This window comes from Sinohyriopsis cumingii, chromosome 14 (genome assembly GCF_028554795.1).
Source record: "Sinohyriopsis cumingii isolate HCF-2022 chromosome 14, ASM2855479v2, whole genome shotgun sequence".
In the NCBI taxonomy this organism is placed as follows: Eukaryota; Metazoa; Mollusca; class Bivalvia; order Unionida; family Unionidae; genus Sinohyriopsis; species Sinohyriopsis cumingii.
Genome location: NC_142974.1, coordinates 127,895,579 through 128,039,757, shown reverse-complemented (window position 1 = coordinate 128,039,757; position 144,179 = coordinate 127,895,579). Strand labels below are relative to the sequence as shown.

Here is a 144,179-nt window from a genome sequence, read left to right as displayed (position 1 = left end):
GTGACTACCAAGACCGAGCAAACAAGATGAATACTTTGAAAGAGACATCGTTCCAGTTTGGGGATTGTAAAAAAGTTGTATCTTCCTCTAGTGTGACTAATACTGGATGGATAAGACCCAGACATTGCGACGGAAAATGTCCGGAAGGAAACTGCGATTGTCCATGTGGTTACCATTGTAATTGCGTAACGGAGTTTGCAGACGAGTGCGATTGTGAGCCTTGCGATGGATACGATGCTGTACCTTGTGACCTGAGCGATGCCGTAAAACATCATGGGAACTTTGTTCTCACTGCCCCTATCATGGAAAGTGATGCTGTGCGTGTCAAACCTGAGGGATGTGAAAGCGATGCCGCTCGTCCTCTTAGACATTTTACCGGGTTTAAAGGGGAATGTCGACCTTCACGTTTACCTCCCTACGGATGTCATCCAGCCCTGAGCAAACTCCTGTTCATGTAGCAGCAGAGGGGGCGAATCCGACATTTTGTCCAATCGTCATTTGGCTTAATTAATACTTTCTGCAACTCAACGATCTAGTGTCGTCAGCGCCTGGTAAAAAAAAAACGACGTCGTCGTCGGGGGATCGTCCAATCGTCATTTGGTTTAATTAACACCTTCTGCGCGCCGATCCCCAGCGTCGTCAGCGTCCGGTAAGAACATCGACGACCGCGTCGATGTCATCGCCCCCTCTGCTGCTAAGGAGTTATTTACAACTAACCGAATATTTGGTCAAGTCCGATACGATATCGTGTCCGAGGATCATGTAAATTTATCGTTGCGAATCCATGTGGGGTCGACTGAGCATGACTAAAAAAGTTTCGAAAAACATTAAAGTCCATGTCACCGCCGCACCATGTCTGCCAAATATTTCGTAGCGTGTGTGTATCAACGCCGTTGAATACAGCAAGAATATTGCAGTTGTCTCTGATTACTTTTGGAATCTGAGTGTATCGTTGAGTGACATATATCACGTCAGTGTTTTTATGCCTGCCTCTGGAAAATATCCTAGCTGGGTTTTTTTGATTGTCTAACATAACATCATCGTACACGACTAGATTGTTAACGTCGCCATCAATATCATCAATACCTGGTGCATCATTGATATCTGTAATAAACTCAATAACATTTTTTTTAGCGATCGCTGATGCATTCTCGTTGAAATCTTTCAACACCTCGTAGCATCGTTGATCATCTACGCTAGGAGCAACCAAATACAACTTATCCCACTTCATCCATCTCATTATTAAATTGAGTAACAATTGCGTCTTGCCGGATCCAGATGGTCCGATGATAATCATCCGGATCGAGTTTGGTAACGCTGCAACATGCTTAACTGGTTCTCTTGTTTTAGTCGCCGAAAAATCAATTATATTCATATCTCTATACATAAATTATGGATCTATATTGTGTGAAGTGTAGAGTACGTACTGGCACAAATGATATGACAACCGCCACAACAAGAAATAACAGATCGGCGCTTACTGGCAAGTGTGTACAATGCGGTATAAAGAAATTTAGATTTATTTCTATTAGACCCGGAGATGTTTTAAAAAAAAGCGAGGAGGTGATATTGCAGCCAAGTTATCAAAACTCCCCGGAACCCCGTGGGCAAAGTATCCAGGAGAAAAGCACCTCCCAGGATATAGCTACTGTGGCCCCGGAACACGATTAGATATCAGACTCGATGATCAAAATCAGCCCAAACCCGGTGAGTATCCAATAAACGCTATCGATAAGGCGTGTCATGCTCATGATGTTGCTTACAAAAGTAGCGATTTGCAACAGCGTCATATCGCGGACGTAAAATTAATTCACGCGTTAAATGCTATTCCTGATAAATCCGTCAAAGAAAAATTGGCCTCATGGTTGGTAAAATCGGCTATGAAAGGTAAATTAATGATGGGCGCTGGTAATTAATAACAATATGGAATCCATCTATTATTCTCCGAGAGGATACTGGAAGGGGAAGGCCGCAATTGGTAAGCTTGCAAGCGCTGCAAAAGTAACAAAGGCCACTGTGGCTAATTGGTTATCCAAACAGGCTATATGGCAAATCTATCTACCACCGCCTAAACAAATCAACTTCTCGCGCTTTGATGTCGGCCTACCTAATGAAGTTCATCAGGCTGATATACTATTTTTGCCGCATGACAACGGTTACAAATACGCGCTAACCGTAGTTGATGTTGCGAGTCGATACAAACAAGCGGAGCCGTTAAAAACAAAGTCAGCAACTGAAGTAGCCGCTGCGTTTGAAAGAATTTATCGAAGAGGTCCTCTGCGCTGGCCAAATCTACTACAAGTTGATCCCGGTAGTGAATTTCGCGGCGCTGTTTTATCAACGCTGAAACATCATAGCGTCGCGATACGACGAGGTCATACTGCGCTACATCGTGATCAGGCAATTGTTGAACGATTCAATCGGACTCTTGCTGAACGGTTATTTGGATATCAATACGCGAAGGAATTCATCCAAGAAAAACGATCTCGTGAATGGGTCAAAAGGTTGCCAGGCGTAATTGCAGCGTTAAATAACGAGATTACCCGAGCAATCAACATGAAGCCCGGCGACGCGATTAAATACGAGTATATACCCGGAAGATCAAAAATAGATAGTGTTTCCAAGCCGATTCTCGGCGATGTCACTGTTAGATATCTGTATGAACCAGGAGAGCTTGAAGGCGGTAAAAAAAGGGCTACTGATCCTATTTGGAGTGTTACCACACATAACATATCAACGATAACACGATCAACTGGTAGACCACCGATCTACAGACTGGATTCAACTGCTCCTCAGCGCGGATTTACACTCGAGCAACTACAAGTGATACCTGACGATACTCAATTACCCCCGCGTGGTCTTAACTAGCGCCGTTGCGTCTATTGCACTCAAGACAGGTCAACCTCACATTGTTTTTGACATGACCGAGACTGTTATCGATCCTATCCACGGTAAATTGGCGAGTGTCTTTATGCGAATAACGCCAACTCATTATACAATTGCAACTCGCGCAGTGATTATTCTGTTGTTGTCGTAACGCAATTATTAATTCGGCATCAATATCAAAACGCCGCTGTTTTTTTTTATCCTGTTGGCGGTAACCCGAGAGTTTTCTATCAATGACGCTTGCATCGATGGTGACTTTGTCGCCGGCTTCGTCGGTGGCTTCGTCAATAACAATTCTTCGAAGCTGATTTATCCTTCGTACTCGGGACACTGCAAGATAGACTAGATTTGACCATTCGATGCGATTATCAACCATCCAAACAACTGTGTCCGTGATGGTTAGTCCCTGCGAGGAATGTATTGTTGTTGCGTATCCTAGCGTCCACGGGGATTTATCAGCACGTAGCGCGTCCTCAACGACGCTGATATCAACGAGCACGATATCATTCAGCACGAGAATTTGTTTTTCTGTCCGGCCTGGAATTTCAACTTCAATGTTCTGCCGCCGTGTATCCGCGGGTCTATAACACAGCGGCACTGGGCGCATTGGAAACTTTTCCCTATGCAACGTAAACAACTTCCGCTGAAGTGTGTCCCTGACTATCTTTCTACTCGCTACAATCAAATCGTTTGGTCTCCATGTTTCCCAGAATTCATTTAACGGCGTTTCCGGAATCACCTCGCGGATTATTTTACATTGAATTCTATCCGGCTGTAATCTGATTAATTTTTTAACCTCGCGCAGTTGTTCATCAAGTGCTCGGTAATCAGTATCGGTTTCTTCATAATAGTCCACAAAACCCTTTAACCAATCATGTGGACCCTCGCCGACAAATGGTGGTGGTTGACCATGGTCGCCACACATGATCACCGCTGTATTCGCGAGCAGCAACCAATCAAGAAACATTTGTAAAACATCTAACGAAACAGTACATATCTCATCCCAGATGATAACCTCAGGAATAAATTTTTCACCCATTCGATCAGGAGTCCACTCACCGCCGCTGTATCGAAAAAAGCTGTGATAAGTAACGGCGTCAACATTTCGTTGTTTTATCTCTCGCGCTAGTCTATGGGTCGGTGTAAGCACGATCATACTTGCCCGCGTTCGGAATAATTCAATTGCCCGAGTCGTCTTTCCTGACCCGCCACAGCCGCTTAAATAAACTGTTTTGTGTCTACAAATTGGATCAGAACACGGTGGTACATCAGACCATTCTGACAATTTATCACCGCGTAAGTAGTCGTTCTCAACGGTGACATCTGCTGACGGGGAATAATCGCGTCGTATTTCATTTTTAATTCTCCATGTACCCCAACTCTCGTCCGGACTAGTAAACTCGGCTACGTTTTTCTTATACTTCGCGTCTATATAAAATGAATCAACGGCTACTCTAACCGCGGTATCGGGGAATCTATTTATCATCGAGAATAAATTGATAGCGGCATAACCCAGCATAGACGCCCTCAAATGTGGATATGCCGGGCTGTCTCCATCGCTGTAGGTAACAACTGTACCCAACCTTGTTCCATTGGACAAGAAAGCTGTTTTGCAGTTCACGTATCTATTTTTTGCCACTGCGTCCTTGATTACGAAATCATATTCTGCGTCATCTATAATCAGCCGTGAGCAATATCGTTTGTAATCGCAGTTTTTTCCACCTTGTGTGAACTTACCAATTATTCTTCTACCGAGATCTTTTGCCTCGCGGTTTCGTTGGTTGAATATCCTCCTGGACCATTCGACGATATATTCCTCGTCGGCATCAATGTGTTTTTTAGACTCGTCAATTATGCTATCTAGACGCTCCGGTTCTGGTAACCAGACTTCAGTCTGCGCCCGGTATGATATAATCGCGTCACTGACAATCAACGAAATTAGCATTTTACAATCAATCATATACCGTAGCAGCGCTATTGGCAGCCACTTCTTTTCAGTCATGTGTCTACCGATCCAAATATAGCAACAGCGATGAAGTCCTGCCGCGAACTCAAATGATACTACGCGAGCGAATCCGGTTAAATCAAAATCAGGCAGTGGTCCATTAATAGCAACACGAGTCATTTCATGTCTGGGGTGTCCAAATCGTCTAAAGTACTTAGCGCGGATCCATACCCGAGAAAACTCGCTGGATAACAGGCAACCATATCAACCGAGATCATAGCGTCGCGGTTGTATTCAGTGTTCCATAGTCCACCGTGATAATACTCCAAACAACTGGATTGTACATCCGGCAGAAATTCCTTGCGCGTTGGTCTCCACGCATTTTTCCTTGCTGCAACATGAGCTACAACCGATGGAATCGTAAAACAATTTGTTAGCAGTTGTTCATTATGCTCTTCAAATTCCATGGCGGTTTTTTTCATCCTGTTGTGAAATGCTTCAGTGCGATATAATTCACCGTTTGGTCTTACAAACTGATCAAAGGTATCCGCATCGTTTTCAGCGCTGCGAAGTAGCCACATTGATACAGGGTCGTTTTTACACAAACAAGCAATAGCATCAAATAGTTTCCTCTCCGCGAGAAAACCGTCCTCTCCCAAAAATTCCCCCGGGATATACTTTACTGTTCTATCCCGTGGAAATATTGTGATCGCGGGCGTCCATGCGTGTTCGTTATGATCAATAATTTTGATTGGGGCCCCATTTGATTTATACTTCGATTCGTATAATACTTCACCGGTTATCGTTGTAACGGTTATTGGAAATCTCAGCGATGTTTCTAATCTCGCTATGTCGATGATGGTTGCTCCACGCTCTTTTACGGTTAGTTCCCACTGGTTGATTTTGCTACGTCGTAAATCAGTCAATTTGTTTCCTCGACATGCATTTGTAAAATGCTCTATTATTCGTTCTGCTACACAATTTATCCCAGTTGACTGTTTCATTGGTTTCAGTTTTCGGATATCAGGTTTCTTATTTAGCGGGTATATTCCATAAACAACTGCTGTTTCAGGATACGCTCGTTCATAGTATGGTCTGTCAATTCCGGTTAACAACCCCGGCTTGGAGTCGCGGCTAACAATGACTGTTTTCTTGTCGCTGAGAACTGGTTCAAATTTATCACGTATGATCCAATCACCTGATTCCACCCGGACAATGAATTTTACTCTGAAGAAATACCTTTTACCGTCAAGTTGTGATATTATCGTTCCTGCGCGGTTGTCGTTCATGGTAGCATCAACAACGCCATCAATTCGAAATGTTGACCAACTATGAGATGCACCATCACGCTTGAATTCATTGATACAATCGCGTATTTTATTTAACAGGGTTCTATCGTTTATTAACGCTTTTGGTACGTCCTTGAGGACTCTATCGATATTAAACTTAATATTTTTCCAGGGCTTAATTGCTGCTAATCTCTCAAACTCATCCATATAATTGAAACAAGTATTTAAATAAAAGAATATAGTATAATGAATAAATGCAAATGGTTGATGATTGGGTCGACAACCCCGTGCAATAAATCATGTAGAGGTGAATTCTGCGGGTATCATTTACAAAGCGTTCGTAATGGTTCTCTTGGCCCCCTCCCGTGCTTGGTTTGCCACGTCGGTGTAAGAGGAAAATCACAGTTGTGTATTAATTGTGGCGGAAAGCGATACAGGGAACTAAAACGCTATTATGACAAGCGAATTAAAAACGCCGTCATTGACCCCACCGCCGACTTCGTCATCAAAACCCCCCAAGACTACGTTAAAAGATTTATAATTAAACCAAATAATAAATTAGACAAATAGTATTATTATACAAATGGACCAAGAGTTCAGACCTCACCCCTTGCTCGTCAATTACGAGGCATCTCGCGACGGCGTTGTTAGAAATTGTAGACTGAAGAAGCCGGTTGGATGGAAAAATAATCAGGGGTATTTGATGTTTGGTGCCGGAAAGAAGAAGTACTATGTTCATAGGGCGGTATTTGAGGTATTCAACGGATTAATCGAGAATGGACTTGTGATTGATCATATTAATAATAATAAGACTGATAATTCTCTTATAAACTTGCAAGCTATCTCGCAAAGTCAGAATGCCAAAAAAGGCCAAACTGGTAAATACCCAAAGAAAGCAAGGGGTGTCAAATCGTTTGATACAACAACGCACGAAGAAAAAACATTTCACTCCATGAATGCGGCAGGAAAATATTTCGACATTTGTATAACCTCAGTACGATTTGTTGCAGAAGGAATACAGAATTCAGCGATCTCAAAAAAGACTGGGCACAGAATTCGATTTTCATATATAACAGAAATTAGCGAGTGACGAAGTCACCGTGACAAGGCCACCGGCGCCTATGGCGCTGACGAAGTCGCCATGACAGTGCGAACGCTACAACAAATCGTCTGTTCCGGAAGAAAACAAAGTATTCAGTGTTGTTGAACACCTCGGGATTGATACACGGGGTTCATTTTTTTTTATTTAAAAACAAGATGTTTTATAAGAATAATGAATATCGAAGACATCAATAATATATTAGCCGAGATTTCAAAATTAAAAAATCAAGGAATTGAATTATCTGATGGTCTCGACAGCGAAAAAATATTATCCGATTATGAGATTATTAACGAACAATCGAAACGGGGGCGTTTTACCCTGGCCCGCGAGTACTTTTTTATAAAACGATTACAACATACGATTAATGAAAACTTGTACCACAATGACGCAAATGCATTCATTGGACTATTTACTGCCGTTGAAATAATACGAAAAAAACTTGGACGTGTTTATGAACGACGCCGGGAGATTTCTAGTAAGATCAAAAACATTAGAAGGATTATAGACGGAACCTCCGATGACATACTGGGCGGGAAATTAGAAATTGCGGAGCAATTGCAATAATGGTAGGCGAATCACTTACTACTCGGCTAGCCAGAGAGCGGCTAGCGGCGCTTAAAAAGTTCATACCGTTACGAGACAGGGTCCGAGAACAACTTCAAACGCGGCAACAACTACAAACTGATTTTGCTGTTGGAAGCGAACAGCTCTTTGCCCCGGTAACTAAAGCGACCAAAGATGTTACGGCGGCAACTGTACCCGTTCTCGATGCGCTTGAAAAGATAGCGGCAGAGACAAAATAAACAAAAAGGTCTTTAGAAACACTTCCTGCGAAAATAGCGGCTCCTACAACACGGAGGCCACCGCCACTCGCTATAACGGAACCACAAGAACCTTATGTTACAATGGCCGATGAAGAAGAACTAGGCGCCACCGCAAGAGAACCAGAAGAAGAAATACCGGAAGAAATACCGGAAGAAATACCAGAAGAAGAAATACCGGAAGAAAAAGAGGGGGATATACCCCGTAATGTACTCAAGAAGAGCACAATAGATGAAGTTAGAGGCTTCAGCCATGAAGAATTAATTAATTTTGCTGCCAACAATTTTGCTAAGAGCATACGAGATAAGAAGCATATCAATAGCGGTTACGAGAAAAATATAAAGTCGTTAAAGGATTGGACAAGAATGGTGTATTTAGCGAGTAAACATAAAGATGCATTACCACATCGTGATAATAAATATATAATATTCCACAATAAAGTAAAAAGTATAAAACCAAAAAAAGGAAAAGGATACTCTGTTGGTAAAGAATCCTACGGCGTTACCTGTCCTGGTAGTGTTCTCAGTGATATATCACGGCTAGAGGTACTAATTGGAGGAAAACGAGCCGGAAATAACTCTCCGGAAATAATCAATGAGGCCGCTGATATTTGCAAGCGGTTATTTGCAGGTGGTATTATGGACATTAATGCATATCGAACGCTCATAGACGAACTCGTGGATGATTAAAAAAATTATAAAATTATAAAATTCTAAAATTATCGTTTTTGTTAATTTTTGACCGTTTTTTGACTGTTTTTGGCCATTTTTTGACTGTTTTTTGCCATTTTTTGAGGGCAAAAACCCAAGGAAATCATTTAGAGAAAATCGATGTTTTTCTGAAAAATCGAGAAAAAAACGACTATAGGCAACAAAAAACGACCAAAAATGACTAAAAATCAAGAAAAAACCAGAAAAAAAACCAGATTTTTATCGAGGGCAAAAACCCAAGGAAATTTTGATAAAATTTATTCCGGTTTTTGATTCGGTGGGGGGGGGGTGATCAATCACTGGTGATCACAATCACTAATTGTTTTTATAATAAGGATGATCATACACTACAACCACGATAAACCAGTACTCGTCTACGTGGTAAACTCGCGATTGCCTGTTTACCGCGCGTACTATGGAGATGGTCTCGGTAGCACCATTGCGGGGTTATTTACAAGAATGGCTCCAAAAGTAGCGCCGTTAGCCAAACAATTAGGAATGAAGGCTATTGATGTTATTCGTGATAAGGGTATTAGTGCTATTGGAGATGTTGCCGGAAAGGCGCTTTCAGCCGCGCGGGACAAACTAATGTCGTTGGTGAGGAGAAAAAAACAGATGCCATCAACGACAGTGATGCCTGCGAATGTCAGTAAAGTAATAAATAACGCCGTGGAAGAAAAACTAGAGTCGTTGGCGGCGACGACTCCGTCGTTGGCGACTTCGCCATCAGCCGATGCGGCAACCAACGCGCTCATGAACGCGATAGCGGGGAGTGGTCTACGACGAAAACGACGTTAATGGATTTCAATTGAAAACATCAACATGATAAATAATAAAATGTTTGCGCGAACCGCTGACCCCGCGTTTGATATGGACGCCCCAGTGCGCAGGGATGATTCTGTCCGTGATTATCAATATTATTCTTATTATGCAGCGCAACCCGACCTACGATCGCGAATTGAACTTCAGGTCCAAGATACCAGTAAATATTTTTTGCCGTGTGAAGCGTTTATCGAAATTGAGGGAGAACTCGTGACAAATGCTGCCGATAATGCACCATACGCAGATGGCAATCGTGTTCGAGTTGGCTTTGTCAACAACGGTATCATGGCGTTATTTGAGAGCGCCAGATATCTTATTGACGGGCGAGAAATTGAATCAATAGAACGCGAGGTTGATGTTGCAACAACGATAATTGGGTTAGCGAGATACTCGGATGATTATACAAGATCAGCGGGCCCATCTATGATGTTCGCAAAGGATATCACTAATAACGCTGACCATCTTCAGTACATCAACGTGCTGGTGGAAAAAGATACCGCAATTGATCAGGCCGAAGCAAATAACCCAGACCGCAGAGCAAAACCAAACGTTAATTTCAATATTATAAAAAGTCTTAACGATAATTACAATATGGGATTTGCAACACGAGTAGAAATGTTGCAAAGACCACGCCGACAGTTTTCATGCGCGATTCCACTCCATCACATATTTGGATTCTGCAGAAATGTCAGAAAAGTTATCTATGGGGCTAAGCATACAATCGCGCTGACGCGAAGGGGCGATGATAACAATGCAATATGGCGTGCTGCTGGCGTCGCTGCCGGTAAAGTCGTTTTAACTAAAATGGCATTGTGGATGCCGGTGCTGACTCCATCAGTTACCACGGAAGCACAATTGTTAGCATTTATGGAACAGGGAGGGAAATCGCTGTTGAGTTGGCTAGCGGTAACAACTGATGCTAAAGAGGATAACGTCGCCGATACGTTTACATGGCACTTGGCGTCAAAACAGGGTGTTTCAGCCCCGCGTCATATATTCATAGCGCTACAGAATAGGGAACGATTGGGTAATCAAGAACACAGCCATATGATATTTGATCAATTAGGAGTCAGGGATGTTTCGCTGAGAATAAACGGACAACAGGAACCATCCGAGGATATACAGCTTAATTACGGCGACAACCATATCGCACGTGTGTATCATCGATTGCTGTCATATATGGGCCGTGATCAAAACGTCGACACTGGTTTGCAAATATCACAACTTGATTTTAAAAAGCTGTATCCGATTTATTATTTTTCGTTGGAACATCTTGATTTAACGAGACAATCCGTCGTTGATATACACTTCCGAGCTCGTATAGCCCCGGGTGGTGTTAATTACAGAGCGGTTGCTGTCATTCTCAGCGATAAATCAATGCTGCTAGAAGGTGTTGGTGGACGAATGAGAATCGTTGATGCGCCAGTGGAAAACATGTAATTGAAAGCACAAAACGCGTTTACAATAAATGTCGTATAGTGTAGTCAGTGTAGAGTTGACTGATGGTCAAGTCAAGAAATTACGATCAAAGTCGGCTAAACAATGCGGGACCACAATAACGCTGAAGCCGTCACAGATGGCGGGTGGCAATCATAAGATATCGTTGACGGCGCGTCAAATAAAACATTTCAATGATGCGATGAAGAATAAAAAGGGTGTTCAAATAGATTTTTCGGCCGCAGCAATTAAAAACATGGAAAAGACCGGTGGGATATTTCCGCTGTTAGCTGCGATTCCAGCGTTGATTGCCGCGGCCGCACCAGCAGTGGCTAAGGCGGCAGCGTTAGGAGCCGTTGGTACCGCGGCGGGGATGGCATTGAAGAAGGCAACCGGGAAAGGCTACAAAAAAAAACGACCCGTGGCCGGAAAGGGTCTAAGACTACCGGGGACCCCGTATTCATGGTACTCGGGAAAGGGTCTAAGACTACCGGGAACCGTTTATTAACTCAAGAGTCTATGACTCCAATGTCTAATTTTGATTTAATAGACGCCGCAAACGCGCTAGCGATAAAAAACTTCAGAGGTGTTTTTATGAGGGATCAATTACCGGCGGCACCAAGGAATATTGAAACCGGCATAATTAACCTCGATGGGTCCTCCGGAGCGGGAACTCATTGGGTTGCATACGCGATTGATCCGCGTGCGATCGTCTATTTTGATTCATACGGGTTAGCCCCACCAAACGAATTCATGCGGTATATCCGGGCGTGCTCAACCCAGGCGTGTTCAGCCCCGGTTTTTTATTCCACTCTGCCAACACAGCGATTAAGCGACCCACCGATATGTGGCCGTGAGGTATTGAACGTACTTGCGGCGATTTCATCATCGCGAAAACCACCTCATGTGGTTGTAAACGAATACACTAGTGGGGTCGTAGAGGCCCGGCGGGTTAATTAGAAACGCTGTTTTTTTTTACAATAACGATGATTGATATCTGGGGACGACCGGTTTCGGCGCTGAAAGAATCCACGGAAACGGCCGCCGCCGACATAAAAAAACTAATCGAGGATGAAATCGCTGATACGTTGAATCTAACAAGTGTTGACCCAGGTGAAATAGTTGTATTTCAAGACCGCCAGGGTAAATTGAAATCCAGTAATGTGTCGCTAAATGACGTTTTAATACGACATCGTAATGTCACCGAGGACACTATCGCGCTGTATACCAGCGACGGACGACTCAAACCGGGTGAACATCTGTCGACGGTGACGGATAGGGTAACATTAGTCCAGGACGGTTTTACAAGGTTAGATAGATCGGTGACCGAACTTGACGCGCAGGTGAAAAAATCTGTCACCGAGGTGAAAAAATCTGTCACCGATATACAACTCACTACCGCTAGTTTTTTTGGGGCCCCGACGGTGACCGAACCAAATCTTGCAACAATAAAAAATACTATTTTGGAGTTTACGACGCTGTCGGGCCAATTTACCTCGTTACGAAAAAATGTTAACAGGATCGATGACAACTTTGACAAATTCCTTGGTAAAAAAAATACCAAACCGGATGAAATCACAATAACTATAAATGATATCACTGCGTATGGACAGAGAATAGAAACAATCAAAACTGATGTTGCAACGAACAAAAGGAGTGTAGACGTGCATGAACGGGAAATAGGAATAATCGGCGCTAATGTTGCAACGATCATAAATAATGTAGACTCGCATGGACGGAAAATAGAAACAATCAAAACTGATGTTACAACGATCATAAATAATATGGACGCGCATACACAGGAAATAGGAACAATCAAAACTGATATTGAAGCGAACAAAAAGGGTGTGGACGCGCATACACAGGAAATAGGAACAATCAAAACTGATATTGAAGCGAACAAAAAAAATGTAGACGCGTATTGGCGGGGAATAGGAATAATCAAAACTGATGTTGCAGCGAACAAAAAAGGCATAGACGTGCATACATATGAAATAGGAACAATCAAACTTGATGTTGCCGCGAACAAAAAAAGTATGACCGAGAATACACGGGAAATAGAAATAATCAAAACTAATGTTGCAGCGAACAAGAATAATATAGACGCGCATTGGCGGGAAGTAGGAATAATCAGAACTGATGTTGAAGCGATTAAAGACGGACTACCGAGAGTAGCAGAGCAATTCGAAAAAATAAAAACCCCTCATGAAAACATCATCAACACAGTATACACAATTCGGCATGGATCATTCGATTGGACTCCTACACAGAATACAGTAAATATCACCGCAACTGTTAAGGGCATTTATCGATTGACACTGGTTTCAATGATGCAGTTTAATATATTATCGTCGAGTTCATCCGGGTTTAACAATACAATATCAACAATCATTGACAAGGATGCAACTGAACAGTTTACAATTTATGCCGTTGATAGAAATCTAGCCGGGGCAAACATCACATGGTATGTGGAATTTGTAGCGAATCTAAGTAATTAAAAACACTAGCTCTTTTAAAATAAAAATGACCACCAAGGAAATTGAATCAGAGGTATCACCGACGTCACATCAATATCGATTCGATACCGCAAAAGAATTCTCCGCGAACTTAAAAACGCTTTCCGAACAATACCGTGCAAAAATAAAAAAATACCGCCGAAAAATAACCGCCATCGACGCGGTCGCGTACTCGGTGTCGGGTATAGTAGCTGGCGCCGGTGTTATTTTATCCACGGTGACCACGATAGCCCCGATCGCTGTTCCAATCGCTGTCTCCGCGATGACAACAGTTGCTGGAGTCGCCAACGCAATCACTAGGAAGATATCATCGTGTTTTCAGAAAAAACTCAACGAGTATACAGTAAAACATTAAATAGTATCCGACGCGTACTCGAAATTATCCGGGTTGATCTCGTTGTCAATTGATAATATGTTCATATCCGATGTTGAATTCTCCACGATGGTCCAGTTATATAGCTCCGCGATGTCAAAAATCGAGGATTTTCAACTGGAAGCCGGAACCACTTCAATGGACTCTGGTTATTAATATTAAACACTAAAGACAACAAATAATAATAATGTCGCTGAACCCCGAAGGGTTTCAGTTGCTTCAACGGATCGCGGAGAACACCACTCCGGTACAAACAAATATGATATCAATAACGTCAACGAAACCCGAATTCAGTGTGAACTTCCCATCGCCGGTTCCAGTGAAGGAAATAGCGCTGGCAAAATTGCGAATATATCACAGTTGGCCTAATATTCGAGCGAACGCATTTAACGGACAACAACCTAATAACTCGCTGGTTTTTGCACGGACAAATAAACCCAATGGGACCCCAGACTGGGAGGAGGTTACAATACCAACTGGGTCATACCAAATAGAGCAAATCAATAAAGAATTTCAACGCAGGATAAAATCGATCACAGGAAAAGAATCAAAAATCGCTATTACGGTTCATGAACCGACGTTATCGTCGACGATTGAAATAAGCACACCGGGGTATATGGTTGATATTTATAACAGTTCAATAAGAACCATACTAGGATGGCCTGAGAATCCACCTCATGGAATCGCCGCAGACTTGCACACGAATGTGCAATCGTATCATGAGATTAATCCCAGTTATCAAGATAGTTTATCTATTATGAAAAAAGCGCTCCCATACGGCAGGTTTTTATTTCAAGACAGAAATACCATTGAATGGCATTTTACGCATAGGGAAACTCCTGAATCGCTCATCGAGTCCATATTTAATTTAAATGATATCACTGATGCGTTTGCCGAGATTAATCGTAATTACCGATTGCAACTAGAACAACTACAGAAAACAAAAGCACAAAAACACGTTGAGGTGTTAAATCAACTTATATCAGACATGGAATATATCAACAAACGAATCGTCGAGATAATATCCGTTAGCGGAACTGATAATAAACAAAAATTCCTAACCGAGTATAATATCGCAGAAGCCGATTTACCCGATTTCAGGCTTCCAGGATACAACGCGCCAGAACTAAGAAAATCATTAAGAGACTTTCTTAGTCCATCAATTTATATCCTCAGACACGATAACGGAGATGATGGTAGGCATATTGCTCCATACAACGTAAATATCGCATCGGTGATAGCAATCAATCTAGTGTGCGATGCTATCGAAGGGAGTTACCAGGTGGATACCAAGCAATCAAATCAAGCTCAACAGGGGTATATCCTTTATTCATTTTCACCAACAGCCCCTCCGGGATTTTTAATCGTTGAGAGTCCGATTAATCCGGTCTATATGCGATGCCATGATCGGTTTTTAACGAGAATTAATTTTAGACTTACCGATCAGTCAAATAACCTAATTGATCTGCAAGAGGAGGAGTTAGTGATCACTCTGTTTGTAAGATCATAGCAGCAGAGGGGGCGATGACATCGACGCGGTCGTCGATGTGCTTACCGGACGCTGACGACGCTGGGGATCGGCGCGCAGAAGGTGTTAATTAAACCAAATGACGATTGGACGATCCCCCGACGACGACGTCGTTTTTTTTTACCAGGCGCTGACGACACTAGATCGTTGAGTTGCAGAAAGTATTAATTAAGCCAAATGACGATTGGACAAAATGTCGGATTCGCCCCCTCTGCTGCTCATGTCACCCAGCCCTCATCGAAACGAACCTGTGAAAGACGAATATTCGTTCCCTGTGCGTTTGTCGGAATACTGCGACTTTGAAAATCGTCTTCAATCGTTCAAAGGAAAATGGCCAAAGTATCTGGGAGGACCGATCCCTGAAGAATTAGCCAGAGCCGGATTTTTCTACTTGGGCGAAGGAGATAAAGTCAAGTGCTTCAGTTGCGGTGTGTCACTTCACCACTGGGAACCGCAAGATTCGGCCTACGTAGAACATGCTCGATGGTCACCGAATTGTCATTACTTACCCTTAGTGGGACCGAGACATTGAAGTAACTTCTTACCATAATAATCTGTTCATGGATACTTTACAAGAGAACATTTGTGCTTTGCCTGTGGAGTTGAGAGAACGCATTTACCGAGAGCTGGTCAAAATACAAGTGAAACGTAAAGAACAATTGCATCCGTTAGGTCACCGGTGTTTGAACCACTGGTACCTGAAGGCTATACAAGGATTGATTCAATTGAAAGTGTTTCATCGGACAGACATTGATGAACGATCGTCTAATTTTAAAAAGGATTGGTTTGGTATGGACGATTCTACCTACATCATTGTAAACGTACTGCATCGAATTCCAGAGGAAGAGTTAACGAATTACCAACATCTTGAACACAATGTCAACTTAGTGAAAGAGGAAACTTCTGAACGAATTGTAATATGTAGATTAGTGACTCAACGATTTAAATTCGACACTGAAGTAAAACCATGTTTGTGCAAAGAGTACATTTCTTGTGTCAGACCAAAGAGGATTTAGTATGACCTATTCATGGATACTTTGTTAGAGAACATTCGTGCTTTGCCTGTGGAGTTGAGAGAACGCATTTACCGAGAACTGATCAAAATACAAGTGAAACGCAAAGAACAATTGCATCCGTTACGTCACCAGATCTTTAACCACTGGTACCTGAATGGTATAAGAGAACTGATTCGTCAGAAATTCTTTCAATGGTCAGACATTGTTCAAAACTTTGAGGTCGCTAATGATCGACATGTTCATAATTATGGTTACTTCGAGATTCACCTAGTGCAACGCATTGAGGAAGACAAGTTAAAGGATTACCAACATTTGTTACGTGGAATCTGCTTAGCGGAAGAGGAAACTTCTCAACGAACTCTGACGTTTCGGTTACAGTATGCAAGATTTAGATTCCCTACTGGAGAACGAAGATCTCTGGCTAGAAAGTACGTGTATTGCATCCAAAAAAAAAGAGAATATAAAAACAGGCTACCATGCCACGGTTTATGTCACATGTCATCCAACAGATTCCGTGGAAGGAACTCAATGACCATATTCAAACCGTGGATCATTACCATCAATTATTACAAGAACTGTATCCATTCAATTTGGGACGACAAGTGGTGTGTGTCTTAGTGACTTGTTTTTTGGGATTTCGTTTACCAGCCGATTCTTTGTGGACTCTTTACGATCAGTACTTACCACCTCAATGGCCTTAAATGGTCACGAAAAACTCCTTTTGCTCAAAGCCTTGCATTTTCATCTGGATACTTCTCGACCTCAACAGGAAAAAAAGATTCGTCAACTTTTAGCTACCCAAGACGTGTATGACGATGTGTGTGTAGCTTGTGACTTACATCCCCATTGGACAGATGTCCGTGCCTGGAAAGAATGGGGTTTTGAGGCTTGGACCCAAGAAGTGGCCCAGTATGCACGAGAGTTGTTCAAGGAAAAAAGTTACTTTTCAACCCGTGTTAGTGACGGTGCCAGAAGAACCCGTCACCCAGGACAGGACTGTCGTGGACAGACCTGAAAGACCCTTTCGGGAGGACACTTGTGTGACCTTACCCCCTACTATAGAACTGGTTAGAACATTACCCAAAATATGTTGTTGTACAGACACTTGTTTTTATTCCACGTTCATAGTTATCATGTGCCTTTTATCCTTGTACTTAAGCCTTTGGCTTTTATGTATTTTTGTCTTTCGTATTCATGTTTGAAAAAAAACATTCAATAAACGTGTTCTGAAAAAGTATATAAACTCTTGTCTTGTTTGTTTTTCGTGTCACAAGTGACATTTCTCACACCATGGCTACCTCTGCTGTCTCTGCTCCCTCTTCCTCTACTGTCAAAGTCATCGACGAACACTTAGATCGTGCCAGTTGGGAGGCTTTGTATCTTCGCCATCCCTTTAACATGCTCATTGCTGGACCTAGCGGTTCTGGCAAAACCGAATTCGTCAAACGTTTGATCGAACATAAACATCATTTGATCGATCGGCCCCCTCAACGGATCGTGTGGTGTTACAAAGAGTGGCAATCGGCGTACAGCCTCTTGCGAGAAAGTCAAGGCGATTCCATCGTGTTTGTGGAAGGTATTCCTAAAGAAGACGACGGCATCGTCTCTGACTCCCGTCAAACCCATTTGGTCATTTTCGACGACATGTTAGGAGAAGACGAAGAAGATATTAAATTGTGGTTTACGCGCAAAGGGCATCACCGTAATGCCAGTGTCGTTTACATCACCCAAAATTTGTTTCAACAAAGTAAAGCCCATCGCACCATCAGTCTCAATGCGCATTACGTGGTCTTGTTTAAAAGCCCTCGAGATAAATCGCAAGTGCAAGTCTTAGCCAAACAGTTAGGAACGCCTTCGCTAACTCAGGCGTACGACGATGCCACTCAAACGCCACACGCCTATTTACTCGTCGATTTGAAACCTACGACTCCCGAGGATTTGCGATTTCGTACCCACTTGTTTCACCACTGGTGCCAAGACGGAGGGCCTGTCCTGTACACGTCTCCGTCCTCGACTTCATTTCACTCCCCATAAAAAAAGTCTATAAAAACCTCAGACCCTTTTTCGTCTGTCTCACACAGTGTGAACATGACGTCCCTTCAGTCGCATCTTCCCGTCAAATTGATTCGTGCCTTGTATGGCATCAGTCGAGAAAAAAATCCACAAACACGAGCTCGTGTCTTAGAAGCTAGTCTCAAAGAAGTCTTACGATGGTTCACGGTGACAGCACGTCAAATACTCCAAGGAATCATTCAGATTCCTCATCAAACCCAACGCTTTTTCGATCGAAACAAAGTTGCTTTGGTCCAACTGGCCGATCCCCGCATCGACACTCAAACCAAAAAACAAATCATTTTGAAACCTGGAGGGAGCGGTACTCTAGGAGGGGTCATCATTCGCTCACTCTTAAGATGGGATCCTAATGCCCCCAAAGTTATCCCCAAGACAAAAGTCCAACGAAGCCCCAAGAAGAAAAAGAAAAAGACCAGGTCCCCAAGAAGAATAACTTCTCCAAGGCAGGACCCTCCTCTTACCAGACACCACCCCGGAAAAAGAAAAGAAGCCCCCAGAAAAAGAAACAGAGAAAAAGTCCTCAGAAAAAGAAAAGTCCACAGAAGAAAACTAGTCGCAAGAGAGGCACCTCGGCCAGGACGCAACCTTACACTCGCAAACCACGACCTGCCACAGCGGTGACTGCGTCTCCGGCAGCCTCACGTTTGTCCACTTCTCCGTTGATGTCACCAGGAACTGAAGAGTACTTGGAGACGTTGATCACACCAAGAACTTCTCCGTTGATGACCCCCAAAAGAACTTCCCCAGTGGCAGGACCCTCCAATTTAGCGGCAGTGTCTGCTGCTCACAAAGTACCTTCTCCCAAAATCAAAGTCCATGAAAGATCGGGCATGTTACAAAGTTTACTGGATTTGTCCAAGCAAGAACTGGCTCGATTTAGTCCGTTACGTACCCCTGCACGACGTGTCATGCCTGTCCTCAAACTGATACGACGTAAAGACAATCAGTGGCGACGCGTTCCAGTATAAAAAGACCTGTGACCAAGTCGGGGTATCAGTGAACTTGTAAAAGATGTCACCTCCAAGAAGCCACAAAAGAAAGAGACAAAGGCAGACGCGTCATCCGACAAAGCGCTTAGCCAAGCATCGACGTTACCCTAAGAAAAGACACAGTCGTTCCAAGAAAAAGAGGCGTCAACAAAGGGGAGGATTCCTTGGCGATTTTCGGAGAAACGTTGTCACCTTTATGACAAAGCGATAGTCCAAAAAAAAAAAGATAAAAGGGTGTGCGTTAAGTCATCAACGTTAGTGTCTGTTCGGTGAATGTCCCGGAACCCACAAGCAAAAATGTCACCCTCCAGAAAACCCCAAGGAAAGAAAAGGAAAGGACTACCACCACGTTTAGCCAAACATGGGGACATGTTATCTGTCCTGTCCAAAGCTTCTCCACCCCTACGAAAAAAACTCATTCAAACGGCCTCCAAAGAGGTCATCGATACCGTGTGCGAATGTTGTTTGAACGTTTTGAAAGGCACGATCCCTTTGTCCAAACACCAGAAACAATGTTTAGGCAAACATCGTCACGTTCTTCGGAAAATGGTTCAAAAGAAAATTCCCATTCGTCAAAAAAAGAAGATGTTGGTCCAACGTGGAGGCATGTTACCCCTCCTGTTAGGCCCATACTGAAAGGAGTCTTGGGAACCATGTTGGGAGGACTGGTGGGAGCAAGATAAAAAGGCCCTCGGAAGTCCCAAGATCTCAGAATTCACCCCTGACAACCCCATGGAAGGACGAAAACTAGCTTTAGTGCCTTACAAACGATGGATGGAATACCATCGGTGGCAAGAACAACGCACCCCGCATTTACCTCCCAATCCCAATTTGAGCGAGATGTCCCAGTTACAACACGAATTGCAATCCTTGATGGATCGCCAAGATTTGTCCGAAACAGAAAAATCGCAAAAGTACGGTCAAATCTTGCAAAGACTGCAACTCTTTCACCAGAAAGCTTTAGACGAAACAGCTTTACCCACTCTAAAAGATTTTAAGACCTTGATGAAAAGTCCAGCACCATCATCATCATTACCACCACCACCACCACCACTACCATCCCCAAGGGTCACCAGAGATGCTACCCCACAAAGACCTGAGGAAGAAGAGACGCGCGAAGTGTTTCAAACACCGTCAGCAGCTCCCATTTCGAGTAAGATTGCAGCATCCTTGTTGTCCCCCACACCCCAACGAGAAGAAATGAAAGCTTGGGTTAAAAAGATGATGTCCACGCCTCCTTCGACAGAAGTGAAAAAGAAAGAAGGGAAACCAGAAGCGAAAAAAGAAAAGAAAACCAAAGCCATTCCATTGCCACCTCCACCACCACCACCACTACCTTCGACTTCTACTCCCGTAGCCCATCGAACACGTAAATCCGTTTCCAAACCACCCTTTCGACCCACCCAAAGTAGCATCACCGAAGAGTGGGTGACTTATTAACACACCAACACAAAAAAAATGGAAAAAGTCTTAGCCAGCATTTACTACGATCCCTCGCATCCTGCAGGTTACGCAGGAGTTCAAAAATTGTATCGTGCTGCCAAAACGCGACTGAAAAGTCTCCGTTTACCTCAAGTGCAACGATGGTTACAAGAACAAGCTACCTACACTTTACACAAACCCATTCGACGCAAGTTTTCCAGAAGTCGCACCCGAGTGGAAGGCATCGATCATCAATGGCAAGCCGATTTAGCCGATGTCTCTCATTTGGCCAGCTACAATCGTGGTTACAAATATTTGTTTTGTGTCATCGACGTCTTTTCCAAATTTGCCTGGGTCGTGCCCTTGACTTCCAAATCGAGCAGCGAGTTAGTGCGAGCCCTGCAACGGGTGTTGAGACAAAGCGGTCGTCACCCTCTTCGATGGCAAACGGACAAAGGCACCGAATTTCTGAACCAAGCTTTCCAAAAAGAATTAAAGAAACGTGACATTCATTTTTTTACCACCGAGAATCCCGAAACCAAAGTCAGCATCGTGGAACGTTTTCAACGCACTTTGAAAGAACGCATGTGGAAATATTTTACGCATCACCACACTCTGAAGTACATCGACATCTTACCGCACCTGGTGCAAGCGTACAACCAATCTTACCATCGAAGCATCGGACGTGCCCCGCAAGAAGTGACTCCCGACAACGAAGTGCTGGTGTTTGAGCGCCTGTTTGGTACGTCCCCGACGAGGGCTGTCCCCAAGAAAAGTGGAGAGTTGGCCGTAGGAGATTGGGTGCGCATTGGCAAAACCAAACGCACTTTCGACAAAGGTTACTTACCTAACTGGACGACCGAATTGTTTCGCGTCACTGGACGAGTGCATGGCCGTCATCCTGCCGTCTATAAATTGGAAGACATGAACGGAGAAGTACTCAAAGGAACGTTTTATTTGCCCGAGTTACAACGTGTCACCAAAAAAGAAGACGACGTGTACGACATCGAAAGCATTCTCGAACGCAGAACCCGTAAAGTGGGCCAACGACGTGTCAAAGAAGTCAAAGTACGTTGGAAAGGATATCCACCCAGTTTCGATTCTTGGATCGACGCTTCGCAAGTCATCGACTATAAAAAGAAGAAGTGACCATCATGCCCTTTCACACATCAGACGCAGCTACGTCGACCACTTCTTCTTCACCTAGTTCTTCTGTGCAAGATTTACAAAAACAACCCTTGTGGGTGTGGTGTGGAGAACGTGTGCCTAAAACGCAAATCGTCTTTTTCTGCCAAATCTTCGTGGTGTATTGTGTCATCGGGGCAGCCATCGCCAATTTGAATTTGCAACAAGGAGACAAACAATTGTGGACCATTTTATTGAGCAGTTGCATCGGTTACCTGCTTCCCAATCCCTCCCTGAAATTCTCCTCGAACGGGAACGTTGTGTCCAGTGCCAGTGCCAGTCACCACTTCAACAACAACAACCACAACCAGAACCCCATTTTGGGCGGAGACACGCTTCTGACGTCCAGTAATATCCCCTCGGACAGCCACAGAACTCTGGAATTATGAGTCACCAAAACCAATTTTACTTAACCTTACCCAGTGACAGTTCCATGGAGGTGTTTCCCCACAACACGTTGTGCTGTTACACGGCCAAATTACCTCAAGCCATCCCCTTAGATCACGAAGCCCATTGGGAAGTGGCTTTAGTGGAAATGATTCACCCGACCCAAGTCCTCAATGTCCTTCCCGATCAAAATAAATTTGATGTGGAAGTTTATGACGAACATATACAACAGTGGATGGATACCCATAGCAAATATATCCATAAAGCCCCTCCCACAAAAACTCAAAAGTACACCACCTATAAGTTGTTCATTCCCCCAGGCTATTATTTTAGTGGTCAACATTTGGTCAACACCATAGCCACCAGGTTTAATGTTGTGTTTGGGGAAGCTTTTAAGAATGTCAAGAACAAAACTGTCACCCTGGAATACCACAAAACAGCTCGTCGCTTCCTGATGAAATTTCCTGAGGGGGATAAAATCATGGGTTTCTATTTTTATGATGAATTGTTTGACATGTTGGGCGGTGACATGGAGATGAGGAAGAAAGTAAAACAAAAAAAGGAATTATCAGTCATTTACAGAAACGAGTCTTTTGGCCAGTATTTTCGTACCCCGGTAGAACTGAACCAAGGACTGAATTTGATGTTTGTGTACTCCGATGTGGTGGAATACAACGTGGTGGGACACACCTCCGTGCCGTTACTGCGTGTCATTCCTTTCAAAGTGGATTCTGCCACGAACGCTGACGAGGAAGGTGGAAACACTTATCACGTCCACCGCGAATTTGTCCATCCTCACTATTTGCCGGTCAGCAAGTCGTATTTGGACACGGTCAACATTACTATAAAAGGAGATTTGGGACAAAATATTCCATTCACCAAAGGAAAAGTCACGGTGAAACTCCATTTTCGAAAACGGTTCTCTCACGACTCGTAAGTAAGTCATGTATCCAGTGTACCGAGGGGTTGCACGACAGCGAGGACACGGTTTAGGAGACATGTTAAAATCGGCCTTTCGTTCGGTGGCCCCGGTGTTGAAACCGATGGTGACACGCGGATTGCACGCCTTGAAAGATGCGGCACTGACGCAAGGCAAAGAATTTCTCCAAAATGTCATCATCGACAAACAAAACCCTAAAGAAGCCTTCATGAGGGCAGGCAAAAATGTCTTGCTACAAACGGGCAAAGACATTTTAGGCCGACGAGACACACCTATAAATGCCCTGCACGCTACCGAGTCAGGCATTCAGCAAGGACAAGGCAGAAAGAGACGACGAAGAAAATACCCTTTCACCAGACTTCAAGCTAGAAAGGCCAAGAAAAGAAGAACGGTTCGAGACTTAGACGTTTTCGATTATTGAAACACAGCAACAAAAAATGATGCACCGAGAATCTTGCGCTTGTTCCAAGACGGAACTGGATCTGTTTGCCATGCCCCCCACCATGATGACGATGCAAGAATCCCAGTGGGTGGATTTTCATCCCGTCTCCTCATTGACGGAATCAGCTCCCATCGAGTTTGAAATCAAAGGACAACCCGAAGATTACATCGATCTGAATAGCAGTTACTTGTATTTGAAAGTGAAAGTGGTCAAAGTGGCGGACAACACTAATCCTGCAGGCGATGGTAGAGTAGCTCCTGTCAACAATTTCATGCATTCCTTGTTCAGTGAAGTGGACTTGTATTTGAATAACAAACTAGTCAGCAGCAGCATGGATACTTACCCGTATCGTGCCTACTTGGAAAATCTCTTGACGTACGGAAAAGAAGCCAAGAATACTCATCTGGATGCTTGCTTGGTATGGAAACCTGACACGGCCGGTGCAAACACGTTTAACGACACAGCCCTGACAGAAAATGCGAATGCTCACAATGTGGGGTTTAACACACGTAGAACTAAAATTCTGCAAGGGCGAAGTTTAGAACTGATGGATCGTTTGCATTTGGACATGTGGTTACAAGAAAAGTATTTGCTGAACGGCGTGGATATCCGTCTGAGACTGAATCGTAGCAGTGCCACTTTCCCTTTGATGGCTGCTGTTGGTGATGATATCCCTTCTTACAAAACTATCATTCAAGAAGCCAGACTCTACGTGCGTCGTGAGAAAGTGTTGCCTAAAGTGGGAAACGACGTCAGTCAAACGTTGAGCAGAACGACCGCCAAGTATCCCATATGACTCGTGGAAGTGAAAACCTTCACCATTCCTGCTGGACAGCGATCCATGATCCAAGATCATCTGTTGCAAGGACAGTTACCCAAACGTTTGATTGTTGGTATCGTCAAGAATTCAGCCTTCAACGGAGCCTACAACGAAAATCCTTCTGAGTTTAAGCATTACAATGTGTCCAAGATTGAAGTCAGTCGCGATGGCAAGACCTTGTGTACCCGACCTTTCGAGCCTAACTTTGCTGACAGAAATTACTTGAGATCGTACTTGTCCCTGTACGAAGCTACCGGTCAGTTAGGGACCAACACCAGTTACGGCATTGATTATAACGATTATGACGGAGGCTACGCTTTGTGGGCTTTCGATTTCACTCCAGACCAAGGCAGCGACGAGGGACATTTCCACCCTATAAAATCTGGCCAGATTCGTGTGGAAATTCAGTTTGCAGAAGCTTTACGCGCAGAAAACACAGTGAACGTCATCCTGTATGCAGAATTCGATAATACCATAGAAATCAACAGTTTGAGAGAAGTCATTCTAGATTACTAGAAGTCATGGAAGACTGCTATCCCTCTTTACAAAGTGGAGAAACTTTGGAGATGGAATGTGAGGAGACCGTGGAAAAAGAAGAATCCCAAGACAAAGACGAAGAAGTTGTCATGATGAAGTCAAGATGGCCAGAACAAGAAGCCCATTTAGTCTCCTGTTTTGCCAAACACTTGGTCGACAAAATGACCGAATTGATCAAGAAAAATTGCTATGGATGTCAAAACGATCATCCCAGTCAAATTCAACACGATAAATGCCTGATGTTGAGTCAAGAAGAAAAATTGGACGAGTATCTGGACGAAGCTTGGAGTCTCATCTCGAACAAAGACGTGTTGCACCAGTGGTATAAAGACTTGCGTGAACATTCTTGTCCACCATTAACCACTCAAGAGATCCATCGTATCGAAGCTCTCCTGAATCAGAGTGAGGAAACAGAACGAATAACCGTTTATTCGTCAGACATTTTCAAGCAAAAAGTCAGGATCGAATTGACGACTTATTATTACCTGTGAAGAAGAAGAAAAAAAGCAGACACAAATCAATTTACACCTGGGAACTTTATTACCTTTTGAACCACAGTTCGTATACGGCTTCTTGGAATCCTGTTGTCTGTGCTAAAGATGAACTCCCTCATCGCAAACCTAAAGACCATCAAGCTTATGTGATCAACACGGACGACAGTCATCTCCCAGGAACCCACTGGGTAGCCGTTTACTTTCCTCAAGAAGGATGTGTGGAATATTTCGATTCGTACGGATTGCCCCCTTTGGAAGACGATATCATCGACTTTATGAGACGAAATGCTCAGACCACCCGATTCAATAATGTGAAGTTACAAGGCACAGATTCCTTGGTGTGTGGACAATATTGTGTGTATTTTCTGCATCATCGCAGCCTGGGCTATTCCTTAGAACATTTAGTGACTCATTTTGATCCTCGTTCTTCTTCAAGAAATGATGTGAAAGTAGATCGATGGTTTTGTGACCATTATGCTTATCTTTTGTCTCAAGCTAGGAAACGTAGTGTCCATCAATGGCCTAATGATTTCCAACAGTGGAAATCACAATTTCATTCACAACGTTGTCAGCCCTGTTTAAAGTAGATTGTCTATTGAGAAAAAAAGTTTGTGATTTGAAAAAAATTGTTTGATGTTACAGTGTTGGATTATTGTTAAAAAATGTTAGAGTTGTTGTTGTTTAGTGTTAAGTGATTTTTGAATAAAAAATGTTGTGTTTTGAAAAAAAAAATGCCTTTGTGGTTTGTTTAGCTATAAGAATGTTGGATTGATGCTCTTTAATTTCTTACTATCCCTCTCATGACACTCACTGAACGTTGCGACTCGAAAACCGTGTGGGGGATGTTTTCCTTCACGTCCGCGCTTTGACTTTAAGAACCGGGGTTGTTTCAAGTCTAACCATCCATTGTCGACTCATCCTCCTAAGAAGATGTGTTCCAAACTAGCTAAGCTCAACGAAGCCTACGTGAATTTGCATAGGGTCAGACACAGTCTGATACCGAAGCCAGAAGAAATAGAGAATGTGAGAATGTTAAAAATCACTGAAGACCTGATAGAAGAGCTCTTCAGAGAAGAAATGAACAGGGAAAAAGAAGAATGGACAGAGAAGTACAGACTTCAGAGACAGCAGCAACAGCAGCAACAGCAGCAGCAGCAACAACCTGAAGCTGACAGAGGCTTTGTCGATTGCCGTATCGACACCAAAGAGTTCTTCTTCTCTTTCCGAAGAAGCAGACCTATCGCCAGAAAGTCTATCCTCAGAGGACATCGCGTTCTTAGAAACTAAAAAAAGAATGCCATAGCAAACAAAAAACAGCCCTTTTCAGGGCTACCCCAATACTCTAGAAAAGAAATAACTATCCATTTGCCAATGTGTGTAGGTAGAGTAGTGTGAATATAAACACTAACTCTTTATTGATAGTAAGAGTGTATGTGTTTGTGTGTTTGTAAGTGCTCAAGTAAGTTGGTGTGGATAGTAGATTAAAATCATGTTTTTTGGGGTTTTTGAGGTGTATATTTGGGAGTTAGATTGGATTGCTTTGCGTATGTGGATAGTCTATTGAAGTGATTTATAAAAAAATTTTAAAATAGTGATGGGTAGCATAAAAAGTGAGTGAGTGTTTCTTTTAGGTCCGCGCGTTGTTGTTGTTTTTTGGTTATGATCTAGGTAAGATCAATTTTATGTTTTTTAGGGGATGTTTTCCATCACGTCCGCGCTTTCACTATAAATTTAAACTCGTTCAGCAGTCCAGCTACCCTTGTTGATTGATCAACACCACCACCACCAGAAGAATGAACACCAGAAATGTGAAGCTGCTAGAACTCCAGATGCACCTGGAATATGCCAGGCGCATAGTAAACGAACTATCAGCGGAGGATATCGTAGAAGAAGCAAGAATAAAGAAGGAAGAGGAGGAGAGAAGAGAGAGGGAAGAAGAGGAAAAAAAACTAGAAGAGAGGATGTCGTACAATATTCCCGAGACAGAGGATTGGGGTGCTGAAGCGAATCATCCCGCCTCTGCACTCTCAAGACAAAAAGTAAAAAGAGACTGGAGTCAAAGATGCGTGTGTGGCGCCAGGCCTGGAAGGTGCAACCATTAGATAGGTGCATCTGGAGTTGAAAAAAACCAACAGCCCTTTTCAGGGCTACCCAATACTCTAGAAAAGAAATAACTATCCATTTGCCAATGTGTGTAGGTAGAGTAGTGTGAATATAAACACTAACTCTTTATTTATAGTGAGAGTGTATGTGTTTGTGTGTTTGTGTGTTTTTTGTTTGAGTTTGTAAATGCTGAAGTAAGTTTGTGTGAATAGTAGATTATGGGTTCATTTATTGATTCTTAGCGTATGTAGAGAGTATAGTTGTGGTTATATTATATGAAATGAGAAAGTAGGGGGATGTTTTCCTTCACGTACGCGCGATGTTCGGTCATGATCTAGGTAAGATCAATTTTATGTTATTAGGGGATGTTTTCCTTCACGTCCGCGCTTTCACTATAAGAACCCACAGTGTTCGTTGTTCAAACCATTCTGCAAAGAATAAAAAGAAGATGGCGTCAAACCAAATGGACAAAATACAAACCTTGCAAGACGTTTTAGACAACTTAGGAATAATGGAACAGATGCTAATAAGACTCGTTGAAGACCATTATTCCTATAGTCCCCATCGTGTAAAGATGGAAATTAATAACTTAAGAAAAGCAAAGGACAAGATTAGTGGTGTCATGAAAGAGATAAAGGAGGAGAAGGAGGATGAAGAGGAAAGAATAAGAATACGCAAATGGAACGAAAAAATTGAAAAAGAAGAAGAAAATGAAAAGAGGAAGAAAGAAGAGGAGGAAGAGAAGAAGAAAGAAGAGGAGGAGAAGAAAAAAAAGAAAGGGAAGAAGAGTGTAGGAGATAAAATAAGAACTTGGTGGAGAAAAAGAAGAAATTAGAAGAAGAAGAAAACCCAAAGGCCCTTTTCAGGGCCCCCATATTTCTCGAAAAGAGATAGCCTTTCCATTGCCTACCCCTTTTTTTAAATTTAAATTTAAATTTAAATTTAAATTTAAAAATTTTTTTTTAAAAAAAAAATCCCATATTCCATTCCCCTTGACGCTAGACAGTCCCACGATTTATTCCCATATTCAATTCCCCTTGACGCTAGACAGTCCCACGATTTATTCCCATGTTAAATTCCCCTTGACGCTAGATTGTCCCACGATTTTTCTCCATGTTAATTTTCCATTGACGCTAGATTGTCCCAAGGGGTTCTGTAATGCTAATTCCCATTGACGCTAGGGTATCCCCCTTCACTACTTGTATGCATTATATTTCAAAGTTGCCTGAATAAGATTTATATACAAATTGATATCAAAATGAAATGCCCGTGTAGCCATTGTTTAGCTTTTATGCGCCTTTATACATACACTATGGATGTACTATATGTGGAATAAATTATAATGTCAAATTAAAGTCCAATGCACATGAAACTGTGAAATAAAGTTATTGTTTGTTGCTTCTACCAAAGCAATTATTTCTTTTTCAGTTTTATATTTTAATTTTCTATATGACTGATATGTTTGTCAGAGATGGGAAACAATTTATAATATTATTACAGTGCTGTCTGTGTATAAAGATAACCGGTTTGGATTTCAGATTTATAACAGAACAACTTTATGGTGAGACAAATACAATACTAAATGATAAAAGAATTATGATTAGTACGTGCGTGTATAAGATCCAGTTATTGGACAAATTAACACGAACCTAATAATGCAACAAATGAAAATACAAACAAGTGACCTTACACAGTACCATGACAAATGTGAATGATTCACTAATATCACACCACAAAAAAAATGATGAGTTTTCCTCAAATAGTAAAAATGAATTCACTCAAATAGTGAAAAATTATGTGTTTTACTCAAATAGAGAAAAATGATGTATTTTACTCAAATGGTAAATTGATGAAAACAAAGTGACAGATATACAAATATCTTTACAATCCCCAAAATAATGAGTATTACAAACCCGAAAATTAGCCCACGGCTGAAAGGTTACATGTATGGAGTTACACACTCCGCCACCAGCACACTTGGCAACCAGTCACACTGACCAATCAAGCAATCAGTATACCATGTAGTTCCCGACCACCATTCAATTCCTTCGTCAATCAAGCAATCAGCGCTCACCAATCGGTCAGCAACGCCCGACCACCTGCTACTCGAACAGCAGCACTGCTGACTCAGCTCTGCGACTGCTATGGTTCATCTTTACAACTACTAACGTCAACTTCTAAGGTTAGCTCTACAGCTGGTACCATTTCGACTCCGATCAGCTGAAAATACATCTAACAGCGTGTCCTATGCATGACACGGGCATATATGATTAAAACATAAAGACGTTATATGCTGTAAGCTGTACAGATTCCATTATCGGCACAATAATTTCAGAACAATAAACAGGTTGAGAAGTGAACCTACTCGTGGCCGATAAATATTCATCGGAACTTGTGAAGCTTGGGGCGGTGGCTTCATTGGGGCGGGGAACCAGGCTATAGCTTCATATGGTTCTGGAACCAGACAACACACGCCTTCCCAATGTTAACAGTAACTTCCTGGTCAGTACTATTAGATCCTTTGACATCGGTGAACAAGTGTCGAATTTTCTCCATTATGTCATGATTTGAACGAAATTTATTGAGATACTTTAAGCTTTGATATAGATTAGGTATTCTTTTTTGTTTCCATTATATTTGGTGTATATTTGTCATCATCTAAAGCTATTTATATTCACCCATGGTTTTTGTCTTAGAAATCGAGAATAACTGCGTATTGATGAGATTTAATTAATAGATCGGAATGTGCTTGCATCTGAGAAGATCTGCTTACTGCACCTCCGATACTGTAACATCACCTTTTGGTGATGTTTGCATGGTCGAGTGGTATAGGGTTCAGTTCCTGCAGGCAGGGTGATGAGTGTCGTTTACCAGCAGACCGAAGTTCGAGTTGCTTTAGTATTATCAAGCATTTTCGTAATTATATATATTTTCTTTCTGTCTTTTTCCACGTATCATCTATAAAGACATTTTATTAGATTGAAAATAACCCTGGAAACAATTTTGTTTTTAAATACTGCTATTTCAACTGGTCGTTTTCATTTGCCAGCAAATCTTTTGTTTGTGACCACTCGTGTGTGTGTGTGTGAGAGAGAGAGAGAGAGAGAGAGAGAGAGAGAGAGAGCGATATATATAGAGAGAGAGAGAGAGAGAGAGAGAGAGAGAGAGAGAGAGAGAGGAAGAAAAACCATATGGACAAATAGAAACTTGAGGGGACGGAGACTTTTGTGGTCTAACTTTCGCATCCTTGCCAGTGTTCAGTTGCTAAATTTAAAATGTTATATAACTATCGTATTTTATCATATAACTTAAAATGTCTATTGTTGTTTATATTTTTGTGGCTCGTCAAGATCGGACAGGGCGGTTCAGCTTAGCTGGTCCATTGTTTAGAATCACATTGTAAACAAACATTGCGATTTGCGGGCCTCACCATTCATGGAAAGGCCTCATTTTCCTTAGGTAAACAGTCTATTTTAAAAAAGTATCGATGTCCTGGACTCTGTGTGTGTGTGTGTCAACGCGCTCAGTCCACAATCCAAACGCGTCATTGTATGTAAATTATTCTTATGCATAATTCCATACTGATGCAAGTATAAAACATTTTCGGACACTTTTCACACCAGACATTTTGCTGATTTCCTGTTTAATTGTTCTCAAAATAATATAAAACCAGTGTTCGTCTTTTCAAAGTTTAGTTCTCTGTTTATATGTTTACAAGAAAAAGAATTGCCATGACAACTTGAACCTAAATACCATATTACCTGGCTTATTTGAAGTATAATGGTTCCAGAATACAAACATAATAAATATTAAATGGCGTGGCGTATATTTGTATATTTGTAATGCACAATCCTTAATTTCCAAGTCATTTAAAATAAAATGTAAAACACTGGAGACATAAATGCAATAATACGGCACGAGTTTCTACGGGGGGGGGGGGGGATGAAAGAAATTCAAAGCTTCAATTTTTAGCAGTATATAAAGCAAACTGAATGAAAAATGTAATTTTCAGCATAACTTTCGTCTTAGCGCACAGAAAGGAAATCTATCCGAGGTATTACAGAGTTACGACATCTTTTTATTAAAGCTCTACAATACTACCGCATCTTTTAATAAAAATGAGAGAGAAAAACAGAGCAGTTATAACTTTTTCACTAATACAGAAAATGACATTGAATATTAGAGTATACATGTCTTAAATGTGCAGCAAATGTTTTTAAATGAAACTCTACTTTCAAGATTTAAAATAAAAGTTTCATACTATTCATGGAAAGTGTTTGTTGGCAATTCTTGTTGTATATAGAAACAATTCTGTTAAATAATTGGGGTTATTAACCAGCTTTTATCATTGAGTTTTTCTTACCATTATGAAGTTTGTTATTTAGTCCAACTTGTTAATAATTAACATGAGCAAATTGAAAGCTTTATAAAATGAATAGATTAAAAATCGAAGGAGCCAGAATTGCTGTTATGATCAAAAGGAAAATGCTGACAATATAGGCAACGACTCTAGAAATAATACCAGAGGTTCACAGAATAGGAGGTAGGTAGAATGTACAATCTTTGTCCTGTTAACATGTTTTAAAGATAAATTCTTCCACCTCCATTTTGTAGTAGATAAAGACGTTATATCAGTGAAACGTCTGCCAAGTCATTAAAAATATCAAATCGTATATTAATTGCAATCACACGAATTAGAGATTGATTTTGACTTTTTTAGCCTTGGCAAACACGTGGCTTTGCAATTTTGGGCGATGTATAAATACGTCATTGTTTACATATATGATGTCAACAGTTTATTCAAAATAAAATAATGAAGAAAACACGATAACAAAAATTTCAGTTTCTACCATATATTCAAAGCTAAATTTAATATAATGGACGAAAACAAAAGGATCTTTAATGTACAGTAAATACAATCACACCTACTGAAGACATTTATTTCGCAATTAATGTTGCATATTCTGATGACAGTATGCACTTCAATTCAGTTGATGATACTGATGATATACAATGACATATTTGCTCACAGGCCTATTAGTTCTAGGCCTTAGGCAGGAAATATTAAAAGACAGGAAATTTACAATAGTATTTTTTATATTTTTTACAAAAAGAGCAGATGAAGTCTATACAATTATGTATAAAAAAAAATAGCTGAAAAGAAGTTGTTAAAATATTATTAACGATTTACAATATTTCTTTTCCTGTTGTCCATCATCTCTTTGTTATTGCGTATGGGCGGCACTTCTAAATGAACCTGGTACAGCAAAAGGTTAACACTGAAATATTAACATTCATTTGAAGGTTCTTATATACACACCCTAAGAAATACACACAGTAAAACCATTAGTTGTTAATGGGGTCTGTTTAGGGACAATGGAAATCCCAATCAAAAATTGTCGTTGGCACGATTGGGGATAATAGGATTTTAGCAAGGTGAATATAGGACCGGCACATGGGGACAATGGGACTTTAACATGGGAATATTGGGCCCATATAGGGACCAAAAATACTGGGCTTCTATAGCGACAATAGGAATGGAACAGGTGAGGTGACGTCACGATATTGGACATTTTCAACAATGTTCAACAGGCTTTCTATAAAGTGATATGTCCCGTTCCGCCAAACATTCTATCCAGCTCTATGTACCGCCACGCCAAGCATTGTTTTATTGGTATAGTTTATGAACTAGCTGAACTTACTTGCCACCCGCTACCCGTTACCCGCTGAACTGTCTAAACTTACCCGGTCCGCCAAGCGTTATAGCCTTTCACGGTGATATAGCGACAAGGGAAAAGGAATAGGTGAGGTGACGTCACGGTACTAGACAGTGGCAACAATGTGGCAAGGAGCTGACATCAATCGGGCCAAATAGCAAACAGTGACAGGCTTAGCGGGTAAGTAGAGGTAGATGAGAGGGTAGCGGGTAGAGGGTGGCGGGTGAGTTTAGCTAGTGCAGAGGGTAGCGGGCAGCGGGTGGCGGGTAAGTTCAGCTAGTTGTTAAACTATATCAACACAAGAACGCTCGGTGGGGCGGGAGTAACGGGATATAGATACAGACATAGACGTATAAAGCATACAACACCTAACCTATAAAATCGACTAACATTGTTTTAGGCAAGAAAGTAAATCTTTTCGAGGCATATGACTGGCCTTGAGGGCAGTTGGGTTTTTTTTATTAACACCATTTCGTAACATAGAGGGCATCGCATAGGTCTTCTTCTCTTCCTCAAACTTCTTCTGACTTCTGGACCGTAGATGAGTATTCTGTTTAGATAGCCTTGTCTCTCCGCATAGAGGCTTCTTTTCCAAATGCTCGTACCGAAGCAGGACTGCCTGTGAAGTCACATTCCCTATATAGATGCGATAGCATCAGTACGCAGTGAATCCATGCTACAGAGTTTTCAAACATGACGGAAACTAAGAAGACGATGCATTGGGGTGCACCGGCAGTGGAGACGAGAAGCGATGGCATAGCAGCGACTACCAACCCAAGGCAACACACTCCTACTCTCAGAAGAGACAGATTTTAATTGGGATTTAGTCGATTTTCTTTCTTCTTCGCAAACATTTGTTCCAGTACCACCACCTTCGCCACCTTCTTCTTCCTTATCACACGTCGATGATTTTAAACAGAGACAGAAAGAACAGTTGGAGAAATTTTTACATCAGCAGAAAGAAGCAGAACAAGCTTTTCTCCTTCAACAGCAACAACGAGAAGAAGAGGCAAATAGGAAACAACAGGAAGGAGAAAAAGAAGAAGAAGAAGAAGAAGAAGAAGAAGAAGAAGAAGAAAAGAAGAAGAAGAAGAGAAGAAACAAGGTCTAAGAGAGGAGAACAGAGAAAGTCAAACGATGACGATACTCTTAGATATTTTAGCAGAGTTAAGGAATCTGAAACAAATGTATCAGATTTCTTTGATACGACACAAGAGAAAAAGACCTACCCGAGCCAAACAAACCAACCGCGTTACTACGCATGCAATACCAACCCTAGTGATTTATAACAAATCATTGACAGAAGCCAGTCCAGAAGTAGGCCTTGGCCGTGGCAAAGGCTTAAGGCAGGTAAAACAGATTACGTGCCGTTCCTGAGTTTCTTTATAAAACATCAAACACCCAACGGTCCTTTTCAGGGCCACCCACTTCTCTTGAAAAGTGATGCTATTCAGTTTGCCAACATCAATTAGAACTCAAAATCCCGTTTTTGCCCATGATGTACGTGTATGAGTGTAGGTCCTTATTATAAAAAAATCAAAAACATGAGACACTTACATTTTCCGTCTGGTCTATTCTGGTGCAAAGTTTACAATCATATTCACAACACAACACTTTAAAAATTTCAGAGACTTTTTCTTTGTCTTTGCTCACTCTCTTTGTTTTTAAATTTCTTCCCTTTCACAGGTTTTTCACCCTTTTCTTCATCACTTTCTCCTCGTCTTCTTTTCTTCTCTTTTTCCTCTTTCTGGACGTGTCGGGGTTCTTCCCTTTTGGAGGGTACCTCTTCTTATTCCTGTTCTGATCCCCTCCCTTCCTCTTGAACATGTTGGTCTGTAGGGCATTCTGAAGACCAATGTCCTTTCTCTTGACAATAATAACAGGTATCTTAACTTTTGTCTCTTCTAAGACCTGTTTTGTTTTTTTGACGGTCTGGACACTCTGCAACCAAATATAGCAAGTATCTTGACTTTTATCTAAACTTTCTTTTGACAACTCGCAAAGCTCTGATCAGAGTTGGATCTGGGTGGGCTCTTCCATCGTTCTGGTCGGTTTGAGAGTGAAATGAATACTGGAAGGGAAGACACTAACCCATTATATATACACTGGTCTGACATGGATATAAAGGGACTCTTGGTGTTTAAAATGTAGTCATTTGACTTTTTGCAGTCAAGATGAAACGATCGTGGAGAAAGGGGAAGAAAGTAAGAGGCAGAAGCGTGATTTATAGTCTTGCACAGTAGCTGAAGTCTTGGCTCAAATTCGTGACAGCGAGTTTAAAGATGACATGAGTGAGCCAGAATCCAGACTGAGAGAGTCTACACCCAACCAAAGTCCACCATCATTAACCTCTCAAAACTACAACCACATTCGAGAGACGGAAAAACGCTCCTCTGAACAATTTTGAACTACGGCTTACATGTACACGGTGAAGTTTAAAGATTTCAAGTCCGAAGTACCGTTGAAGAAAGCAGAGGGGTTCATCACAGAGGTGTGGGATTCTTTGTTAACTGCACTGTAACGGCAATGTGAAGCCAAAGAAGACGATCGCTTGAGACTTTCCATTCATGACGATAGTTTGAAGTCCCCCGTTTGGATCGAGTTTAGCAGCCCAGCAGACTGACACCTTCCAAAGTCATCGATAAGATTCAACTAGTTTCACATCACCGATGGAAAAGCGACACTGTTCTTACCCACGTTTCTCTTCCCTAAGGAACAGGGGCGCAAAAAGGTGTTATTGGTGGAAGACTTTTGCAGCACCAAAAAGAGTAGTCCGAATTAACAACCCTCAATACAAGATGTGCTTAGCCCGTGTCGTAGTGGTGGGACGAACTGATGATTACAAGAACGACACTGTAGAATGGAAGAGTCAGGGCGAACATTCAAAAATTGAACCGAGCCAAACAACAAAGTGAAGCAGAACTCTTGTTATAGCAAGCGGAGCTATCATAAGACATACCCTGTGGCATTCCGGAAATGTAAAAATGCAAGACGTCTTGGCTCCACGCTACACCTTGAAAGAAGTGCACGGACCTTTGTTGTTTCGAGGAAAATATTTCAAAGACGGAAAATATATTCACGTCTATCATCGCCATGAACATTTCGATCTCATTACCAGTATCGCTCCATTCCTGGGATACAGATAGTACTGTGAGAAATGTGAATATGGTTATAACAATCGAGAGCAACACAAACAGTGTGGATCGAAATGCTCAGGATGTTTGGCCTCTCAACCCTGTCTGGACGAAGGACAATAACGAGTGCACTGCCCTGCTTGTCAGAGAACTTTTGTCATCCCCGCCTGTTACGAACAACATCCAAAGATGCAAGGTTTACAGCGGAAAAGTGCTTGCCAACTCCTGAGATTTACCCTACTTATGTACAAGGCATACGTAGCAACAGTGCCAAGGCAAACGTATGTTCAAGAAAGAAACGATGTCACATCTGCCGCCAAATCGTGGACTTGGAACACGAATGCTACATTAGAAAATACCAGCCCCAACATGTCACAGTGATTGCTCACAATTTCTCGGGATACGATGGACAGTTTCTTTTGAGATACTATGCGGAACAAAGTACCGAATGCAATAAAATAACTTTGAACGGAGCCAAAATCGTTTCCATGCAAGTGGGACAAGTGAAGTTTAAAGATTCGATGAGTTACTTGGACATGACTTTGAGCCGAATGCCAAAAATGTTTGGAATGACCGAAACGGCCAAACGTTATTTTCCGGACTTTTTCAATTCCGAAGTCAATCAACACACCGTTCTACTCCATTTGCCCGAGGCTCACTACTACGACCCCCACAACATACGCATCGAACAACGAGAAGTTTTCTACGCTTGGTACCACACTCATGTTACGGACCTCTTCGACCTTCAGGAAGAAATGTTAAAGTACTGTCGTTCTGACGTGGACATTTTACGGCGTCCCTGTGGAAAATTACGAGAACTGTTTATGAATCACGTCGGGATCGATCCTTTTGAAAGAAGCCTGCACCATCACCAAAGCGTGTTCCTTAGTGTACCGACAACGATTCATGCCCGAAAACACCCTGGCTGTCATAAGCCCTCAAAGTTCCAATTTTGTCAAACGTCAATACTTGGTCAAAGCTGGCTATATTACTTATGCGGCAAGGAAGACAAATGGATTCAACATGCCCGCATGATCGTATACGAGTTTAACGGATGTTATGTCCCATCTGCTACACTCAACGTGACACCAAAAATCAGTTTTTACAACAGACCATGTGAGACTTGTACAAGACCACTTGTCAGCGGCGCTTGAAGTTAGAACAGCAATTATACCAAATGGTGGAAATGTGGGAAGACGAGTACGATCACCGATTGAAAACCGGTCCCGAGTTTAAACGCATCGTCGAAAGCTACAAGATGGTGGACCCTCTGAATCCCATGGAGAGTTTGTACGGAGGACGGACGAATGGCACCTGTTTGATGACCAGGCTTACAATGAGAAAAAGTAGAAATCAAATACTTGGACGTGTGTTTGCTGTATCCTTACGTGTGTAAATATCGTGGCTTTCCGGCAGGGCACCCGCAATTGCTGACCGAACATATCGACGTAGAAAACATTCAACGAAACAAAGGATTGATCAAGTGCAAAGTCTTGCCTCCCACGGACTTGAACCATCCCGTTTTACTTCACCATTGCCAATTAAAACTGATGTTTCCCTTGTGCAGTACTTGTGCCCAAACGCGCAATCAAGACCAGTCTTGTCAGTATACATAGGAAGAACGGGCATTGACAGGAACGTGGGTCAACGTGGAATTGTTCAAGGCTCTGGACCAGGGATGCCAACTGTTAGATGTGTAAGAAATTTGCCACTTTACAAAGACAGAAAAATACCACAAGGGCGACGAGACTAAGAAAGGCCTTCCTGGTGCCACACTCCCGAAGACCAAAATAAAGTGAAAGAGAAATACTTGGGGCAGGAAGGCATCACATTAGGACACGTGGAGAAAAACGAAGGAAGGCGATCGTTTGCCAAAGTGATGTTGAATTGCTTGTGATGCAAAATGGCACAACGACCGTGTTTACTCAAGACAGAATATCTGTCCGATCCTTACTGCTACTTCCAGATGATTCACGCCAAAACCAAATACATAAAACACGTTGACGTCCTTCGTTAAGATTTGATCCTAGTCAATTACGAAGAAGAACTGGACTTTGTAGAAGCCCGCGAATTTGGAAATGTCATCATTGCGGCTTACGTGACAGACCATACTGGCTTAAAATTGTACGGCGCTTTAGAATTGTTAGGAGATCGCGTCCTGTAATTTGACACGGACAAATGCATCTACATCGATCGGCTGGGTCACCGGCACCCTGACAATCACTTTCAACTTCCCAATCACTTCACTTTACAATACGGACACGTCGATATTGATCAGCATATAAAAAGGAAAAATGTCCAAACCTGATAGTTCACTGTAACTACATAGACCAAGCGAAAAACATGAATACTTTTAAAAAGACATCATTCAAGTTCGGTGATTCTCAAGTGGAGTGCGATGCTGGGCCTTGCGATGAGAGCGATCCCGTACGCTGTGACCTCAGCGATTCAGCACCACATCATTGTAACTTTGTTGTGTTTACTACTACCACTACACCTACCATGGAAAGTGATGCTCTGCGAGTCAAACCTGACGGATGCGAAAGCGATGTCAATCATTACAGAACACTTTACTGTTTTTCGTTGTCAATGTCATCCTCCACGCGAAACAACCTAACGGATGTCATCCAGCCCTGAGCAAACTGCTACGGATTTCACCATGCCCTCATCGAAATAAGCGTGTGAAAGACGAAAATATTCGTTTCCTGTGCGTTTGCCTGAATGCTGCAACTTTGAAAGAAGATTCCAAACGTTCCAATGAAAATGGCCTAAATATCTTGGAGGGCCTATCCCCGAAGAATTAGCCAGAGTCGCATTTTTCTACTTGGGTCAAGGGGATAAAGTCAAGTGTTTCAGTTGCGGTGTGTCACTTTACCAGTGTGAACAAAAAGATTCTGCTTACCTAGAACATGGTCGATTGTCCCCGCATTGTCACAACCTACCTTTAGTGTGACCCAAGTCACTGAAGTGGCAAACCATGTTGTTTTCGAAACCAGCTTGCTGTACACTAACTTGTTTATATTCCACTTTGATCGTTTTGATGTGCATTTTATTCATGTAATTAACCATTTGGCATTTTTGTCTTTCGCGTTGTTCCGTTTGAACTTGCAATAAACATGTCCTGATAAAAGTATAAACGTTATTGTCTTGTCTGTCTTCGTGTCAAAGGTGACATTCCCTGCACTATGACTACCTCTACTGTCTCTGCTCCCTTTTTCTCCACTTACAAAGTCATCGACGAACACTTGCATCGTGTCATTTGGGAGGCTTTTTATCTTCGCCATCCCTTTAACATGTTAATTGCCGTACCTAGCGGTTCAGGCAAAATCGAATTTGTCAAACTTGAGAAACAATGTAGTATTGACGCAAAACTGGCCGATCCTCACATCGACACACAAACCGAAAATCAAATCTTTTTTAAACCTTGAAGTAGAGGATCTCTAGGAGGTGTAATCATTCGTTCCCTCTTAAAATGGGATTTCAATGCCCCCAAAGTTCTCTCCAAGAAAAAAGCTACTCCTATAAAAACCAAATGGACCCCAAAGAAAAAGAGCAGTGGTGTCAAGACCAGGTCACAGCAACAGAAAAAGATAAGCCTACAGAAAAAGAAAAAGAAAAGCCCAAGCAATAAGTTTCAAATACAAGAACTCAGTTACAGTTGCATAGCCATGTTGATTCCTCTTAAAGTAAGCTCCTTGTCACGTGATGTCTCAGGATTGTTACACAAATAAAGCACACCAGTCTCTTGAAGAAATTGGTTCATAGAAATAAAACTAATCAAAACTTCTTTTCTAGCCTTTACATCATTCATCGTCGTACTGTTCTTTTAGGCGGAGATTGATAAATAGAATCTACTTCAGGATCGTCCTAAATGTGGCAAAGACAAATATGGGATATATCTGAGTGAGAGGTTTTAGGCTTGTTTGGTCATTGCCCTGTTAGCTTCCTTGGAATTAACATGCACTGGGTTGGAGTGAAAGTTCTATTACGTGATAGGAATGTAATTACAAGATCATATCTACAAGTTTCATTACAAATCAAGTGGAGAGGAGAGGTTTAAGCTAGCGAATAAAGATCATCCTGGCCAAAAGTTGCATATGAGAAAAGTAGATCAAGTGAACAAGAATATTCGATTCATATTAGAACTTTCTTTTTGAGACTGTACTTGTCAATAACAGATTTGACAGATCAAGAACAGTACTACAGAAAATCACGTGCTCGGCAACGATGTCACTTCCACTTTCTTTGACCACGATGCCAACCAACCCTGATTTAACATTCGTGTTTCCTCATTTGACATTTTAACAAAAGAAACTAATCCCGTTTCTTAAAGAAACCCACTTCTTCAACAGCAGCGACAATGTTCCTTGCTGTTACTGCCGATTCTACAGCTACAAAAGTGATCACTAATAGGACCAAAGTAAAAGACAGAGCAGGAGTGTTTTAAAGTTTACTGGATTTATCGAAACAATAACTATCACGCCCTTATAGCCTACTTCTGTTTATGATAATGGTTTCGGATACCTCACATTTTCTAAAGTCGAAATGTCTACAAACCATATAATGTTATATGCCTTTAGTTTTATGACACTTGCACAGGATCTACACTTTACCACTGTCACGAGAAAAGCTTCTGTTCAAGTTATTCCGCTTTTCCAAACATGCACACATTTACAACTTAACCTGAAAAGATGTGCTTCTTTATTTGTGGATATCCCACAGACCTGTCTCAGCATACAGAGCTGATTAAGAACTTTAAGAATATCCCCGCATTTTTTACAGCGACGGTGACCGCGTCTCAAGTAGCCTCAGGTTCTTCAACTTCTCCGTTGCCGGTGATGCCTGACGAACCTAATTTGACAGCCGATTTTCATAATAACTGGAAACAGCTGTCTTGAAGAAATCATCACAATATTAATAGTGGCAGAGTCACATCGGCTCATGGCTCATTGTTTATCATGACATGCTGTGTCCTTTGGTAAGGCACTTTATTCCAATTACCTCAGCACAAATTAACCTATTTGTGTTGTTGTGCTATAAAAACCACCAACCACCAATATATATATATATATATATATATATATAGTATTAGTGTGCATAGTTCTGTTTATCAAAAGATTAGGTTATTAAACGTGAAAAGCATACTGGAAATTCAATGTTACGAGCATTAGTAGTCAGCAATTTAAAACTTTAATAAAATTTAGCTTGCCTGAAACACAGTATCCAAATATGACACCTTTGAATCATCTGCTTATAGAAAAAAACTAAAATATAAGTTGAAAGTAAAATTAAAACTAAAAGCAAACTTCACATTTGAATGATTAAGGGACCATCCATTTAGTACGTAAGCAAAAATCTGGCAAAGCCTGACCCCTCCCCGCCGTCTGCGTACATACGCTTGACGCACCCCACCCCCCATTCTATAGAACGGCCTATATTTAATCTACGCAGAAATGATCAAGGATTAATAATTGTATCGCGTTTCATAAAACATATAGTACGCCTACGCTGAACGTCTGGCTGCATCAAAGAAATAAGCTGCGTAACTTTAAGTGTCTGCTAAAATTCAAACGCCGACTGAACACAGTCGAACAGGTTACATATTAGACAAATTATTATCGAGGTTTACCCCCCCCCCCTTTTCTATGCGTACGTACATTATCAGTACACCGAACCAGACCATAAGCAAGCGTATGCCTTTGGGTTAACCTCCTCACCCCTCCATGCGTACGTACTACCTGGACGGCCGTAAACCTCCTGTGAGATTTCTCATGCATTCTAAACAAAAAGACTGCACCATCTTTAGTTTCAGTATGTGCTTCTTTAGAGTGTCATGCTTACAACATGTTTGATCACAAACTTCAAATTTTTATAATGGTGACAAAATACTAAGGACTGACAAGACTTCGATTAAACTATATTAGAATTAAATTTAAAACAACGATATTGTTTAATTTAATCTAAGTAAGACCACACTGACACACACTTTTAATACATAGGAATCAAAAGTAACTGCAAGTTGCAAGCAAGCAAAACTACTAAACTAAAAACTTTGAGGAAACATTCAAGAATAAAAATAAAAATCAACTATAAGTTGAAACTACAACTAAAGAGAAACTTCACATTTGAATGTTGTACGTCCTGTGGGCATTCTGATGCATTGTAAAGAAAAAAACTCAGCAGAGGTCTCGCTAGGATTTTAAAACTTGGAGTCCAGTACTGACATTTTGGTAAAAATAGGAATCCCACCAGCAAATATTGCAGTTCCCTCCCAGAAAATGTTGAACTTTGCAGATAAAAAGAACTGCTGGATGCCATTGAGTTTAATTTCCACATTCGTTATAACACTGACGACCTAAACTGCGCGTCGGATAGTTCTGTGCAACGATACGTCATTTCTGTAAACATTTGTTTCAAGAAAGAACGATCGCCATTTAATTAAGAAAAGTGATATTCATAAAGTGTACAAAAATAACCCACATTTCTATTCTAAATGAGTATGAAGATGTGATTTCTAAACTGTCAACACGAAGACCCACTTCATGACCTTCTTGAACATATAACAGTAGTGAATGGGGATACCCTAGCGTCAACCGGAATTAGCATTAAAAAACACCCCGGGACAATCTAGCGTCAAGGGAAAATTATAACCCAGTAAAACCTATTTAATATTTATCTTTTAGAAAAACATACAAATAAATACGTTATTTAAATTATAGAATTGTTTACATTAGAACAATGCTGCATCTTAATCCAAGTTTCAAATTTTGCAAAAAGTTCTCCCAAACCTACTTTACTGTATGTTATCCAATTTGTCAACTTGCATATCTGACGGATTCTCAAAAAATTCCAGGTCGTAAAGTCTGTTTCTAAAATTTTTAGTAATTTTTTCGCCGTGAACGAGACGTTGAAAAGATATTACATCCTATTCATTGTTGTTTCTCTTCAACATAATAGCCTTTTTATACAAAATAATGAACTTTTACTAAAACGATTTACAAAATACGTTTGGTTTGTTTAATAGCTCTTGCCATTTAGTGGCATTGCTACGCAGAATTCTGTTAAAGCAGCTTTAAACATGACCTAGTTCATCGGCTGAAATTCTGACAGAAAGAATCCAAAATAATGTAATTCATTTCTATAGCCCCATGCATAATCATTGCATATTTTCAAATTCATGCGCAGAATAGGCCGACATGTCGCGGGCTATGAAAATAAAGGAGTGGTCTCCCTTTTGTCCATATTTAGCATTATTTTGAATAGAATATTTTGGTGACAATTGACGCTTTTGAATTGGTAAGCATTACAGACTTTTATTTTCGTCAATCGGTTGAGTTCGGTTTGCGTTTTGTACCTGTATTGCTCACGGAAACTTTTGATGCGCAGAATAGCCCGATAGTGGTATAACTCTTGTTTGTCCGTCACGGTGAGACTCAATTTTGTCAATCCAAGGAATGTTCTTATTCCAAACAGAAAGCCAGGCATAACACACTTTCTTACACATTTCTACTGTCCCATCCAAACTATCAGTTCTATCAACTTTAGCTCTCTTCTGAATCTCATTAAAATCTTTATCAGTTTGCCGTTTAACCTCAAAATACTTACTAAATTTGTAAACATTTTGTTCAACTCTTGATGTGTCTTGATCTCCAGGTCGCGTGCACTATTTATTCGGCTACAATAAGAAATGAACATAACAGTGGAAGCTAAAGTTCTGATGTACTCTAGCAGGGAGGGTGAACAGAAAACTTTTGAGACAAGTCCGTTCGCGAAAATAAGGCTTCCTACGAAAATGAAAAATGTAAGGTCAAAAAGGAAAACCGAAGCCTCTAACTATCGAGAGTTTCTCTAATTGGGTTAGTTTATTTTGTTACTCTATCTTTGTCGTTTGTGTTTATCAAAATTTGTGTTTCGTTTACCCGCCGCGACACTTATTTGTGGTCGCACCCTCCATGCTGCTATAAATGTTTGAGTAATTAAATCATTATTATATCAGTCTCTCAACCAAAGATTTTATCAAGCCCTATACGATATCGCGAACGAGGATTATGTAAATTTATTGTCATTTATAAATCCGTGTGGAGTAGATTGTGCTTTTGAAAAGAAATATCTAAACTTAATCATGTCCATATCCTCACCACACCAAGTCTGATGAATGTTTCTCAGAGTATGTGTATCAACTCCATTAAGAACAATTAAAATAGTGCAGTTATCTCTTAACACTTTTTATGCCTGCCTCGAGAAAATATCCAAGCTGGATTTGATTGTTTGTCCAGCATCATGTCATCTTATACTACGAGATTATTAAAAAATCCATCGAGGTCATCTACAGATGGGACTATCGGTGATAAAATTAATATTATCATTACCGTCCTCGTCCAATAATTTTGCATTTTCATTAATATTTTTCAGCACATTAAAACATCTCTGATCATCTACGGATGGAGCTAACAAATACAACGTATCCCATTTGAGCAATGTCATTATCAGATTAAGTAATAATTGCCAGACCCACATGGACCTATGATAATTGCTCTGAGAGAATTTGGTAGCGCTGGATGAAGTTTTACTGGCTCTTGCTTTCGTGTAGCGAAGAAATCAATGTTATTCATGTTGTACAATTATAATAAATAATATAAATCTATATTGTGTTCGATGCAGAGCACCTACTTTAACAAGTGGATTAACAACAACGATAACAAAAAATAAAAAGCGTGCACTGACGGGTAAATATCTAATATGTGGTACAAAAAATATAAATTTATTTATAATAATAAAATCGGTGGTGATGTTGCTGCTTCACTTGGAAAATTACCAGGAGCTCCATGAGCTAACTACCCAGGATAAAAACATCTTTCAAGATATAACTATCGCGGTTCTGGAACTAGGCTTGATATCAGACTTGACAAGCGAGATCAACGAAGACCTGCAGATTATACAATAAATGCTATTGAACAAGAGTGTCACGTTCATGATGCAGCGTATAAAAATAAAGATTTAAAACAACATTATATTGCAGATGTGAAGTTTATTCATTCGCTAAATTCCATAATAATAAAAAAATATTTGGAGAATCATTTGCTAATTGGTTGGCAAGTTCTGCGATGAAAAGTAAAATAGTATTATGGGCTGGTAATTAATTAACCGATTATTATTATAATGGAATAGATTTATTATAGCCCAAGAGGATATTGGAAAGATAGAGCAGCGATTAGTAAACTCCCTGGTGCAGCAAATATCACACGTTCTGTTCATGCAAATTGGTTAGCACGACAAGCAATATGTCAAATTTTATCTACCACCACCTAAACGAATTCAGTATGCACATTTTGATGTCAGCTGATATATTGTTTTTGCCACATGATACGGATAAAATTGGAAGACGTCAATCACGCACATACAAACACGCGTTGACTGTCGTTGACGATGCAAGTAGATATAAAGAATCAGAACCTCTGTCAACTAAAACAGTAGCTGAAGTTTTGTCTGCTTTTGAACGAATTTATCAGCGAGGATCCAGACCACAAGGTAGTCTACGATGGCCACAGTTGCTACAGATTGATCCTGGCAAAGAATGTCTTGGTGCAGTATCATCTATGGTGAAAAAACATAAAGTTAAAATTAGACGAGGACATACCGCAATTCATCGTGATCAGACAAATTGTTGAACGATTTAATCGAACACTTGCTGTGCGGTTATTTGTATATCAATATGCGAAGGAAATAATTCAGAAAGACAAGAGATCTCGCGAATGGGTTACAAGACTACCAAGTGTGATAGCTGCTTTAAATAATGAAATTACTCGTGTGATTTCTATGAAACCTACCAATGCAATTACAAAACAAAAAAAAACCAACATATACCAATACAATGACATGACTTTTCAAAACAACCAGTACTAGGTAATGTGACTAAAAGATATTTAAATGAACCTGGTTAACTTAAAGGTGGCAAACAAAAGAGCGACTGATACTATTTGAAGCATTACTACACATAACATTTCCAGCGTGGTAAGATCCACGGGAAGACCTGCAATTTAGAGATTAAATTCAACTGCTCCTCAACGTGGATTTGTACGCAAACAATTGCAAGTGATTTCTGAAGACAAACAATACCACCGCATTCACTTTTGTGAAGTAGCGCCAGGGTGCCAGCGCCATTACGTCGATTACACTTAAGACAGATCAGCATCACATGTATGCGTGTGTAACCAAGACTACAACTAATTCTATCTACGGTAAACTGTCTTGGATTATTATTTGAATACTGTCACAATATTACTGTATTGCACTTTGAACAAAGATTATTCTAGTGTTGTTTCAGCGTCATGATAACTTCAACATCGAGATTGAAGTCGCATTTATTATTTTGTCACACTGTTTATAATTCATTTTTTCTATCGTACATCATCGCGATTGCCAGCAATGGTTTCATGAGTTTGATTATTTTCTGTGAAAATGATAACCATCCGCAGTTGAGATATTCTTATAACGCGAGAAACTGCGAGATAAACTAAATTTCACTACTCAATAGATCATCAATAATTCAGATTTTAGTATGTGAAATAGTGATTCCTTGTGACGAATGAATCATTATAGCATATCCTAGCGTCCATGGAGTTTTTAGCATTTTCAATGCATCCACAACAACACTGCCAGGAACTAAAACAATATCGTTTAACACAAGTTTCTTTTTCTAACGATCATGGTATATTAATATCGAAATTCTGTCGTCGCGTATCTATTGGTCGATAATACAATGGTACATGTAGATTTGAAAACTTTTCCTTATGTAACAGAAAGAATTGTTTTTGAAGTGTATCACGAACTATCTTTCTACTTGCAACTATCAAATCATATGGTCTCCACACTTGCAGAAAGTCGTTCATAAACGTTTTAAATTGGCTGACGTATTATTTCACATTGAATTTTATCTGGTTGTAGACTGATCATTTTCTTAAACAATCTTAATTATTGATCAAGCGCCCTATGATCATCATTTATTTCTTCGTAATAATCTACAGACTTTTTAGCCATTTGTATGGAGACTATCCAACAAAAGGCGGTGTTTGACCATGATCACCACACATTATCACAGCAGTATTCTTAAACAATAGCCAATCAAAGAAATATTGTTAGTGTTTCTAGCGGCACTGTACATATTTCATCCCAAATAATAATCCTTGGAATATATTTCTCACCCATTCGTTCAGGAGTCCATGCGTCTCCCTTCTATCGAAAGAACCTGTGATAAGCATTGGATTTAACTCCTCGTTCGTTCATTTCTTTGGGGAGAATATGTGTAGGTGTCAGAACAATCATATCAACATAGTTCTTCGAACTCTGACGAAATAATTCGATCACACGTGTTATTTTAACAGGACCTCCTGCTTATTTAGACAAACAGTATTATGTCTGGCCATAGGATCATATACAAATGGTACTGATGATAATTTTGATATCTTATTAATTTTGTAATAAATATTGTTGATTTCAACGTCGGCAGATTCAGAATAACTAAAGTATTTTTTCTTCTTTTATTCTCCATTCGCCTCGTGATGTATCAGCGTCTATATATAGTTGTTCTAGCAATCCTGTATTTCTTTTTATTGATATAAAATGAATCTGCAGCGACTCTAACTGCAACATCATAAAATCTGTTCACCTTCGACATTAGATTTATCGAAACGTACGCGAGCATTGAAGATCTTAAATGAGTAAACTGCGGCGACTCACCATCAATATAACTAACAAATGAACCTATTTTTGTTCCATTTGGTAAGGAAACTGTTTCTCTTCGTTGTATCAGGAATAACAAAATCTAGTTCAACATCATCTATAATTAATCCTGTACAATGTCGTTTACGATCATATGATCATCCTTGGGTAAATTTACCAAATATTTTCCTGACAAGATCTTTTGTCATTTTATTCCCGAAATCAGTTTTATGAGGATTTTCATCGTTAAAATATTTCTTCTGCTGCGGTAGCCAAACTTGTTTCTGAGAAATATATGATAGAATTGCTTCACTTAAACCAACGATATCAATATTTTTAATCGATCAAAAATCGTAATAATACTATTGGTGCCCACATTTTCTCTGAAAAATATTTGCCAAATCAGACATAACAAAACATACGGATATCTTCGGAAACCTTAAATGACTCAATTCAAGCGAATCCAGCGAAATCAAAATCTGGTAATGGTCCGTTTATCAATGCTCTAGTCATTTCATAGGTTGGATGTCCAAATCTGTTAAAATATTTCGAACACTCTCCCATTCCAAGACAAATCATACAACCATATCTTTATAATCGTAACAATATTTAACGTAACAATATTTATAGTATGAACACGGACAGGATCACATTTGTTACGGATTGTCGAGATAATTAATAATCGTCGCTGCTCGTTGGTCATTCATTGTAGCATCGATAACACCTTCGGAGGCACATTGGTGTTGGGCATAATTCAGAATGTCGACCACACATGAGATGCAACATCATCGCGAAATTCTTTATTGGCGTCATGAATACTTTTAATCAGGGTTTTCGTCGGATCAACCAGAGCTCTCCCCGGCAAGTCAGGGGTTCTTCTATCAAGATCGAATATGGCTTTAGAAGTTTCGATTGTAGATAATCTCTCAAATTCTTCCATATTATAATTAAGGCAAATATATATTTAATTTGAAATACAATTATATAATGATTCTAACAAAGAATAACTGTAGTTTGCTAATGATAGATTATACAAGACCCTGTAACAAAGCCTACGTAAATGAATTATGTGGACTTCACTTACAAAGTGTACGAACAGGGAGTTTAGGACCAAAACCGTGTTTGAAGAGTGGTGTTGGTGTTAGAGGAGAAACGCAGTTCTGTGTGCAATGTGGTAGTAAAGAAAATACAGAGAGCTGAAAAGATATTATGATAAAAAAAATAACGCTGAAGTCTATCTTGCCAGATTTTCAAAATAATGATTTAGGCAAATAAGAAATATAAACAAAAGTTACATTTTAGTATCTCCCGATTGTGTTAGATACAAAACACATGACGAGAGATAACTGTCAGGTCAAAGATAAAGCGATTAAAACGGTATCTCGCCTGTATTTTATAATAGTATTCGCTTATCAATAAACTGTTCTTTTGATTATTTTTTTTCTCCATCGTGTTGCAAATAATATAACCAAATCGGTATTTCAAAGATATACAAAAAAAAGTATCTTACTTCAGGGTATAACTCTATGGTAAGATAGAGTAATTTAATGTTTTATGACTTCGTCAATGACATTATCCTTTGACAGCGTCAAGGCTAATAATTCTGTTAGATAACGGTAGAGCCTGTAATCTTATAAATAATTTTTATTTATTAATAAATAATGTTCTTTTGCTTTTTTTTTTAAGAAAGTTTATCCTTATTTTTCTGAATTTGTCTGGTTCCTTGCTTCATCTAGATTTATCAAAGATAATAATAAAGAAATACAAAGAGTAAATGAGCCACACTCATTGTGTGAGCTACTTTTGGATCTATTTGTTATACAGAAATACATTTCTACCCTGCCATACATACATATTTAATTATTTTAATATGAAGTGTTCTGGAAAATCAAAATAAATCCATGCTGCAGTTTGTATAATGATTTTTAGCAATTCAGTATAGGTAATTTCAGAATAATTTCTAAAACTTATTTCTGTAATATGTGACCGTAGTGCAGTGATAGCGTTTTGGATTCTAATACTCGAGATCCGTCGTTCAGATCCAGTGACTGACAAATTGACGTTGGCGATATTTCGCAATTTTTCATTAATAGACGGGGGCGGAGCCCCATGTTCTAACTTCAACTGACAAGCACACACTCCCACCATGTCACCACGTGGTGGATAGTCTTTCGCTCTCTCCCAGGGATGATTTTAGGGGAGGGTGTGCATAAACGTTGAACGTAGAGAAATGTCGTTTGGCCATCTAGGAGTTCATATGGGAATTTGTCCGTCCTTAGGATAAGTTTATTGAGTTAAATTTGTGCTGTCCATAGAACTAAGTTAATTAAGTTAATGTTGTGTCATCCTTAGATCTAAGATTATATATTAAAAAAATTATTATCCTCTGAGTTTGCTAGAATGTCGTTTGGCAATCTAGGATTTCACTTGGAGGTTGTGTTGTGTAAATATTTCGCCCCCTCTGCACCTGCTAGAATGTCGTTTGGCAATCTAGGTTTCACATGCGATGGTGTTGTGTAAATATTTTTGATTTTAAATATATATTTCTTATATAATGAACTATGAAAATGTTAATGCTATTGTTTCTGCAATTAAAAAGTTAAAACATGACAATATAAAATTATGTGATGAATTAAATCCGGAAAAAAAATATTTGTGATATTGAATTACTACAAGAACGAAAAACTGAAGATATACACTACCAGCAGAATATAAATTCATTAAGCTCATTCGACAAGCTATGTTCCAGTCCTTGGCTACGGTCAAAGATAAAGAAGTTAAAACATTCGTATCTCTCTCACGCGCGATTGACATATTAGTTCATAATTATTAATAATACTCGTATAAGACAATTAAGAATTATTATGTCAGATCGTGAAAACGAAAACAGTGACAAAGTTATTAATGATTATGAAAGTGAGTGCTGTTAGTGACTGAGGGATCACTGTCGATAGTGATTGTGAAAATGAATAATTATCCTTGACTTTGTCAAGGGATTCGGATTTATTTTTATTCTAATTATCATATTTATTCAGATTATAATATTTATCCTTCACTTTGTCAAGGGATTGTCCTATCATTTTCGATTTTAGTACTATATCCCCATCAAATTATGAAATGAGTCTTATAATTATTATTTTAGTACTATGTCCCATCAAATTATGAAATCAGTGAAGAATAATATTTTTATTTTTATCCTGACATTATTCTGATAATGTTTATTCTGATAATAATATTTATTATTTAATTGTCTGTTTTCAGTATTATTTTCACGATTACGAGTATCATTCACCCTATGAAATTATAAATTTGAATGATTTTAACAATTACGAATACCATATACCCCATCAAATTATAAAATCTTAATGATTTTAACAATTGCGAGTATCATTGACCTATAATCTGGACGGGGATCAGTAAAATAAAATTATGTTGTAATATATTTATTTGTTCCTCGACAAAGTCAAGGATTATTATTATGTAAATTTTCTTTTGTTTTCGATGAGATTTTTATTATTTCGAGTATTATTTACACCATCAATTTGATGAAAGCGTTTGATAATCTGATTTAATTTGGGTAATATACCTATAAATTTGATGAAATTGTTTGATAATCTGAAAAATTATGAGGGTCATATACCCCATCAAATTATAAAATCTGAACGAGAATCAATAAAACATAAATTGTTACAATATATTTTATTTCTTCAGATCTTAAATCAAGCAAATGTCCGGATTGGTTAGAAAGTCTGAAATGTATCCTTGACAATAACGGATTATGACAGCGCAGATAAACAAGATTAATAGGTTCTTGTACAATCAAATAACCAGGAGGTACTTGAGTCGTAAATATATATAAAATATATCCTTTTTGATCCAGACTGGATTTTTCAAGATCAACTTCATAACTGACGTCAACTGCATCACATACAAGATTGACTACGACTGTTGAAGTTATATGAAATATGAGGACCTCAACCGTATGGATCATTGTTATGTTTGAGAATATTTGATGGCGGGTTTTTCTCCATGACTCGACGATTTTAGGAAAATATTTATTGATAAGATCGTTGATTTCTTCAGCTCATCAGCGGCAAATTCTGATACTCTGAATGTTAGTAAGTGTTCTTCTGTAATTGTATATGCTTTCAGGAATAACTGCTTAAATTTTTAGACATGAGATATATGATCACCATGGTAAATAACAATTTCGATGACAGTTTCATAGGCAAGTTCAAGGTCGGATATAAATGTTGTATTGTTGCGATTATCTGCTGTTTTATATCGTCACTGTAATATCGTGTGAGGCTTAGAAATAAATTTGCAATTGATTGAGCATATGTTTATCTTCTAACTCGATATCGCCGGAATATGCATCAATTTCTTGTTTAGGGGCCCCGAGTGGCCGTGTGGTCTAAAGCGCTCTCCGTCACGGATCACTGCCATCTCACCTCTGTCTGCGTGGGTTCGAGTCTCGGGCTCGGCCAGTGTGGATATGTGAGAAAGCTTGCCATTACCTTCTCGTGGGTCGGTGGTTCTTTCCGGGTTCTTCCTCTGCCATTAATACTGTCCGCCATGTATAGCCTATCTTGTGCTGAAAAATGGCGTTAAACCCTACAACAACAACAACAATTTCTAGTTTGACGAATTCCTCATCTCCTGCATATGAGTAAAACCAGTCAAATCTTAGGAAGCTTTGTACCATCAGACGCATTGAAATTATGTTCCGTAGTCCATTGTTCTTCTTTTCGATACTCTGGAAGTTTTATAAATATTTTTTTATCTGTGATGAATTCAGTAAGTTTTGGTTCTAACGGTCCTTGATATTTTGGCAGAATTTATGGCCATCCTAATACTGTTCGGATTGATGATTGATATAGATCTCCAAGGTAATATAGCAAATGTATTTCTATTGTGGTTGGTTTGTGAACAGTGACATCTATTTTGGATTCTTTTCCTGTTTTCGATTTGATTCTGCACTGAAATTCATCATTGATTTGTTCAATTTGATAACTACCCATGGGAATAATAACAACTTGCGGGGCCCCGAGTGGCCAAGTGGTCTAAAGCGCTCTCCGTTACGGATCACTGCCATCTCACCTCTGTCTTCGTAGGTTCAAGTCTTGGATTCGGCTAATGTGGGTATGTGAGAAAGCTTGCCAGTAGCTTCTCGAGGGTCGGTGGTTCTTTCCGGGGATTTCCTGGGTTCTTCCTCTACCATTAATACTGGCCGCCATGTATAGCCTATCGTGTGCTGAAAAATGGCGTTAAACCCTACAACAACACCAACTTACCAATTTGGAGTTCAATCTGGTTTATTTTTATTTCCAAATACAAGCGAATTATTTGCTGGTAATCTACCGAATGATTTTGATCTGATATTTGGCCAGCTGTAATATACTCGTAATTGCGCTAGCACTATTTCTTTCGCTAGAATTGCAGTTGGAAAATTAACACTAAATTCAGGATTAGTTGAACTTGCTGATATCATCGCGGTTTTCAGTGGAGTTGTATTAACGACAATATCTTCTAGTAATTCGTCTGGCTTTGACATTATTATTATTATTATTATTATTGTTATTATTATTTTCTAAATCATGATTATTCGGATCTCGTGTAGTGCCTTCAGTGTAGATTTTAATCATCTTGGCAAATACAGCGTCTGAGATTCTTCCATCGCTAAGGCCTGACGATATTAACAAAGACAATTTGGAATACGCTGTTGTTGTTGTATGTAGTTTTATTATATCTTCATGCAATTTTTGCATTTGTGCATGTTGATATTTTCTTCACAATAATATTGAGAATTTCAGCAATTGTTGTTGCACTTGAAACACAAGTCGTTCCACTAATAACAGCTGACACAGAACAAGCAATTATATCAATAACAATTATGTGTCTATTGTCTTTTTTTTATACTTTTATTGTATATTTTTCAATGATATTTTTCAGTTTTGTTTGCCATTCACATACTTATTTATTTCACTCTGAATATTGATTTGAAGGCTCGTTATTTAATTAGGTAGGAATTTAGCTACTAATTCAAGAAACCAACAATAAATCAAGCAAACTTTCTTTTTTATTGGGTTCCATTACAATTGTCTCCTCACTGTTTTGCTCCAACATCAATGACATAATTCCAGGAGATCCAACTGTCGAAGTCAGTAGTGGATAATGCTGTGAAATTGTAGAAGATATTGTAAATGTTGTAATGCCAAGTACTGAGGGCCTGTATATACCAGTAACCTCAGCTCGATGTTTGATAGATTTATTAAGTGGTGACCATAATGCTTGCCCAGACGCTACTGTATATACTACACAATTGGTAATGTTTTTTATGTCAACGAGTTTAATATCGATGGCTGGCGGACTTCCAAAACATTCATTAATGGATCTATTTATGTTTCTACAAAAACTCATAAACAATGGTACATGACGATGCTTAGAATAATCAGTTCTAAATGAGATCATTTCATTATTAACTGAAATTTGTAAGTTCATCATTGGAAGGATGTATTTCTTCGTTACAGCGTCAGTCTGATTTTGGTTCTCCAAGATCAGTAATTTCATTATAGCCCATTTCATACCGAATTTAACTGAGTTGATCCATAATTATCCGAATAACCTCCCGAGTTACTTTATGCTCCAGCCAATCAAACACTGGTGGGCACATGTACATAACATAATGGCGTCCATTGTTGTTTAGAAATATTTCAGAAATAAAATTAATTAAATGATTTAAATTTATATATAAATTATCCACATACTTTCAAAAACAAATCTGATAAACTCATATGAAACGCATTTTATTATAGTGACCTTTCGGATGCACAGAAATAGTTTGAACAACTTGCTCTTTGCCTGTCAGGATTAAATTTGTTTACTTCGACACCGTTTCCTTGCTTACATGTACATGTCCAGATGTAAACAGCTCAGAGCTACCTTTTCGTATGGGTTTGAAATCCGCCTTGGTTTCCGGAAAATAAGACAGGATGGTTCCAATATTAAACTTCGTCAATATCTGCGGCAGCATCACTGTTGAATATGCATTTTTCAACTCGATAAACGATGTTGAAATAGTTACAGAAGTTGATGCTGATGCTGAAGCGTCCGCCATATTTTGCCCACCACCTATTATGGTCAGCTGACCACTCGCCACATGATCAAAATTCCGAGCAAATTACGAAGTTCACCGAAGTCTGCATGAAATGGGCTATTAGACATATTGAGAGAACCAGTCACTGTATCACCCGATTTTTGTACTTGACCATGAATATTATCTAATATTGTTGACATAATAACACTGGGTTTAATTTTTCCATTACTGTCAAATACAGCTATGCAATTTTCAGTTACTCCGTTCATTATAATGCTAATATCTTTCTATGAAATTTTCCTTGCTTACCTTGAAATACAACCACTTCGTTTGGATCTACATTTGCAAGATTTAATAATTCTGATATTTCATCACTAATCTGTTTACTCACAATCTCATGAGTTATTCAGTCGGGTTTTTTTTTTTGTTTTTGTTTAAGGGAAGATCTTCCGTAAATATCTATCATTATACTTTAAAACCTGTTTAAAACAATGCCTCTACTTGTATAATCGTGCATGACTTTATGAGGTGGTAATGTTGATGATGAGGCAGCATTAAGTACAGCAATTACTTCACGGCCACATATTGGCGGATTGGTTATTGTATGTGTTGGTAATGTTGAATGCCAGACTGGAATTTTTATTGTTTATGTAATTTAAAAATTCTTTTGGTGGCACTAATCCATACGAATCAAAATAAACAATTCCTCGTGGATCAATTACGTATGCAACCCATTGAGAGCACTTGGACCAGAACTTCCATCGAGATTAATGATATCGGTTTCAACATTGGTTGTTTTTGGTAATTGATCACGCATAGAAACACCTATTAAGTCTTTTATATTTAATATTTTAGAGCATCAAGTAAATCAAATTTGGACATAGTAAGAAAATGATTTGCATTTAACGAGTGTTCCAGGAAGTCTCAGACCTTTTCCGTACCAATTGGGGGTTCCTGGTAATCTTAGACCCTTTCCTTTTATTTTTTTTTAGAAAACTTTATTCCTTTTCCAGTTGCTTTCTTTAATGCCATTCCAGCAGCAATTCCAACAGCACCAAGTGCAGCTGCCTTTACAATGACAGGTGCGGCTGCAGCTATTAAAGCTGGTATAGCTGCAAGAAGTGGAAATATACCACCTATTTTAACAGTATCTTTAATGGTACCAGCAGAAAGATTGAGTTTGATGCCAGTCTTTGTTTAGCTTCATTAAAGTGCCTAAGCTGACGTTCTAACAATGATAGTTTATTTGAACCATTTGTAATTTGTTTTTTTTAGTGATATGTTTATTCCACAATTCTTTTTTATGCTGATTGTAGCATTTTAGTTTGACCAGGAGTCAAACTGACACTAACATAATGATATGACATTAAATTACATGTTTTCTACTGGGCATCAATGACTCTCATTCATCCACCAAAACTTTCATGTAACATTGCTTTACCTGAAAGTATGACAGCAATTGTTCTATAATCAGTAACACCAGCTGGTAGTGATCTTATTTGAGCTAACAAATGTACGTCAATGACTGACTGTCCAGACAAATCTAAATGTTCCAGTGAGAAGTATTAGATCGGATACGTCGAGAAATCAAGCTGAGATATTTTCAAACCAGAAGTAACATTCTGATCATGCTCCATAAATGTCATCAAACAATGACAAGCATGTGCAACATGATTATTTTCAAATTCCAGCAACACTTCTTCAGGTGGTTCTTGATGTCTATTTATTCTTAAAGAAACTTCATAACTCCAAGCTTATCAAATATTGTATGATTATGTATTTGAGAATTGTCGTCAGATATCTTGAAAGGCTATAAATACATGTTGTGGTGCTGAAACTCCCTGCTGTGATGCAATCTGCCATGCAAATGCGCCAACAGCTGTGATTGTGATCGAGTCTGTAGTCATCGTCAACCATGACAGTGTTGATTTACTGTCCACTGTCCATAAAAGAAAGCAACCGTTGGTTTTGAGCAAGTGGTGGGGATATTACTGGCATCCACAACAAAAGTTTTGTCAGCATCACATTTCCATAAAGTGCCTCGGTTCCTGCTGGATCAACTCCTTCAGCGTGCCAGATAGCATCATCATTTGTGGAATTTAGAACGAGAACAACCGCATGTTTTTCCTTGAAGACAACCTTTCTAACATTTCTTTGATTGCTGAGAATACTTTACCGGCAACATCACCAACACCTTTCTCATGAATAATGTCAATAGCTTTTAATAATAATGGCTTTGCAATTGGTATTGCTTTTGGGGCAATCCTTCTGAAGATTCTCTAAACAACATCACCAAGTCCATCTCCATGGCTAACTTTATACATAAGTAATCGTGAAGTTATCACCGTGACCATGCTCAGTCCATGTAAGATCATCTTATTTTAGTCCTTGTACCAAATTGCTCTCAATCACTGTGATAATCATCAACGATTTCAATGAGAGATTGATATACATGAATGTCCATGATACCACCTGCAAACAATCATTGACAATTATCAGCTGCCTCATTAATGATTTCTGGGGAATTATTACCAGCTCATCTTCCACCAATCAGAATTTCAAGTCGATCAACATCAGCAAGGACATTGAGTAATAAGATCACTTCCTCGAGTAACAAGACTACTTCCTGTTGCTTCTTTTTTACTTTGTGAATGCAATTCCCTCCTTTGTCTAATTTCTTCAGATTCCAAATCTTTTTATTTCCTTGTTCGCTCAACCTCATTAAGTTTTGTCTTTGTTTCCTTTTCCTTTTTTTCTCTCGTTGCTTTTTTTTTTCAAGTTGCTGCTCAATTTCTTCGTATCTCTGTCCCCTTTCCTGCATTACGTGTTTAATATGCTCATGTACTATCTGACCAAAATTATTAACATATTTCTCAGATGATTTGCAGAGTATTAGTAGAGATGCGATATACAACCCTAATCCAATCGATAGATTTCGTTTTAACATATTCAGGTTTTACATACTTATCTCTTTCATAATATCCAAACATGACAATGTTACTTATTTGGTTTGGGTCTTTGATAGTGGTAATACCTTCAGGCATGAATTTATTTACAATTTTGGCAGAGGTTGTGGTTGAGGAGGTTGCTGGGGGTGGTTGAGCTGCTTGAATACGGCTAGCAATATCAGCAGGCAATGTTTCAAGAGCTCTATGAGTCGCCTCAGCTGCTGTAACAATTAGTTGGTTCAACAATTGGTTTAAACACTTGTTCTGCACCTTCTGCAAATTCAACCTCAGCTTCTTGATGAGCTTGTAATTTTTGTTTGACAGAATCACGAACTGGAAGATATTTCTTAATTACCTCTAATCACTATCAGGCCAGTATAGCTGTGCGAGACTCCATTTTTTGTGTACAATCATACATTATTATTTTATAGCAGCAGGGAGGATGCGACCAAAAAAAGTGTCGCGGTGGGTAAACAAAACACAAATTTTGAAAAACACAAATGACAAAGATAGAGATCGATTAATCAACACATCCTCCCACTCTGTAGGTGGCTGATGTAGGGCTGACAATTCTTTGAATTTGCTGCCCAGCATTCTGCATGCGTACAGTAGACACCTGCATGGGAGATTTTCTGCATCCTAGATCAAATATTTTTGTCGAAACACACCTAATTAATGGTTTGTGAGACTGTCTTCGACTCCACCATTTTGTGTTTCATCATGTACCTCTTCAGTGTGGCATGCTTCCAAAATGTTTGATCACAAACTTCACATTTGATCGGTTTATCTCCAGTATGTATCATCGTGTGTCTTCATATTACTATACTGAACAAACATTTTACCACAAACTTCACATTTGATCGGTTTATCTCCAGTATGTATCATCGTGTGTCTTCATATTACTATACTGAACAAACATTTTACCACAAACTTCACATTTGATCGGTTTATCTCCAGTATGTCTTCATATTATATACTGAACAAACATTTTATCACAAACTTCACATTTGAATGTTTTATCTCCAGTATGTATCTTCATGTGTGTCTTCAAATAACTACTGTCCCTAAACATTTTAACACAAACTTCACATTTGAATGGTTTATCTCCTGTATGTATCCTTGTGTGTTTTTGTAATCCACTACTAACCCCGGCTGTAGAATGTCCATCATATTCCATGAAAAACGATGGAAAACGCTGGAAAATTCTAGCATGGAAAACGCTGGAGTATTTGGACTAATATTCCAGCCTCTGTCCAGGGTAGGCTGGAAAACCCTGAACAATTCTTGCATGGAAAACGCTGGACAATTCTAGCATGGAAAACGCTGGAGTATTTGGACTATTATTCCAGGCTATGTCCAGGGTAGGCTGGAAAACCCTGGACAATTCTAGCATGGAAAACGCTGGAAAATTCTAGCATGGAAAACGCTGGAGTATTTGGACTAATATTCCAGCCTCTGTTCAGGGTAGGCTGGAAAACCCTGGACAATTCTAGCATGGAAAACGCTGGAAAATTCTAGCATGGAAAACGCTGGAGTATTTGGACTAATATTCCAGCCTATGTCCAGGGTAGGCTGGAAAACCCTGGACAATTCTAGCATGGAAAACGCTGGAAAATTCTATCATGGAAAACGCTGGAGCATTTGGACTAATATTCCAGCCTCTGTCCAGGGTAGGCTGGAAAACCCTGGACAATTCTAGCATGGAAAACGATGGAAAACCCTGGACAATTCTAGCATGGAAAATGCTGGAGCATTTGGACTAATATTCAAGTCTTTATCCAGGGTAGGCTGGAAAACCCTGGACAACACTAAAATTTAGCTGAAAATTGTTGAAATATTTTATGAAAACGAGATTTTTAACAGTGATGCAATTTTTATTTGATGATAATTTCAAGAAGAACATGATCCAAATTACCCCAACCAACTCTTTGTATTGACTGTGATGTTTAGTAACTTTTAAACAAGGAAACAAAAATTAAAAACTATACTTGTCACTGGTAGCTTAATAGGTTGTGCACTAGTATTCAGTAGACAACATGGCTTAAGTTGTCATAAATGTCGCTACACTTCTACTGGTGACATAAAATCCAGATTACTGGCTCCTTAACATCATCCGAGTTTCTAAAAATATGTTCTCTTACTCTAGTTATAGTTTGAATTTATTCTGAAGCAATCTTAACAACAAAATAACAGAAATTCACGTTAATTTCTATCTCAATTTTAATTTAAAAAATTTAAAATATTTCTTTTTACACGTGTTGTTTCATAGTTCATTCACCACATTTCTTATTTTTCTGTTGTCACCACTGGAGTCTGTGGAATTGATGGTACTCTTGATGGTTTAACCAAATCGCAAAGCTTCTGTCTCACCATCACCTCCCCAATGTTATACTTCTCCTTCATGATTTCTGAAATACAAATCATTGTATATTAATGAATCGAATCAAGCAAGATTTCAAATTTATTTCAATCCCAAAAATATATATATATATATATAGAGAGAGAGAGAGAGAGAGAGACAGACAGACAGAGACAGAGGCACAGAGAGAGAGAGAGAGGGAGAGAGAGGGGAGTGAGAGAATGAGAGTTATGCCTGAAACATTTCATGCAATTACAGTACTTTTACAATCCCTGAGGTTGGTAATTGTAATGAGGCACTTGGCTTGATGACTAACTTGATAGGCTTAAAAACCTGTGGTTTCCATCACAAATTAAACTGGCTAGCTAACTGCTCCTGTGGCCCAAGTCTAAGTGGTTAGAGCGCCTGCTACGGGTGTGAGAGGTCACAGGTTTGAACCCTTAACCGAGTCATACCAAAGACTTATTAAAAAATGGTACTATTAGCTGCCTCGCCTAGTTCTCAGCATTAACCCTTTACCTCATGCAAGCATCTTTTGACGCCTCTACTCCATTCACATGGAAGCGCCTTTTGACGCCCACTGTAAACATCAGCCATTTTAAGCCGGTTTTCATAGCGCCACCTTCGGGGAAAACCCCCATTTAGATACTACATTCATTTCTGTGAATGACAATCACATCAGATCACGTGGTCACTGTTTATGCCCTGGTCGATATCTGCTATTTAAAGTAACTGGGTCATAATCTCCACTCTCCAAAATGGAGGTCGCGGATTTCATTCAGTACTTACGAAGTTTTCACGATTAGAATCAGAACTACGAAAGATTCAATAACTTAGGTAAAGGCTCTGATAATGATGCAGGCAGCAATTAGTTTTCATAAATTATCAAATTCAGATGACTTAGTGATGTAGATGCAGACGACAAATTGTAAATTTGAAGTATGAGAAATGGCAGCTACGATTGGTCACGCGGCCTCCCTGACATGACGGTGAATGAGTCCTCTCAAGATTTTAAAGCACGTAAAAAATTCTTCAGTGAAAAATAATTACGCAGCTATAACAATCAGACTTTTAATCTTAAATTTTTCCACACATAATAGATGTGTACCAAAAATGTAAAATGGTTACAATTGCTGTTTAACATAAAATACACTACATTGCTTAACAGTTAACAGGCAGGCCTATGCGTATGGAGTCGAATAGGTAACAGGTGCTCTATTTATAGCATGCTGCACTTTGTAATTATGCTCTATAAGGTAAATGGTTAAGAGGTTAGTGTTAGGACTGGTCAACCTGGTGTCAAGATAATGTGAATGGGTGGGAGACATTATGCTACATGTCTGTGGCATGATATCCCAGTGCTAGACATCACTATAAATTGCCACACTGCAGACATCGTAGCGATGTGACTAAACATTTGTTAAAGCTACGTTACTAAACATCTGAATCACGCACACACAAACTGGCTACCATATACATGCAGTTGTGATTATACCATTTAAACTGAAAGTAGATTTACATTGTCCATTTGAATATTGCCTGTCTACACTATAATGTTTCAAGTAGTAGTTGTGTATACGTTTAAATTTCATAATAATGTTCCAGCCTTAGTTCATAAAAAAATTTTGTTACAATTTGGCATATATTTTGTCATAGGTTAACAAAGTTTAAAACGCATGGTTAATAATTTAAAATATACCATAAATTATTTGAATTCTGGACTGTTCTTGGAGAGGTGACCTTGTGTGTACTTATTATTGGCTCTTGCCCCAGTTAGTGTCTTGCCAATATATTCACCAGAGCTGTACAGCATTCTGAATATTTATTTAGCAGCTTTGTTAAAATCCAAAATTTGACATATTTCTGCCTCATGCTGGGTGTGAAAAAAAATTTAATCCAAATTTTCACCATGATGATTCATATGCACTAAGTTTCTGATATATTTACTTATCTACATACACAACTCCAGGTTACAGCTAATGTTCTAGACATTTGAATTTGAAACAAATGTGGTATTACCTCTCGCTTGCTTAATTCAAATTAAAAGATCGAAGAATTTCAATGAAGCTGTCGCCATCAAGTTGTTTACATAACTGTGCCTTGCCACTTTTTTTCTGAAATTAAAGGACACAAACTAAACAAGTATTTTTGGTGAGGAAAAATGATAATCATTTCCAACAGTTTACAACTGTACATTCTTATTAATTATACAATAAGTTACTATTAAATATTACTGAAATGGCTGAATATAAATTGGATAGTCAGAAACAAGCCATAATCTGAATTGAAGATTAATTGGAAAAGAGATCTACCGGTAGATTTCCGAGTCACAGTCTAAAATTAATTAAAACAAATATAACTTATTGCTACAAATAGCACACTGTCTGGAAAATAATAACGAAAATGTAAAAAATACAAATACCAGTCAGATCATTAATAATATCAAGGGTCAATAAAATTTAAAGTGAAATTTACAATTTGGAAATGTATATTCGCAAGGCCGGCACGTACCAACTTTTTTGAACGACAGACACGAGATGACTGGTCATTGTGCATTAGGATAAGTAAAAAATGTTGCCAATTATGTAAACAAAGCTTAAAACATAACACACACCTTTCAATATCCTTACAAGTTTGACGTTTAATTTATCAGTCTTCAAACAGCATGAAAAAAAGAAATTGTTCCATAGGATATATTTCGTAATAGCTTTCCGTAAATTTACGTCACGCGAAGTCTTTCGCAGCTAAAGTACTTGGCGGCCGTGCAAATAATTTTGCTACAATTGGACTGAGTAATGACTTACCTGCTATTTTCGCAATAATACACTCATGGTATCCCTTGAATCCACGACAAACCGCCATCACTTTCTCTCCCGTGCGATATTCCTTCATTTCTTTTCGTGGCGAGCGTACATCAGCCATACAGATTATGCCTCCCTGAATGGGACGATCATTCACCCATATAACCAGTGATATTTCTGGTTCAGTGGTCATCTTAAAATCCTGGGATATTTTATATTATACAATTTCAATGACACTCCAATCGAAAATTGCGCCCAAATTCTAGACTGGTTATCCAAATCGTATTTCGGTGCCAAATTTTGGAACCAAAATTTACAGAAACGGTTTTTTTGTTTGTTTTTTTTTTTCTTTTTACAGAAAATTTGGTTCTAACGCATGAAATCGAAATATGCCGGCTTTTTCAATGTAGTAATTGGTTAGAAAAAAATAAGTTCTTAATTTTATATCCCATCATAGTCAGCTTCATCAGCCATCATCATACGGAACAACCTCGGCTATTTCTGCGTGACAAAAACGTGACTCCGATACGCGAAGGCGAGTACTTGACAGAAAAATCAGACATTTTGTTCTCTTTTGATTTATGATTTATCTAAAGAGTTAATATCTATACATCGGATACCAACGCCGTGATTTGGATATGTTGGGGAATGATTGGTTTACAGTAAAGTGGTTTTAGAAGACAAAGTTTACGACCAAGAGGCAATATCGTGTCGAGGTGTGGAACACAAATGGAAAGACAACACAAATTGGACACCCAAATATTATAGGTGAGTATGAGATAAACGGAGTCTCGACTTTATCTCGTTTGCCCAAGTATAAACTGACTATATGATTAACCGCCCAACACTATATATGTATGACTGGTAATTAAATTGTAAGCAAGTATTTCAATAAATGTGAAAAGATATACAAGGTCAAAAACAAGTTTCCTTTTGCACCAGTTGTAAAATTAGAGTAGGTATTTTTGTTTTTCAATATATATGTATATATAACTTTCAAAGCAACCTAATTTGTGGAATTTTATTTTAACAGCCATAACCTTGTAATTGTCAGTCTTGGAAATGTTAACTCCAGTGATACATGTAAGCCCAAACAGGGACTGCTCTGGTATTATGATAAAGTTGTGAATTTCTTGAGTATTTGTAGATCTAGTCCAAAAAGGTCTTTAGGTTACTGCTAAATTTTCAGACTGCTACATATATAAGTAAAATCATAACTTAAGTAACTTAAGTCCTGGAAAAAGAAATTTTGAAAAATTTCACATTAATCTTAGCAAGATTAAAATGTACACAAGTTTTACCGTGAAGATGATTTTTGAACGATATGTTAATGTTTTAATCAGTCTGACTGTACAGTCTGTAAACGTTTTAATGCTGTTTGTGTATTACAGGTACTGGTGTTCAGGACAAAATATATAAGCAGTTTAAGCAGTTTGAAGTTACTTCCACAAAGTCCATTCCTAAAAGCACTATGTACTGGAGGAAGAGAAAACAATGGTAATTTCAGGAGTAATAGAGAGTTTTTTTACATTTTAAATAATGTCTGCAGCTGTCTCCCACAACAATGTTTATTTGTGTGAAGATAAGCATTATTCTTTATACATTTGTTCTTACCTAGTACATTCACAGCTTAACATGGCTCATATCTTAAACACAGTTTCATTATCATATCAATAATTTAAGGAATAAACAAATTTCACTATACAACACTAAGTGGAATTTTCAGAGTTCAACAAACTCTGAGTATATGGTGAAATCATTCAGTATTTACAGACAGAATATTCAGTGTGCATGTTTGAACAGAACATTCACTCTGTATGGGTTATCCAACACACCATACACAATATATGCACAATGTACACCATATTTAACCAAATCAGCCAATTACAGAAATTCCAGGAAATATCTGATCAGTATTGATTCTTGCAGAACAAGATATAATAATTTATTGTTATGCATTGTCATACTTAAGTTTTTAATTATTTAAAATGTTAAATATAATTTTTACTTTCATTTTTCTTATAATGCCCTAAAATGTTATGAAACTTGAGTTGTTTTTCTGAAAACATCACATACATTTATGAAGTGTATGTTGTATCACATGTACTTTGTATGATTGAGTATATTATTGTGTATCAATTACTTGTCATTTACATGCATTCATTGTGTATCATGTTTGCATTACCCATGTTTAAATGATGCATGCATTAACATTGGATTTGTCAAACTAAATTACTGTAACAGTGTAATATTAACTGTACATATTCAATTCCCACAACAAAACAATAATGTTTGAATGTTAAGATTTTAATATGAATTATACATGTTCACTCAAATTTGTATTTCTCATTACAGTGTTGTTGATCTAGGTGAATCCAGTTCTGTTGGTCTTGGATATTATGAAATTGGTGACTGTACGTAATACTAATCTTCAAATATAATGAGAATATCAACAGATGAACCAACTAGATATGGTGACAGTGACCTGAGTTTTTCATCTGACTCAGAAGAAAGTATAGAGTTTTAATCAAGTTCAGACAACGAACAGTATCATCAGGTGAATGAAGCAACTCAGTCTTACCCATCTCATGTCACAGATCCCCCACTTTATGTCATAGCCCCATAACAAGATATATATTGTAGTGAAATCACAAAGTCTGAACATGTTATTGTCCTTGGGGCTTTGCCAACAAGACATAATTTGTCAGATGCTAAATATGTGACCTTTTGGACTTAATTCAGTTGCATCTTCCTTCAGCAAACACAGGATTGACAATTGTCAAAGATTTGAAGGAAAAATGTGAATTCAGTAAGGAGTATCTCAAATACAATTTTTATTGTGGGATCTGCAAAAAATTGTACTCCGATAAAGAAGAAATGTGTGAAACTAGGGGTTGTACAGGTGTACATAACTAATAATTATGAGCAAACATCTCTTTGGAATGAAGTTGGCTCTGACAAGAATGAAGACTTCCTTTCATCATCAAAAATAGGATCAAGTGTCTTTGAGAACCTATTATTGTTGTTGAAATTGGAAATGCCATTTATGGTACTGTTCTCCCCAATCATCATGAAAAGGACTAAAATGGCTCTCACCATTGCACAGCAGAATTTCATACTTATACACTGTAGTGTCAAGCTCAAGTGGTGAACAGATTTGGACATATTTATGATTTTATATGCACCAGATATTTTCTGGTCAGGATTTAACTAATTTTTCAGGATATCTTTTCATACATGTATAGTTTGTGTTACACCAACATTTTTGTATAGTGATGTTCTTTTGATAATGAACATTTAATTACATATGTGGTACATACAATAAATGATGTACTACTTCAACACTTGTAGTTTGTTTTTTTAAAGCAGGGGTCAAGTGTGTGTGTGTATGGTTTAGTTTGTTTATTTGACTTGTGTCCTCTATTTCTCAGTATATATTTATCATAGGTTTGAAATAATAGTTTAGTTTCAAGTTCAAAAATCTGTGTTACAGCGCAGTTTAGTCATGATTGCTCTTTCTTTAGGTAATTCAAAATAATTCTTTGTACCAATCTTGAAAATTGACTAAGTTCTTTTCCAGGGTTTTCCATGCTGAAATTTATCCCCAAAATTCTAAGTCCAAACTGTCCATCCTTTTCCAGGGTTTTCCATGCTGAAATTTATCCAAAAACTTCTAAGTCTAAACTGTCCATGCTTTTCCAGGGTTTTCCATGCTGAAAAAAATTCAGAGTCCAAAATGTCCATCATTTTCCAGGGTTTTCCATGCTGAAAAAAATCAAAGTCCAAAATGTCCATCGTTTTCCAGGGTTTTCCATGCTGAAAAATTTCAAAGTCCAAAATGTCCAGCATTTTCCAGGCATGTCCAGCATTTTCCATGCACAATGTCCAGGGTTTCCATGCTAAATTCTGCAGAATATTTCATTTTTCCATCATTTTCCAGGGTTTTCCATGTTTTTCCATCGTATTCCATCCTTTTCCAGAGTATACGATGGAAAAAGTACAGCCGGGACACTAAAGATTTTATTACAAGATTCACATTTGAATGGTTTATCTCCCGTATGTACATTCATATGTGTTTTCAAGCTAATCCTCCATGAAAACATTTTATCACAAGTTTTACATTTGAACTGTTTATCTCCCGTATGTATTTTCATGTGTCTTCATATTACTATGCTGGACAAACATTTGACCACAAACATTACATTTGAATGGTTTATCTCCAGTATGTATCCTCATGTGCGTTTTCAGATGACTCCTATCTGTTAAAAGTTTGGCACAAATGTCACATTTTAACAGATTTTCTCCAGAATGTATTCTTGAGTGCTTTTCCAAACTATTGTATAATGTGAACCTTTTATCACAACTTCACATTTTAATGGTTTATCTCCGGTATGTATCATCGTGTGCCTCTTCAAATGACTATTATCCGTAAACATTTTACCACAAACTTCACATTTCAAGGGGTTATCTCTAGAATGCATTCTTCTGTGGAGTTGCAAATTACAGCTACTTATAAACATTTTATTACAAATTTCACATTTGTGTGGTTTATTTCCACTATGTACCCTCTGGTGCCCCTCTAAAGCATCAATGGACCTAAACGTCTTTTACAAACTTTGCATTTGAATGGTTTTTCTCCTGTATTTATCCTGGTATGCCGCTTCAAATCGTTACTGTGCCTACACGTGTAATTGCAAACTTCACATCTGAATGGTTTGTCCCCAGCGTGTATCTTCATGTGGGTCTTTAAATTACTACTTTCCGTACACACTTTAGTACAAAACTCACATTTAAATAGTCCCTCTTCAGTACATATCATCATTTTCGTCTTCAAATTACTACTCTGAGCACAACTTCAGAACTGGATCGTTTTCCTTATCAGCTGTCTTCAAGGAATCCGTGTCGAAAAAATACGTATTTATGATAACAGGCGCCTACTTCAATCGCGATGTCACTCTAAACATGTATTGCCTATTCCTATGGTACTGCCCCGGACAAACATTTCAGTCATCAATGTACAATGTTATCTAACCATTCTTGATCCGAACGACATGCTTGTTGTAAGGCAATTGTTTGACATCCAGGTCAATGGTCAACCCTTCATGTAGACAGCAAGTTGTTCTCCACCTTTCTTTTTTTTGTTTGACTGACGGCGGAGACCAACGTTATTCTGCACCACTCATGCTGAGATGTCCGTGCTATGTAACTTTGGATGATCGGACCGCGCGCTATTAATTAATAAATTTATTTAGACTAACCTTTGTATCCAGACGGTAAGTATAATCCCTCTTCTAATGATCCACAGCGTTAAATCCTTTAGAACACACATTTTTAGTATAAATCCCTGTCAGAACAGAACACCTGTGTATTCATCAGCTGTTTTGAATTACCCATGCATGCATGTAAAGCAGCATCACCACGAGGTAAGAGTAACGCATATCGATAGTATTTATCCTTAGCAGCCAATCTCAATTGTCTGAAGTAAAGTCCAAAATGAAAGAAGATATCCTGATTATATGCATTCTGATTAAAATCAGATATCCACTGTCCTGGGTGAAGATCTGACAGCGACCGCTACGAGGTCATGTTCTGGTGACCTTTGAGTTAGCCAATGGAAATGCAACTTTAAGAAATTTGAAAGTGAATAAAATCGATATGCATTCACCTATGTTCTTCACCTATTCTGCTCAGTTTCCCAAACGTAAAGTATATAAGACTTTATTTGATTGCTGATAAAATTAGCGATTATAATAATAACATATGTCACCAGAGCATGAACCCTAATCGGTCGTTGTCAGATCTTCACTTTAGCCAGTGGAGATCTGATTTTAATCAAGTTATATTTTCGGCTAACAGTATAAAAACATCAAAGGAATACAGATAATCGGACAAGTCAAAATAGCACAGACCTCAACACGAGCAAGTTAGGTCCCTGCCCAACCAACAACGATGTTAACAGCACCAAATGTTTGAATCTCGAAACTCACGAGTAATTTTATCTCAGGATGCATTCAAGAGGCCTGTTCTTCACACCAGTGCATGTTCTGGTGCCGTTCTCAACACTCAAACTTCCAGAACATGATACTCGGAACACGTTATCGTGGCGAGAACCCACACCTGCTTTGTGTAGGTGTGACCTTGGAACAAGATGGTGGAGTACAAGATGTGGGTAGCGCTAAAATAGTTGTTTGATTTAAAATGTTTATATTTGCTATAGTTCAGGATAAATTGAGAATATCCAGGAAGGCCACGTATATGTAGACTATTTCCATAAAGGTATTCCCTTCACTTAAGGAGTGCGTAACTTGATCGTTCTTTTTGGAATAACGTCTAAGCTAATTTAATGTAAATGGGTGAGTTTTGATCTTACAGTCATAAAATGAAAATGGATGCAGCTGAATCAGCAAGTAAAGATGGTTAAGAGCATTGTTGAGGTAATTTATACAATTCCAAATACCATAAATATGAAGATCTGATAGGTCTAAATGTGAAACCCATCATCTGCCCCAGCATGTGCTCGATGCATGTATTTAATAAACTTTCAAGTCTCACTTTCTCTCTCCATATATATATATATATATATATATATATATATATCTCCATGCATGCATGCACGTATGTATGTATGTATGCATGAATACACATGCATGTATGTATGTATGTATGTATGTGTGTGTATGTATGTATGTATGTAATGTCCAATTTATTATAGTATGTGTTTCAGTTTATTTGCTGCTTTTGTATATAATTAAAAATTAAAGCATTGTATTACACATCTTAAAGGATGATATGGATGAAGATTTGAATTGCTTCCGTTTGATGATTTTTTTTTAAATATCAGGGTCCCTATTGAAATCAATGACGAAATTTACTATGTTACAAAAGATCTTGCTATCAGAATAGAAAATGGTAAAACGAATCAATATATTTTGCTGTCCAACTTAAAATAAATTCCGTGAAATAAGTGTACTTGAAATTAAAAGAATTTAAACTTATTACTGAACAGAATATAAAGACGTGATATCATTTTTATTTCAGTCAGACTCCCCCACACCCAACTTATCATCCTCGAATAATATACTAGAACTTATTATGTAAGTAGCCTAATAATTTAGATTAATTAATTATCAATCAGTATAACCCATCCTGACCCACATATAAGAGTAAGTTATCCATACCTAACAATATACAGCTGCAGTGCCTTCCATTAAAGTCGAAGAGATAGTTGCCAAATTAGACTGTGGGTTTCACGTTTATCTTTTAAAGTTGCCAGGTGTAAAGTAAAAGTAGTCAGGTAAATCACCCACCTGAATTGGAAAGCTGCGCCAATTTAAAGTTGAATAAGACAGTTAAGGAAAACTTGCAGGTATGTGCGTCTGTCTGTCTCTCTCTATATATATATAGAGAGAGAGAGACAGAGACAGAGAGAGAGCACCAAACCTAAATAGTTAGTTCACCTTGCATGTGATCGCTCTGAGTTGCACTTCTATTGGTACTGCGTGCATGATTCATGTTTGTGGATTGGATATCCAGACTGCAATGTTACATTACTCCCCAAACTTCACCACACTTAGATGGATTTGTTAGAGCAATTAACAGATACATGTTCTGGCAACAAGTAAGAATTATAGGCTGCTAGAATTTACAGTCTGAAACTTTGCATATATTATGTTTTTTAAATACTTTGCAGACAGCAGCTTTGTTGCCAAAATCTTGAATGAGGTGATGCTATCACAGGGCCCTTGGACATGTCAGAAATCTTCAGCTACTAGTCTCAGATCTTCAGCTGCAAATCACATGTCATGTGATACTGATGTAGAGCTCTTAAACAACAGTTTGTCAAAATATAGATATCAAGATAGGTTTGCGAATAAAGTAAAATGTCAGCCTAATGGATTCAGTTACGACAAATAGTTGAATACTGTCATTTGGTGCAAGAAATGATATTTGAAGATGTAGTCAACATAAACACGGATATACTGGAAATTTTTTTATAAGTCTTCGCATATGCCATTCTCTTCGTGTCCTAATTTATGAAGCCCGATAATATGCACTAACATAGACGAATTTAATAACCATTTACAAAATTTGAACAATGCTCTTATTTTGGAGGAATTGTATTTTGGAGAAAGTTGCCCAGTACATGGTGTTTCTTTTGTGCCTGTTGTAAAAGCATTGAGAGTACCTGACTTGAGCTCCTCTTTCATTACAGATAGCAGTTTGAATTTCCGAAAAGCCGGCAAAAGCCTTGAATGCCTCTATTTATCATTCAACCGTCTTTCAGCAACAGCAACTATTTTGAAATGCCGACCACCCATTTGCCATTGTAATTTATTTGATGAAGTAATTTATATATAAACCATTTTAGCTGTTAATGAAGTTATTAATTCATCTCAAAATTGCATATCTTCGTTTTAAGCAGCTTTTCAGAATTCTAAATAGTTCACTAAATTCCAGAATAGCAGCCTTTAAAATATTTTGCACTGCTAACTAGTTCCTTCAGTCTGAACTGCTGAATAGCAAATCCTATAGTCTACGCTGCTCATCATATCAGTTCCTAAAGATTGTACTGCTGATAGCAGTCCTTACATTTAGCACTGCTGAAGGCAGTTTTAAATTCATTTTACTGCGACAAACAATTTCATCGTTATCATAATTTACAAAAATATTTATTAAACTAGCTATAGGAAATAATGAAAGTAACACTTTTGAACTTGTAAGAGCCATATGTGGACTTAAGTATCATTTGAGGTTCTAATAACGTCACTTAAATTGTTCAAGGCTAATTGAAAGCTTCCATTAAAATAGGCAATAACCCTAGAAATAATACCAGGGGTTCAGAAAATAGGAGATAAGTGGAATGTACAACCTGTGTCCTGTTAACATGTTTAAAGATAAACTTCTTCCACCTCCATTTTGTAGTAGATAGTGACGTTATATCAGGGGTAACTACTGCCAAGTCATTAAAAATATCAAACTGCATATTAACTGCAATCACTCCAACTAGAGATCGAGTTTATAGCCTTGGCAAACCTGTGGTTTTGCACTTTTGGGCGATGTATATATATTGCATTGTTTACAGATGATTTCTTCAGTTTATGCACAAAACAGTAAAAATAAAATAATGAAGAAAACATGATAACAAGAAATTCCTCTTCTATCTAAAATGATGAACAAAAATAAAAGGATGTTTAATGCACAGTAAATACAATCACATCTATTGAAGATATTTATCCTGCAATTAATGTTGCATATTCTGATGACAGTATGCACTTCAATTCAGCTGATGATATACAATGACATATTTGCTCACGTTAAATAGATCGAGGCCTAAGGCAGGAAATATTTTTTAAAAAAACAGGAAATTGCCAATGGCATTTTTATTATTTTTACAAAATGAGCTGATGAAGTGAATACATTATGTATAAACAAATAGCTAATAAGAAGTTGGTAAAAATATTCATGAGTTACAATATTTTTTATTTCTGCTGTCTATCACCTCGTTTCTACTGCTTATGCAGAAGTCTTTCTCCATAGGGATTTATTTATCTTCCTTACATCTTGACATGTCTATGTCTTCTGTATAATTAAATTCCTGAAGTAGGCCAATAACACTATCATATTTCATCAATCTGGCCATTATAATCACCCATGGTTTTTATTCTACAATTAGCATCATTCATTTTTAGGTATTCTAACTCATTTTATACCAATGCACATACAGTTTCTTCCAAATTAACAGTAGAATAGACAAAACCAAAAATTAAGCTTTACTTCAGCATCCAGAGCCTCAGATGATAAAACTCACCAAACAGATTTGCTTGAAAGTTTTTGTTCTCTAGATAAACTGAAATGCTTAATGAAGGGTTTATGAACAAACACTGAGATCACCATGAATTTTTTGTAGCTGATTATGATTTAATTGTTATGATATCAAAGATTTTGTAACTGTTTGTATGAAACTAATTGATGGTTTCTGGCCTTGTGCCACAAAAGTCTAACATATCAAATTTTTCAACAAACTTAATAAGATCAGACCTCTTTTCTCTAGAAGTTTTCTCACTTAAGCCAGATATATTCTATCCTTAACAAACCTAACACAGAAGTAGAACAGCTGTCCTAATGCACATTCCTTAGGCCTGGAGTCCTTTGTTTTCCACAAGAACAGCATCATTTCTAACCTCATCAAATACAAAAGTGAAACCATCTGTTATGAGCTTGTCATATTTATAAATAGATTTTGGTTGGGTCTATAGCTTTTTTTCAAATGTCAGGAAGAGGTTTGTATGAGTTTTTCTCACTCTGAATGGAAAATCTTCAGCTACACAAAATAATACTAATAATAATATTTGATTTCTCAAAAGTGGTTACATAGATTTCAACTATATACAGCATGTGCAACAGATGGTACTTAAAATGTTATATTGATCCTACTGCCATTAAAATCACATGTTATGTTGATATGTAACCAAGGGATCACTGATACCTGATCACAAGATAATCCAGTCAAGTCAAAACTGAAATCCTCTTCCTCTATCATAAATTTCAAAGATAATCTCCAAACCATCTTTTGATTCAGTTATATCCATATAAGCATGACATCAGTGACTTTTTAGCTCTGCCCAGTCATATTGATTTTGTACAGGTGCAAAATTATTGGTTGATAAGGTATGAACAGTAGTCTATAGCAAACAGTGATTTCTTACTGACAGCGCATGCTAGGAAATAAATTGTGCATGGGGCAAATCAAGGCTAATTAGGACTGATGCTCCTGCCCCAAAGACCCCCATTAAGAACTCAAAACCATGGGAATTTACATTCAAGTTTTATCTTGTACCAAAGTTGGCCAAATCAGAGACTTAAACAAATCATTTAATGCAGATTTATGTGAGATGGAGTGAACAGTCAAGTTAAACTCTTTAGGCCATTTGACCACCTGGAACCTATCTGTACGCATCTATTAAGAACCCTTCATACCATTATATAGCATTTATTCACTTTATATTGATCCTCAACCATCCACATTCCTTGGAAGGTTAACCCTCTAACATAAACATTTCCTGAAAGGTTCTTATACACATGCCCTAAGAAATACACACTGTAAAACCATTATGTACATGGTGAGTTTGGAACAAGGCCAACCTAAAGCTGATATTTAGTACAGACAGGCTGAATATCACATGTTGTGATGTCACAATAAAAACAGTACATGTCAGAACAAAAATCTGTACACAGTATTCTTTGCTATGATAGGCCTATATACTCTTAGTATCCTGTCACCATTATAAAAGGTCCATAGCGATCAGAAATTTTCATCTGGAAGTTTTCTTTATGTCTGACAAGACTTTGTTAAGCAATAACAGAATTAAATTTTAGAACAATGATTATATTTCATTTAATCTGAGTAAGACCATGCTGGCACACTCTTTTAATACATAGGAATGAAAAGTAACTGCAAGAATAAAAACCTAAACTATCCATTTCAAGTAAAACTAAAACTAAAAACAAACTTCACATTTGAATGTTTTACCTCCTGTAAGCATTCACATGCATACTAAATAAAAAGACTACACCTTTTTGTGTTTCATCATGTGCCGCTTTAGAGTGTCATGCTTCCTAAATGTTTGATCACAAACTTCACATTTGAATGGTTCATCTCCCGTATGTATCATCGTGTGCCTCTTTAAATTACTACTACTACGAAACCGTTTATTACAAACTTCACATTTGAATGGTTTTTCTCCACTATGTACCATAATGTGCCTCTTTAAGTTACTACTATCATTAAACATTTTTTGACAAACTTCACATTTGAATGATTTATCCCCAGTATGCACTCTCATGTGTTCCTTCAAAGAAAAAGGGTGCCTAAACATTGTATTGCAAACTTCACATTTGAATGGTTTTTCTCCAGTATGTATCGTCATGTGCCTCTTCATGTAATGGCTGTTTATAAAATCTTTATTACAAACTCCACATTTGAATGGGTTATCTCCAGTATGCATCATCGTGTGAATCCCCTGACCCGATATTCCTATGTTCCTCTTAATATCACTACTTTGCTTGACTTTCTTTCCAGCTTCTGTTAATATATATCAAAAGCTTTGCTTTTAGTAACAACACCGGACACTGCTAGCTACAAAGATTAAGATTTCTGCTCAAAATGGCAATCTCATGACACTTCGTACTTTCTCGGCTTTCATTATTTGATTTGACTATGCTCATGCTTCATAGGACAACTGTTCGTATTTTGTGACATCGGCGATTTTTCACAACATATTCGGCTGAAATAAACCACAGGGGTTCGTTACAAAGAAATTAGGAGTATCCATCCATAAATCGGGGGGGTGGGGGGGTGGGTGGGGGGCAATCTGTAACACTACAACACAAGAGAAGACATCAGTCGCACCCCTAAGTAGTTCCAACCCTGCTAGTTTATCCTATTTGCGTCTGCTAATTTCCAAATTCTGCCAGTCGTAACAAAGAATAGTTAATTTTCCAAACAGATCGACACACTTCGTTCAGTTTGTTACATATTGGACAAAATGCAATAATTGTTCGCCGATGTTGACGGTTGGACAACCTTTGGTCCCCAAAGTGTCGTTTGAATTCGGTTAGTCTTGGATTTCACCATTGACGGAAAGGTAAGATTTGAACAACCTCGAGTCCGCAGTAAATATCGTTAATGTACAATGTGATGCGTTTTAATATTGGCGGCAAAAACAAATATTGATTCTGGTAAATTTGTTGTTGATTGGTGGTTGTATTGTTGTATAGCGCATTGTTAAATCCTGAAACGTACTTGTTGATTGAAAATACATGTCAATACTTATTGTAATCACTTAAACAGTTATACATTTTGTGTTTGTATTCTTGTCCGTATATTAACTATAAAGAAAATGGATGAGCAGCAGTTCTAAGTCACAAGATCGCAGTAAATGGTCATAATTTACTTTTAACGACTGTCCTGAAACTGGAAAAACATTCACACTCAGCAGAATTATTGATAAACTGTTCATCGGTGGAAAAAGGATAGTTTTAATAGCATCAACTGGAAAAGCTGCAAAGGTATTAAGAGAGTATACATGTACTAAATTGAATGTGACCACAATTCATAATTTTTCAGGCATCAAAACCAGACGATTTCGCAATGATGAAATATTGAACCTATTGCTATATAATGATGGGTTTCTGAAGAAGAAAAAATGCGACATTTTAAAAGTGGACGTTATATTTAAGACAAGTACTGGCATTTGTCAACCGTGACCTTTCCTTAAGTTCCCATAGTAAACCTATGCAAACACCATGATATTAAAAATTCAAGAACTTAAATTTTTTTAGTGCTCATGATCAGACCTATATTTATCAGTATTGATGAAACCTGGATGTCAGTTTCTGCGTAGAGGAAAGGACATGATCCGCGGCATTTTCTGGACCTGCATGTGTTTGAAACATGTGCTTTAAATTCCGCATCAAAGAAGCATGTGCTAATTTTAGTAATTAGTGTTCCTAACTCAAGACCGTTAGAGGACTGAAATTCCATCAATATATCTAAGCAAATTTAGATAATTATTTAAAAGAAAATGTGTCGGCTGCAAAAGATAATTTTATTTGTGCACAAATAAAATTATCTTTTTCAGTCGACACATTTAATAAATTAAATTAATAGCCTATGACTTCAATAATAATGAAATATCCCGGATATAGTTTGCGCTTGCATAAAATTACATAAAATAACATATGTCGTTATGGCTTTCCAATTCTTGGTCAGTACAAATATTTTCCAGTATCAGCAACAAGCTGAAATACACTAGTTGAAACATAATAAAATTAAAAGTTTGATTTCCTGTACAAACAGGCATGTAAAGTTCCGCTAACATAACTTTTTTTCTGTTTTATTTGTTTGTCTTGTTTATGGTTTGTATCTGCCTTTGAAAAAGACCAATTAAAGAGTCGAAAGCGCTAGCTAGATACCATTTCCGCACTGTTCGTCAGTATATATATATATATATATATATATATATATATATATATATATATATATATATATGGAAAACCCAACACTACAACTAATGTCACCCTGAAATCATCTTTATTAAAGGTATTTCAGGATAATATATGACTTGTTCAGCTCTGAGAAAAAAATGTAGAGATTATACAGGAAAAATAAGTATTACCGGAGTCCGGGGGGGGGTGGGGGCTCTTTAGATATTATATGCTTCTCAGAGGTAAGGTTAAGATTTTAAATGTTTCCATACCCATTTAATTTTACACGGCCGATCTGGCGTTCGCATGGAATTAATTTACCACTCTATATATATAATCTAACACAGGACTAACTTCACCGTGAAATCATCTATATTTCCGTATAGTTCTTATAACATGGAGTTAATTTACCAACTCTAAGTATTGAATAGTGAACTTACAAAATATCAGAAATTATTTATTGCAATAAAGCTTTAATATTTTTATAAAACAAAAGCGTATAATGACCTTTTTTTTTAATAACAATGCAGTCATATGTTTTTTTTTTTTTTGTTTTTTTTTGTGACTGTTTATCTGTATCAGTCTAGAATATAGTGAGCATTTGCACGAGACGAACAGCGAATATTATCCACTGACACCAGAAATGATTCTCGGGCCTGGTATGTGTTTGTCCAGTTATCAGTTGATGAATCCGGACGCAAGGAAACCAGATACGAAACTGGAACCACGATGTAGAACCAAACACAATTATGTATTACACGCGCTAAACCTACAGCTGTATCTACGATTGGGAATGCGTGGAACCAAGAATTTTACGAGCACTGTTGGATGGCATTGTATATCCAGATGAATACGAATCTACAAAATGAGACCACATCGACTTTGGCAAAGGCTTTTTTTTCAAGATTATGAACAATGTTGTGTTTGGAACAACAATGGAGAATCTGCACAAACGAATACAATCGATCTTGTCCGTGATAGTGAATAAGATAAGCTTCGATGGCTCATCGCTGACCCTGCCTTTGAATCCAGAAATATCGTTGACTTGTTGCAACTGACAGTAAGAAATCAAAACTGACGCTGACAAAGTCAATCAATGTTGGATCATCCGTTTTCAACTTGTCGAACATGTTATTTGATGAGTTTTACTATGAAAGATCAAGCCGTTTTATCAGGATCGGGTCGAGATACTGTACATCGACACTGAGTCGCTGATAATATATTGTGCCACCGATGATGTGCATTCAGACACGGCACAACGAAGTTTGATCGATGAGTTTGATACCAGCTAGTATCCGAAAGAACATCCATTGTTTAGTAGCGCTAGAAAAATGGTTGTTGGTAATTAAGTTCAAGGACTAATGTTTGGGTATACTAATCGAAGAATATGGAACCCAAAGTGTATTTGACTGTGGTTGGACAAGGCAGGAACATGAAGAAAAAAGTTTTTAATGGATGATTGCGCAAAGAGATCTAAAACACGAGTTGATGAATCCAGACGCAAAAAAACCGTCACAGTGACAAAATCACAATGAATCATATACTAACCTGAAACACCTTTAAAAAAGATTATTTCACGTTGAAGTTAGTTATTGTGTTAGTTTATATATATATATATATATATATATATATATATATATATATATATATATATATATATATATATATATATATATACTTCGAGTGGCAAATTAAGTCCATGCTATGAGAACGTACGGAAACACATACTGAATATCTGTATCGAGGCATGCAAACATTTAAAAACTTCACCTTACCATACATGCTAACCCCTGGCGAGGAAAACGTATAATCCAAGTAGACAAAAAGAGTAATCCGAGCAGAAAAAGAGTAATCCACATATAACATGGTAAAAATTCAATGAGTATAATGATGCATTTATCCCTCTGGAATTTAACATTACTGCTTCAAGTTTTAGTATTGAACACTGTGAGCTTTAATGCGTAACAGACTCTCATACTGCATTTCAAAACACTTTATTCCAGCTGAGATCATGAATGTTTTGCACACCAGTAGTAGTGAATAGGGATAGTATAGCGTCAATGGGACTTATCATTAAAAAGACCCTTGGGAACATATAGCGTCAAGGGAAATTTAACATGGAGAAAAATCGTGGGAACATATAGCGTCAAGGGAAATTAACATGGAGAAAAATCGTGGGACTGTTGAGCGTCAAGGGGAATTTAAACAGGGTGGGACTGTATAGCGTCAAGGGAAATGGAACATGGGATTTTTTTTTTTTAAATTTTTTTTAAAAAGGGGTAGGCAATGGAAAGGCTATCTCTTTTCGAGAAATATGGCTGGCCCTGAAAAGGGCCTTTGGGTTTTTTCTTCTTCTTCTTCTTTTAACTTCTTAACTTCTTCCACCATCCTCTTATTTTGTCCATCATTCCTTTCTTCTTTTTCTTTTCTGTTTCCGGCAACCAGTCCGGGTGGCCCATGGCCCGGAACTTCTCTTGGATTTTCATCCAGTTTGTGTTCAGTTTTTCGAATTCATCCCTTTTTTTTTCTATTTTCTTCTTCTTTTCTTTCCTTGGACCACTTTTCTTTGATCTTCTTGACCTCTTCGGTCAGCACATTCCTCATTAGTTCTTCAGCTTTCTTAAGTTTTTCTAACCCCCACTTCGCGAAACACCAATCTGTCCATTCTACAATGTCTTCTAGAAAGCACCTTGCACTCGTCACATGATCTATCGCTTCTTTTAACTTACCCACTTTGACATACGGTGGGTTAATTAAACCTCTGATTCTCTTCTCCTCATCCTCTATCATTTCTTTTACAATATTTACGGATAAGTGGAGGCTGGTTACTTGTCTTGAGACGAAGTCTTTTGTCACTGCATACCTCCATTCCTGTTCAACCCTTTCTACTACACTCAATCCATCCACCATCCAATACCAACTTCCCATAAGATCGTTGTATAAAGCTGAAGCTGCTGGCATCTTCTTGTTTACTTATTCCGTAGAATGGGCTCCAATGACCAACACTGTTAGTTTTATAGTGAAAGCGCGTACGTGAAGGAAAACATCCCTGAAAACATAAAATTGATCTTACCTCGATCATGACCAAGCAACGCGCGGACGTGAAGGAAAACATCCCCTACTTTTCTCATTTCATATAATATAACCCTAACTATACTCTTCAGATACGCTAAGAAACCCATAATCTACTATTCACACAAACATACCTGAGCTCTTACAAACACAAACACACAAACACACAAACGCATACCCTCACACTATCTTAAAAAAGAGTTAGTGTTTATATACACACTACTCTACCTACACACATTGGCAAATTGATCGTTATTTCTTTTCTAGAGTATTGGGTAGCCCTGAAAAGGGCTGTTTTTTGAACTCCTGATGCACCTATCTAATGGTTGCACCGTCCTGGCCTGGCGCCACACACGCATCTTCTTCCCCAGTCTTCTTTCACATTTCTTCTGGGGAGCGCAGAGGGAGGATGATTCGCTTCAACACCCCAATCCTCTGTCTCGGGAATATTGAACGACATCCTCTCTTCTCTTTTCTTTTCCTCTTCTTCCCTCTCTCTTCTCTCCTCCTCTTCCTTCTTTACTCTTGCTTCTTCTACTATAGCCTCCGCTGATAGTTCGTTTACTATGCGCCTGGCATATTCCAGGTGCATCTGGAGTTCTAACAGTTTCACTATTCTGCTAGTCATTCTTCTGGCTGTGTTGATCAATCAACAAGGGTAGCTAGACTGCCCAGCGAGTTTCAATTTATAGTGAAAGCGCGGACGTGATGGAAAACATCCCCTAATAACATAAAATTGATCTTACCTAGATCGTGACCCAAAAAAAAAACAAAAAAACAGCAACGCGCGGACCTAAAAGAAACACTCACTCACTTTTTATGCTACCCATCACTATTTTAAAATTTTTTATAAATCACTCCAATAGACTATCCACATACGCAAAGCAATCCAATCTAACTCCAAATATACACCTCTAACAGCCAAAAAAACAAACATCATTTTAATCTACTATCCACACCAACCTCCTTGATCACTTACAAACACACAAACACACAATCCTATACACAAACACATACCCTCACATTTTTTTGAAAAAGAGTTAGTGTTTATTTTCACACTACTCTACCTACACACATTGGCAAATGGATCGTTATTTCTTTTCTAGAGTATTGGGTAGCCCTGAAAAGGGCTGTTTTTTTTGTTTGCTATGGCATTCTTTTTAGTTTCTAAGATACGACAATCGACAAAGCCTCTGTCAGCTTCAGGTTGCTGCTGCTGCTGCTGCTGTTGCTGCTGCTGTTGCTGCTGTCTCTGAAGTCTGTACTTCTCTGTCCATTCTTCTTTTTCCCTGTTCATTTCTTCTCTGAAGAGCTCTTCTATCAGGTCTTCAGTGATTTTTAACATTCTCACATTCTCTATTTCTTCTGGCTTTGGTATCAGACTGTGTCTGACCCTATGCAAATTCACGTAGGCTTCGTTGAGTTTAGCTAGTTTGGAGCACATCTTCTTAAGAGGATGAGTCGACAATGGATGGTTAGACTGGGAACAAACCGGTTCTTAAAGTCAAAGCGCGGACGTGAAGGAAAACATCCCCACACGGTTTTCGAGTCGCAACGTTTAGTGAGTGTCATGAGAGGGATAGTAAGAAATGAAAGAGCATCAATCCAACATTCTTATAGCTAAACAAAAGACAAAAGCATTTTTTTCAAAACACAACATTTTTTATTCAAAAATCACTTAACACTAAACAACAACTCTAACATTTTTAACAATAATCCAACAATATAACATCAAACAATTTTTTCAAATCACAAACATTTTTATCTCAATGGACAATCTACTTTAAACAGGGCTGACAACGTTGTGAATGAAATTGTGATTTCCACTGTTGGAAATCATTAGGCCATTGATGGACACTACGTTTCCTAGCTTGAGACAAAAGATAAGCATACTGGTCACAAAACCATCGATCTACTTTCACATCGTTTCTAGCAGAAGAACGAGGATCGAAATGAGTCACTAAATGTTCTGAGGAATAGCCCAGGCTGCGATGATGCAGAAAATACACACAGTACTGTCCACACACCAAGGAATCTGTGCCTTGTAATTTCACATTATTGAATCGGGTGGTTTGAGCATTTCTTCTCATAAAGTCGATGATATCGTCTTCCAAAGGGGGCAATCCGTACGAATCGAAATATTCCACACATCCTTCTTGAGGAAAGTAAACGGCTACCCAGTGGGTTCCTGGGAGATGACTGTCGTCCGTGTTGATCACGTAAGCTTGATGGTCTTTAGGTTTGCGATGAGGGAGTTCATCTTTAGCACAGACGACAGGATTCCAAGAAGCCGTATACGAACTGTGGTTCAAAAGGTAATAAAGTTCCCAGGTATCCATTTGTGTTGTTTTCTTCTTCACAGGTAATAATAAGTCGTCAATTCGATCCTGACTTTTTGCTTGAAAATGTCTGACGAATAAACGGTTATTCGTTCTGTTTCCTCACTCTGATTTAGGAGAGCTTCGATACGATGGATCTCTTGAGTGGTTAATGGTGGACAAGAATGTTCACGCAAGTCTTTATACCACTGGTGCAACACGTCTTTGTTCGAGATGAGACTCCAAGCTTCGTCCAGATACTCGTCCAATTTTTCTTCTTGACTCAACATCAGGCATTTATCGTGTTGAATTTGACTGGGATGATCGTTTTGACATCCATAACAATTTTTCTTGATCAATTCCGTCATTTTGTCGACCAAGTGTTTGGCAAAACAGGAGACTAAATGGGCTTCTTGTTCTGGCCATCTCGACTTCATCATGATCACTTCTTATTTTTCCACACATTCCATCTCCAAAGTTTCTCCACTAGGTAAAGAGGGAGAACAGTCTTCCATGGCTTTCTAGTAATCTAGAATGACTTCTCTCAAACTATTGATTTCTATGGTATTATCAAATTCGGCATACAGGATGACGTTCACCGTTACATCAGGGTCTCGGTTTGCAAACTGAAGTTCCACACGAATTTGACCAGATTTTATAGGGTGGAAATGTCCCTCGTCGCTGCCTTGGTCTGGAGTGAAATCGAAAGCCCACAAAGCATAACCTCCTGCGTAATCCTCGTACGTAATGCCGTGACTGGTGTTGGTTCCTAACTGGCCGGTGGCTTCGTACAGGGACAAGTACGATCTCAAGTAATTCTTCTTCTCAAAGTCAGGTTCGAAAGGTCGGGTACACAAGGTCTTGCCATCGCGACTGACTTCGATCTTGGACACACCAAAGTGTTGAAAGTAGAAAGGATTTTTTTCGACAGCTCCGTTGAAGGCTGTATTCTCGACGATACCAACGATTAAACGTTTGGGTAGCTGTCCTTGGAACAGATGATCTTCGATCATGGATCGCTGTCCCTTGGGAATGGTGAACGTTTTCACTTCCACGCGTCGTATGGGATACTTGGCGGTCGTTCTGCTCAACGTCTGACTGATGTCGTTACCCACTTTAGGTAACACTTCCACACGGCGTACGTAGAGCCTGGCTTCCTCGATGACAGTTTTGCAAACAGTAGTACCTATCAAATGGAAAGCGGCACTGCTACGATTCAGTCTCAGGCGAACATTCACCCCGTTCAGCAAATATTTCTCTTGCAACCACATGTCCAGATGTAAACGATCCATCAGTTCTAAACTTTGTCCGTTTTTGATTTTGTCTCTTCGTTCTACAAATCCGTCATTGTTTGGTGTTTTGCTTGCATCAGTTTCGAATCTTTCAAACTGGCCTGCTTCGTCAGCTTCCCATAGCACACAGGCATTGAGATGAGTGTTCTTGGCATCTATTCCGTACGTCAAGAGATTTTCCAGGTACGCTCGATATGGGTAAGTATCCATGCTGCTGCTGACCAGTTTGTTGTTCAAGTACAAGTCCACTCCGCTAAACAAGGAATGCATGAAATTGTTGACGGGAGCTATTACCTCATCGCCATCTAGGGTCGAATTGTCCTCATCGACAACTTTGACTTTCAAGTACAAGTAACTGCTATTCAGATCGATGTAATCTTCGGGCTGTCCTTTGATTTCAAACTCGATGGGAGCTGAGGCTGTCAATGAGGAGACGGGGTGAAATTCCACCCACTGGGATTCTTGCATCGTCATCATGGTGGGGGGCATGGCAAACAGATCCAGTTCCGTCTTGGAACAGGCGCAAGACTCTCGGTGCATCATTTTTTCTATGTTTCAATAATCGAAAACGTCTAAGTCTCGAACGGTTCTTCTTTTCTTGGCCTTTCTCGCTTGAAGTCTGGTGAAAGGGTGTTTTCTGCGTCGTCTCTTTCTGCCTTGTCCTTGCTGAATGCCTGACTCGGTAGCGTGCAGGGCATTTATAGGTGTGTCTCGTCGGCCTAAAATGTCTTTACCCGTTTGCAGCAAGACATTTATGCCTGCCCTCATGAAGGCTTCTTTAGGGTTTTGTTTGTCGATGATGACATTTTGGAGAAATTCTTTGCCTTGCGTCAGTGCCGCATCTTTCAAAGCGTGCAATCCGCGTGTCACCATCGGTTTCAACACCGGGGCCACCGAACGAAAGGCCGATTTTAACATGTCTCCTAAACCGTGTCCTCGCTGTCGAGCAACCCCTCGGTACACTGGATACATGACTTACTTACGAGTCGTGAGAGAACCGTTTTCGAAAATGGAGTTTCACCGTGACTTTTCCTTTGGTGAATGGAATATTTTGTCCCAAATCTCCTTTTATAGTAATGTTGACTGTGTCCAAATACGACTTGCTGACAGGCAAATAGTGAGGATGGACAAATTCACGGTGGACGTGGTAAGTGTTTCCACCTTCCTCGTCAGCGTTTGCGGCAGAATCCACTTTGAAAGGAATGACACGCAGTAACGGTACGGAGGTGTGTCCCACCACGTTGTACTCCACCACATCGGAGTACACGAACATCAAATTCAGTCCTTGGTTCAGTTCTACCGGGGTACGAAAATACTTGGCAAAAGAATCGTTGTCAGAAATGACTGGTAATTCACCTTTTTCTTTTTCTACTTTCTTCCTCAGCTCCATGTCACCGCCCAACATGTCAAACAATTCAGGACAAAATAAGAAAGACATGATTTTGGGCCCCTCAGGAAATTTCATCAGGAAGCGACGAGCTGTTTTGTGGTACTCCAGGGTGACACTTTTTTTGACACTTTCCAAAGCTTTCAGAAACACACCATTAAACCTGGTGGCTATGGTGCTGACCAAATGTTGACCACTAAAATAATAGCCTGGGGGAATGAACAAGTGATAGGTGGTCCACTTTAGATTTGGTGTACGGGTTTTCTTGTCATATTTGCTATGGGCATCCATCCACTGTTGCATTTGCTCGTCATGAACTTCCACATCAAATTTATTTTCATTGGGAAGGACATTGAGGACTTGGGTCGGGTGAATCATTTCTACTAAAGCCACTTCCCAATGGGCTTCGTGATCTAAGGGGATGGCTTGAGGTAATTTGGCCGTGTAACAGCACAACGTGTTGTGGGGAAACACCTCCATGGAACTGTCACTGGGTAAGGTTAAGTAAAATTGGTTTTGGTGACTCATAATTCCAGAGTTCTGTGGCTGTCCGAGGGGATATTACTGGACGTCAGAGGCGTGTCTCCGCCCAAAATGGGGTTCTGGTTGTGGTTGGACTGGTGACTGGCACTGGCACTGGACACAACGTTCCCGTTCGAGGAGAATTTCAGGGAGGGATTGGGAAGCAGGTAACCGATACAACTGCTCAATAAAATGGTCCACAATTGTTTGTCTCCTTGTTGCAAACTCAAATTGGCGATGGCTGCCCCGATGACACAATACACCACGAAGATTTGGCAGAAAAAGACGATTTGCGTTTTAGGCACACGTTCTCCACACCACACCCACAAGGATTGTTTTTGTAAATCTTGCACAGAAGAACTAGGGGAAGAAGGAGTGGTCGACGTAGCTGCGTCTGCTGAGTGAAAGGGCATGATAGTCACTTCTTCTTTTTATAGTCGATGACTTGCGAAGCGTCGATCCAAGAATCGAAACTGGGTGGATATCCTTTCCAACGTACTTTGACTTCTTTGACACGTCGTTTGCCCACTTTACGGGTTCTCCGTTCGAGAATGCTTTCGATGTCGTACACGTCGTCTTCTTTTTTGGTGACACGTTGTAATTCGGGTAAATAAAACGTTCCTTTGAGCACTTCTCCGTTCATGTCTTCCAATTTATAGACGGTAGGATGACGGCCATGCACTCGTCCAGTGACGCGAAACAATTCGGTCGTCCAGTTAGGTAAGTAACCTTTGTCGAAAGTGCGTTTGGTTTTGCCAATGCGCACCCAATCTCCTACGGTCAACTCTCCACTTTTCTCGGGGACAGCCCTCGTCGGGGACGTACCAAACAGACGCTCAAACACCAGCACTTCGTTGTCGGGAGTCACGTCTTGCGGGGCACGTCCGATGCTTCGATGGTAAGATTGGTTGTACGCTTGTACCAGGTGCGGTAAGATGTCGATGTACTTCAGAGTGTGGTGATGCGTAAAATATTTCCACATGCGTTCTTTCAAAGTACGTTGAAAACGTTCCACGATGCTATCTTTGGTTTCGGGATTCTCGGTGGTAAAAAAATGAATGTCACGTTTCTTTAAGTCTTTTTGGAAAGCTTGGTTCAGAAATTCGGTGCCTTTGTCCGTTTGCCATCGAAGAGGGTGACGACCGCTTTGTTTCAACACCCGTTGCAGGGCTCGCACTAACTCGCTGCTCGATTTGGAAGTCAAGGGCACGACCCAGGCAAATTTGGAAAAGACGTCGATGACACAAAACAAATATTTGTAGCCACGATTGTAGCTGGCCAAATGAGAGACATCGGCTAAATCGGCTTGCCATTGATGATCGATGCCTTCCACTCGGGTGCGACTTCTGGCAAACTTGCGTCGAATGGGTTTGTGTAAAGTGTAGGTAGCTTGTTCTTGTAACCATCGTTGCACTTGAGGTAAACGGAGACTTTTCAGTCGAGTTTTGGCAGCACGATACAATTTTTGAACTCCTGCGTAACCTGCAGGATGCGAGGGATCGTAGTAAATGCTGGCTAAGACTTTTTCCATTTTTTATTTTGTGTTGGCGTGTTAATAAGTCACCCACTCTTCGGTGATGCTACTTTGGGTGGGACGAAAGGGTGGTTTGGAAACGGATTTACGTGTCCGATGGGCTACGGGAGTAGAAGTCGAAGGTAGTGGTGGTGGAGGTGGAGGTGGCAATGGAATGGCTTTGGTTTTCTTTTCTTTTTTCGCTTCTGGTTTCCCTTCTTTCTTTTTCAGTTCTGTCGAAGGAGGCGTGGACATCATCTTTTTAACCCAAGCTTTCATTTCTTCTCGTTGGGGTGTGGGGGACGGGGTCAACAAGGATGCTGCAATCTTACTCGAAATGGGAGCTGCTGACGGTGTTTGAAACACTTCGCGCATATCTTCTTCCTCAGGTCTTTGTGGGGTAGCATCTCTGGTGACCCTTGGGGATGGTAGTGGTGGTAATGATGATGATGGTGCTGGACTTTTCATCAAGGTCTTAAAATCTTTTAGAGTGGGTAAAGCTGTTTCGTCTAAAGCTTTCTGGTGAAAGAGTTGCAGTCGTTGCAAGAGTTGACCGTACTTTTGCGATTTTTCTGTTTCGGACAAATCTTGGCGATCCATCAAGGACTGCAATTCGTGTTGTAACTGGGACATCTCGCTCAAATTGGGATTGGGAGGTAAATGCGGGGTGCGTTGTTCTTGCCACCGATGGTATTCCATCCATCGTTTGTAAGGCACTAAAGCTAGTTTTCGTCCTTCCATGGGGTTGTCAGGGGTCGATTCTGAGATCTTGGGACTTTCGAAGGCCTTTTTATCTTGCTCCCATCAGTCCTCCCAACATGGTTCCCAAGACTCCTTTCAGTATGGGGCCTAACAAGAGAGGCAAAATGCCTCCACGTTGAACCAACATCTTCTTTTTTTGACGAATGGGAATTTTCTTTTGAACCATTTGGCGAAGAACGTGACGATGTTTGCCTAAGCATTGTTTCTGGTGTTTGGACAAAGGGATCGTGCCTTTCAAAACGTTCAAACAACATTCGCACACGGTATCGATGACCTCTTTGGAGGGCGTTTGAATGAGTTTTTTTCGTAGGGGTGGAGAAGCTTTGGACAGGACAGATAACAGGTCCCCATGTTTGGCTAAACGTGGTGGCAGTCCTTTCCTTTTCTTTCCTTGGGGTTTTCTGGAGGGTGACATCTTTGAGTCTTTAGGAGCACCAAAAGAACACTGATACCCTACTTGGTCACAGGCCTTTTTTATACTGGAACGCGTCGCCACTGATTGTCTTTACGGCGTATCAACTTCATGACAGGCATGACACGTCGTGCAGGGGTACGTAACGGACTAAATCGAGTCAGTTCTTGCTTGGACAAATCCAGTAAACTTTGTAACATGCCCGATCTTTCATGGACTTTGATTTTGGGAGAAGGTAATTTGTGAGCAGCAGCCACTGCCGCTAAATTGGAAGGTCCTGCCACTGGGGAAGTTCTTTTGGGGGTCATCAACGGAGATGTTCTTGGTGTGATTAACGTCTCCAAGTACTCTTCAGTTCCTGGTGACATCAACGGAGAAGTGGATAAACGTGAGGCTGTCGGAGACACAGTCACCGCTGTGGCAGGTCGTGGTTTGCGAGTGTAAGGCTGCGTCCTGGCCGCAGTGCCTCTCTTGCGTCTAGTTTTCTTCTGTGGACTTTTCTTTTTCTGAGGACTTTTTCTCTGTTTCTTTTTCTGGGGGCTTCTTTTCTTTTTTCGGGGTGGTGTCTGGTAAGAGGAGGGTCCCGCCACTGGAGAAGTTCTTCTCTTTGGGGACCTGGTCTTTTTCTTCTTGGGGCTTCGTTGAACTTTTGTCTTAGGGATAACTTTGGGGGCATTAGGATCCCATCTTAAGAGTGAGCGAATGATGACTCCTCCTAGAGTACCGCTCCCTCCAGGTTTCAAAATGATTTGTTTTTTGGTTTGAGTGTCGATCCGGGGATCGGCCAGTTGGACCAAAGCGACTTTGTTTCGATCGAAAAAGCGTTTGGTTTGATGAGGAATCTGAATGATTCCTTGGAGTAATTGACGTGCCGTCACCGTAAACCATCGTAAGACTTCTTTGAGACTAGCTTCTAAGACACGAGCTCGTGTTTGTGGATCTTTTTCTCGACTGATGCCATACAAGGCACGAATCAATTTGACGGGAAGATGCGACTGAAGGGACGTCATGTTCGCACTGAGTGTGAGACAGACGAAAAAGGGTCTGAGGTTTTTATAGATTTTTTGATGGGGAGTGAAATGAAGTCGAGGACGGAGACGAGTACAGGACAGGCCCTCCGTCTTGGCACCAGTGGTGAAACAAGTGGGTACGAAATCGCAAATCCTCGGGAGTGGTAGGTTTCAAATCGACGAGTAAATAGGCGTGTGGCGTTTGAGTGGCATCGTCGTACGCCTGAGTCAGCCAAGGCGTTCCTAACTGTTTGGCTAAGACTTGCACTTGCGATTTATCTCGAGGGCTTTTAAACAAGACCACGTAATGTGCATTGAGACTGATGGTGCGATGGGCTTTACTTTGTTGAAACAAATTTTGGGTGATGTAAACGACACTGGCATTACGGTGATGCCCTTTGCGCGTGAACCACAATTTAATTTCTTCTTCGTCTTCTCCTAACATGTCGTCGAAAATGACCAAATGGGTTTGACGGGAGTCAGAGACGATGCCGTCGTCTTCTTTAGGAATGCCTTCCACAAACACGATGGAATCGCCTTGACTTTCTCGCAAAAGGCTGTACGCCGATTGCCACTCTTTGTAACACCACACGATCCGTTGAGGTGGCCGATCGATCAAATGATGTTTATGTTCGATCAAACGTTTGACGAATTCGGTTTTGCCTGAACCGCTAGGTCCAGCAATGAGCCTGTTAAAGGGATGGCGAAGATACAAAGCCTCCCAACTGGCACGATCTAAGTGTTCGTCGATGACTTTGACAGTAGAGGAAGAGGGAGCAGAGACAGCAGAGGTAGCCATGGTGTGAGAAATGTCACTTGTGACACGAAAAACAAACAAGACAAGAGTTTATATACTTTTTTCAGAACACGTTTATTGAATGTTTCAAATATGAACACGAAAGACAAAAATACATACAACCCAAATAGTGATGTACAGGAATATAAAACACTGCAAAGCGATCAAAGTGGAATATAAACAAGTGTCTGTACAACATGTTTTGGGTAACCAAGATGTCCTAGGGACAGTGTGTAATGTTCTTACAGTCTATACATGAGGTATTGTCACACAAGTGTCCTCCCGGAATGACCTTTCAGGAATGTCCATGACAGTCCTGTCCTGAAGCGAGTGGTTGTTCTCGGTGACGGGTTCTTCTGGCACCGTCACTAACACAGGTTGAAAAGTAACTTTTTTCCTTGAACAACTCTTGTGCATACTGGGCCACTTCTTGGGTCCAAGCCTCAAAACCCCCCTTTTTCCAGTCACGAACATCTGTCCAATGAGGGTGTAAGTCACAAGCTACACACACATCGTCATACACGTCTTGGGTAGCTAAAAGTTGACGAATCTTTTTTTCCTGTTGAGGTCGAGAAGTATCCAGATGAAACCGCAAGGCTTTGAGCAAAAGGAGTTTTTCGTGACCATTTAAGGCCATGGAGGTGGTAAGTACTGATCGTAAAGAGTCCACAAAGAATCGGCTGGTAAACGAAATCCCAGAAAACAAGTCACTAAGACACACACCACTTGTCGTCCCAAATTGAATGGATAAAGTTCTTGTAATAATCGATGGTAATGATCCACGGTTTGAATATGGTCATTGAGTTCCTTCCACGGAATCTGTTGGATGACATACGACATAAGTCGTGGCATAGCTGCCTGTTTTTATAGTCTCTTTGTTTCGAAAAGAATACACGTACTTTCTAGCCAGTGATGTTCGTTTTCCAGTGGGGAATGTAAATCTTGCATATTGTAACCGAAACGTCAGAGTTCGATTAGAAGTTTCCTCTTCCGCTAAGTAGATTCCACGGAAAATATGTTGGTAATCCTTTACCTCGTCTTCCTCAATGGGTTGCTCTAGGTGAATCTCGAAGTAACCAAAATGATCAACACGTGAATCATCGGGGGCCTGGAAGTATTGAACAAGGTCTGACCATTGAAACAATTTCTGACGAATCAGTTCTCTTATACCCTTCATGTACCAGTGGTTCAAACACCGGTGACGTAACGGATGCAATTGTTCTTTACGTTTCACTTGTATTTTGACCAGCTCTCGGTAAATGCGTTCTCTCAACTCCACAGGCAAAGCACGAATGTTCTCTAGCAAAGTATCCATGAATAGGTCATACTAAATCCTCTTTGGTCTGACACAAGAAATGTACTCTTTGCACAAACATGGTTTTACTTCAGTGTCGAATTTAAATCGTTGAGTCACTAATCTACACATTACAATTCGTTCAGAAGTTTCCTCTTTCACTAAGTTGACATTGTGTTGAAGATGTTGGTAATTCGTTAACTCTTCCTCTGGAATTCGATGCAGTAAGTTTACAGTGATGTAGCAGATAGAATCGTCCATACCAAACCAATCCTTTTTAAAACTAGAGGATCGCTCATCAATGTCCGTCCGATGGAACACTTTCAATTGAATCAGTCCTTGTATAGCCTTCAGGTACCAGTGGTTCAAACACCGGTGACGTAACGGATGCAATTGTTCTTTACGTTTCACTTGTATTTTGACCAGCTCTCGGTAAATGCGTTCTCTCAACTCCACAGGCAAAGCACGAATGTTCTCTTGTAAAGTATTCATGAACAGATTATTATGGTAAGAAGTTACTTCAATGTCTCGGTCCCACTAAAGGTAAGTAATGACAATTCGGTGACCATCGAGCATGTTCAACGTAGGCCGAATCTTGCGGTTCCCAGTGGTGAAGTGACACACCGCAACTGAAGCACTTGACTTTATCTCCTTCGCCCAAGTAGAAAAATCCGGCTCTGGCTAATTCTTCGGGGGTCGGTCCTCCCAGATACTTAGGCCATTTTCCTTTGAACGATTGAAGACGATTTTCAAAGTCGCAGTATTCCGACAAACGCACAGGGAACGAATATTCGTCTTTCACAGGTTCGTTTCGATGAGGATTGAGTGACATGGGCAGGAGTTTGCTCAGGGCTGGATGACATCCGTAAGGGGGTAGACGTGAAGGTGAACATTCCCCTTTAAAACGAAACCCAGTAAAATGTCCAAGAGGACGAGCGGAATCACTTTCGCATCCCACAGGTTTGACACGCACAGCATCGCTTTCCATGATAGGGGTAGGGACACTAAAGTTCCCATGATGCTTTACGGCATCGCTCAGGTCACAACGTACAGCATCGTACACATCGCAAGGCTCACAATCGCACTCGTCTGCAAACTCCGTTACGCAATTACAATGGTAACCACATGGACAATCGCAGTTTCCTTCCGGACATTTTCCGTCGCAATGCCTGGGTCTTATCCATCCAGTATTAGTCACACTAGAGGAAGATACAACTTTTTTACAATCCCCAAACTGGAACGATGTCTCTTTCAAAGTATTCATCTTGTTCGCTCGGTCTTGGTAGTCCCAATGAACTATCGATCTTGCCTAGGGTTCCTTTTTATATACAGACCAATACCGACGTGACCGTACGGTAAGGTAAAGTGATTGGGAAGTCGCACTCGCTTCTGGTATACAATTTGATAGACTTTTTCCAAGGGTCGACTGACGATGTGGTGAGTGGGTAAACGTACAATCTTGTTCGGTTGGTGAGTGGTCACTTTAAAGTTTCCATCCTCTCCCGATTGCAAGGCTTCTTTCAATACCCCAAAGTTGACCACACGACTGGTACGATAATTCAGAGTCAGTCCTTTCACTTTGCACGTCGTGTGCACTTCTCCTTGTTTGTCCCGGTATTCGTAGCCGTAATTTTTGGGACCACCACTGACGAAACTTAGAATCTTGTCGTCGGGATGCTCGTCTGTCCAGGCTCCTAAACGGTCTCCTTCGATGTTAGGGTGATGTTGAATCGGGTGATGGATGTAAATGCAACTGTCCGTGTCAAAGTACAGGACGCGTTCTTCTAACAGTTCTAAAGCTTCGTACAATTTTAAGCGAGCATGGGCTGTCACGTAAGCCGCAATGATGACATTTCCAAAAGGGTCGTCTTGTACAAAGTCCAGATCTTCTTCGTAATTGACCAAGATCAAATTCTCTCGAACGACGTCCACGTGTTTCATGTATTTGGTTTTGTCGTGAATCATCTGGAAGTAGCGGGAAGGTTCTGTCAAATATTCCGTCTTGGGTAAACACGGTCGTTGTGCCATTTTACCCCACAAGCAATTTAACATCACTTTGGTAAACGATCGCCTGCCTTCGTTTTTTTCGATGTGGTCTAAAGTGATGCCTTCTTGTTCGTAGTATTTCTCTTTGAATTTTATTTGGTCTTCGGGAGTGTGACACCAGGACGGATAGCCGCTGGCTTCTTGCTTCAGTTTCAAAAAGGCATCCACGTAGTCTGCGAAAATGCCTTTCTGAGTAGGGTCACCCTTGTGGTATTGTTGTGTCTTGGGAAAGTGGCAAATTTCGTACACTTCTAACAGTTGGTATCCCATGTCCAGAGCTTTGAACAATTCTACGCTGACCCAGGTTCCCGTCAAGGCACGTTCTTCCTGGCTGTGCTGACAAGGTTGGTCTTGGTTGCACGTTTCGGCACAAGTACGGCAGAAGGGAAACATCAGTTTGCCTTGACAATGGTGAGGTAAGACGGGATGGTATAGGTTCGTGGGAGGCAAAACTTTACACTTGATCAAGCCTTCGTATTGTCGAATGTTTTTCAGGTCGATGTGTTCCGTTAACAATTGCGGGTGCCCTACAGGAAAGCGACAATATTTGCACACGTAGGGATACAGCGAACACACGTCCAAGTATTTGATTTCTTCTCCTTTCTCTTCGTCGGCTTGGTACAGCAAACAGGTGGCATTGGTCCTTCCTCCGTACAAACTATCCCTCGGGTTCAGCGGGTCCATGAACTGGTAACTTTCCACGAGGTGTTTAAACTCGGGATCGGTTTTCATACGGTGATCGTACTCGTGTTCCCACATTTCCACCACTTGGTATCCTTCCTGTTCCAACTTTAGGCGCCGCTGACAAGTGTCCTGGTACAAGTCTTCCATGGTTCGTTGTAAAAACTGATTTTTAGTACTACGATCAGGATAACAGACGGGACATCCGTGAAATAAGCAACCGTTAAACTCGTACACGATCTTGGGGTTTTCTAAGTCCCAGCCATCGACCGAATACGTTCCGATGGTCTTTTCGCCCCCTCCGTTGCGGGCATGTTGAATCCACTTGTCTTCCTTGTCGCACAGGTAATGTAACCAACGTAAGGCTTTGACCGAGTATTGACGTTTGACAAAGTGGGTCGTTTGAGGACTGATGACATCCACGGTGTTTTCAGGCATGAATCGTTGTCGATACACTAAGGAACACGCTTTGGCAATGGTGCAAGCTTCTTTCAAAGGATCGACCCCTCCGTGTTCCATGAACAGTTCTCGAAATTTTCCACAGCAACGCCGTAAAATGTCCACGTCGGAACGACAATACTTTAGCATTTCTTCCTGAAAGTCGAAAGGGTCCGAGGCGTGAGCCTGGTACCAAGCGTAGAAAGCTTCTCGTTGTTCGGTACGCATGTTGTCGGGGTCGTAATAGTGAGCCTCAGGAAAATGGGGTAGAACGGCATGTTGATTGGCTTCCGTATTGAAAAAGTGTGGAAAGTGCCCTTTAGCCATTTCTGTCATTCCAAACGTTTTAGGCATTCGACTCAAAGGCATGGCCAAATAGCTCATCGAATCTTTAAACTGCACTTGTCCCACTTGCATGAAAATGATTCTGGCTCCGTTCAAAGTCACTTTAGGACGCTCGGTGCCTTGTTCCGTATAGTACCTCAAAAGAAACTGTCCATCGTATCCGGAGAAATTGTGAGCCATCACCGTGGCATGACGATGACAATCTCGGTAACGTTCGATGTCCTCTTGGCTCCACGTCTTGTCGATGGGGTCTAAGACCCATTGGGCAAAATCGGCTAACGTGTTCGGTCCCCGAAAGATTTTTTCACGCCCTCCGGGAATCTTGCTGCAGTGAGGGCAATGACTGAAAATAGGTTCTTGAATGCACTTCTCGCACGCTCGATGAGCCACGCAAAAATTAGGAATGTGAATGCCGGTTTCTTGCATGCATTCGAAATCGAAAAAGATGAAATTGCCTTTCTTCTTGTGACCATCCTCTTTCTCTGGTGGGGGTTAGTATTTTTGCACGTAACATTGGTGTTCCAAGTCCACGATGTGGTGACAAATGTGACATTTTTTCTTTCCTCGACATACGTGTGCCTTGGCAGCATTGGTACATATGACTTGTTCACACGTAGGGCACAATCTCAGGAGTTGACAAGCACATTTCTTCTGTGAACCTTGCGTTTTCAGATGTTGTTGGTAACAGGTAGGGCTGACAAACGTGCGCAGACAAGTGGAACAAGGCACTGGTTCTTCGCTCAGACAGGGTGAAGAGGCCAAACATCCTGAGCATTTCAATCCACAATGCTTGTGTTGCTCTCGATTATTATAACCATGGTCACATTTCTCACAGTAATAACCGTATCCCAGGAATCCGGTGATACTGGTAATCGTATCGAAATGGTCATCGTGATGATAAACATGAATGTATTTTCCGTCCTTAAAATCTTGCCCTCGAAACAACAGAGGCCCGCGCACTTCTTGAGGGTACACTTTCAAGGTGTATCGTGGAGCTAGGGCATCTTGCAATTTTTGCATCTCAGGAATGCCACAGGGTGTGTCTTTGGACAGGCCAGCTTGTTGCAACAGGAGTTCTGCTTCATTGCGTTGTTTGGCTCGGTCCGATTGTTGAATAGTTTTCCAGGTTCTTTTCCATTCTACCGTGTCGTTCTTGTTGGCATAGGTTCGTCCCACCACGATGGCACGGGCTAAACACATCTGGTCATGAGGATTGTGAATTTGGACAAGGCTACGCTTAATGCTGCGAAGGTCGTTCACCAATAACATCTCAAACTGGTCATTAGATTGTTGCACATGTTGAATCTTGTCCATGACTTTGGAAGCGGTCAATTCTGCAGGGGTGCTAAACTCGATCCAAACAGGGGATTTCAAACCGTCTTGTTGTATGGAAAGTCTCAAGCGATCGTCTTCTTTGGGTTGACATTGTTGCTTGAGTGCAGTGAGCAAAGAATCCCACATCTCGGTGATGAACACTTCTGCTTTCTCTAACGGCACTTCAGCCTTGAAATCTTTAAACTTCACTGTGTATTTGTAAGCCGTGGTTCTAAATTTTCTAGAGGAGCGCTTTTCCGTCTCTCGAATGGAATAGTATTTTTCAGGGTTGAGTAAGGGTGGTGAACTTGGTTTAGAGGGTTCAAATTCTGGTTCACTCATGTCCTCTTCAAAATCACTGGCATGAATTTGTGCCAAGATTTCAGCCCTGGTTCGAGGCGATAGATCACGTTTCTGCCTCTTACTTTCTTCTTTCTTCTCGAATGAATAGGATCGTTTCATCTTGAAAGCAAAAAGTCAAATGACTCAAGTTCAAACACCATGAGCTACTTTATAGTCATAGCAGACCAGCTTATATAAAAGGGTGTGTGTCTTGTCCTTTCACTATTCATTTCACTCTCAAACCGAGCACAACGATGGAAGAGACTACCCAGATGGAACGTTTCGTCAGAGCTTTGCGAGGGGTCATTAGAAAATTCTCTTCAGACCAGCCTACGGACTACTCTCCTTCCTTTAGAGATAAAAGTCAAGATACTTGCTATATCTGTCAGAAGAAAGGGCATTGGTCTTCAGAGTGTCCAGACCGTCAAAAAAGAACAAAAACAGGGACTAAAAAAGACAAAAGTCAAGATACCTGTTATTATTGTCAAGAAAAAGGACATTGGTCTCCAGATTGCCCAAAAAAGAAACAAGAGGAGTCAGAAGAAAAGAGGGATTCTTCAGAAGAAGAGAGGGATTCTTCGAAAGAAGAGAGGGATTCTTCGAAAGAAGAGAGGGATTCTTTAGAGGAAGAAGAGGAAGAAAAAAGACAATTCTATTTACAAGAGGCAAAGAAACAGGAGAAGAAGAAAAGAAGAAGGGAAGAAAATGAGGAAAAGAGGGTGAAGAAATTCAAAAAACAGAGAGACTAAACAAGGAGAAAGAAGAAGTCAATGAACTTTTTATTAAAGTGATGTGTTGTGAATTGTGAATTGGATTGTAAAAAATGGAGAAAAGAATAAATGAATGATATAAGGTAAGTGTCTTTGAGTTGTGATTTTAAAATAAGAACGTACACTCACGCACTCATACACAGACACGTACTATAAGGGTAAAATGGGTGGGGTTTATTTTTTTTGTTGAGTTATTGGCAAATTGAAATTGTATTTCTTTTCGAGAAATGTGGGTGGCCCTGAAAAGGGCCTTTTCTCTTCATGGTGAAAGGGTGAGTTTAAGCAATCAACTTTAACTGCCTTATGCCTTTGCCACGGCCAAGGCCTACTTCTGGACTGCGTAATGTTGATGATGATGATAATGATTGGGTTGAAATCACTAAGGGTGGTACGGTAGGCTTAGTCACAGGGTTAACGTGTTTAGCTCGGGAAGGTCGTATTCTCTTCGGTCGTGATAAAGAAGTCTGATACATTTGTTTCAGACTTCTTAACTCCGCTAAAATGTCCAACAGTACCGTGACCGTTTGATTTTCACCCTCTTGTTTCTTTGCTGCTACTTCTTCTTGCTGTTGCTGGTGTTGTTTTTTTCTTACCTCTTCTTCTTGTTGCTGTTGCTGTAGGAGAAAAGCCTGTTCCGCTTCCTTTTGTCGTTGCATAAATTTCTCCAATTCTTCTTTCTGTCTCTGTCTAAAATTCTCCACTTGCGGTAATGAAGAAGGTAACGAAGGTTCCGGAACAAATTCTTGCGAGGAGAGAAAATCCACAAAATCCCAGTTCACCTCTTCTGAAAGTAAGTCCGGGTTCCGTTGGGCGGTCTCCACTGCTGGTGCACTCCAATGAATCGTTTTCTGAGTTTCCGTCATGTTGAATCACTGTCGCATAGATTGACTGCACACAAGCGCTAGCGAATCTATATAGACTACGTGACGTCACAGACTGCTCTCTTCAGATTGGATGCGGGCTGACTGAATTCTGTAACGCGTGTTCGGATTGGTGAATGAACTCAATCCGTTTCAATCCTTTCTGTCCCTATAAATAAGCGCAGTTCACTGCATTGATTCACCTATTGTCGGAGCCTCAACATGTGGACAGACGTTGAATCTTCAACCCTTGTGTCAACAATGATGGACGGACATGCTCATGTATGTCCGATCCAAGTGGACCGTTGTCCACAGGACCAACAGCAGCCTGTGGATAAGAAGAGTCTATATAGAGAGACAAGGTTGCCTCAAGCGGACTCTGATGTATGGCCCTGCTGTAAGACGAAGTTTGAGGACAAGAAGATGTCGCAAATGCCCTTTATGTTAAGGGCATATTAACATAAACCAAAGGCCCTTTTCAGGGCCAGCCATATTTCTCGAAAAGAGATAGCCTTTCCATTGCCTACCCCTTTTTAAAAAAAATTTAAAAAAAAAAATCCCATGTTCCATTTCCCTTGACGCTATACAGTCCCACCCTGTTTAAATTCCCTTTGACGCTCAACAGTCCCACGATTTTTCTCCATGTTAATTTCCCTTGACGCTATATGTTCCCACGATTTTTCTCCATGTTAAATTTCCCTTGACGCTATATGTTCCCAAGGGTCTTTTTAATGATAAGTCCCATTGACGCTATACTATCCCTATTCACTACTACCAGTAAAGCATATGTACTGGGTTAGAGAGCTTGGATCTGAATTCAGTTTCATTTGTGTGAACAATAGTGAACAATCTCTCACAGTCAGCATTAGAATGGTAAAGAACCTATATTCCTTTCATAACATGACAAAGAAGAGGAAATTTATATCTTACAGTTATTGGGTATTTTAGCTGGGAAATATGATTAAAAAATCAACTCTATCCGTATGAAATACATTGTCAGGTAGAGTGTAGTGCCAACTTGATACTTCAGGAGTTATTCAATTTATCAGCAGCTTTTCCTGCAATATGGTGCATCATATGACAGAGACAACCTGATATGTGCAATGATAGAGACATTTTTCAAAATATAGAATGTAACTCCTTTATGAATTCCAGTCATCACTAATGCAGTATCAGCTTAAAACCCCCATTCAATCATGCCAACTTAAGTTTATTTAAAGTATTATTAAGCAAACACATACAATGTTTTCCCCAGTGGAATCTACTGTTAATTCTGGTAATGAAAGAAGAGCACTCGGACCATGCCCTTTTTGTTGTCAAAGCCTCTTACACAGACTGGGTACAGCTTTATGTCACAATCACTACTCCTGTCTGTTGAAATACTAAACGGCCCAGTTTTCATGGCTTCTGCAATTTTAAGCGAAGTATCTTCTGCTAACACATAACAATATTCAATCATTGTGTTCTTGCACATGCATATTTTCTGCAATTTTGGAATCAGGAAACATCCGTCTGAACAAAGGACCAATGTAGTCTTCTACCTCTTTTGTCCGTGTTCTATTAAGAACTCGGTAGACGACGCATCGGCATTTATAAAATTCGTGTCAACAATTTAGTTTTGCTGTATAAAAATAAGTTATCTCAGTAATGGAGTTAGTAAACAAGCTAATTCAAGTTTTCTTGTTTTACCACCATGACCAATATTAAAATCCTTTCCACGCAGCCTGCAAGGGGCGTGAAGATCCCTAGAATAGAACGCTGTATTGTGTAACTCATGCATTCATCTCTGAATCGGTTTTTCGTCTTTTCCTAATCCATCTGTGAAATTATCTGAACAATATTTTTGCTCTAACACACATAGACTAAAATAAATCTGACTTGACTTTTAGCGCCAAATACATACAGACTGGTTCTGTTTTGGATTAGAGCAAAGAATCTGCGATCAAAGATTAAAAATTATAAAACCGGTCTGTTCTCTTCTAACTAAGCCATAAAGCTGCTATAAATAGAAACCGAGGTCAAAAGTTGAAAGTAGAAACCAGCAGGTTTCTTGAAGTAGGGCAACTGCTATAAATAGAACATAACTCTGTCAAGAAAGTGCATGCAAGTCTTCGGACAAGCGTACTCTTATATAGTTACATAGAAGCCCTCTTTTCAAGAATACAGTCCGTGGGATTAATTGGATGTTAATAAAAATGAGTAAACAAATTGTTGATTTTTTTTGGAGGGGGATATATCGAAAACGCGTAATCCGAATAGTTACTCGTAATGCGTAATTTGGTAAAAAATGCATAATGATTACGCCAAAAGCGTAATGGTTGGCATGTATGCCTTACCTTTGGGTTTTTTCGACACAGACGAGAATTTCCGCTCACGGCAAATATAATTGAATCAAAGAAATAACGCATCAGTGTTTAACGATGCAGCAAGGGGAGTTTGTCCCCACTTGATAGCAGGCAGTGGATACTCTGGATACTCTCGATGGTATTACCACTTACACAATTTGGCTGTCGTGCTGTTGTGAACCAACTAATAATTGATACTGGTTAGTGTAATGCAAGACAAATATTGGTGAGACTTCTGTATTTGCTGGAACAACTTGCAATTCCTTTAGCACAAATATCCAGCCAGGAAGTTTTAGTCTACCAAATGATGGTCCCAAAAGTTAGTCGGTTGGTTATCTTGGAGCATCAATCCATTCTGAAATAGTAAATATATCCACGTATCAAACCGGTTCAGTAGCACCACATTGTTGCCCACCTCCTAACTCTCCAGGTCCAGACAGGTACCATACCAACTTGTCTGCGAGTGGTTGTAACGGTACCGGCTGTGAAATAATTTTCTGAATAAATGTAACGGTTTACTGTCGAATCGCATTGATTGGCTTTAGTCCAGTCGGACGTGTAGCTTCATCCTTTAGCGCTTGTATGGCTAATGCAAGTCGTGCTACCCATTCATGAGATTGTCTGAATGCTAGCTACTACTTCGTCAACAATTCCTACCCGTATCGATAGCCGTTTAACCGTTCGGCAAAAGTAAGATTAAACCGTTCCTCAACACTTGGTCACGGTGTACCTTGACATGTGCGACAAGAACTCGTACTCGGAGCTTTGATAACATCACAGCAACTGATCCGAGAAATTATTTACCAGGATCCGCTTGCAACAATAATGGCAATGTGAGAGAATAGTGTGCATCAATGCGCTTGAGTGTATTTAAGACACCTGCAGAATATTCTGATGTCAGCGATTCCGCTTCTTTGATCTGCTGGCCTAATCAACAATCGTTAACGCGTACTTATAGGCGCACAATTTACTTTGATTATCACGTACACGATCATGTGGAAGAAGCAACACATCAGCTTGATGTACCTCATTAGGTGCTTGGATATCAAAGCAACCAAATAAAATCTTTCTTGTTACTGGTATGTTAATTTGCCACAGTGTTTTATATGGCAAAAATGTTCGAACTTTCCATGTGTGACATTTTCTACACTGGTTAACTGCACCACAGAGGATTCATCTCTCCAATACCCATGCGAATTGTAGAATAGTTTGGACAACATTTGGCTTTTTGTGTCAATTTTTTATTTCTATTGTTTTCCTTTTAATTAGTAGACTTTTGTTCACCACCCAAAGCAATCTTGGCTTTCATACCTCCTTTAACGACCCATTATCCGATTCGTTCTCCCAGTGTTGGATTAATCGCATTTAATTCATTGGTGAGATGAACATTGACACGTTGAACATAAAGGGATATCTTTTGAAGCTTAGTATGCAAGGTCATGTCGGTAGCAAGAAGCATCAGCGCTGTTGATAGGTGATTCACGGGGTTTTGGTTGGTTGTTAGAATAGAGCCGTATATCCATTCTCTTACAAGGCCCACATTAATAGTATCTGGTTCCCATCGGGGTATTTAGTCACGGTGTTACTGGTAATTTTGCTAATGCAGCTGCAATATCAGCGTCAGTGACTTTTTAAACAAAATAAAGGTACACGTCTTGGTTCAACGTCGAACACAGTTTCTATGAATTGCTGCTTGCCCTTTACTTTTCGCGCAACATCATACACAAGATGAAGACACGATCGTATTAATACGATCAATGGCATCAAAAAAATCAAATTCGCAGATGCTTTGATTAGCAAGAATAATTTGAGAAAAATCTAGAATTTTGTGGTCATCGATTTATCCAATGTAAGTAACACCAAAACCGTCCAGTATTTTTTACAGAATTTTATCAGGGAAATGCATTAATATATATTTTTTAAAGCTTGTTGTTTTTACTCTTTCTTGTGTTACTGTTTATTCGAGCCTAAACATGTGACATAAGAGTACACAACTTTATTGTGAGCAACTTTGCCAAATGAGTTGGACAAAAACACTAAATCAAGATAAAGTAAAACACACTGACTCAATAAATGAGGAAATGTTAAGTTTTATAGGATGGTTACGCGTCATATCAAGGAATAAGTCTAGTCAACACAAATAATACAAACAAACAATAACTCTTTGAAGTAGTCCCCTCTGTAAAATCAGCAAGTCAAGCACCACCAGTGAGTCTCAGTGACACTTGATAATTTGTCACTGCTATTGAGTACTCTGCAACTATGATGTTTGGGGCATCGTAGCAGCTTGACTAAATGACTAACGATACAGGTACACGGTTTGAAGTGACTATTTTATAATCACTGTATCAAAAAATATTGCATTTCAGCTCTATTGGATGGACCGCTCCGGTGGCCTAGTGGCTACAGCGTCCGCCTCGGATGCGGGAGTCGTGGGTTCGATCCCCGGCCGAGTCATACCAAAGACTTACAAAAATGGTACTAACAGCTACCTCGCTTGGCGCTCAACATTAAGAGGTTAGTGTTAGGACTGGTCGGCCTGGTGTCAGGATACTGTGACTGGGTGGGACATCATGCTACATGTCTGCGGCATAATGCCCCAGTTCTTGACATCACTATAAACTGCCATTGCAGACATCATAGCGATATGATTGAAAATTGTTAAAGCTACGTTAAAAATCCAAAATCACATTACACATCACTTATTCTACCGTCGTTGCTGCCCTTTGTTGTCGTTGCCCTCCCTGCTGCTTCCTGCGTCCCTTTTCGAAAACTAAGGTCTTTATCGAGGTAGGAAAAAATAATATTTGCGTGTCTGTTGTCATAAATTAAAAATTTAAGTTAACAATAATGGCCAACATTGGAGAAGCACACTCCGCTAGATTAGCTCGAGAGCGACTAGAAGCAATAAAGAAATATCTTCCCCTGAGAGATTCTGTAAGACAAAAATTACAAGCGCGGCAACAAGCACTAGATGAATATGCAACAGACGTAGAACAATTATTTAAACCCGTTACAACAGCTACTGAAAAAGCTGCGGCGGTTACTTAAAGAGCTTTATAGGGAGATCCTAAGGACGAAACAAAGAAAGGTATTCTTCCAGTATTAAAACAGACCGCTGAGCAGACTGAAAAAATAGCAGCGAGAACTAAACAAACAAAAAAACTTTTACGAGACCTTCCAACTGATATAGCTTGCAGCTCAACCTCCACCCGTCGGTGAAAAAGTACTTGAAGGCATTGAACAAATTCGTACTGAACTCGCGTCTAAACCAGTAAAGGAAAATATTGGACTGATTGCAAAATTTAGGGAGGATTTTATCGAAGATATTAGAAATACTAAAATAGAAAAATTGCCTGAAAAAATATTAATTAGTATATTTAATAAATCTGGTATCTTAAAACCCGGTTTTGAAAAAGTAACTGATGATAATCTTATTAAATGAATATATCGTATATATAAAAACAAAAAACAGGCCAGAAATGATGATTTAGAATACAGAAGTCTTGATGAAGAAGTAAAAAGACTTTATAGAAAAACACTGAAACGACTTAAACAACAACCCTCTCAGCAGGAACCTTCATATCAACTTCCTCCACCTTTGCAACAGATAGAACAACAACAGTCTTCTTCACCGATGTCGGAACTTAAAAGGTCTGAAAAAGCAAGAGGAGAAAGATCACCCTTAAGACTATTTAAGAAAACAACAGAAGAAGGAGCAACTGGCAGTGGTTTGGGAAATGGTCTTACTTGTCCTGATAATATCATCTATGATGTATCACGGTTAGAAGTTCTCATCGGAGGAAAGCGAGCTGAAAATAACTCGCCAGAAATAATTAATGAAGCGGCTGATATCTGTCAGCGATTATTTCAAGATGGTATCACGGATACTAGGATCTACCGAGAACTTATTGATGAACTTGTTGACAGCGATTAGATAAATAACAATTAAATAAGATGATCATACATGACTCTCATAATAGACCAGTCATGGTCAGGGTTGTAAACTCACGATATCCTGTATACAAGATGACTTATGGAAATGGATTCGGTGATGTTGTTCAAGGTTTATTTGCGAGGATGGCTCCTAAAGCAATACCGATCGTAAAACAATTATCGATGAAGGCCATTGATGTTATTAAAGATAAAGCTACTGGCGCTGTTGGTAGAGCTGCCGGTAAAGCATTCTTGGCAATTAAGGATAGACTAGCACGATTAATACGCAAACCTCAAAGAGGTTCGCCTCCACCGGTAAAATTACCAGCCACCGCAGACATGCCTGCAAATGTTAGTAAAGTAATAAATGAAGCCGCAAATAAAAAACTAGCAGCGCTGATAAATCAAGGGGCTGAACAAATAAACACAAGTCTGGTGGCGGGAAGTTGTCTTCGTTGTAGACGATAACTTTTATAATAAACTGTTTAAATGGGAATCTGACACAGCATTCGATATGGATGAACCGGTACGCAAAGATGAACCTGTACGTGATTTTCAGTATTATTCTTATGACGCGCGAACCCCATATCAACGAGGACGAATTGAATTACAGGTTCAAGATACAAGTAGATATTTCTTGTCCGCTGAAGCATTTATTGAAGTAGAAGGTGAAATTAAAAAATTAGATAACACAGACTACACCGAGAAGGATACAACCGGTTTTGTTAATAACGGAATTATGGCCTTGTTTAGTAGTGCCACTTATATGATTGATGGAAAAAATATTGAATCGATTCAGAATGATGTCGATGTTGCTACAACAATAATTGGTCTAGCAAGATATTCTGACGACTTTACAAGATCAGCTGGTCCATCAATGATGTTTGCCAAAGATAATTCTGATCATCCTAACAGTGATCAGTTTATTATTAGACAACCACAAAACCGTGCTGATTCTCCTGTTGCTGTTGCTGGTATAGAAGACATGATCATTAGTGCTAATACACAATTTAATTTAGGTTTCGCTACACACAAACAAATGTTGAAAACGGATAGTAGAAAATTTTCTTGTGCGATTTCGCTGTCGCATATCTTAGGATTTTGCAGAGATTTCAAAAAGGTAATTTTCGGAGCAAAACATACGGTTGTGCTTGTTAGAAAAGATAATGACAATGATGCTTTATTGCGACCTGCTGGTGATGCTGGTAAAGTATTAATAACAAAACTATCACTGTTTATGCCGGTAATGACTCCGGCAATTACTGAAGAACAGCGATTACTTTCTTTTATGGATAAAGGTGGCAAATTGTTGTTATCGTGGTTTACAACAACCACAGATAGTATTCAAAGTAATATTAATGGTTTATTTACCTGGCATATAGCATCACAGCAAGGGGTTTCCGCGCCGCGACATATTTTTATTGCTCTTCAGGATGCTGCACGAATAAACTCACAAACACATAGTCATATGATTATACGCGATCGATCCACGTGGAATTATCTATTTCGATTCGTATGGGTTAGCACCACCAGTTGAATTCCTCAAATATGTGCAAAACACTCCATCCACAGTCTGGTACTCAACGCTACCAACACAAACACTGACCGATCCTCCGATATGTGGTCGTGAAGTATTAAATGTTCTCACCGCGATATCAAAATCAATCAAACCACCTCACAACGTCGTGCATAAGTATACCGCGGGTCAATTTAAACAGTTTCCTATCAAATAATGGTTGATATTTACAGAAGATCTCTTCTCAACAGAAAAGTGAGGCGCACCGATATAGATTTATCAAAATATGCGACCAAGGATGAAATCGATAATCTTTTATCGTTATCCGGGATAGACCCAGATGAGGTTGTTATTTTTCAGGACCGACACGGAAAACTAAAATCCAGCGATATCAAATGGCATGAAATAATTCGTAGGGTTATTGGAGCTACTCCGGGTAACATCCCTGTGTTCAATGATAGCGGAAAAATCAGAGATTCGCTGATATCAATTGCGGCGTTAAGAGATGATATGCAAAAAGCTGCAGGGGAACGCGTAAAAAAGACCGGCGACACAATAACAGGTGAACTCAGCATGAACGGTAACAAAATAACCGTGTTAAGAGATCCAACATCCCCGGAAGATGCCGCGACGAAAAATTATGTTGACACCGTTGACGGTCAATTATCCACGTTGCGGGCCGAGTATGACGTTCACGTAAATGCGTTTGCAAATCTCCATAGAAACTTTAGAAAAATTAATGAAACCGCAGAGGAATTCTTTGGTACTCCGCACACCGTTGACATAAAACTTTCTGATATCAAGACCAACATTGACACGATCAAACAAACACAGCAAGATATCATTAGTGGGATTCCTGTGATCGTTAACAAAACCAGTTTGATTAAAATCCCATCTGGAGTAACTGCCGGGCATATTACCAACATAGTATGCACGGTATCATCTGGATTTGCAACATGGTCTAAACAAAATAATACTATCAAATATACAGCAACAGTCACTGGAGTGTACAGGCTGTCTGTGTTCAGTGCTGCAAAATTTGAAATTTTCACAAGATACCCCTGGCGACATTCCACCGACAAGTATTCCGGAGTTGTGACTATCATATTAAACAAGGGGACCGAAGAAACATTTATACTGGAATCCGCCGACAAGAAATTAACCGCAACATCTTACTGGTGGTGTTTGGAATTTGTAGCTGAAACACCTCAATTGGTTACTGCGTAAATAATAAAATGGCGCCAGAGTCAACAGATGCTCAGCAACATAGGTACGATCAAGTACGCGAATGGCAGAGTTAAAAAATATCATTAACGAATGCACAATAAAAACAAAATACAAGCTTCGTGTAATTATCCTAGACACAATAGTGTATTCAGTATCCGCGATAGTTGCATCTGCGGGAGTATTATTATCAGCGCTAACACCAGTAACAACTGCAATCGCGGTCACAATTACAGTTTCAACATCAAAGACAATTGCAGGCGTTGCTAATATAATCATGTGCGCTAACAAAATTGCACGAATATGAAAAGTTAAACAATGCGGCCACGAGCGCCTACTCGAAATTATCGTCGCTGATATCATCAAGTCTCGACGATACAGTAATATCAGATTCCGAATTCGCGCAAATGGTTAAGATATACGAAGACTACACCAGTCATTTAAAAAGACAAAAGATAAATAATAATGTCTGAATTACTTCATCGAGCTCTGCTCGATATAGTCGCAAGTACAAATCCGGTGAAGACTTCAATGATAACAATAATTTAGACTAAACCAGAATTCAGTATTAATTTTCCAACAGCGATTCCAGTAATCGAGATCGCGTTAGCACAATTACGAGTATATCACAGTTGGCCCAATATCAGATCAAAATCATTTGGTGGATTGCCAGCAAATAATTCGTTTGTGTTTGCACATAAAAATAAACCCGATGGTACACCAGACTGGAATGTCATTGGGTTACCAACCGGGTCTTATCAAATTGAAGAAATCAATGAAGAATTACAACGTCGAATAAAAAATATCACAGGAAAAGAATCTAAGATAACAATAACTGTTCATGAGCCAACGCTATCTTCTGCCATCGAAATAAGCACCCCAGACTACGTCGTGGATATATATAATAGTTCGATCAGAACAGTGTTAGGATGGCCTGAAATTCCACCACCGGCACCACCAATACCACCAGAACCAAAAAGTCTGATTATATCACTGACAAACAATCATGTCACGAAATCAACCCGTCATACAAACGACATTTGGATAATATAAAAGGATCAAAGTTGGGTAGTAATTTTAGATTTACCGACAAGGATGATACATTTTATGGTATTTTACTACTGAGATATCCCCCCTCACGAAAGTGGTTATGAAATCAATTTAAGTCAAATTATTGAATATTTTAAAATCATTAATCAAGAACACAAAACACAACAGGAAAAACTACGGCAGCTCTTCCAGGAATATCTTTTTGATACATCGCTACGAAGTGAAGTCATCACGCGAATAGAAATATTAAATCAGCTTGTATCCGACATGGAATATATTAACCGGCGAGTAATCGAGGCAACAATTAACGACAAAACTCTTATCAATAAACAACGATTTTTAACTGCATACTCGCTAACAGAAGCCACTCTGCCAAATTTAAACTTCCCGGGTATAATGCAACCGAGCTAAGAAAATCAGTCAACGACCTCATCAATGTGTTCTTTGATGACATACTTGCACAATGGAGAAGATCACTACCACCGCCAACTGTCCTCAGACACAATAATAGTCAAATCGGAGACGGACGACTTGTATCTCAGGGCATCGTAAACATAACCGAAGTGGTCGCGGTCAATCTTGTGTGTGATGTCATTGATGGCAGCTACAGCACGGACACGACAGTATCAAATCAAGTCCAGCAAGGATTATTTCTTTATTCATTCACCCCGAAAGATATACCACCCGGATTTCTAATCGTGCAAGAGCCAATCAATCCAGTCTATCTACGATGCTATAATCCGTGGCTGACCAGAATAAATTTCAAACTAACAGACCAGTCTGGTCACCTTCTTGATTTTCGAGGTGAAACACTACATATTAATTTACTTGTGAAATCCTAGAAGTCTTCGACTTTTTCTAAGTCAGGGTGAATAATTTTATTTGTGCGCACGAATATTTTATTTATATATATTTTATGCACACTGTCCGATTTGCTAATTTTGATAACGTATTTACTAGTCAAAATCGTGCACACTGTCCGATTTGCTAATTTTGATAGGGTATTTACTAGTCAAATTCAAAGTTTTTCAGTAAAAAGTAAAAAAATATTAAAATCTGCAGGAAAATTTATTTTTTTACTGGCTGATAATTAATCAAGCGAGTATTATCTAATGTACCACCGCGTAAAATGTTTCATACATAACAAAGAACTTCTTGATGAAGCTGTCAAAACCGGAAAAGTTACCTCGGAAAAAATAATTGCTGACGAATACGGCACTGACGATTTTATATTGACTGATACGCAACTGAAAAAACTAAAAGAAGATCATATTGTGATCGCGCATTGCAGTATACCTCAAATTTTAGAGTATGTACGTATATTTAGATCTTAGATCTTTAGATCTTAAATATGTACCACCACATAAATGTTTTCGTGTATGACAAACAAGCGCTCGAGCAAGCAGTTAAGGCCGCATTTACCCAAGAAGAAATTAACGTTAAATTCATTATTGACGAATACGGAAACGAAGATTTCTTACTAACACGGCAACAGTTAGATAGTCTCAGACGCGAGCATATTATTTCAATTGTATGTGACCAAGATCAAATTCTGAATTATGCGCACTCTTGCATTAAATCCGATCGACTAAGGGAACTATTATCTAACTCGGACAGATACAAGTATCAAGGAAGTAAAAAAAAATCACTTTTTTTAAACTTTCAATTTCATTTCCAAGTACTTGATTTCATTTCCAAGTATTTACTTCCTTCATGAAATCAAGGTGACTTCGTCAAGAGACATACAATTTTTTTAGCTGTCTTACACGAGTATTTATCACCTTCCTTGTTTCATATTCTTGGGCTAATTCCAACCTATTTTTTTTCAATTGCACGAGACAACGAAACAAATTCATGTATTTGTGCTTCTTCTACTGTAGCCAGCGATTTATATAATTTCGTCTGGATCCTCTTTATAAATCTGTACTGAGCAGGCAAAATATAACGCCCTGCGCATTTAGCTTCATGTAGTGTTTCAAAATCAGATATGACTGTTTCAGGATTTAGTTCATCGGATATATTAAATCCGCGCTCTTCTAACTTTATATTAGCAACAATCACAACATTGATATTTTCGTGATTCATATATATATATATATATATATATATATATATATATATATATATATATATATATATATATATATATTATGTATTTAAAAGAAAGAAAAAATAAACAGCAACCATGACGAGCGGTTATCAATCATGGGTCTTTCACTGGCCTGTGTGTTTCACGAGGTCCTTTCAGACTTGAGATTTTTGTCTTTGAGACTTTTGTCTTTTTTATCTCAGTCTTACAGAACCTTTCTAATGGTTTCTCGGCATCCTCGTGATTGTGACAGAGTCAAGGGCCGCATTCTTTGTCGGACCCATGTGACGTAGAGCTTTCTGCATCCAAGGTTACTGTTTATTTTTGGGGGGCTCCAAAGCGAAAATGAAACTGTCTGTGTAATACCCCCACAAGATCAAAATCCCAGGGGTGAAAAACACCCCCCCCCCCACGATTCGACGTGGAGGAGATATGTTCACAAGGGCCCAATTTTATTATAAAACCCTATAATTGGGACCGTCGACAGTATGTCCGTGACGAGACTCGAACCGCTGGCATTTGATAAAGTCGGGACGAGAGTCAAACGCTTTACAACTGCACCACGGTCTCATCTGATAATACAGGATTTAAAAATTATCATATAGGTATCTACTGACAGACAGTTAACAAGTTCTGAACTGGATTTTAAACACTAAATTTAAATTCTGAACTGGATTTTAATTCTAAATATTATCGTGAAAATAACACTGACCTGTACTGACAATATCAAACGCGGAAGTGTTATAGACTGTGACGCAGTGTGTATCCAATTGGCTGTAAAAAAATAATAATAACTGTATACCGCTCTGCCGCGCTGGATAAATTTACCTGTAATGATATATATTGCATAATCTCATGGAGTGTTGCACAATCTGCCTGATGAAATCACCTTGACAAAGTCACCTTGAAGTCAAGGGGTAGATAATTGTATCATTGACTTTTACACAGTCGCTGTAGAGTTATCTCCGTTATCTGCATCTACATAACGAAATAAAATCCAGTTATTAAACTTGTATGAAAACGATGATTTAATTATATTTTCTGCAACACGTTGGACCGAACACGGGTTAATACGGAAATACTTGCCAGCCGCGTTCATTGACTGAAATATTTTCTCTTCATGGGTACTTATGTTGAAAGATCTGACAGCTCTCCTTGCAACGCTCTTAAATTTACCGGTACCTCCTCGTGCAGAATTCTCACTCTGCGTGATAGATTGTAGGTTAGATAATTTATTATTAACTTTCTGTCCATCTATATGATCAATCACAAGACCATCTTTGATTTTTCCAAAGAAACACTCGAACACGAACCTGTGATCATAATAACCTTCCCCTCCAGCACCAACCGGAGATAACCAGCATTATCAACAACACCAACTGGTTTTTTCAACTTGCAATTTCTGACTATTCCCTCACGATTCGCCTCGTAATTCTTAATGATACGATGTGGACAAATTCTTGATTCATTTTATATAATAATGTATTTGTCTAATTTATAATTTGTCTGAAAACTTAGTTATATAATCGCGCTCACATTTTAGCGCAACATTATTGTATTTTTTGTTGTTATAATATCTTTTAAGTTCACGGTATCTTTTTCCCCCGCCCGCAACTTGCACATAACTGTGTTTTACCCCTGACCCCAACACCACATCGCAGACACGGTATTGGTCCTAGACTCCCCCTTCGGATGCTTTGGGAATGTTCCCCACAGAATCCTTTCTTGCAGGATTTGTTACAAACAGTTACAGATCCCATTTTATGCCACTTGCACATGGAGGAGTTTGAAAGATTATCTGCAATCAAACCCTGGAAAGCTTCTAGATTCGATCTTGACAGACTAACCCTGACTCGCGGAGACGAGCCCTGACTGATCTGTTTGATATTATCAGGAATGCCAAAAAAGAATTTCGTAATGATGGAGCATCTCACGTATGGTCTACATTCAAAAATTATACGCGACACTGACTCTGTCAATGTTGAAGAAGTCAAGGACGCTACAATTAATGATGCACGAGCGAAAATGATTATCGATTATCTCCCCTTTGATAATCAGAAATATTTTTTCAGAATAAAATTTATTGTACAAGCAGATTCCGATACGTGGATTATCCGTGATAAAAATGACCCTGTCCTTCCTAATGGAAAAACCATTCTGTTAAGTAAATATTCCAAACCAGGAATGTTGACTGGGATTGATAAACCATATTATGCTCGAGCGTATCCTGTGACCGCGGTCATTTATGGAATCTATCCGATAAAAACATCAAAAATCAACAAACTTGCCCCAATGAGATTCTCAAAGCTGAATTGTGTAGCCGAGCGAGTAATGGAACATTTCAAAAATGTGATGCGCGGAAACGGTCTAACTGATCTAAGACGTTCCAAGATAGCTGCGTAGGCTGGAAAAGTCAAGGATACAGGAGCATCAATAAACGATGTTGCCGAGCTAGAAAAAGCACTAAGATGACCCATAACCGTAAAAACGATAACAGAGAAAGTATTATACAAATCGAAATATAATCGGAACGGAGCTCCAATAAATATCATTGATCATAACGCTCACACTTGGACTAAGGCAGTTACGATATTTCCGCGGGATCGTGTTGTGAAATATTACCCGCCAGAGAACTCTGGTAAAAATATGTTTGATTTTATTAAACAGATAAGCAAAAACGACACTGTGTCGGTGTGGTTGTTTAAAAGTTCCGAAGATGGCGAGTATGATCAATTTGTAAGATCTAACGGTGAATTATACCGGACGGAATCTCTGCAACAGGAAATGAAAAACCTCGCAGACAGATATTCAGAAAACTCTGAGCAGTTATTAACTAATTGTTTTACAGTTCCGAGTGTTGCCACTCACGCCGCCAGAGAAAGAAATTCATGGAAGCCAACCCGAAGTGAGTTTCTCGAAGATATACAATTGAGTTGTGTCGAGTATGGACATGGCGGTTTGTGGAATACCAAGTATGACCTCAGCGAGATGATATCAGTTGATATGGTTGCGTGTTATCCGGGAAGCTTTCTTGGGATGGGCGAATGTAGTGGATATTTTAAAGATTTGGACATCCCACGAACTCGATGACGCGAGTTGCTGTAAATGGTCCTTTGCCTGATTTTGACTTGACAGGATTTGCTCGTGTGACATCGTTTGCGCTAGCTGAAAAACTTTATCCAGTTTGTTATGTTTGGTTTGGCAGACATTTCTCAGAGAAACGTTGGACACCAATAGTGTTGTTGCGATATATGCTTGACAGCCGAATACTGGTATCGTTGACCGTCAGTGAAGCAATCATATCATATCGAACGCAGACTTCGGTTTGGTTACCAACACCGGAGCGTATCAGTCTCGATGAAGTCATTGAGGAAGATGCATGAGAGTGTCCAAATACTCCTGTTGATGTCATTAACAATAACACTCCTAATATTCTTAAGATTAAACTCAGCAATACTCAAAAAACAGCAAACGATCTCGGTAGAAGAATAATCGGTAAATTTACTCAAGGTGGTGCATATGATCATAAATGACATCACTCACGATTGATTATGGATGATGCTGAATTAAATTTTATAATTGCTGATGCCGCTGTGAGAAATATATTTTGTAATCGGGAGGACGCTTTCTTGTCCGACGGAACACGGTTGGGCACAATTGTTAGTTATATTAATGGAGAATCACCTCAATACACACATTTAAGATCTTCGATGATGGCTTATGTTTCTATAAATTTGCTATCGCAAGTAAATAGATTTCCCGACACTGCAGTTAGAGTTGCCACAGATTCACTTTATATAGATAAAAGATATTCAGAATCACTGGCTCGTTTTACAAGCAATGATGAATCATGGAGTTCGTGGAGAATAAAAAGGAAATGTTACATGGATGTTGTGAATCCGCTGATGTTGCTATCAAAGATAGTTATTGCAAATCAGAATTATCAGAAATGTCGAATGCACCATCAGTGTATGATCCAATCACCAGACACAAAACCGTTTATTTGAACAGACCGGGATGTTCTGGTAAGACAACTCGAGCGATTGAATTATTTCGAAATTCCGATATGATTGTGCTAACACCTACACACAGACTCGCCAGGGATATGAAACAACGAGGAGTCAATTCTTGTACTTATCACAGTTTTTTTCAAATACAGTGGTGGTGCGTGGACTCCTGACCGAATGCGAGAGAAATATATTCCAAAAGTTATAATTTGGGATGAAATATGTACGGTACCGTTAGATATATTAAAAATATTTCTTGATTGGCTGCTAACAAAAAATACTGCAGTGGTTATGTGCGGCGATCACGGTCAGCCACCACCTTTTGTTGGTCCATCTCCGCATTTGTGGTTAAAAGATTTTGTTGATTATTATGAAGAAGTGTCTGATGATTATAAAGATCTCTTGATGCAACGTTGAAGGGATTTAAAACATTAATCAGATTACAACCGAATAAAATTCAATGCGAAATTATGCGTAAAATAATTTCAGAGACTTCAATGAGCGACTTTTGGAAAACGTGGAGACCAAACGATTTGATAGTGGCAAGCAGAAAGATAGTCAGAGACACACTTCAGATGAGATTGTTTTCACTGCAATGAGAAAAGTTTCCAATGTTGCCAGTGCCATTGTGTTATAGACCAGCTGATACACGACTACAAAATATTGACGTTGATATACCAGGACAGACCGAAAAACAAAATCTCGTATTAAATGATATTGTCACAGTTGATATCAACGCTGTTGAAGATGCACTAAAAATGAACAAATCCCCGTGGACGCTAGGGTACGCAATGGCAATTCATTCGTCTCAAGGACTGACTATTTCTGATACAGTTGTTTGGATCGTTGATCATCGCATCGAATGGTCAAACTTAGTTTACTTAGCTGTGTCCAGAGTCAGAAGAATATCTCAATTGCGAAGAATTGTCTTGGAAGAGTCAATGGCTGATGAAATTAATAATGAAAACGACAGTGATAAAATCAGAAAAAAATTAACCGGTTACAAACAGAGTGACAAAAAAAATAATCGCGATTTTGATCTCGATGTTGAATTTATCATGACACTGAAACAACAACAGAATAATCATTGTGCGAGCTTTAATTGTATCATGTTATGGCAGTATTCGAGTAATAATCCAAGACAATTCACCGTAGATAGAAAAGATAATAGTCGCGGCCATACACGACAAAATGTGATGCTGACCTGTCTTGAGTGTAATCGACGTAGAGGTGCCGGTGCTAGTTAAGTGATCTGGGCGGTAATTGTGTGTCTTCGGGAATTGCTTGTAATTGTTTACGTGTCAATCCACGTTGAGGAGCAGTTAAATCCAGCCTGTAGATTGCTGGTCTACCAGTGGATCTAGTTATGTTAGATATCTTGTGTGTGGTGATGCTCCTGAGAGGATCAGTCGCTCTTTTTTTACCACCTTCAAGTTCACCTGATTCATATAAATATCTTACAGTGACATCACCCAGTATTGGTTGTGCTGAAAAATCACGTCGTTGTACAGGTATATTGTTTTTTGGTAATTGCATTAATAGGTTTCATGTTGGTTGTTCGAGTTATTTCATTATTTAATGCAGCTATCACATTTGGTAATCTTGCAACCCATTCGCGAGATCTCTTGTCCTGAATGAATTCCTTCGCGTACTGATATCCAAATAACCGCTCAGCAAGTGTTTGATTAAATCGCTCAACAATTGCCTGATCATCATGAATCTCAGTATGCCCTCGTCTAATGTTGACATTATGTTGCTTCATCGTTGATGATACTGCACCCTGAAATTCTTTGCCAGGATCAACTTGTAATAGACTTGGCCATCGTAGACCACCTCGTTGATAAATTCGTTCAAAAGCAGAAGCAACCTCAGATGCTGTTTTAGTCGTTAACGGTTCTGCATCTTTATATCTACTTGCAACATCAACTACAGTTAACGCGTATTTATATGTTCGACGACGAACGGTATCATGTGGCAGAAATAATATATCAGCCTGATGAACTTCATTAGGAACACTAACATTAAAATGTGCAAAATTAATTTTTCTAGGACGCGGTAGATAAATTTGCCATATTGCCTGTTTGGACAACCAATCTGCTGCAGTATCACGTGTGACTTTTGCTGCACTGGCAAGTTTACTAACTGCTGCGCTACCCCTCCAGCATCCTCTTGGGGAATAATAAATCGACTCCATTATAATTAATTGCCAGCACCTAATACAAGCTTAGATTTCATCGCGGACTTTATTAACCAACTGGCTAACCTTTCTTTGAGAGATTTATCAGTGATGGAATTTAGCGCGTGAATTAATTTCACATCCGCGAGATGCCTATCTTGTAGATTTTTACTTTTATAAGCCACATCATGGACATGACACGCTTTATCAATAGCATTTATCGGATACTCACCTGGTTTTGGTTGATCTTGGTCATCAAGTCTGATATCAAGTCTGGTTCCAGGACCACAAGAATTATATCCTGGTAGATGTTTTTCTCCTGGGTATGTAGCCCACGGAGCTCCTGGTAATTTTCCTAACTTGGCGGCAATATCACCTCCTCGTTTTTTTTTTTTTTTTACTTGGCGCTGACTTTGGTTTTGGCGCTGACTTTTGGTTTTTGGCGCTGACTTTGGTTTTGGCGCTGACTTACCACCTGACGGAGTCAGGGAGATAAATTGGAACTTTTTTATACCGCATCGCTCACACTTGCCCGAAACCGCAGATCTGTTATTTTTTGTTGTAACAGTTGTTTGTTCACTTGTTGGGGTACGTGCTCTACATTTCACACAATATAAATCCATATTTATATTATATTATTCTAATGGAGATCACTGACTTTTCTGCTACAAGGAAACGAGAACCAGTTAAGCATCACGCAGCGCTACCAAATTCTGTTCGTATGATTATAATTGGACCATCTGGGAGTGGTAAGACACAGTTGTTACTTAATTTAATAATGAAGTGAATGAAGTGGGACAAGTTGTATTTGGTAGCTCCATCTGTAGACGATCAACGATGCTACGAAGTGTTAAAAGATTTTAATGAAAGTGCAAAATCATTAAATGACGGTGATGATGTTGTTGAATTTATAACTGACATTAATGAAGCGCCAAGTATTGATGATATTGATGGATTTATTAATAATTTAGTTGTTTACGATGATGTCATGTTGGATAAACAATCAAATCCTGCCAAGATATTTTCCAGAGGCAGACACAAAAACACTGATGTGATTTATGTAACCCAGCGATACACCCAAATTCCTAAAGTGATCAGGGATAACTGTAATATTCCTGCTGTGTTTAATGGAGTTGATATACACACGTTACGAAATATTCATCAGACTTGGTGCAGTGGAGATATGGATATAAGTAAGTTTAGAAATTTATTTAGTCATGCCCAATCAACCCAACACGGATTTACAACAATAAATATACATGATCCTCGAACACGGTATCGAGTCGGGTTAGATACGATCTTTGGAGAATTTTTCGTATCTCGATAAAGACCTTAGTCTTCGAAAAGGGACACAGGAAGCAGCAGGGAGGGCAACGACAACAAAAGGGCAGCAACGACGGCGGCAATTGCGTTTACATAAAGCGTCATCGCTGTTTTATTTCGGCATTTGGAACCTTCTAAAAGTTGTAGGATTCGCCCTCCTTTTGCCTGAAAAGTTGTAGGATTCGCCCTCCCTGCTGCTACCAGTTTCTTAGACTGTCTGTTTTCGTAAATCATCGGGCAAATATTTTCAGAAAAATATACAAATCATTGAAATCAAAGCCAATGTATTATTTTTTTTAAAGATTTAACTTTAAAATGCAAATTATGTAGGCCAGAAACGTTTGGGACAATGCTATGTAGTGGAATTCGCAAGATGCGCTTTAAGGTCTAAGCTGTTTTCCGAACTGACACGTATTTGCGAAAATACGGGGAAAATAAGCAAATCAGATACTATTTAACCATTGCCTAAAATTACTAAGAGGACATAGACAAATAAATAAACCATAAATTTGCAATCCAGTCAATGGATTATTGTAAAGAAGCTATATTAAAGTCAGTGATTACATTACGAAAACCTCTCCATCTAAAAATAGATGCACTCATGTCTGTGTTGATTCTGTAGGAAAGAAGGGACTGCAACGTTTGATGGTGGGATTTCTATTTTTACTCCTAGTTTTAAAATCCTAGCAAGACCTCTGCATCCACATTCCTTGGAAGGTTAACCCTCAAAACATAAACATTTACTGAAAGGTTCTTATATACACGCCCTAAGAAATACACTGTAAAACCATTCTATAAGTATGTGGTGAGTTTTGGACGAGGCCATCCTAAAGCATGAGATTTCGTACAGACAGGCTGAATATCACATGTTGTGATGTCACAATAAAAACTGTACATGTCGGAATACAAATCTGTACAGTGTTATTTGCTATGATAGGCCTATATCCTCTTAGTTTCCTGTCACCATTATAAAAAGTCCATAGCAATCAGAAATTTTCAACTGAAAGTTTTTTTTTTTATGACACTTTGTCATCAACGATAAGGACTGATAAGACTTTGGTTAAACAATAATATAATTAAAATTTTGAACAATAATCATGTTTAATTTAATCTACGACCACAATGACACACTCTTTTAATACATAGGAATGAAAAGTAACTGCAAGAATAAAAACCTAAACTATCAGTTGAAAGTAAAACTAAAAACAAACTTCACATTTGAATTATTTACCTCCTGTAAGCATTCCCATGCATACTAAATAAAATGACTACACCTTTTTGTGTTTCTTCATGTGCCGCTTTAGAGTGTCATGCTTCCAAAATGTTTGATCACAAATTTCACATTTGACAGGTTTATCTCCAGTTTGTATTCTCATGTGTCTCTTCCTACTACTAAACTGAACAAACATTTTATCACAAACTTCACATTTGAATGGTTTATCTCCCGTATGTATTATCGCGTGCCTCTTTAAATTACTACTCCTACTAAACTGTTTATTACAAACTTCACATTTGAATGGTTTTTCTCCACTATGTACCATAATATGCCTCTTTAAGTTACTACTATCATTAAACTTTTTATGACAAACTTCACATTGGAATGATTTATCCCCTGTATGCACTCCCATGTGTTCCTTCAAAGAAGAAGGGTACCTAAACATTGTATTACAAACTTCACATTTGAATGGTTTTTCTCCAGTATGTACCATAATGTGCCTCTTTATGTTACTACTATTATTAAACATATTATGACAAACATCACAGTTGAATGATTTATTCCCAGTATGCACTCTCATGTGTTTAGTCAATGAAAAAGTGCATTACAAACTTCACATTTGAATGGTTTGCAACCAGTATGTATCATCATGTGCCTGTTCAAGTGATAACTGTTTATAAAATCATTATTACAAACTCCACATTTGAATGGGTTATCTCCAGTATGCATCATCATGTGAATCCCCTGACTGGATATTCCTATGTTCCTCATAACATCACTACTCTGCTTTACTTTCTTTCCAGCTTCTACTGACAACAAATATCAAAAGCTTTTGCTTTTAGTACCAACAGCGGACACTGCTAGCGATGAGGATTAAGATTTCTGCTAAAAATGGCAATCTCATGACGCTTTGTATTTTCTCGGTTTTCAGTATTCGATTTGACTGTCCACATACTTCATAGGACATCTGTTCGTAGTTGGTGACGTTGGTGATTTTCCACAACATATTCAGCTGAAATAAACCACATGGGTTCGTTACAAAGAAAATTAGAAGTATCCGTCCATGAATCAAGGGATGGGGTTCTAACCTGTAACAATATAACACAAGGGATTAAATCAGTCCGCACCTCTCAGTAGTTCCATCCCTGCTAGTTTATCCTACTTGCGTTTGTTAATTTCCAAATTCAGCCAGTCGTAGTCAAGAATAGTTCAATTTCAATACTGCTCGACACACTCCATTCAGTTTGTGACATACTGGAGAAAATGCATTAATGGGCACTGATTTTGACGGCCGGACAAGCTTTGGTGCCTCCGCAGTGCCGTATGAATTCGGATAGTCTTGGATTTCACCACTGACTGACAGGTAAGATCCGAACAACCTCGAGTCCACAGTAAATATCTTTAACGTATATTGTGATTGTTTTATTTTTGGTGGCAAAAACAAATACTGATTCTGGTAAATTTGGTGTTTATTGCTGGTTACATTGTTGCACAGTGCATTGTTAAATCTTGAAACATACTTACTGTTTGAAAATCATGTCAGTACTTATTGCAATCACTTAAACTGTTACAAATTTTGTGTTTTTATTGTTGTCCGTATATTAACATCAAAGATAATGTATGAGTAGCAGTTCTTAGTCACGAAGATCGCAGAGATAGGTCACTTTTAACAGGCTCTCCTGGAACTGGAAAAACATTCACACTTAGCAGAATTATTAATAAATTTATCATCGGTGGAAGAAGGATAGCTTTAACACCATCAAATGGAAACGATGCAATTGTATTAAGAGAGTATATATGTACTGATCATTATTTTTTTATGCAAGTGTATTAAGAGAGTATATATGTACTGATCATTATTTTTTATATATAAAAAATAATGATCAGTACATATATACTCTCTTAATACACTTGCATCGTTTCCATTTGATGGTGTTAAAGCTATCCTTCTTCCACTGATGACAAATTTATTAATAATTCTGTTAAGTGTGAATGTTTTTCCAGTTCCAGGACAGCCGATCATGATGATGAAGAAATATAGGAGTTTTACAACAAACTACAGGGTATTCTAAACATGGTCAGTAAAAAAGGCATCCTCATCGTCCAAGGAGACTTGAATGCCAAAGTTGGCAACGATGCTCTAAAAGACTGGGAAGTACATTGTGGACCTTCTTGCAATGAGCTTACCAATGAAAGAGGGAGACGGCTGCTCAAGTTCGCAAGCTACAACAACTTGGTACTAGCCAACACCCTGGGACAACATAAAGCTTCATGATGCTGGACATGGCACTCACCAAATGGAACCCATCACAACCAGATCAACTACATACTGGTTCAAAACCATTACCGATCTGGCATCAATAGAGCAAAAACAAGGACATTCCCAGGTGCTGATGTTGGGAGTGATCATGACCTCGTGATTATGAACTTCCGAGTGAGGCTGAAGAAAATCAGCAAGCCAAAGAACATCAGGCTCAAATTCAACCTTGAACAACTGAAGGACCCTGACATCTGCAAGTCATTCCAAGCCACAATTGGAGGAAAATTTGCTCCACTCCTTGTGATGGATGGTGATGTCAATGAGATGACAGACACCTTCAACACAGTCAATGACAGCAGCTGCCAAGGACATCATTGGCCTCCATTGCCCGAAGAAAAAAACCTGGGTTACAGAAGAGATTCTGAAGTTGTGTGATGCCTGAAGAGAACACAAAAACACCAGACACACAACAGGGGCAATGGAGTACCAAGAAATAAACAAGAATATCAGAAAAAAACTTGAGCAAAGCAAAAGAAAATTGGATTGGACAAAAGTGCACAGAAATGGAGAACAGTCTGATAAAGAATAACAGCAAAAAGGCATTCCAAATTGTAAAAGACCTCACCAGACAGAAACAACCAAGAGTCAGTGCCATTCAAGACAAAAATGGAAAATGCCTCACAGAAGTGAGTGACACTGCAGAAAGATGGACTGAGTATTGCAAAGAACTATACAACCATCAGTCCACAGGAGACCCAGAGGTGCTTGAAGTTCCAAACTCCTCAAATGATGATGACTTCCCCATTCTCACAGAAGAGGTGGAGTCAGCAATAAGAGCACTGAAGAATGGGAAGGCAGCTGGAGTAGACAACATCCCAGCTGAACTTATCAAGAATGAGGGGGAGAATCAGTGAAAGAGCTACTAACAAACATCTGCAACAAGATCTGGCAGACAGGTGACTGGCCAACACAATGGACCCAGTCACTGATTATAACACTTCCCAAAAAAGGCAATCTCCAGCTGTGCCAAAATTACAGAACTATCAGTTTGATTAGTCATGCTAGTAAGGTAATGCTGAAGATCATCTTGAACAGACTGAAACCACAAGCAGAAGAAATAATCGCTGAAGAACAGGCCAGGTTCCGGTGTGGAAGAAGCACAACAGAACAAATATTCAATCTCAGGGTTCTGTGCGAAAAGTACTCGCAACACCAACAAGACATCTATCATGTGTTCATAGATTTCAAAAAGGCCTTTGACAGAGTGTGGCATGAGGCATTGTGGGTCACAATGAAGAAGTATAACATGGGTCAAAAGTTAACCAATACCATCAAGCAGCTGTATGCCAAGGCTACCAGTGCAGTAATTGCCCAAGGTTCTGTGGGGGACTGGTTCCAGACAACAGTGGGAGTGCGTCAAGGCTGTCTCCTGTCACCCACGCTTTTCAACATCTACTTAGAGCGCATCATGAGCGAAGCCCTGGAAAACCATTGTGGGACAGTCAGCATTGGAGGGCGTAACATCACCAACCTCTGCTTTGCAGACGACATTGATGGTCTGGCAGGCAGTGAAGACGAGCTTGCCACCTTAGTGAAGAACCTGGATGAAACATCTTCCAGATACGACATGGAGATAAGCGCTGAGAAGACAAAGCTGATGATAAATAGTGGTAAACAAATCTCAGCCAAGATTAAAGTCAGAGGACATGAACTGGAAACAGTGAGCCAGTTCAAATATCTTGGTTCCATAATCACTGAAGAGGGATCAAGAGCAGAAATTTTGTCAAGAGCAGCACAAACAATGGTAGCTATGTCAAAGCTAAGACCCATCTGGAGAGACAAGAATATGTCTGAAAACTAAAATCACGCTATTGCAAGCAGTAGTCATCTTTTTGTACTCGTGTGAGGCATGGACCCTGACAGCAGAATTACAACGAAGAATCCAGTCACTTGAAATGAGATGCTACAGAACCATCCTTGGCATCTCTTACATGGACCACATCACAAATGAATAAGTGCGTAACACCATCAAGCACAAAGTAGGCCAATATGAGGACCTCCTCACCACCTTCAAAAACAGAAGCTGAAATGGTATGGCCATGTCACTAGAGCCAACAGTCTATCCACAACAGTCCTTCAGGGCAGCATCCATGGTGGTAGAAGGAGAGGTAGACAGAGAAAAAAGTGGACTGACAACATCACAGACTGGACCAGGAAAAGTTTTGTGGAGACACAGGCATTGGCACATGAGCGAGACAAGTGGAGGGAACTGGTCAGATGTTCAGCAGCACAGTGCCTCAATGACCACACTAGGTCATGAGACTGATGATGATGATGATATGTACTGAATTGTATGTGAACACAATTCATCATTTTTCAGGCATCAAAGACTGGCTATTTCGCAGTGATGAAATATTGAACCTATTGCAAAATAATCAAGATTTTCTTAAAAAATAAATCCAGCATTTTAAATGTGGACATTCTATTTAAGACAGGTACAGGCATTTGTCAACCGTGACCTTTCCTCACGGTATTAATTCAGTTCCCATAGTAAACCTATGCAAACACCATGACATTAAAAATTCAATAACTTAAAATATTTGATTACTCATAATCAAACCTATATTTATCAGTATAAATGAAACCTGGATGTCAGCTTCTGTGTAAGACATGATTTGCAACATTTTCTGGACCTGCATGTGTTTGAAACATGTACTTTCAATTCCGCACAGGTGCTAATTTTAGTAGTGAGTGTTTCAAACTCAAGACTGTTCAAGGACTGATATTCCATCAATAAAACTACATTTATATGCAAATTTAGAGAATTACTTTTAAAAAAATGTGTCTGCTGCAAAAGATAATTTTAGTTGTGCACAAATACAATTATCTTTTGCAGCCGACACATTTTCATTTAAATTCTGCAATTTTTGAAAGAACATAGTGGGAGGCAGATCAATGAAATGAGAAGGCATGCGCAGTTTCTACGAGAACAACAAGACCAAATATTAGCAAGATTTTACCGGCTTTTAGATATTTTGCAGAATAATAAACTATGAGTAGAATGACATCATGAAAGTAAATATTAGTGATGATATTATGATCATTGCCACAGACAGTATTAGTGATTACAAATATAGTGATCTTATTAATAGTTGATATATTGCAATATATTGTTTGAGATTATACTTTCTTCACCTTTATGATATGACATAGCATACGGAGTCCAATTTGTCCGTGTTGTTAAAATCATATAATGCACCTTATTTTACAAGAAATTGTTCATTATCCAAAACTGAAGTTTTCAGTGGTTATATAGATGGGTTCCTTTTATCCGTGATAGTTTTATTTCTACAGTGCAAGAAAAATGATGTTTAATGAGTCGACTGTTTCATTTCCTTGGGAAAGGAGAGAAGGCCTAGTATTTTCATTCCACTTGGAATTTTCGTTTATTTACCTCAAGATAATCAGGGCAAGAACATTTTAAATGTGTTTCAATCAATTAGGGGACTTAAATTTAATGTTTATACTTCCCACCCAAATAGTATATTGTTTTACAATTACAGATCTTTCATTTTCCTTACTATACATTATTGGTGAAACACAGGATACAGATGACACCATCTTCTTTATATTAAATATTAATACAGTTACTGGAAAAGGGTTCATTTTTACAATTTTGCATTTTTTTAAAGTTCAGTGTTTTTATTTACTTGCAATGAAACACAAGTTATTTTTTCATTTAGATTTTAGTCTATTTGAGATATCTGCATTTTATTTTCATTTTCTGGTGGCATTCAGATCTAATAGGCAGGTCCTTGCAGATTTTCCTATATTTGCAATAGGTTTTTTGTTATTTACAAGTCCAAGTAGAAAGGTATCCAGAATATGGGATTTTGGTTCGCTTTTAGAATTTGCATTCACTCTATTTAAAGATTCACAATTTATAAAAGCATTTCACAATTGCGGCCTCTTATATTGTATATGTGAGAGCAATTTTAAGTTACATTCTGAAACTTACTTGAACCATATATTCTTTGTTTCAGTGTTATTATTTTTCAGATAGCAGTAATTTAAATACTTTTTAGACACATCTTATAAAAGATATTATTTTGTTGCAATGAACTGTGAAAAAAAAACTATTACTCTGTCTTGTATTAATTTATGCAGTTGCAGAGTATAATGAATTATATATGACATTTATCCATCGTTGTTTCATTAATCTATACCGAATCTGGGTCAAAACATCATAAACTGATTTTGTTGACAGCATTTTGTGGACTGACAACATCACAGAATGGACCAGGAAGAGATTTGCCGACACAGGCATTGGCACATGATCGAGACAATCCGAGGGAACTTGTCAGATCTTCAGCAGCACAGCGCCTTGACGACCACACTAGGTCAAGAGACTGATGATGATTATTATCAAGAAAAACAAACTCTTATGTTAATTTGGATGTTTCATATCACAAGACAAAACCAATGACATTATGAGAGTTTGTATGTAAAGGTTTATATTTTTGAAAAGATGCTGACAGGTATAATAAGCATATGTATTCCCACCATGATATTCTATAGCATGACCAGAAAATTGTACGCATGTCTATCAACCATTTAAGTAGCCCACCACCATATTATATGGTAAGGCCAAACAGTTTTACCAATGTGCATCCATCTTGTCACTATATTGTGAATTTCGTTCTGCTCAATAACTGTTGCAGGGCTTTATGGATTGAATTTTTTTTTTAATACGACTGTGATAAGTGGTGTAGTATCCTCCCAAGCAAAACACATAATGATGGGGACCCATGTCATGTGGGCACACAAAATTCTAAACAAACACCTTATTTATTGGTGGGGTCCCCAGGCTTTAGTTGGCGGGGTACACCCATAATTTCTTTCAAGGTCACTGAGAGTGATAGGTAACTACAAAAGAATCACATTCACGAGGTTATAAGACAACTGTATATCAATCACCTCATGACAATTACAACTCAATTTTTCTTTATTTAAAACAGAAAAAATCAATAATCTGTTACTCTTATCCTGTTATAACTAAGTATAATGATGAGCCACTGAGTAACTTTTTGTTGTCAGGCAGGCATAATTGTTCACAGTGCACATAGGTCAGCTATACCTGATCATATTTATGTGTATGGACTAGACTTAAGCTTCGATCCCAGTTCAGAATAAGTTAAGGAGCTGATTTCTCATGTTAATGCATTTCGAAACATTTTATGGTACTGATTAGCATCCTCTGCCTCTTCCATGTTAATGTTTTGTTGTTGTTGTTGTGGGGTTTAATGCCATTTTTCAGCACGATAGGCTATACATGGCGGCCAGTATTAATGGCGGAGGAAGAACCCGGAAAACCCCGGAAAGAACCACCGACCCACGAGAAGCTACTGGCAAGCTTTCTCACATGCCCACATTCCATGTTAATGAAAATGAGGATATCATCATCTGTTAAAATACAAAAGTTATGCAGTATACATGCTGCCATAACCTGATGACAAAAATTTTCAACATCAGTGCAGTGAAGTGCAAACAAAAGTCTACACCGTCCCTTTAAGTGACCAATGGCCCTTTCTACAGTTTGCCTGACTCCTGATATGGCTCTGTTGTATCTCTGTTACTGTGTAGTCAAGTGGTCATTGTCTCAAAAAGGTGTTTGTAGCCATATCTTTAGAGGATATCCAACTAGAAGCTCTTGCCTCAAGATTTGATTGTTTTCTGCTTTCTCATACAAAGGGGAATTTTTGAGAACCCTTGCATCATTTGTAGATCCCGGCCATCCAACAAGTGCATCTGTTAAATGCATCCTGTTTTCTAAAACAATTTGTAGCTGTACTGATGGGAAGCCTTTTCTGTTAATATAGTCTCTTTTCCCAGCCACAAGATTGACTAATCTAATATGTGTGCCATCAATCACCCCCTGCAACATCAGGTATACCACTGACATCCTGTCATGATCAGGCTATTTAATAAATTTGTTAGCACTGTTTGCTGTAACTGTGGCGACGGAATGAACAGACTTGGACAGCACTATGGGAAATACCAAATAGGTTCGCAGTCCCTCTAACACTTTCTAAGTTACTAATATGCTACCGAACACTAGTAGCTGTTTAGCAGGAGAAACTACGTCCCATCCTCCATCTTTCCAGACCAAAGTATTGGCAAACTCTGCCAATAACAAGTTAAAAAGTTATAAAGAGGTTTCCTAATCAAATGTATTAGATATATCATCAGGATACAACTATTGATAAAACAAGTGTTTAGTACTTAGTATCATGATTATATAAGGAATGGTTCTAATACAAATATATATTTGCCAACAAGCATGTTCCATTACATACATATCGAATTAATGATCTATACTGACATAATTCCCACTGTAAACAAGGCCAACATGCAATATCTGTAAGCGCAGAGTACTCTCTTTTGTGATTGCTCATATTTAACATCATGTGACTTGAGTCGTTGGAGCACCTGAAACATAATTGCAGACAAAATAATCTCGTAAATAAAATATCCTCATTTATTGAATATTGAAGTCTGAAAATAATGCATTTTAATATATGTCAGATTTTAGCATTGTGAAATAAAGACATTTGTGTCTTTCTCTGGTAAATATGACACCTGTTTCTCATACAGTGGGAAGCTGAATTTGTGTCAATCTAGCAATCTAGAGTCAGAGGCAACTTTATAAAAATGCTAATGTAAAAGCTGCTGACGTCCACACTATATTTATATTGGATCTGTAAATGAAGGTGTCAACGTTAAAACTTCCCTTTTTGGTGTTCTTTCAAGATTGCTAACAAGACTGACTTGCAACCATATTATATTGAACAGCAAACTGAGGCGTGAATTGTTCCTCATTATTAGATGAAAATTATTTTATAAAATGTCATTTAAATAGAGTTTATTTTAAAAGAAAACTTCTTGAATGTTTAGGTGTCAAAATTGTGCAGTCTTTATACAAACTGGCACACAAAGAATAGATTTTGTCCCCAAATTATGCACTATTTTCAAACACCAACCACTCATTTGCCATTGTAAATTATTTGATGCAGCATTTTACATTAAAGCATGATTTTAGTAAGAAATTAGGCTAGCTGTTAAAGAAGTTAATAATTCATCTAAAAACTGTATATTGTTTTAACCGGCTGTTAAGAATTCTAAATAGTTCACTAAATTCCTGAATAGCAGCCTTTAAAATATTTTGCACTGCTAACTAGTTCCTTCAGTCTCCACTGCTGAATAGCAGTTCCTGCAGTTTCCACTGCTGAATAGTATACAGTCTAGGCTGCTCATATCAGTTCCTAAAGTCTGCCTGCAAAGATCGGTCCTTACGTTCAGCACCGCTGAAGGCAGTTATAAATTCATTTTACTGCAACAAGCAATTTTCATCTTATCATCAATTTAAAATAATATTTATTGCAATTAGCCTTAGGAAATAATGAAAGTAACGTTCAGAATTTGATTTGTGAAACTTTCATTTCTGTGAACAAGCAACACTCTTGAACTGGTAAGAGTCATACTTTGACTTTAAAGCATCATTTTAGGGTCTAATAACGTCACTTAAATTGTTTAACCCTTTACCTCATGCAAGCACCTTTGGACACTCTACTACATTCACATGGAAGCGCCTTTTGACGCCTCTACTCCCATTCGCACAGAAGCGCTTTTTGACGCCTCTACTCCATTTGTATGGAAGCGCCTTTTGATGTCTGCTGTAAACATCAATCATTTTAAGTTGGTTTTCCTAGCGCCACCTTTGGGGAAAACCCCCATTAGATACAACATTCATTTCTGCGAATGACAATTATGTCAGATCACATGGCCACTGTTTATGCTCTGGTTGATATGTGCTATTTAAAGTAACTGGTTTCACTCTCCAAAATGGAGGTTGCGGATTTCATTCAGTACTTACCAAGTTTCACGATTATAATCACAACTATGAAAGATTCAATAACTTAGGTAAAGGCTCTGGTACTGATGTAGGCAGCAATTAGTTTTTATAAATTATCAAATTCAGATGACTTAGTGATGTAGACGCTGACGAAAAATTTGTAAATTTTGAGTATGAGAAATGGCAGCTACAGTTGGTCAAGTGGCCTTACTGACATGACGGTGAACGAGTTCTCTCAAGATTTGAAAGCACATAAAAAATTCTTCCGTGAAAAATAATTACACAGCTAGAACAATCGGACTTTACTCTTAAATTTTTCCACACATAATAGATGTGTACCAAAAATGTAAAATGGTTATAATTTTTGTTAAACGTACATGTAACATTCACTACATTGCTTAACAGTTGACAGGCAGGCCTATGCGTATGAAGTCAAACAGGTAACAGGTGTTCTGTATATAGCACGCTGCACTTGGTAACTATGCTCTCAGAGGTAAAGGGGTAAGACTAATTGAAAGCTTCAAGAGGTCTGCATGAGATTTTCTCACTCTGAAAGGAAAATCTTCCGCTACATGAAATAATAATAATAATAATAGCAATAATAATAATAATTTCTCAAAAGTGGTTACATAGATTTCAACTACTGGTATATACAGTATGTGAAACAGATGGCCTTCAAAATGTTTTATTTTTCCTACTGCCATTAAAATCACATGTATGTTGATGTGCAACCAAAGGATTGCTGATACAGAATCACAAGATATTTCAGTCAAGTCACAACTGATTCCCTCTTCCTCTATCATAAATTTCAAAGATAATCTTCAAACCATCTTTTGATTCAGTTATATCCACATAAGCACAGGTGCAGTATTATTAGTCGATGAGGTATAAACAGTAGTCTATAGCAAACAGTGATTATCTATGGATACCACATGCTAGTAAGGAAATTGTGCCTGAGGCAAGTCAAGACTAATTAGGACTGATGCTCCTGTCCCAAAGACCGCCATTAAGAACTCAAAACCATGGGAATTTACATTCAAGCTTTATCTTGTACCAAAGCTGACCAAACCAGAGTCTTAAAAAATGCAGATTTATGTGAGATGGAAGTGATCGGTCAAGGCAAACACTTTAGAACATTTGATCACCTGGAGCCCCAGCAGAACCTATCTGTAACTGTATGCATCTATTAAGAACCCTTCATACCATTATATGGCATTTAATCACTTTATATTGATTGTCAACCATCCACATTGTTTGGAAGGTTAACCCTCAAACAAAAACATTTCCTGAAAGGTTCTTATATACACGTCCTAAGAAATACACACTGTAAAACCATTGTTTATGTACTTGATGAATTTTGGACAAGGCCAACCTAAAGCTGATATTTAGTACAGACAGGCTGAACATCACATGTTGTGATGTCATAAAAAAACTGTACATGTTGGACAAAAAGTCTTTACACAGTGTTATTTGCTAAGATAGGCCTATATCTTCTTAGTATTCTGTCACCATTATAAAAAGTCCATAGCAATCAGAAATTTTCACCTGGAAGTTTTTTTTATGTCACTTTAGCATCAACTATAAGGACAAAAAAGACTTTGGTTAAACTATATTAGAATCAAATTTTAGAACAACGATTATATTTCATTTAATCTGAGTAAGACCACGCTGGCACACTCTTTTAATACATAGGAATAAAAAGTAACCGCAAGAATAAAAACCTAAACTATCAGTTTCAAGTAAAACTAAAACTAAAAACAAACTTCACATTTGAATTATTTACCTCCTGTGAGCATTTTCATGCATACTAAATAAAACGACTACACCTTTTTGTGTTTCTTCATGTGCCTCTTTAGAGTGTCCTGCTTCTTAAATGTTTGATTACTAACCTCACATTTGAACGATTCATCTCCAGTATGTATCATTGTGTGCCTCTTTAAATTACTACTACTACGAAACCGTTTATTACAAACTTCACATTTGAATGGTTCATCTCCAGTATGTATTTTCATGTGTGTCTTCATATTACCATACTGAACAAACATTTTATCACAAACTTCACATTTGAATGGTTTATCTCCAGTATGTATCCTCATGTGTGTCTTCAAATAACTTCTGTCCCTGAACATTTTATCACAGACTTCACATTTGAATGGTTTATCTCCTGTATGTATCATCATGTGTTTTTGTAATCTACTATTATCTCTAAACATTTTATTACAAGATTCACATTTGAATGGTTTATTTCCCGTATGTACCATCATATGCGTTTTCAAATTAATACTCCACATAAACATTTTATCACAAATTTCACATTTGAACGGTTTATATCCAGTATGTATGTTCATGTGTGTCTTCATATTAATACGCTGGACAAATTCTTTATCACAAACTTCACATTTGAATGGCTTATCTCCAGTGTGTATCCTCATGTGTGTCTTCAAACTAGCTCTGTGCCGAAATATTGAATCACAAATGCTACATTTGAATGGTTTATCTCCAGTGTGTTTCCTTATGTGAACATTCAAATCGCTACTGCACTTAGACGTGTAATCACAAATGTTACATTTGACTGGTTTATCTCCGGTATGTATCATCTTGTGCATTTTCAATCTACCACTCTGTGCAAAAGTTGCATCACAAATTTCACATTTGAAAGGCTTTTCTCCAGTATGTACCCTCATATGTGTCTTCAGATAACTCTTATCCGTTAAAATTTTGGCACAAATTTCACACTTTAACAAGTTATCTCCAGTATGTATTCTTGAGTGCTTTTCCAAACTATTATACAATGTGAACCTTTTATCACAAACTTCACATTTGAATGGTTTATCTCCGGTATGTATCATCGTGTGTCTCTTCAAATGACTATTATCCGTAAACATTTTATCACAAATTTCACATCTGAATGGGTTATCTCTGGAATGTATTCTTCTGTGAAGTTGCAAACTGTAACTACTTATAAACAGTTTATTACAAATATCACATTTGTATGGTTTATATCCACTATGTACCCTCTGGTGCCCTTCTAAAGCATCAATGGACCTAAACGTATTATTACAAACTTCGCATTTTCGTCGTCAAATTACTATTCTGAGCATAAATTTCAGAACTGGATTGTTTTCCTCACAACTGTCTTCAAGAAAATCCGTGTCGATAGAAAATACGTATTTATGAGTACATGCTCTTACTTCGATCGCGATGTCACTCTAAATTGCAATGCCTATTCCTAAGGTACTGCCCCAGACAAACATTTCATTCATTAATGTACAATGTTATCTAACCATTCTACCGCGATATATAAATCCTTGATCCAAAGGACATGCTTGTTATACGGGCCACGGTATTCGTTTGACATCCGGGTAACTGGCTATTCCTTCATGCGAAGGTGTCTCCCCCACCCACCCCCGCCCCACCAAAAGGCTCGTTATGGGCCCAGGTAACAATGATTACTTCCTCGTTCAGTAACAAGTCCATGTCTATTTTTCTAGTTTTTTTTTTTTAGTTTTTTGTTGTTGTTGTTGTTGTTGTTGCTGTAGTTTCCCCTTTCATTTTACTGGTGATGCAATAGTTAGATTTCAGAATTATTGGTATTGACTCAGAAATAATTGTTTATTACTAGGATATGATCATTTTGGTGTGGTTGTCAATATCTACCATTGGTGGCAGTGCACATTGAGTATTGCTGCATTGATGTTCATCCGAAAGTGTAGTTTGTTAATAAAATCAAATATATCACCGTTATAAAATTTAACAGTTCGATTTTGTGGAAATATTGTTATAGCCGATGATCACGCATGCTCATTATGATCAATAATATTTATCGGAGCTCCTTTTGATTAATATTTCGATTCGTACAAATCTCTCTAGTTTTTGTTTTTACTTTAATGGGAAGTTTAATCTCATTCCTAATTCAGCAATATCATTTATTGTAGATCCTTTATCCTTGACTTATTCAACCCATTTGTTTATTATTTTTTGCGTCTTAGATCCATTAAACCATTTCCACGCATGAACGGTGTTTGGGGGTGGCAAGTGGGGCCACCGCCCCAGGCCCCGCTCTTGAGGGGACCCTGCGCTTCAGGCCTAATGTCGTCCTTATGAGTTTGTCAAGCTATATTCTCCGGTAAATTGGAAACGCTGATACAGACCGCATGTGATGCACCCAAAGTTGCGAAGTCAACTTAGCCAACTGCGTAATGCAATTAACAGTTGATCTAGTCTAGACATAATCAATGTTTGCAGTAGCATACCAATCGAGATACCGATACTCTGGCCCCGCGCGGTCATGGTCGGCCCTAGGCCCCGCGTTATAATAATAATAATAATAATAATAATGCTTTATTTATAGAGGGTGACTCATTAGTCAAGGTCTATTCTCCCTTGAGGCCCTCTTAAGGAGAGTTGTTGTTGTTGTTGGGTTTAACGCCATATTTCAGCACACGATAGGCTATGCATGGTGGCCAGTATTAATGGTGGAGGAAGAACCCTGGAAAACCCCGGGAAGAACCACGGACCCACGAGAAGCTACTGGCAAGCTTTCTCACATACCCACATTGGCTGAATCCTGGACTCGAACCCACGCAGACAGAGGTGAGATGGCAGTGATCCGTAACGGAGAACGCTTTAGACCACTCGGCCACTCGGGCTCCCTCTTAAGGAGAGTACAGCAATGCACATTATATGGAGATAGAAATAATTACTGTTTATTTTAACATGTTTAGTATTAAAATACGAAATTCCATTATCTGTTAGAAACACATACATGCTCATGATATCTCTTCTTAAATACTCCAATATTTCCAGTAGATTTTACATGTGGTGGAATCGTGTTCCACAGAACTGTACCAGAATATTGGAAACTCTTTTTAAATTGCTCTGTTCTTGGTTTTGGTCCTAGAAGGTTTCCATGTGATATTGATCTCAACTGGTATTGTGTTGAAAAAGGCCTGAATAAGTCCTGAAGATACTCTCGTGCAGTTCCATGTAGACATTTATGTAAAAGAACTGCCTTGTGAAAATCTATCCTGTCATATATTGTAAACCATTTGAGTTCTGTAAATAATGCTTTTGAGGGATGACCAACAGATGCATCTAAAATTATACGTGCTGCTCGTTTCTGAAGTTTATAAATCCTATCAAACTCAGATTTAGCACAGTTTCCCCATACATTAGAACAATAATCCATAGTTGGAAGAATATATGACTTGTAGTATAGATTGCGAGTTTCCATAGATAAATATTTCTTGATTCTGCTGAGATGGGCAATTTTGGATGACTGTTTTACAAAGCTTATCAATATGGTCAATCCATAATAAATTATTATCTACGGACACGCCTACAAGCCTTTCATGTTTGACATTTTATAATGGATGATTATTTATTGCAAGAGATATTTTTTGGGGGGGTTCCCTGACTTGTGTAGCTTTTGTGATGTCCCTAAAATTATACATTTTGTTTTACCTTCATTAAGTACCATCCTACTTTGTTGTGCCCAGTTTTGGACTCTAATAAGGTCTGAGTTTAATCTTGTTTGGATAACTTCAGTATCAGAACTAGATGTATACAAGGTTGCATCGTCTGCAAGCAAATCTGTATTTGTGGATTCATTATTTAATGGTAGTAGTGAAGGGGGAGAGATTAGCGTCAATGGGAATTAGCAGTACAAAACCCCCTGGGACAGATTAGCGTCAATGGAAATTTAACATGGAGAAAAATCGTGGGTCAGATTAGCGTCAAGGGAAATTAACATGGAGAAAAATCGTGGGACGGTTTAGCGTCAAGGGAATTTAAATAGGGTGGGACTTTACAGCGTCAAGGGAAATTGAACATGGGATTTTTTTTAAAAAACTTTTTTTTAAAAAAAGGGGTAGGCAATTGAAAGGCTATCCTCTTTTCGAGAAATATGGCTGGCCCTGAAAAGGGCCTTTGGGTTTATGTTAATGTATTCATTAACATAAAGGGCACCGCATTGGTCTTCTTCTTGTCCTTAGGCTGCGTCTTACTGTTGGTCCGTAAATCAGCACTCTTTTCAGGCATCCTTGTCTTTCAAAGTAGATCCTACGTATCCACAGGCTGGTGTTTGTCCTGTGGACAACGGTCCACTTGGATCGGACATACATGAGCATGTCCGTCCTAAACATCATGGAAGACACAAGGGTGGATGACTCAACTGTGGTCCACATCTTGAAGCGACGAGAACAGGTGAATCAATGCAGTGAACTGCGCTTATTTATAGGTAGAGGAAGGATTGAAACGGATTGAGTTCATTCACCAATCCGAACACGCGTTACAAAATTCAGTCAGCTCGCATCCAATCCGAAGAGAGCAGTCTGTGACGTCACGTGGTCTATATAGATTCGCTAGCGCTTGTGTGCAGTCAATCTATGCGACAGTGATTCAACATGACGGAAACTCAGAAAACGTTCCATTGGGGTGTACCAACAGGGGAGACCGCCCAAGGGAACCCGGACTTACTTTCAGAAGAGGTACATTGGGATTTTGTGGATTTTCTCTCCTCGCAAGAATTTGTTCCGGAACCTTCGTTACCTTCTTCATTACCGCAAGTGGAGAATTTTAGACAGAGACAGAAAGAAGAATTGGAGAAATTTATACAACGACAAAAGGAAGCGGAACAAGCTTTTCTCCTACAGCAACAGCAGCAAGAAGAAGAGGTAAGAAAAAAACAACAGCAAGAAGAAGTAGCAGCAAAGAAACAAGAGGGTGAAAATCAAAAGGTCACGGTACTGTTGGACATTTTAGCGGAGTTAAGGAGTCTGAAACAAATGTATCAGACTTCTTTATCACGACCGAAGAGAATACGATCTTCCCGAGCTAAACACGTTAACCCTGTGACTAAGCCTACCGTACCACCCTTAGTGATTTCAACCCAATCATCATTAACATTACGCAGTCCAGAAGTAGGCCTTGGCCGTGGCAAAGGCTTAAGGCAGTTAAAGTTGATTGCTTAAACTCACCCCTTCACCATGAAGAAAAAAAGGCCCTTTTCAGGGCCACCCACATTTCTCGAAAAGAGATAGCCTTTTCAATTTGCCAATAACTCAAAAAAATATTAAACAGCCCATTTTACCCTTATAGTACGTTTCTGTGTATGAGTGCGTGAGTGTACGTTCTTATTTTAAAATCATAACTCGAAGACACTTACCTTGTATCACTAATTTACTCTTTTATCCATTGTTACAATCCAATTCACAATTCACAACATAACACTTTAAAAAAAGTTCATTGACTTCTTCTTTCTCCTTGTTTAGTCTCTCTGTTTTTTAAATTTCTTCACCGTCTTTTCCTCATTTTCTTCCCTTCTTCTTTTCTTCTCCTGTTTCTTTGCCTCTTGTAAATAGAATTGTCTTCTTTCTTCCTCTTCTTCCTCTGAAGAATCCCTCTCTTCTTCTTCCGAAGAATCCCACTCTTCTTCTGAAGAATCCTTCTTTTCTTCTGACTCCTCTTGTTTCTTTTTTGGGCAATCTAGAGACCAATGTCCTTTTTCTTTACAACAATAACAGGTATCTTGACTTTTGTCTTTTTTAGTCCCTGTTTTTGTTCTTTTTTGACGGTCTGGACACTCTGAAGACCAATGCCCTTTCTTCTGACAGATATAGCAAGTATCTTGACTTTTATCTCGAAAGGAAGGAGAGTAGTCCGTAGGCTGGTCTGAAGAGAATTTTCTAATGACCCCTCGCAAAGCTCTGACGAAACGTTCGATTTGGTTAGTCTCTTCCATCGTTGTGCTCGGCTTGAGAGTGAAATGAATAGTGAAAGAACAAGACACACACCCTTTTATATACGCTAGTCTGCCATGACTATAAATTAGTCTATGGTGTTTGAACTTGAGTCATTTGACGTTTTTCACTCAAGATGAAACGATGCTATTCATTTGAGAAGAAAGAAGAAGAAAGTAAGAGGCAGAAACGTGATCTATCGCCTCGTACCAGGGCTGAAATCTTGGCACACATTCATGCCAGTGATTTTGAAGAGGACATGAGTGAACCAGAATTTGAAACCTCTAAACCAAGTTCACCACCCTTAGTCAACCCTGAAAAATACTATTCCATTCGAGAGACGGAAAAGCGCTCCTCTAGAAAATTTAGAACCACGGCTTACAAATACACGGTGAAGTTTAAAGATTTCAAGGCTGAAGTGCCGTTAGAGAAAGCAGAAGTGTTCATCACTGGGGTGTGGGATTCTTTGCTCACTGCACTTAAGCGACAATGTCAACCCAAAGAAGACGATCGCTTGAGACTTTCCATACAACACGACGGTTTGAAATCCCCTGTTTGGATCGAGTTTAGCACCCCTGCAGAATTGACAGCTTCCAAAGTCATGGACAAGATTCAACACGTACAACAATCTAATGATCAGTTTGACATCACCGATGGTAAAGCCACACTGGACATGACCCACGTCTCTCCTCCTCAAGGGACTGGACGCAAAAAGATGTTATTGGTGAACGACCTTCGCAGCACCAAAAAGAGTCTCGTCCAAATTAACAACCCTCAAGACCAGATGTGCTTAGCCCGAGCCATCGTGGTGGGACGAACATATGCCAACAAGAACGACACGGCAGAATGGAAAAGAGCCTGGAAAACTATTCAACAATCGGACCGAGCCAAACAACGAAACGAAGCAGAACTCCTGTTGCAACAAGCTGGCCTGTCCAAAGACACACCCTGTGGCATTCCTGAAATGCAAAAATTGCAAGATGTCCTAGCTCCACGATACACCTTGAAAGTGCACCCTCAAGAAATGCGCGGGCCTCTGTTGTTTCGAGGCCAAGATTTTAAGGACAGAAAATACATTCATGTTTATTATCACGATGACCATTTCGATACCATTACCAGTATCACCGGATTCTTGGGATACGGTTATTACTGTGAGAAATGTGACCATGGTTATAATAATCGAGAGCAACACAAGTATTGTGGACGGAAATGCTCAGGATGTTTGGCCTCTTCACCCTGTCTGAGCGAAGAACCAGTGCCTTGTTCAACTTGTCTGCGCACGTTTGTCAGCCCTACCTGTTACCAACAACATCTGAAAACTCAAGGTTCACAGAAGAAATGCGCTTGTCAACTCCTGAGATTGTGCCCTACGTGTGAACAAGTCATACGTACCAATAATACCAAGGCACACGTATGTTCAGGAAAGAAACAATGTCACATTTGTCACCATATCGTGGACTTGGAACACCAATGCTACGTGCAAAAATACCAACCCCCACCAGAGAAAGAGGATGGTCACAAGAAGAAAGGCAATTTCATCTTTTTCGATTTCGAATGCATGCAAGAGACTGGCATTCACATTCCTAATTTCTGCGTGGCTCATCGAGCGTGGGAGAAGTGCATTCAAGAACCTATCTTCAGTTATTGCCCTCTCTGTAGCAAGATTCCTGGAGGGCGTGAAAAAATCTTTCGGGGGCCGAACACGTTAGCCGATTTTGCCCAATGGGTCTTAGACCCCGTCGACAAGACGTGGAGCCAAGAGGACATCGAACGTTACCGAGATTGTCATCGTCATGCCACGGTGATGGCTCACAATTTCTCCGGATACGATGGACAGTTTCTTTTGAGGTACTATACGGAACATGGCACCGAACGTCCTAAAGTGACTTTGAACGGAGCCAAAATCATTTTCATGCAAGTGGGACAAGTACAATTTAAAGATTCGATGAGCTATTTGGCCATGCCTTTGAGTCGAATGCCTAAAACATTTGGAATGACAGAAATGGCTAAAGGGTACTTTCCACACTTTTTCAATACGGAAGCCAATCAACACGCCGTTCTACCCCATTTACCTGAGGCTCACTATTACGACCCCGACAACATGCGTACCGAACAACGAGAAGCTTTCTACGCTTGGTACCAGGCTCACGCCTCGGACCCTTTCGACTTTCAGGAAGAAATGCTAAAGTATTGTCGTTCCGACGTGGACATTTTACGGCGTTGCTGTGGAAAATTTCGAGAACTGTTCATGGAACACGGAGGGTTCGATCCTTTGAAAGAAGCTTGCACCATTGCCAAAGCGTGTTCCTTAGTGTATCGACAACGATTCATGCCTGAAAAACACCATGGCTGTCATCAGTCCTCAAACGACCCACTTTGTCAAACGTCAATACTCAGTCAAAGCCCTACGTTGGTTACATTACTTGTGCGACAAGGAAGACAAGTGGATTCAGCATGCCCGCAACGGAGGGGGCGAAAAGACCATCGGAACGTATTCGGTCGATGGCTGGGACTTAGAAAACCCCAAGATCGTGTACGAGTTTAACGGTTGCTTATTTCACGGATGTCCCGTCTGTTACCCTGACCGTGGCACTAAAAATCAGTTTTTGCAACGAACCATGGAAGACTTGTTACCAGGACACTTGTCAGCGGCGCCTAAAGTTAGAACAGGAAGGATACCAAGTGGTGGAAATGAGGGAACACGAGTACGATCACCGTATGAAAACCGATCCCGAGTTTAAACGCCTCGTGGAAAGTTACCAGTTCTTGGACCCGCTGAACCCGAGGGATAGTTTGTACGGAGGAAGGACCAATGCCACCTGTTTGCTGTACCAAGCCGACGAAGATAAAGGAGAAGAAATCAAATACTTGGACGTGTGTTCGCTGTATCCCTACGTGTGAAAATATTGTCGCTTTCCTGTAGGGCACCCACAATTGCTGACGGAACACATCGACCTGAAAAGCATTCGACAATACGAAGGCTTGATCAAGTGTAAAGTTTTGCCTCCCACGAACCTATACCATCCCGTCTTACCTCACCATTGTCAAGGCAAACTGATGTTTCCCTTGTGCCGTACTTGTGCCGAAACGTGCAACCAAGACCAACCTTGTCAACACACCCAGGAAGAACGGGCCTTGACGGGAACCTGGGTCAGCGTAGAATTGTTCAAAGCTCTGGACATGGGATACCAACTGTTAGAAGTGTACGAAATTTGCCACTTTCCCAAGACACAACAGTACCACAAGGGTGATCCCAGTCAGAAAGGCATTTTCGCCGACTACGTGGATGCCTTTTTGAAACTGAAGCAAGAAGCCAGCGGCTATCCTTCCTGGTGTCACACTCCCGAAGACCAAATACAATTCAAAGAGAAATACTACGAACAAGAAGGCATCTCTTTAGACCACATCGAAAAAAACGAAGGCAGGCGATCGTTTGCCAAAGTGATGTTAAATTGCTTGTGGGGTAAAATGGCACAACGACCGTGTTTACCCAAGACGGAATATTTGACAGAACCTTCCCGCTACTTCCAGATGATTCACGACAAAACCAAATACATGAAACACGTGGACGTCGTTCGAGAGAATTTAATCTTGGTCAATTACGAAGAAGATCTGGACTTTGTACAAGACGAACCTTTTGGAAATGTCATCATTGCGGCTTACGTGACAGCTCATGCTCGTTTAAAAATGTACGAAGCTTTAGAACTGTTAGGGGAACGCGTCCTGTACTTTGACACGGACACTTGCATTTACATCCATCACCCGATTCAACATCACCCTAACATCGAAGGAGACCGTTTAGGAGCCTGGACAGACGAGCATCCCGACGACAAGATTCTAAGTTTCGTCAGTGGCGGTCCCAAAAATTACGGCTACGAATACCGTGACAAACAAGGAGAAGTGCACACGACGTGCAAAGTGAAAGGACTGACTCTGAATTATCGTACCAGTCGAGTGGTCAACTTTGGGGTATTGAAAGAAGCCTTGCAATCGGGAGAGGATGGACACTTTAAAGTGACCACCTATCAACCGAACAAGATCGTACGTTTACCCACTCACCACATCGTCAGTCGACCCTTGGAAAAAGTCTATCAAATCGTGTACCAGAAGCGAGTGAGACTTCCCAATCATTTCACCTTACCGTATGGACACGTCGGTATTGGCCTGTATATAAAAAGGAACCCTAGGCAAGATCGATAGTTCATTGGGACTACCAAGACCGAGCGAACAAGATGAATACTTTGAAAGAGACATCGTTCCAGTTTGGGGATTGTAAAAAAGTTGTATCTTCCTCTAGTGTGACTAATACTGGATGGATAAGACCCAGGCATTGCGACGGAAAATGTCCGGAAGGAAACTGCGATTGTCCATGTGGTTACCATTGTAATTGCGTAACGGAGTTTGCAGACGAGTGCGATTGTGAGCCTTGCGATGGGTACGATGCTGTACGTTGTGACCTGAGCGATGCCGTAAAGCATCATGGGAACTTTAGTGTCCCTACCCCTATCATGGAAAGGTATGCTGTGCGTGTCAAACCTGAGGGATGCGAAAGTGATGCCGCTCGTCCTCTTGGACATTTTACTGGGTTTCGTTTTAAAGGGGAATGTTCACCTTCACGTCTACCCCCCTACGGATGTCATCCAGCCCTGAGCAAACTCCTGCCCATGTCACTCAACCCTCATCGAAACGAACCTGTGAAAGACGAATATTCGTTCCCTGTGCGTTTGTCGGAATACTGCGACTTTGAAAATCGTCTTCAATCGTTCAAAGGAAAATGGCCTAAGTATCTGGGAGGACCGACCCCCGAAGAATTAACCAGAGCCGGATTTTTCTACTTGGGCGAAGGAGATAAAGTCAAGTGCTTCAGTTGCGGTGTGTCACTTCACCACTGGGAACCACAAGATTCGGCCTACCTAGAACATGCTCGATGGTCGCCGAATTGTCATTACTTACCCTTAGTGGGACCGAGACATTAAAATAACTTACCATGTCGTTGACGAAGAAGAAACCAGATTGGCTAGGAGTCAAATGTTGGACATCACCGAGACCAGTATTTAAACTTCATTTCAAAAACGATATTGAATCAGTGCCTAAAGAACTGCAAAAGAAGATTTACAAGGAAGTTTGGCAGGGGCTTGCCAGAGTGAAATCTCAATGGGTCACTGTAGAACTCTTGTGTCGAGAAATTCATAAGAGGAAAGTGAAAAAAGTCAACCAGTGTGTTAGATTTCTTTGGGTCAAGGGTGCATTCATCCTATTATATCGCTTTAGACCGTTTACATCAAAAGAGTTCAGTGACATTCTTGGACGTTACCCTGAATGGCAGTGGTCAGAAATTACTCACTATGTGGATTACTTTTGCTCTCTTTGAGAAGATTGTGAATTGTACGGACTGACTTATTCATGAATACTTTACAAGAGAACATTCGTGCTTTGCCTGTGGAATTGAGAGAAAGGATTTACCGAGAGCTGGTGAAAATACAAGTCAAACGTAAAGAACAATTGCATCCGTTACGTCACCAGATCTTTAACCACTGGTACCTGAATGGTATAAGAGAACTGATTCGTCAGAAATTGTTTCAATGGTCAGACATTGTTCAAAACTTTGAGGTCGCTAATGATCGACATGTTCATAATTATGGTTACTTCGAGATTCACCTAGTGCAACGCATTGAGGAAGACAAGTTAAAGGATTACCAACATTTGTTACGTGGAATCTACTTAGCGGAAGAGGAAACTTCTAAACGAACTCTGACGTTTCGGTTACAGTATGCAAGATTTAGATTCCCTACTGGAGAACGAAGATCACTGGCTAGAAAGTACGTGTATTGCATCCGAAAAAAAGAGAATATAAAAACAGGCTGCCATGCCACGGCTTATGTCACATGTCATTGAACAGATTCCGTGGAAGGAACTCAATGACCATATTCAAACCGTGGATCATTACCATCGATTATTACAAGAACTGTATCCATTCAATTTGGGACGACAAGTGGTGTGTGTCTTAGTGACTTGTTTTCTGGGATTTCGTTTACCAGCCGATTCTTTGTGGACTCTTTACGATCAGTACTTACCACCTCAATGGCCTTAAATGGTCACGAAAAACTCCTTTTGCTCAAAGCCTTGCGTTTTCATCTGGATACTTCTCGACCTCAACAGGAAAAAAAGATTCGCCAAGTTTTAGCTACCCAAGACGTGTATGACGATGTGTGTGTAGCTTGTGATTTACATCCCCATTGGACAGATGTTCGTGATTGGAAAAAGGGGAGTTTTGAGGCTTGGACCCAAGAAGTGGCCCAGTGTGCACAAGAATTGTTCAAGGAAAAAAGTTACTTTTCAACCTGTGTTAGTGACGGTGCCAGAAGAACCCGTCACCGAGAACAACCACTCGCTTCAGGACAGGACTGTCATGGACATGCCTGAAAGGTCATTCCGGGAGGACACTTGTGTGACAATACCTCATGTAGAGACTGTAAGAACATTACACACTGTCCCTAGGACATCTTGGTTACCCAAAACATGTTGTACAGACACTTGTTTATATTCCACTTTGATCGTTTTGATGTGTTTTTTATTCCTGTACATCGCTATTTGGGTTTTATGTATTTTTGTCTT

The 144,179-nt window shown here is 39.3% G+C and overlaps 2 protein-coding genes and 2 long non-coding RNA genes across 4 annotated transcripts; 1 reads left to right on the top strand and 3 right to left on the bottom strand.

The window, feature by feature from the left end:
* Positions 1 to 60,653: 60,653 nt before the first annotated feature.
* On the bottom strand, positions 60,654 to 63,940 carry LOC149784820 (uncharacterized). The gene is made up of 3 exons (XR_016413964.1): positions 63,615 to 63,940; positions 62,830 to 62,924; positions 60,654 to 60,859 (listed from the first exon to the last, which is right to left on the bottom strand). It is a non-coding gene; the product is annotated as an uncharacterized LOC149784820 (long non-coding RNA).
* Positions 63,941 to 64,241: 301 nt separating this feature from the next.
* LOC149784819 (uncharacterized) lies at positions 64,242 to 66,953 on the top strand. Its single transcript, XR_016413966.1, has 3 exons — positions 64,242 to 64,379; positions 65,003 to 65,108; positions 65,967 to 66,953. It is a non-coding gene; the product is annotated as an uncharacterized LOC149784819 (long non-coding RNA).
* Positions 66,954 to 70,323: 3,370 nt separating this feature from the next.
* LOC149784818 (uncharacterized) lies at positions 70,324 to 120,971 on the bottom strand. The gene is made up of 2 exons (XM_089933059.1): positions 119,712 to 120,971; positions 70,324 to 75,700 (listed from the first exon to the last, which is right to left on the bottom strand). The coding sequence occupies exons 1-2, from the start codon at positions 120,231 to 120,233 to the stop codon at positions 75,179 to 75,181; spliced, it is 1,044 nt and encodes a 347-aa protein (XP_089789185.1). The 5' UTR covers positions 120,234 to 120,971; the 3' UTR covers positions 70,324 to 75,178.
* Positions 120,972 to 130,494: 9,523 nt separating this feature from the next.
* Positions 130,495 to 133,204, bottom strand: LOC149784817 (uncharacterized). Its single transcript, XM_089932824.1, has one exon. It carries the CDS (start codon positions 132,708 to 132,710, stop codon positions 131,646 to 131,648), a length of 1,065 nt encoding a protein of 354 aa, XP_089788950.1. The 5' UTR covers positions 132,711 to 133,204; the 3' UTR covers positions 130,495 to 131,645.
* Positions 133,205 to 144,179: the final 10,975 nt, after the last annotated feature.

What these genes read in the sequence shown, in the direction of transcription:
- LOC149784818 (XM_089933059.1), bottom strand. Translation starts at nt 120,233, where the DNA reads ATGAGAGTGCATACTGGGAATAAATCATTCAACTGTGATGTTTGTCAT. An exon ending in ACATGAAGAAACACAAAAAG is followed by an intron (nt 75,701 to 119,711) that starts GTGTAGTCATTT and finishes TTTTGATATATA; the next exon opens with TTAACAGAAGCTGGAAAGAA.
- LOC149784817 (XM_089932824.1), bottom strand. Translation starts at nt 132,710, where the DNA reads ATGTTTACGGATAATAGTCATTTGAAGAGACACACGATGATACATACC.